Genomic DNA, 140,900 nt, shown 5'->3' with positions numbered 1-140,900 from the left:
ATTCTACAAAATCGTCTCGAAGGCGAAGTTGCCAGTACGGTTTTTGGTAGAAAGTACTTTGCCTTCAATCGTGCTGCTACTGCTACATAGCGGATGGCCGACTATTCGACTTTCTCTCCGTCCTTGCATAGCAGGTCATTGCTCAAAATATTCTATTACGTCAATGGAGGTCGGCTGACAATCGTCGAAAGGCCACAGATCTGGGATCCGAAAATCCCCCATCGATAGGCTTGATAAAACGACAGACCACCAGAAAATCAGTGGACATCATGATCTTCTTCCCGCGAGCTTCCACGTTCATTCCACGTCATGGACATCCCTTTCGCCAGTGCGGATAAGTCTGCGGCGTTTCTGGATAACGGCAAGTGGCTTCGACGCATAATTCTCCCACAGAACTCCTGGAAATCTGTAGCCAGAATTCCCGTGGGGATATCGTATTATTTCTCGTGGAGGAAGGAACTTCTTCGGACATGCACCGACCACCAAGGAGAGGATTCCGAAGCACCGTAAACGAAACAATCGTTGCGTAAACTCGAGAAAATATATCAATTCTGCTGATGAAAAGTCGGTCCCGGTGAGAACCGACGCGGATCTCGCTCCGATTGAAGGCACCACAGAACATGCCCGGGCTCTGGGCATCGGATCGGTCAGCTACGAACAATCGTCCGATTGACCAGAAAGTGTGTTTTCGCCGCCTTAAGACATTGTATATCACCCGCACACGACTCCGAGCTCGAAATATCAATGAAAATGATTATATCATCAGCGGAACTTCGGGAGAAATTATCGGGTCTTGTGACCCCAGCTCGATTCTATCCTCAAAACTCAGAGGAGTTCCGATTCGCCTTTTGGCAAGGAGAGAGATTGAGAAATCCCGATGTGCGAGATAGGGCTTCCCGTCCCCCGAAGGCTGCAAAGCGTCATTTGACCAAGGTGACAATTACGTGTTGTCTGGGACGATTTCAATACCGAGCAGGCTCAGTTTCATGGAATCTCCTCCGAAACTCTGGGTCGATGGGGTATGCGGGTCCCCGTAAGAAGATTCATTGCTGAGTCACACGACATTGCGGGTGAAGAACACGCAAGATGGAGTGAATGAGATGTGTATGCTATCGGGCTTCACAGGTGTGACGCTCGCGTGAGAAGAATTTTCACCGCAGCTCGAATCCACGATGTTCTCCGAAGCAGCTGCCGCAGCCAATGACAAACACACACGACTTCGTGAACCTGTGAAACGTCGTTTCAAGCGTTTTTTTCCCCTGAATTTCTTTCGTTCCTCGGCTTTCTTTTTCTTCGGCCCACAACAATGCCCTCCTTTGTACGGATCGTTATCATCCGCTTAGAGTCAGCCGGAGCGACCGATGGTTGAATTAAGTTCGCAAACAATGCTGCACGTGCTTATTGCCGTTTGTCGGTTCGGAACGAACGATACGAAATCATGAAAAAGACGTTCCAGCCAGTGGAATCGTCGAGCGAAATGGTGTTGATCACACACCCGCATTATCTTTCAGGAGTTCGTGTTTCGTCGAGGAGCGAGCAGTTTCTATTCAATGAAGGGAATTTTTTTTCCTAATGAAAGTCTCACCTCACTCTGAGTTGAACGGGACTCTTCCCGAGACTACCTGAGTGAGCAAATGGAGGAGGCAAATGTTGGCAGAACGAGGGTGATGGGGCTGATTCGGAACAATGCAAGAATTTAACAGCTCGGTGCGCGATAATAGCGAGTCTGCCGGTTTTGTCTCCGGGCAAGGAACAAAGAAACTCTATCCCTCAATGGAAGCAGGCCATAAAGGTAAACGAGTTTTGTGTGGTCTAACGAGCCGGATCGTAGGTATGACTTCCGCCAGCTTCGTACCGAATATCTTCCTCGTCATACCCAAAGATCCCGATCCACCGCCATCTCGACGGCAGCTGTGGGTCGGAAAGCGAGAAAAAAGAACGGGATAATAGACGGATGATACTTCCTAATGGATTAAGTCGGGCAACCGTGCATCATATTTTGAGAGCTTTCCCGTAAAATCCACCGGCTCCGGTAATTCTATTGTTTTCAACGCCTATATTTTCGACGTTCCGACCCGGCCCTCACCGGACTGAAAAACCGTTTCGATCACATTTGGAAACGTCGCGGTAGCCAATGAAAAATTACAGCATCGGAACAAGTCCGTACGCGATTCCGTCCAGATTTCCCAACTATCCGTATGTGTCTTCGGCGTGGACTTTTCCCTACTTTTTTTCCTCTCCCCGCAGTATGATCATTCCAAAGATATCTCTGCTCTTTTACTGATTGGTGAAGTTTCTTTTCAGACCCCGCTTACGTTCGTTGTAGCGTCGATGAAGCGGCTACCGCTTCTGCGCTTGTTGATAATGTCTGCGTCGGTCGAAGCGGAGATTGAACGGATTTCGCCAACGAACCAAGCCACGAAACATTATTGCTCCCGCAGTTTAATGCAACAACGGTCCGCTCTTCTAGACGAAGATCAAGGATTACGGCGCTATTAAAAACGAAAGCCCCCGAGCAGACTCTCGGCCGATTCTCACATTCGCGCATCGACAAAGATTTGTTTAAGAAGGCGATATTAGACACTAAGTAAGTGATGTCTCGTATTCATAATAATGGGCGAGAAAATCGGGACAGGGGTCGGCAGGCAATTCACAGCCCAGCCTGAACGAGTTTGGTATCATTTCGTTGAATTGGGTAGCTGGAACAAGGCGCCTTGACGAGGGAGCTAGTCAGAACTGTTACCACTCATTTCTTCTTTGACAGAGATTGATTTCCATTGCAAAGTGGTGAATTCGATGCCTTCATCGGACGAATAAAAGGCACAAAAGCTACCAGTTCCGCAGACGGCCTGTCCGCCAACGACTCCGAATAGATAAAGATAGCACCAGGGGCTCGATGACGAACAGCAGCATTCGACGCGAAAAGAAAACACGTTTATCAGACACAAAAGTTTCACAATTCGAAGACCGATGAGAGATAATTTACAAAGGGAACGAGAATGTTTAAGGATAATCGATCAGACGAAATTTCAATTGCGTATCGGGACTGGTACATGATCGGCGCCGGCCCGTTGCGATATTGAGCGTCGCTATGTGTTCACTCGTCAGAGTTCACTCGTTAGAAATCGCTCGCTCGGGACCCGGTCAGGCTATTTGAGATACTCATGCACATTGCTCCCTGAGTGGCTCGCTCTCTATACAGAATCGGTATCGAGTCTCGCGATGGTTGCATAACTCATTTTTGGGTTGGAAGCATCGATGTAGCAGCTCAAACGCGGGGCGACACTTTTTTCTCGCTGTTTTCCTCGCCGTTGTCGTTTCAGCAAACGAACAGCGTCTGCAATGGTCGCTGAGAATCGCTCGGATAGGCTAACTGAGGCTTCTTGAGCAAAAATGCTCCATTAGAATGAAGATAGCGATTCACGCATCAAGGAGCATCTCACAAGACACGTCCCGGCCTTACCAACTCGATGGGTCGGGAACGCCGGCACCGCGCCGTAAGCCCAAAGATGAACTTTCCCGAGCAGGTGCCTCTGTGTCGTATTCGATCTTCCCGAAGACATCACGTTCATAGCTGTTCGGATGCTTAATTTACTGTCTGGATGCTTCGAATGTATTGGAGTCAAGGGCAAACTCGATTTTTAATGTTTTTCAAATGACGCGGAGGACCTGTTTCCGATAGCGCGCCCGACCCATTTATATTCCTAATGGAAGAAGAGCTGCTTCTTCGATTCCCGCCGCGGAGAATGAAATGTGTTCTAATCACATCAAAAATTTTCGTAAGATATGCATGGAAGAGTTTGATGGACTCCCACCCTCGGACGACTTCGTAATCAAAGACTTCCCCCGGTCTATGAGTCCCTGGAGGGAGGGGAGCGCGGAGACATGGATCTGTTTCTTTGATTTTGTGGCGCGTGAGCTCGGCCAATCAGCTCCCGCTCGCACTCTGACTGAGGGATAAGCCCTCCTAATTCGCGTGCCCCTGGTTCGTCGACTCACGACCTATCTCATGGAGTCGGATTCGCTGCAGATTCGGGCAGGGCTATCCCAGATTGTCAAGTCCATTCCGAAAGGCTGTTACCCGAGCCCCAGGTCAACGGAGAGAGGTACTCACTTTTCACGTGAAGGTGCGCGAGATGATGAGCACTGTGCGTCAAAGTGAACGCGCCCAAAACGAGCAGCAAACTGTAGGCACGCATGGCCACTTGCAAAGTGATCCTCGATAAATATGGCACTAATCGGTGGTTATGACTCCGAGTTATCCTCTACAAAGTTTACACATCACCCAGCCGCGGCACTGAATACTGTTCTCTGTTTGATTTGTCGATTTATCGTTGCGCGCGCTAGCGATCGCCAGTCGCAATGGGGGCTCGAAAGCCCGAGCTTCCAGTAGCGGTCACCGAAGGATCACTGATGACTAGTTTAGTCGGGAGCGCGAACCCATAGTCTGCTATATCCACTGCGGAGACGGGCAGCATGCCAGCCGGCAAACAAGCAGGCAGGCAACCGAGCAGGGGCAGAACGCTTTGCGAGGAAAGGGCTTCGAGCGTTGGGGAGGACTTCATGAATGATAGCCCACACCATCGCACGGTCACTGTGAGCATATCTCTCCACTCTTCCCAGCAGATAGCCTGTCGATTGCTGGAAATAGCAGCAGAAGATTCGAGGGGAAACAGAACTACGGTACTTGGGCATCCAGGGGCCCGGGTCCACATCGATATGGAAGATGAGCTCCGCTGAAGGTCACCGGGGGAACGGCTGCGGTATCCCAGAGCTCAATGTGAGCCATCGATGTTCCATTAGCATCATGAGGGTCGGGCGACTCGAGGATACATTTTTGACTCGCATCGAATGGGTCTGACCGAAAGTTCCATTCCTCCATTCTTCGGTACGACGCCCGTGAACGCGAGAATTACGTAGACCAAGGACTTCAAGCGACCACTAATGATGGTCGTAGTTCTCTGTGTACTGAAGCTGATAGGATCGATCCGCCTCGAAGCGATTTCCCGTCTGGCTGTTGTCTGGAAGCGCGATGATATGCTCGTATTATAATGGCGATTCAATGGTCTCGCGAAATTGTCGAAGAGAAAGCTCCGCACCGCTATGGCGGCGGGATAATTGGGTAGGTCAATGAATCCATCTGCGTGAGGTCGAAGTCCATCAAAAGCTCGTGATTTAACAAGATAATTCTGATCAGTGGAAGAATCGAATCAAGGACACCTCAGGGTGGCGGCAAGGATGCAAAATGACACGCTAGATCACAACACAACTATCTATCGATTACCCGCGACTCACGATGGTTTCGAGCAGAATTCGTAGGAGTCCTCGAATTTATTGGAAGTTACTCTACTACAGGTGACTTCATTCGCTACAAGCGTAAGATCATTCGCAGCCGATTGGCCGTGTATTCTTCGATTCCCGGACGACATATCCCGTACTTGGTTGTACCCTTCGTTCGTGAGCAGTCAGATGGTGCTAGCGCTAGCACATAATTTGCCTCATAAGCCCTTCTCGGACCAGAAGTGTCGCGGATTTCGCGTGGTCTAAGTGTCACGAGAAGGAATGTATGAAATCATTCAACGGCATTTCTCCTACGGCTTCGGTTTCACGGAATTTTCACAAGTTCCGAGTCATCTGAAAGTTTATAGGCTCACGTTCTGCGCTGACTACGAAGATTTCCTATCGCAATTTTTCGAGATTTTGTCCCCTTTCCCCTGGGGTCTTAATCAGCGGAGCTAGCTCAATCCAGTCCCCGACGCAAGTGCCGTTTCCGATGCAATTTTGTGACTAAGCTCGCGGCCACAGTATTTCCGACGTGGGAAGTAATTTCAGAAAGATGCGACTTCGCTCAGGAAGAATCCTTATCTAAGAGAACTCCCGGTCTAGGTTCTCACCAGCATGCACATTAGACGTTCATTTTCCTTGGTTGCGCAATGGGAAAGGTCAGATTCTGAGCTTTTGTCGCTTCGGCATTCTGGTCGAGAGGTCGAACGGACAACAAACATTCAAAGCATTTGCCGCATTGAGAAAGAGCGCCTCTCATTCCAGCTCCTCTCAATTGAGCTGATCACGATCGTCAAGTTGAACTCGTGAGGGGTTTTCTGTTTTATTATTCGAAGAGCTCCTTCGGTCGATTGTCGTGTAGCACTTTCTCGACATTCCAATCGGAACGTCGAGGAGATCGAGGAGACCTGAGTGAAGTGATTTACATCCGCTCATTCTCAGCGAACGATTCCTCAATGCATTTCATTGTTTCGAAGTCAGAGGGGGCTCGAAGAAGGTTGAACCAGAACCTGTCAGAATCACATACAGTGGAACCTGGAGAATAAAACCACCCCCGGGAAATCCAGAAAAATGTCTGATAACTCTGCCGGTCTTATTCTGCAGGTCCGCTGATATGGGAGCCAATTGATTCGGAGCCCGGAGAGACAAGGTTCGATACCTCAGTTGGTATGATTATAGAGGTCGTCTTAATCTCGGGTTTCACGGTATAAACGTTGGTGCTCCGATTCGTGGCACAAGTTCGTGGCCTCAGGCGAAAATGCGCTCCATCCTACGCCGTTGTGCAGAGGAGTTCCACTACCTCCTTTATCTCAGCGCTTGCACACGACATCGCGACGACGTGCCAGATGCGGAATACTAGCCTGGAAGCGCGAGCTGCTTATCGTGGAGTCGATTCAAAAGTTCTCACTTCCGGCTAAGATGCGCGCCATTCGAAGAATATTTTGTCTTATGCGTCAGGCTATCGACAAGATACGCAGATGCATTAGACTGAGGTCTAAAGGGTACTTACGCAATCGGAACGGCTTTACCACGCTCCAAGAAGCTTTGCCACGCTGACTTTTTCCAGTCGAGTCTCCCTGCTGGAAACTTATGCCCCGAATAAATCTTCAAATCCCAATTCTCCAAGCTCGAGGGAAGGGAGCCGAATTCAAGAAGACCAGAATCAGATGGGAATTAGTAGAGGTGCACTCTTCAATTGTTCAGAGAGCACGGATCCCAATCGGGAGAGCAGAGATCTGAATCGTCTACTGTCGATCCCTTATCTTATTATTCACTACTTCGCACCAGAACTTCTCCATCCCCCCTCACTCCGCGCTTTTCCCTGAAGTATCATCGACGATAAAGAGATTTTGCTTTTCGGAAAACTGCGCGTTTCAGCGACACCAGACGCGAGACGAGACAATAAAGTAGAATTCCCGTCTAGAAATAGCTGAGCAGCTCTTTCTACAACTGCTGATCCCTCTGTGCCTTCACACGTATTTCTTCAGACCATTCGTAAAGGTCACAGAAAAGAAGCGGTACTCATCGTATGACGAGAATCCCTGTATCGGATTATGTGTAGTATCTCTGCTCAGCGACAGCAAGAACTCGCCGCTGCGAAATAAGTCCGGCGTACTCGCTCGCATCGCATCGGACAGTGGGATCGGACAACCGTCAGCAGGGGATTTGGAGAACTCATGTTGATGCGTGCTGGAGCGACTCCGATCAGATCGGCGCAACTTCTCAAGCCTTTAGGTAGTGCGAGTACAAATATCGGGTACACGGTGCACCCATCAGAAGGAGCGTCAAGGACCCGGCGGGGCTTAACCTCTTTCCGGCCATACGGGAACCAAATCAGGAATGTTGAATCTAAAGAGGGTACCCATGATCAATCGAGTTTCCGATCGTGGGGACCGAGAAGTCCAGAATTGTTTCGTTCAAACAGAGCTCGTCGTTCAATCCGCATTAATTATTCGATTCGCGACTCCAAGCTTCGATATCAGATGATGCGAGGGCAGAGATTATTCGTATGGGCGATCGAAATCCCTCTGCCATTCTACAAGATGACGGTCGAATCAATAAGCTTTCTCACCCAGACACCGCTGTGATCAATCCTAAAAATGGCTCTGATTTCAAGTCTTCTTAAAATTATTTCGTGTGGATTCTCAGGGCCCCAGAAAACCTCAAGCGCAAGCTTTCTTATAAACGTTCGACATTCTTCGAATAGAACGGACACTCGCGGGGAAGCGACTTGAAAACCGAAAAATCCAAGGAACTCAAAGAGAATGCGCAATTGCTCAGATACACCCATGAATTCGTAAAGGCCCGCAAGGTCATTTCGAAATTCGGTCCCCTACGTGACACTCGTTAAATTAAGTTTCGGTCTTCTTTCGCAGCCCTGTGTGGCTCATGAGGATGGCGAAAATATCGCCGTTAGCTCGGGAGGAGTGCCGATAACGAGATGCGTACGATTCGTAATCATTCATTCAGACCGCTGGCTTCTCAGCAGTAGGGCTCTCGTGGGAAGTCTGACGGCGGATCAGGCCAATCGTGGTCACGAAATCCCCGAGCAGACTTTTCAGTTTTCTTGAACCAATATGAAGTTCTGATTATTCCAGATCCGCAGGCTCCCCTGGTTACGAGTAGAGCTTCCTCTCTTCATGTTGGGTGAATTCACTGCTGAGGAACCAGTCAACCTCAAGCGGACAGGCTTTCGTAAAGAGAAATCGCACACGAATGTACTGAGAGACTCCCCACCAATCCGGAGGTTCCCGTAGAATTCGATATCGAATTTAATTATATGTGGTGGCAATCGGTCAATGAAAGCGATAAGAAGATGTGATTCTCATCGACTTCGCGAAAGCTGTCCGATTATTATCTGGGATCGCGGAATTCACACGCCTCTGTCGATCCAATCATGGTAATCACAGGATGGTGTTCATCAGGCAAAACTCAACTCCTGTCTATCTTCAAGATCTTCTTGTCTTCTATTTACATTGAGTCACGCATAGCACCTAGGTGTCGATCCCCTCGAGTTTCGAAATCTTCCACCGATAATTATGAGATCCGACAGCTCGTTCGGACAGGTGAGCATCGTCAGTCATCTTCTCCCGCTTGCTTGGAAAATCGTAGTCGGGCTGACTGAGCTCCTAAAACGATAATGCGTTCGACTTTTCCTAATACGTGCATTGATCTGAGCAACGATCGAGCTATATAGGCGAGCCTTCATGATGAATCACTGCGAGCATAGCGTTCCTTGTCGAAGTCGCCGTTGCTGCTACCGTCGCGTCGTCATTGCGTAAGCGGATCCGGGACGAGCCCAACGTGAGAAAGAAGGCATCCATTTCATGAAGCACTTTCGAGCCAGCCAAACAGTGAGTGCCGCCGGAACCGTTGAACAATTGAATCGCCCGTGTATGATTCACGCGGGACAATACACGCATTGCTGCGAGCATGGATCGATTCTCGGAGCTGGCGATATCGATGACGACTCATCGCAACGGAAGAGTCCAACGCGATGAGACGCTATCCGTGTTCAACAGGAACATTCGTAATGAGCGTATAACCCTCGGTCCAATTAGAAACAGAGGCGGTGAATGCTCTCGAAGACACGGCAGTCCTCCGCAGCTCTTCTCCAATGAGCGATCCGCATGGGGCAACCCTGCTACTGAATGATATTATCCTACCTTTTCTCCCCCATTCTTTTTCAGGAGAACATCCGTGACAGGGATATGGGATACGCGTGTTTGTCGTAGGGAACGATCACCCCGGAGGTTCCCCATTGGACTCTCCCTCTCAACGGGCGGAAGAGTAATGCGGACTTCATACATTTTCGAACCGTCGGATCCGATATTCGCCACGCAGAACAGAACTCGATTCCCATGGAAGGACTCTTGCCCCTAGTCGTCTTGAAAGTGCTCCTCGGCCAGCGGAATGAAAACTAACTGCCCCCACGGAATCTTCACGCATGGAGCTTCATAATAACTCCACAAAAACCGCTCCTCCTTTTTAAGTCGCTAAAACTGACTCTAGAAGCTGGATTGCCATTTTCCCCTCAATCCACGAGGCGAGTCATTAGTCTAGAGCCTTCCACGTCGGCGCGGCGTTCCTTTGGCCGTCGTCAGTATCGAGACGTTTTTGTGGAATATCTAAACGGAAAAACTTGGGCCTCCCTCTGCAGGCATTCACTTCGGTTGGCTTCCCGCATCCCCCGGGAAGTCAGGAATTGTGGAAAAATCGCTCGAAAGATTCACTGCGGCGAAATCCCAGCTCTGGTCTGAGGGCGGAAAACGCAGTCAGAATCCGAGTCGCGGCAGTCAGGACAAAGGGCAGCTAAAAAGACAGTGGCGGCGGTGGGAGCGCTGTTCACCCTCATTAGCGCGGAGTCTCCGACGATGTTGGAAATTTCGTATCGATCCTCCGCGCCATCAGCTCCACATTCAATGGTTTGTTTTCTGTTCGGCATCTCACGGAGCATTAAACACAGAACACGGCCGTAGTCCGACCGATGTGAGAGAGAAACTATCCCGTATGATCACAATTGCTCGCAATGGTCCAAAAAGAAATTCCTTCACGTGTTCCCGGCGCTTGTGAGACGCTTTATTGCGCACCCGCTCTAAGGGCGCCGGCGTTCGAATTTTCAGTCAGATCACTAGCAGCTGAGAGCCCAATTGCGTAACGTCTTCACAATCAATCGCAAGGGGATAATTATTCACCAATCGACGAATGACTGACGGGTACCCACAGCAAAGGTCGAATACAGGGTTTTTGGTCGATTATCATATTTCTTTGCGATGGTATAATCTTCGATTTAAGTTGGTCACTCATAGGACCAATCGATCCCACTTTCAGCGCATCAAATGCTGCATGGGGTCCGAACCAAAGTTCAATGATAGCTTGCAGACTGCAAGCCAAGACCGAAAGAACGCTGGAACGGCGTTCTTCTGGAACGATGGACCGGTATACTTGAACGCGCGTTCTCAAGGAGCGGCGTACTTCTGGAACGATCTACCAGAGCATACGTTCCTAGGAACGTATGCTATGTTTCGGAACGATGGAACGGTTTGCTTAAGTAAGTCTCCCCAATGAAGGGCGTTCTCTTGAAGCGACGGAGCGATGAACTTACTGGACCTCCCCAAGGAACGGCGAGGAGAGACGAGAGAATCGTCGCGGGCAACCTTTTTACTGCAGAAGTTGAGTCGGTAGTCGGGATCGATAATAATCGGTTTTGCACAGCGCGCTGATCGTGTATGTCTGGGCTGGGAATCATGGACTTCAGAGCCTTCGAAGCTCTTCATTCGTGAATTTGCAATACTCGATCGAGAGATATATAATATTTGGCTCTCCCGCAGCTCGCAGGTCTTTGCCTTCTCGACATCTCATGTTGGGGAGAAATTATGTCTGGGTAGGTATATCCTGATTGAATATGCGCATGACGCATCTCGCATCGTGCGTCGAATCGGCATCGCCATCTGGCGGTGAAGCGCACCACAATCGTCTGACTTGGTTCGAAGCGGAAATCAGAAAGCCGAAATCTCCTTCATCTAGTCCCGGCCGATGCCACCGACACGTGATCCATTCATTGGACTTGCGTATTGATGTCCTTTTGATTCTACAATTCGAAAAATCCACACTTGCATGCCTCGCCGTCAGGGCATGCCATGCATTTCTTGAGAGGAGTGAGTGGTAACTGGTAACAGAAAGCACGTACATAAGAATCCGGAGCTCTTTGTGACTCTTCGACAGCTTATGGTCTCCGCGATCGTTTTCTCCCGTGGACCATCTTCGTGGACATGCGATACCGTTTAACGACAGGAAAATTAACGCCTGGGAAGGACTCCGGGAATTGAAGGATCTCCGGAAAATTGAGCCTATCGACCACTCATCGATATACTCCGGTGACTTCTATTGTGCTGCCCTATTCCTCTCATTGCGTAGATTACTGTTTCGTTCCCCTACGGGAAGTGACTCGGCGGGAATTTACCTCGGATTGCCTGGACCGCGAAGACTTGGCGGTGTTTCCCGTTCGAGTTTCTTTGGTGCGCCCTTTCGAGTCATACCGTACTCCTGCTCGAACGTATCCCGATTGGAGTGGAAACCCCGCAACAGAAGCTTCCGCAAGAATCGCTGGCACTTTCGATGATAGGGTCTTCCAGCTCCAGGGCCATGAGTTTGCCGACCTTTATCATTGACTGAGGTGGGTCGGAGGTGAAGCTTGATATGTCGGTGAGCTTCAGATCAAATGTCTTGAGGGAACCGCATATTGCCTCGAGCAGAAACTCTGCGGTCGCGTGCTCGCGGAGTCGGAGATCCACCGTTTTTGACTGAACGGAGGCTACGAGCTTGCTGGCGCGGAGAGTAACGCCGACGAAACGCTTCCTTGGCCAGGTCCACTCGTCCGCAAGCAGTGAAAGATTAGCAGTGACAATTATGTGACATAGCGGAATACGAGTCCGTGACTCTGCCCTAGACTATGATCCAGGACTCGAGTTCCCCGACCTCCTCATCAAGGATAGTCGGTGAGTCCACGAGGGATTTAACGTGATCGGAATCCGGAGGAAGCGTCCGAGGTTTTGCTGTGGGAAGATTCGAGAAGCTCGAATCAAAGGTCGATGTATGAGAGTGAAATCAGGCTTCTACCATCATCATGTCTCGGATAGCGGATTCGGAATCCTGCTATGGAACAGCCGATGCTTCGGGCGACTCAATATCATCTGCTGCGGGGAACCGAAAGAGCTTGAACGCATTTCAATGACGGCTAATGTCGTAGGTGCTCCGTGGGAGTCTGAGTTCTGGAGCTCGGTCTTATCTCCCTTACCAAAGAAATACATCTTTCGCGTGTAGAAGTCCTCATCTGAAGGCCGCGTGGCTCCTACGTGAGCTGTATCGACAATGCCTCCATTTGGATCCCCGGGAAATCCGGTCTCAAACCAATATCGGCAGGACCAGTCGCGCTGCAGTGGGGTAATCGATATTTAGTGTCTTGGATCGCCACACTCCCTGTCGATTCCGCTTGCTCGATCCGACCGAGGATTCTGGATCGTATGTTCTCTGATCTCGACCCTGCGCAGAGTCGGCTCCCGTGGGGGAAAGGGAAAGCGGGCAGAGGGGGGTTCCCGAGGAACGGGAAAGCGGGCAACGGAAGATGGGAGATCGGAGAACTCGCAGGATGTCGTGATGGGAAATAGAGGACGGGGGAAGCGGGGATATGAGATGGCGGAGAATCAGGGAAAGGGATGAAGTGGAAATCGGAGAATAAGAATTCACGTCGACGGGAAAGCTGGAATGTGCGGGGATGTAGATGATCCATGTACGATATATATCTCTTCAATGTTGACGGAGGAATCCGTCATGTATTCCGGATGTTGGCCGTGAACGAAACGACGTGTTGGAAGATGTCACTGGCGGAATCATATATCGAGTCTCGAATGGATTTGCAATAATAATTTTCTCCAATGGTGTTTTGCATGCCCGAATGTCTAATGTCCAATACTTGCGACTCGGGACAGGAGCCATTCAACGTAGGTTTCAGGCTTGGGTCCTGAGTCTTGACTCATGAGGAGTTATTATATCGGAGCCTCCGTCTTTTCTAGAATCTATTCAAGCCCGTTTCTGAAACAAAATCATGCCGGTGCTGCTCAAAAGAAGCTAAGGGAGCTTCCTGCCTCGGGCTCGGAGTTCCCGGTGGGGCCAGGTGCATCGCAGAATTTCCCGGCCCGGTCCGATATCTTCCCCTGTGGTGCCCCTCTCATCGCTTGCCGTGCTCTTCGATTCAGGAACCGTTCGAGATTTTGGATCCGACACGCGTCCATATCATCTATTCTTCCGAGGTCTGAACGTCGATGAGCCGGGCCGCGTCCCAAGCATTCCAGCTTGATGTCATCGGTTCCTCTGAGACGGACCGTTCTCCGGGACTACTTCGTCCCGTCAATTACCGCAAGCTTTGTCCCGCCTTCATCATCTCATATGCGTGAGAAAACGGATGGCAACTTCTTCCCGGGACATCGTATTTGATTCTCCCGGACGGCGGCCATTCATCTGGTGATATCATCCGGTCACGGTTCCGGTTCGCCGTACACTGGAAGGATCCCGAGTCATCCGCGGTCACCTATGAACGAAACCAGAGTGTTGTTCAGCACTGCCCACCCTGCCTTATGGGCTGCCTCGGGAATCCGCCACGTGTACGGAGTATTTTCTATAATATGATGGCTTCATCAGCGACTTCATCCAGCCCATGGCTGCGATCCTGAGATCTGCGAGTTCACGGACGCACACTCGCGTCTAATAGGCTTCGCCAAGGTGCTACGTGCATGAATTTCGATGAAGGTTCCTGCCGAAATTTCGCGACGGGGCCGGGAAGGAATACGATTCTATCGAAGCGAGGCCGTCTCCCCGTGAGGATCATGGATGAACCTCGACCGTTTCTTCTCGAGGAGCTCGGTTCGTTCCCCGAGACATTTCTCCGATGGACGCCGTCCATGCGATGAGAGTGAGTGCAGCACAGTGTATAGCCCAGCGGTATAGCCCTCGGAGGTCTGTTGTGGAACAGAATCTCCGTTTCCGCGATGAATTGGTATCGGATTTAGAAAGCGATCGCCGAAAAACAGGGATTTTTCGTCCCTGAACTCGCCCGATATCCTATCACTCCCGCTCCATGGAAAACGCCGACCTCTAAGAGATAGTTTATGGAAAAGTCTTGGCACAGGACCGACTCAGGATCGTAGCCGAGCATTCTCCAATTCATGGCACGGATCTGCAGGTAGGTTTCGATCAAGGAGAGCTTGGCGGAATTTCCGATTCTGATTCGGAAAGTGATCGCCTTGCGGGAAGTATCTCTCGAAGTATACATGAGAAATGGCTCATCCTCCATCAAGTCAATCTTCCCTTTATGATTTCACGAGAGAAGCAACATCGCGCAACGATCCTTCTAGCGATTGAAGTCCATGGAATAGTGCGGCGCTGGATTATCGAGGTCTAGGTGAGGCTCACTAGCCACTGAATTCCGAATTCTGTCCTAAGGACCGATCGGGAAATTTCCGACGATGTCTACTCTGGAGATCGAGACGAATACCTGACTCGAAAAATAAACACGAGCCGAATGTCATCAGGAGTTTCAAGTCACACCTCAGGTCTTTCAGCAAAATCACTCTGAAGTTTCCCGGTTTGACGATTTGGTACGCTGAGAGCTCAGCTGGCGAACCTCGAACTCCGCGGGTCCCGAATCATTCATGTTAATCAGTACCTCGTGCGGGCCAGTCGTTGGCCAGAGTCCGCGGTACTATTTGCGGCGTCGAACCAGATGACAGCTCACTACTCGTCTCGGCGAGAGCTTTGCTGTCGTACCATACCAGCGAGACGCGCGTTTCCGGATTAAGTGGCATCGGAGCTCCGCTCGAGAGATTCTGCACGTTCATCTGTCACTTGGACGCAGTCTACTTCAGTTTTTGCTGAGCCGATGGCGTGTCGTATCTCGCCAAGAAGTGCCGAGCGTTCGAAGCAATTCCTCCTCCCTCGAATCCGACCATAATTAAGAGAATGAGGGTGCTCACAGCTTAGAAAAATGCTACGGAATGGCAATAGGAGCTCTCCCCATCTGTTCTCGGCCTTCGTTCGTCTGAAGACCTCGCATCGCAGCAATCAATGGAACCGAGTACTTACACAACCGAGTCTCGAGTTTTCTCAAGGAACAAGGCGTACGCCACGAGACGTGGAATGGTGTGGCGGAAGGATCCCAGAGAACGCTGGTCGAGAAAGCAAGAACCATGCTACTCGATGCCGCTCTCAATCAGAAATTCGTAGCTGGAGCAGTGGACACGGCTTGCAAGATGAAAAACGTCAACTCGAGCTCCGCGCTGACCGATGTATGCCCGGAAGAAGCGTGGTCAGGTAAGAAACCGGACTTGTTTGAGAGTGTTTGGTTTCTTGGCCTATGCGCACGTTCCGAAGGAGTTGAGGAAGAAGTGGGATCTGAAGTCGGAAAAATTCATCTCCGTAGGTTATTGTTCTCTGTCAAAGGCATACAGAGAGATCCCGATCGACGATACAACTCAAGTGAAGAAGGAAAGGGGAATTATCTTCGACGAGTATACTATGGCAGCCCATGTAGTTGCCTATGGCGGCACATCAGCTAAAGACTGCGGTTATAATCAACTGGAGGCCGCAGATGGCTCTTCCCATCAATCGTTGTCAGAAAAGAGCGTGATCGAACAAAATCTCGGAGAGCTCGTCCCTGAACCGTTCCACCTGAGTTCAAAATCGACCTCCGACGGAAACGAAAATGTCAAGGAGGTACGTCGATATTCTAAACGTTCTCAAAAGGAACCGATTCGAAAGAAGGACTACGTCTGCATCAGCTGTCAAAGCAGAACCTCCAACTGCGATGCTCCGTCATAGGTGGAAGAGGCAATGGACGGCGAGGAAGCTGACGGATGGTGGTCAGCTGTGTAGACTGGCTGAGATGAAAGCTCGTCGGAACGACGGGATTCGCGGGGCCTCATCGACACAACAAGATGGCTTCATTGACACAACGAGATGGCCACATTCTAGTTTGAGTCCTCTCGGAGCTTACGTGCCAATGAAACATACGAAATCTCTCGTCTTCGCTTGGAATTCCATGAGTTCCATGAGGTCGGGAACCGATGCTCCTCATCCCAGACGTTCTCTTACCGCACGCAAGAAAGCCGCACCGAATTTTGTTCTCGAGCTCGGTCGCTGCATTCAAGGCCATGGGCTCCCCACCGAACAATCGTTCAGAACTGAGGAGTCACGACTAAGAGGCACATTTGTCCGGGGGTTTGCGTCGCCAATCCAGACGGACGATGCAAAATCAGCGATAATCTAGCCGGAAAAATCAGCGATAGATTGTACTTAAGTATATAATGGAAATCATGATGAACGAAGCCCCGACAATGCCGACAATCACCCTGGAAAAGTACCAAAAAAAATGACATGATAGAGTTCAAATCATCAGCGAGTGAACTCCGTATCCGCTAGGACGGAGAACGGTCCTTGCTTCGCTGATAGGTGACAAATTTCGAGGAAGTGTATTATGAACATGACTCCTACATCGTGTAAGAGGGTCCTTCGGGACGGCGAGAACTGATCTGCAGCGAGGCACGAAAACTTTTGTGAACACACTGTGGGAGCCAAAAAATGCTCCTGAACCTATGCGAGTGAGTTTTCGATTACCTAAATGGGAGTTTGGTCCCAACGATTGGGATGGTGTCAGAATAGGGAGGCGGTGCCGAGCGAAGCCACGATCTAGGAATGGACAATGGCATTGCTTCTCGTTGAATTGGCATCTCAGCTTCCCGTTCCGGAGGTTCCTCGGCTGATGAATACTCCGATGCGTGATGATTGGAGCTGAGAAGGTTAGGTGTTCTGCCATGAATGCCTTGAGCTCTTTCCGAGCATATTCGCCCTGAACCTTGTTTCTGTGCCTGAAGTGCCCTTCTCGGCATCCCGACTATCGGATTCCGGAAATTTCGAGAGCAAAAACCGGTGTTCGATCGGGAGGTCAGGGTTCTATGTGCGGGGGAGAAGAAGTTCCACGATAATCTTCCAAGCTTGAAAACTATAGAACGAAGGGGTGCGCGTCGGTCGGAGAAAGCTCTAGGCAGGCTCGTCTCCGTTGAGAGCAAAGTTTTGATTGGGCCTCGAAATGGCGGAAACTTCTTGCGGAGCGGAAATATTCCGGACTATCATTCGGTGAATGCGGCTTTTTCAGTGCCTCAGATGTCCAGATGATGAAAGGGATCGGCAGGTCCGCTATGGTATTCCCGGCAGTCCGTTGAGAAAAGGAAATCGAATTCATAAATAATCACAGCTCGACAAAAAAAACTTTTTTCGCGTTACAAAGAAAGTGAAAGCTATTTCGGGGTAAACCGGGGGCGCTGAATCCGAATTTCTTAACAGATTTCCTCCATCAGGTCCAGTTTTTCCGAAATTTCAATTTTTCGATTTTTTGCCATTTTTCGTCTTTAAAAAATTCTAGCTCCGCCCCTGAGTGGACTAGATCGATGAAACTTTGGTGACGGATAGAGCTCGGTTGGGGCTATACCTGGCCGAGCTTTGGTGCGATTCGTAGCAGTGGTCTCTGAGCTAGAGCCATCGGAAACTAAAAAAAAGAAGGAAAAAGTGGGAGAGGGACCTCTTAGAAAGCACTTGACGGAGAAACTAGGACCTTTGAAGCGGTCTGACCTAGACAATTCGATAGAGGAGGCTTTTACGAGCATTTTGAGACCAAGCAGAGCAAAATCGGTCGATCCATTCAGTTTTTATTCGCAAAAAACATCGAAAATTTGAAAACGCCTAAAAGTCGGAATTCGTCTGTTCCGGCTTTTAAGCAGAAGCTTCGACCGTTGGGCCGTTGGAATCTTCCGTAAAATCAGCGAGGTCGATCAATCCGCATCAAATCGAGCCGTCAGCGATTGTCTGGAATGTGGTCGATCAGGGGCTTCCCTCATGAGGTTCCAGCAATAGTCTGCCATCATAGACTCATCCCACCTCCCTTGGTATCGCTCCTCCATGGTGCTGATGTCTTGATGGAACCTTTCGCCTTGCTCGTCGCTCATTGACCCTAAATTCTCAGGGAATAGATCAAGGTGGGCGTGGAGATAATGAACCTTGATACTCATTCTACATCCGAGAATGCGGAAGCTTTCTACAAGTCTCTGCACCAACTCCACGTAGTTGGAAGCTCTCGTGTTTCCCAAGAAGTTCGTGGCGACTGAGACGAAGGATTCCCAGGCGGCGGCTTCCTCCGGGTTGATCGATTCGATGAAGTTTGGGTCCTTCATGAGTCGCCGGATCTGCGGCCCGTTGAGCACTCCCGCTAGCAGTTTCTGTCTGCTCACGGAACGGAGCTTCTGGGCTATGTACTCGAAGCTTAAAAGTCGGCACAGACGAATTCCGACTTTTAGGCGTTTTCAAATTTTCAATGTTTTTGCGAATAAAAACTGAATGGATCGACCGATTTTGCTCTGCTTGGTCTCAAAATGCTCGTAAAAGCCTCCTCTATCGAATCGTCTAGGTCAGACCGCTTCAAAGGTCCTAGTTTTTCCGTCAAGTGCTTTCTAGGAGGTCCCTCTCCCACTTTTTTCTTCTTTTTTTTAGTTTCCGATGGCTCTAGCTCAGAGACCACTGCTACGAATCGCACCAAAACTCGGCCAGGTATAGCCCCAACCCAGCTCTATCCGCCACCGAAGTTTCATCGATCTAGTCCACTCAGGGGCGGAGCTAGAATTTTTTAGAGACGAAAAACGGTAAAAAATCGAAAAATTGAAATTTCGGAAAAACTGGACCTGATGGAGAAAATCTGTTACGAAATTCGGATTCGGCGCCCCAAGTTTACCCCGAAATAGCTATCACTTTCTCTGTAACGATTTGGCTGTCGAGCTATAATAATCGTCGGGAACGGTGTCTTCATCAAGTTATCGAAGAATCGATAACTTGATGTGCAATGATCTATTGCACAAATCATTCATTCTGATTACGTCTGCATTCTGTGGGAGATTCGACTATTTTCGGGTTAATGCTCCACCTCAAATTTATTCATAGGGTGATGCCATGCCAGAATTATCCGCTTGTTCCCCGTCAGCATCGCCTCCCCAGCGGGGAAACAATGGATGCATATGATAATGTCTAGAGTGACTTCTCGAAACTTCAACGTAAGTGATTTAGGTGTATGGAATTAATGTGGAGCCGGTACAGAAGGGCCCCAAGCACACACAGCTCAAATCCGTCGTCTCCGGAGTCCTGGAAAATCGAGTAGCGATACCTCGGGAAGTTGACTGACGCAAGTTATCGAGAGCCAGAGAGCTCCTTCGGGTGAATAGGATCATCGCAAGAACATTCTAACGCGATCATCGACCTGAGAGAAGTGTTTCGCTCGAGAGCGAAGCCGCGAATCGAGTGACTTCGCTTCGGAAGGCTTCCAGAGTCTCTTCATGAATTCAGGATCAGCGTTCCAGTTTGATGCGATCACTCCTTCGAGGAGAAAGAGGAAAGTTGCAAAGCTCCAACCAGAGGATGCCATGTGCATCCAACCCGCGTAGTCGACGATTTCCTTGGCTCCGGAAGTGCCATTCTCCTCCAGGTGCTTCACGTGAATCTTGTATCGGTGCCTCGCCAACGATTTATATCCGGAATCTCCGCTCACTATGTTGTCGTATTTAGTCGGTACCGCAATATATGTCTTCACTTTCATTGCGTGGAACAATCCCGCTTCCATGAGATCGTGAAAATAGAAGTTGCCCCTCACGGGGCACACTCGGGTCACCGTGAAGGGATGTACGATGGGCGAAAAGATATACCGGCTGCCCATGATAGGTCCGGCATAAGTATCCTTGAGATATATGTTTGAAATTGCCTTGTGTTTGATGAGATAGAGTCCAGCTTGTGGGAATTCGCTCCTGAAAAAATCGAAGGAGGTTTCGAATCCATGAGATCGATGAGACACAAGTATCTGTAGGTGAAGAGCTCGTACGCAGTTTCCTGTCTGTGATATTTCGGATCGTACGTAGAATTCAAGCTCGTCGCATCACTGGATGTGGATTCACACCCCTCTATCGAGCGAATCCTATCGCGGGGTCCGAGAGAGATGTTCTTGATCATGTCTCCTTTGAGGTCCGACAGGAATATCTGACTGAGAAAAAGCCATAGGCCGAGGGTCACGGTCAGCTTCACGTCACTCTTGAAGTCGTTGAGCGGTATCGGGGTTAGCAAAGCGTCAAAGTATTGAAGACAGCCTGTGGGAATGATTTATCCCGAATGGAAAAAGTTCGACGCGAAATAGGCGATCACAAGACTCAATGCGAGAACAGCCGCCAGAGCAGGGCTGAACGAGAAGTATTTGTCGGTGATCGACCGCGGGGGCTGAGGTTTGAACACTGCGACGACTACCGGAGAATCCTTGCCGATCACGGGGAAATCGTACATGTTGTACAGATGTTGCGCCTCTCCCAGTGTCCGGGATTCGAGGAAGCAGGACGGCATGCTCTTGTTTCCGATGCGAAAAGTTATCTCGTAGAAACCCAACGCTGTCACAGCGGAGCCGCGAACTTCGGAAATTACAGCTGGTGTCGTAAGATATTCGACTTTCCATGTCGGCGGAATATCTGGTCTCGCGCGCCTTTTCCAGTTTCGCCAGTCGTTCGATATGCCGTGGAAGAGACCTTTGCGCACCACGTCGTTCTGAGCCGTGTACGGGACCAATCGGAATATGCTCTGATGATAGAGTTGGAGATCTCCGAGGAGGAAGTAAACCACTCCCAACGCACACAACCGGAAAGTATGCTTGAAATACCTTAAGGTGAAATCGAACAGAGCCAAGCTACTCACGACCAAAATTCGAGGATGAGGGCACGTTCTCAATGTTTTGTTCGGTCGCGAGAGTATCTGCTGCGATGGGTAAGCCCTGAAGAATCTGAGCTCGTGATCGAAGTCGAATAGCACAAGAAGGATGGGCTCCTTCGCCATCAACCTCGAAAGAACGGGTTTGCAATCCTTCCAGAGGACCTTTTTTTCCTCTCCCAAGATCACGTGGGAACAGTAGAGCAGACCAAAGAGTAACCGCGCTAGGATTATACGGAAATTCATCTCGCACCGGAGTCTCCCCCTTCTCTGAATTTTCCGTAGGAGTTCAGCTCTAATTCCGTAGCTTTGTGGCTCTATGCGACCAATACCTCGTTGGGGGAGTCTGCTGGGAGCCGCCACAAATCGAGACTCACTAGGGAAAAATGATCAAATGCAAGACACTTCCGCGATTTCCGACGCGCAGCCACAACCTGGTGAGGAGTTCCCTGCACCCTGTCGACGGAGCTTCGGAGTGTTGTCCCGAGAGTTATGTAAATCAAGGAACCGCGTCAGGGAAACCCTCGAATCCGATGAGCAGGAGCTCCTACACCAATTCCGACGATCACGTGATCATTGACAAAGAACGGATGATTCCGATCTTGTTCCGGGCCTTTTCGATCGCGAGGAGGAGAGCGGGCTGTTCGACAATTCCCGAGATTCACGGAACGGACTTGCTCGCTCGATCGGACCAATCCTGCAGCATGCTCCTGAACGAGCTAGGAATAAAGAAGAATGAGTACCTGAACTGTGAGCAATGCCTGACCGAGAGGACGCTAAAAATGCTGGCTTCAGGGATCTTTTCCCGGCTTCCGTACACCATGTTCGTCGCAATCCTCAATCGAATTTATGCGGAATGTCGTGTCAGGAGAGCTCCCAGCATGTACCGCTTATCGGCTCCTGAACTTGCGGATGCTACGCGATAAAATGCTCGGCGACGTGGTCCGCGCCGCGGCTTCGTAGACGATGTCCTGTCTTCCAACAAACTTGTTTTTGAAGCTCGGAGATATGGTCGAGCGAATAGATTTTCGAGACAAAAAAACAATGAGGATGGTTGAAATATTCATGAGCGGAATGTATAAATTCCAAGTCCGAGCCAAACGAGTGGTGTATGCACATCAAGTAGATCTTTGAACTCCGGGACTCCCTTGAAGTGTCGCGTCCGAAAGCCCGAGACCATCTTCAGCTTATCCTCTCGAATTCGTCGATGAGATGTCCATACCGAATGCCAAGACTTCTTGACTCGAATCAATGAGTGTATTGGAATGTACTCATGCCGGAAAACATCCGACACTCGGGCTCTCCGTGCCGTCGGAAAACGACTTTAGGCGAGCGACACCTGATAGCATCATGGAAGCTAATCTCGGGAACGACTCAATGATCTCGAGGATATTATCGTCTGGTCCACGAGGCGAGAATGCCGAGATTCGATCGATTCGTTGCACGAAAGAAGACGATTCACCGACCATCAGATCGGTCAGGGATGATGTTTTCATGAGCGTCGCGTTCAGCCGTTTCTAGCCCCTGCCGGATTGAACGAGCTGCACAAGGGGCTTCCAAAGCTGCTTCGAGGAACCCCTCCTCAAGCCGTATATTCAAGGCTCAAATCTCTTGCATGTTTTAATTCTCACACAGCCCCATATCTCTGTGGGGTGCGCCGCTGGATACAGTCCTACGTCAAGAATTTCTGTCATCGGACTCTGGACGGAGGTGGCGAGTGGAGCGCTGCTGTCCGCGTGCTGTTCGAGTATAAGCTCCTGAGAGGCCGAGTAGGCATCATCGACCCCAAGTTCAACTGCACGCTCTGCGGAGTGGCTTCAATCATCTCGCGAAGATCGTCTTCGGGTGCCCGTGCGATTTTCTCGCCCGTCTTAGCTTCTACTCGCTTCACCCGCAAGGGCCCAAAGCTAGACTGATACTTCACGATGCTTAGGCTGAAGGATGCCCATGCTTCTTCCTTTCGCATGTCCGAATACTCGCACTTGTATCATTCCATTTTAATTTCATCTCTCCAGCAAAGTAAATTTTCCGTGGACCCTTAGAGGCTCTCAAACAATACTCGAAGACGGACCCTTTCGGGATGGATATTCTGAGTCTCGAGCTCTCAACGCCCGCGGCGCAGCCCGTTTGATCGCGGAAAAGCTCGAAACGGTTAGACGCGAAAACGACGGGGAGCTTATCTCCGGCCGATCTTACATTCAGCGCATCGTCCCACTCGACCGCCAATTTCGAGGTCTTTTCTTCCTGGGACGGATCGATAGAACCTCGAAATGATCGCTCCGCGGGCCAAAAGAGATCATCGTTGCGACCATGGAGCTGCTCTCAAGATTATTCCCCTGATGCTATGCGGCTTACAATTAGCCCTTCTCGGAGACCTTCCCTATGGAGAAAACGAGGGTTCGGTGCTTCCGCAATGGACGCATTCTGCGAGAAAAATCCTCATGTTCAAATAAGCGTGACTCCTCGTGAGACTCCGCTCGGAGGTTGTCCCGAGTACAGATAATATGATCGATCCTCCTGTGCGAGATAGGCTTCAATATAGGCCCGCGGGAACTACGGATCCTGGCACGGAAAACATGACGGCAAGAGATGTCCAGCCTCGGCAGTTCTATCAGACAAGATTATCGCGCCTCGATTTGGTCGACTCTCCACGAGGAGAATACAGGGGCTGGGTCATTCATTTATTTCATTTGCTTACTCTCCATCACATGAATGAGATGCAGATGGAGGCAGACGATCGTTGTCTTCACACGTCGGAAGGCACCTTTTCGGGAACCTCCTGCGGTGCTCCTGCGGAACACTCCCGGCAGTCGTGGTATGTGGGTGCGACCTTTCCACGCGATATGCAGGTTGGTGTCTGGCTCGCTTGGCCTTGCGGTCGATTTGGCTTTCGACCTTTCGGCTAAGATCAAAAAGTGGAGGCTAGGTTTCCTCGGTGACATGACCTTCTCTGCTTTATAGAACGTCTTGAGAATCTCTGTTGATTGAAAGACGGTCGAGAGCCTTTGACCTAATGGATTCTTCATGAACAGCCCAGGTAGGGTGAGCCTACTCCGTTGCGAGCGGGGTCTGCAGAGTGCTTCTCCAGCTGGGTTCCGCGGAACCGTGAGCCCTCTAATGGTCTGCCGAAAATTCGTAATTTATCCCGAACTCGAATTCATACCCTTTCCGGTGGGAATCGATAGTGTCGCGGTGTAAAAAAAGCATGCATTTCATTATAGCTCGGAAGACGATGTCCTGGGGTTCCGAAGAGCCCCTGCGGACCCCTCAGAGGCTCCGCGGGAATAAAAAAAGTTTGGGAACCACTGGACATACTGTCTCCCGAATGCGCGACTATGACCTCGTTCTCGCACTCGGCGACTATTCTCCGCAGCGAAAGCATCGCTATCCTTAGGCATGATTCGCTAAAGAGTGACCCAAGACTTGCTCATTATGTCGTCGTCTGCCCTTCATGGGACTCGTTCCATTCTGAATAAACGACACGAGACACGACTGGCCTGAAAGCTCCGTTCCCGAAGCCGACTGATCATTCGACCTCGATGAGACCCCGAGTGGTTCCTTGTGTTATCAAAGATAATTCGCGTCTGTGGTCCTGGATGACCACTCCACTCTGTCAGGATTACGGACTCCCGATCGTGTGCCACCGTATATGAAATTTCCCCGACAAAAATGTAAAACAACGCCGAAATGCATATTATTATTGGGACCCTTCGCCGAATTCGGAGGTGTGTAGGAAGCTGATCATTATCCGGTCGCACATCGCCATTGCTGTTGAGCCGGAGTAGATTCCAGGAAATGTCCGACGTGGAAATACTTCATGGCTTCCGAATTCGGATATAATCGGTTCAGGAAATCGTCACAGAGGAGGCCCGGGAAGTGAAGTCTTCCGACCAAGTGCGCGCCCGAAGCAGAGAATCGAACCAGCGAATCGGCAGAGCGGCAGTCGCCGCGGCGGCTCGATGCGTAGCTTGTATTTGAAGGCTTCGCATCTGTTCTCAATCCAAGCGGGATCAAAATGGATCACTATGAAGAACGGCAGGGACAACAATGCCATGCGCTGATCATCGAAACTTCGAAATGCATAAACATACAGAATGAGAATAGATACTTTTCGCGTAATATGCTGGAAGGATGCGCAAGTGCTCTGGGGAGTGTTTGATGTCTCATTGGTAAAACTGGCATCATCTCGGCCGCGAATTCCCGGTGCCAAGACAGCAACGCGGAGTTCTACGCCGATTTCGCGACTGACCTCGGAGAGGGGAGATCGTGAGAGAGATCCCAAGGTCCTTCTCGGATGCGTCCCGAGAGGAGACGCCAGCCGAAAATACACCCCAACTGCTCCCACCGGCTGAAAATCGTAATCTCCTTGACGATATCTGTGCCGACAACGGTGATCCAGGCCAGGGATATTGCACGCGGAGACAGGATTCGTCCGGGGCGAACGCCTGTACCTATCTGATGATCGCGCGTGATAAGAAGAAGAGCCGACTGTCCTAGGTTTCCCGTCTGAAGTGATGATCAGCTTGATAATTTCGGACCGCTACGCTTCCTCCGATACCTTTCTGCTGCGAGAGAGAGTACGTTGCGGGCTCAACGAGTAAAATAGCCACAACTCGAGCTTCTCACGGCTTCGGTAACAAGCTCCCAGCCGAGTACCGTCACGAAGTATTGGTCACGGAAAATTCAGAGAAGAGGGAGGCTCCTGTGCGAGATGAATTTCCATATAATCCTAGCGCGGTTACTCTTTGGTCTGCTCTATTGTCCCCACTTGATCTTGGCAGAGGAAAAAAAGGTCCTCTGGAAGGATTGCAAACCCGTTCTTTCGAGGTTGATGGCGAAGGAGCCCATCCTTCTCGTGCTATTCGACTTCGATCACGAGCTCAGATTCTTCAGGGCTTACCCATCGCAGCAGATACTCTCGCGACCGAACAAAACATTGAGAACGTGCCCTCATCCTCGAATTTTGGTCGTGAGTAGCTTGGCTTTGTTCGATTTCACCTTAAGGTATTTCAAGCATACTTTCCGGTTGTGTGCGTTGGGAGTGGTTTACTTCCTCCTCGGAGATCTCCAACTCTATCATCAGAGCATATTCCGATTGGTCCCGTACACGGCTCAGAACGACGTGGTGCGCAAAGGTCTCTTCCACGGCATATCGAACGACTGGCGAAACTGGAAAAGGCGCGCGAGACCAGATATTCCGCCGACATGGAAAGTCGAATATCTTACGACACCAGCTGTAATTTCCGAAGTTCGCGGCTCCGCTGTGACAGCGTTGGGTTTCTACGAGATAACTTTTCGCATCGGAAACAAGAGCATGCCGTCCTGCTTCCTCGAATCCCGGACACTGGGAGAGGCGCAACATCTGTACAACATGTACGATTTCCCCGTGATCGGCAAGGATTCTCCGGTAGTCGTCGCAGTGTTCAAACCTCAGCCCCCGCGGTCGATCACCGACAAATACTTCTCGTTCAGCCCTGCTCTGGCGGCTGTTCTCGCATTGAGTCTTGTGATCGCCTATTTCGCGCGAACTTTTTCCATTCGGGATAAATCATTCCCACAGGCTGTCTTCAATACTTTGACGTCTTTGCTAACCCCGATACCGCTCAACGACTTCAAGAGTGACGTGAAGCTGACCGTGACCCTCGGCCTATGGCTTTTTCTCAGTCAGATATTCCTGTCGGACCTCAAAGGAGACATGATCAAGAACATCTCTCTCGGACCCCGCGATAGGATTCGCTCGATAGAGGGGTGTGAATCCACATCCAGTGATGCGACGAGCTTGAATTCTACGTACGATCCGAAATATCACAGACAGGAAACTGCGTACGAGCTCTTCACCTACAGATACTTGTGTCTCATCGATCTCATGGATTCGAAACCCTTCCTTGATTTTTTCAGGAGCGAATTCCCACAAGCTGGACTCTATTTCATCAAACACAAGGCAATTTCAAACATATATCTCAAGGATACTTATGCCGGACCCATCATGGGCAGCCGGTATATCTTTTCGCCCATCGTACATCCCTTCACGGTGACCCGAGTGTGCCCCGTGAGGGGCAACTTCTATTTTCACGATCTCATGGAAGCGGGATTGTTCCACGCAATGAAAGTGAAGACATATACTGCGGTACCGACTAACTACGACAACATAGTGAGCGGAGATTTCGGATACAAACCGTTGGCGAGGCACCGATACAAGATTCACGTGAAGCACCTGGAGGAGAATGGAACTTCCGGCGCCAAAGAAATCGTCGACTACGCTGGTTGGATGCACACGGCATCCTCGGGTTGGAGCTTCGCAAGTTTCCTGTTTCTCCTCGAAAGAGTGATCGCATCAAACTGGAACGCTGACCCTGAAATCATGAAGAGACTCTGGAAGCCTTTCGAAGCGAAGTCACTCGATTCGCGGCTTCGCTCTCGAGCGAAACACGTCTCTCAGGTCGATGATCGCGTTAGAATGTTCTTGTGATGATCCTATTCACCCGAAGGAGCTCTCTGGCTCTCGATAACTTGCGTCAATCAACCTCCCGAGGTATCGCTACTCGATTTTTCAGGAATCCGGAGACGACGGACTTGAGCTGTGTGTGCTTGGGGCCCTACTGTACCGGCTCTACGTTGAATCCGTATGCTAGAATCACTTACGTTGAAGTATTGAGAAGTTGAGAATCGGGAATTTTGAGCAGTTTTTGAGAAAATTGAGAAGTCGCTCTAGACATCATCATATGCATCCATTGTTTCCCCGCTGGGAAGGCGATGCTGACGGGTCACTATCGATAATTCTGGCATGGCATCACCCTATGAATAAATTTGAGGTGGAGCATTAACCCGGAAATAGTCAAATCTCCCACAGAATGTAATCAGAATGAATGATTTGTGCAATATCCGGCGGTACTGAGATATTCTTTAATAACCTGATGAAGACACCGTTTTCGACGATTATTATTTATGAATTCGATTCCCTTTTCTCAACGGACCGCCGGGAATACCATAGCGGACCTGTCGATCCCTTTCATCATCTGGACATCTGAGGCACTGAAAAAGCCGCATTCACCGAATGATAGTCCGGAATATTTCCGCTCCGCAAGAAGTTTCCGCCATTTCGAGACCTAACCACAACTTTGCTCCCAACAGAGACGAGCCTGCCTAGAGCTTTCTCCGACCGACGCGCACCCCGTCATTCTATTGTTTTCAAGCTTGGAAGATTATCGTGGAATTCCTTCTCCCCCGCACATATAACCCTGACCTCCCGATCGAACACCGGTTTTTGCTCTCGAAATTTCCGGAATCCGGGGCGAATATGCTCGGAAAAAGCTCAAATTGGCAGGCCAAGGCATTTGTGGCAGAACACCTGACCTTTCCAGCTCCAATCATCACGCATCGGACCATTCATCAGCCGAGGAACCTCCGGAATGGGAAGCTGAGATGCCAATCCAAAGAGAAGCAGTGCCATTGTCCATTCCTTGATCGTCATGTTCATAATACACTTCATCGAAATTTGTCACAAATCAGCGAAGCAAAGACCGTTCTCCGTCCCAGCGGATACGGAGTTCACTCGCTGATGATTTGAACTCTATCATGTCATTTTTTCGGCGTAGAACTACGCTATAGCCCCCGGTAGGTGGACAAGATGGGGTGCGAATCTGGCAGTCTGGCAAGTGGCATCTGAATAGACAGTGGCGGCGGCGGGAGCGCTGTTCACCCTCATTAACGTGGGGTCTCCGACGATGTTGGAAACCCCACTTCTGACACCAGTTTGTGGCAAGCGCACTACACTAGCACGGTTTCGGACCGTGTGGTAATGAAGACACAAGATTTGAACTTGAATCCACGCGAGGTGCGCTGCGCGAAACGAATACATATATCTCGGACATATCCAGATTGATGGCAAACCTTCTGGAGATGATGGAATGCTAACGATAGAGGGACTGAGCCTCCGATCGTTACTGGGATCTTGATAAACACTGGGGATTTGATCCCGGACACTGAAGTTTCCGAGGAGCGCTGAGGCTGCCTCGTTGTCGTGATGCTTGTGTCTTGTCGATCGGCGTTTCTCGCTGTTGTCGCTCCATCACAGTATTCTCAACATCTCTCTGCTCTCGACCGGCTGATGGAGAAACAGCTGACGCTCAGCGCTGAAGAAGCCAGCGCTGCGCTGATGGGTGTACCTACGCGGGTGCACACCCCAGAGCTTATATATTGACGTTCAAAAATATGTTATGAATGGGACTGCTTGTCCTGGACCAGAATAGCGGATTATCCGCGATATTGACGTTTCTAAAAGAATCACTGACACTCGTCCACGACTCGATCTCTCAGTGAATGTTATGTGCTGGTTGCATGGAGTACTGAGTGGGCGAGGTGCGTGTTTTTCGCAAACGGATGACGCGACGGACCCCTCTGTCCGTGACAGGTCGTATCGATCCTCCGCGCCATCAGCTCGTCATTCAATGGTGTGTTTTCCGTTCGGCATCACACGGAGCATTAAACTCAGAACACGGCCGTAGTCTGACCGACGTGAGAGGGAAACTATCCCGTATAATCACAATTTCTCGCAATGGTCCCAAAAGAATTTCCGTCTACGTGCTCCCGGCGCTTGTGAGACGGTCTATGGCGCACCCGCTCTAACGGCCCCGGCGTTCGAATTCTCAATCAGATCTCTAGTAGCTGAGAGCCCGATTGCGTAACGTCTTCACAATCAATCGTTTGGGAATAATTATTCACCAATCGACGTATGACTGACGGGTATCCACAGAAAAGGTCGAATACAGGGTTTCTGGTCGATTATCATATTCCTTTGCGATGGTACAATCCTCGATTTAAGTTGGTCACGCATGGGATCAATCGATCCCGCTCGATCGCATTCGATGCTGTGTGGCGTCCGAACCGCAGTTCAATGATAGCTTGCATGGTTCGGCGATCGCGAACCGAAATTCCTGCATCCCGGCTGAAATCTTCCGAACCGTCCCAGGAGTTCAAGGGAAGCGGTGGATTCATATCGGCACCAGGCATTTTTTTCTTGTAGATATCGACACAAAACACCAGCGAAAAAGCTCCTCAGGATGGGAATTCGATCCTGGGCTCCCGAGGGGGAGAATGCGAAAATGATTCCAGGAGAGGTCGGGTCGTTGGAGTTCGGCGACGATCTCAGGACGATGTCGGACATCAATGGCTGACACCGCATCGAGGTCTATGGCCTTCACGAGGCTGGCCTGAGTATCTCGGCGGAGCTAGGCGAAGCTTCGCGGCTGCAGGAAATCTTGTGTTCGACACGTCGAGCTGACCTTTTCCGTACACTCTCTGACGGACCCAAGGCATTTCTCTGGCATAGGAATCCGTCATTCGATCTCCACCGACAGGGGATTCCGAATTCTGGAGAAAGTGACTGCCGTGCCGCGGCAGTTTTGTTTGAGTTCATTCAAGAACGGGGACCAAGCGAGCGAGCCTCGATCCAATATCGATGATTACGGACGATTGCTGCTCTTTGGTATTGAATAAGAATTCTGTGATTCCGTCGCGTCGCCACGCCCTCTGATTGTTTCTCTCCCTCTGAAACGAACGCCTTCGTTATCCGAGCTAAGAAGCTTCCAAACGTTCCGCATTCTGTCGACATTCATTTCATCTAGTCCCCTGGAATGACCCAAGCCGCTTGTCGGGAGCGGCGTTTCCTGAAGAGCTTACGAGGGCTTGCGTGACAACTTCTTCTCACTGGGGCTCCCAATGACGTCAAACTACAATATGGGGAGTCGATACGCGGGAGCTCCGGAGAGAGCGTCATCATGAAAAGTCGGATCCGCAAATAGATGTCCGTCGATGCATCCCCGAACCCATCCCCGAACTAATCAACGCATTCATTCATGGCAAAGGAGGAATTCATGTCCGAGTTCCCGGGACTGGAGTCCCTCGAGCCAGGCCCGGAGATGCTCAAGTGATCGCGTCTCCTCCGAAGCCTGTATTGGAAATATGAGAAACAACGTGTAAGAGCGTCAAATAGAGTTTTTGTCCGGTAGAACGTCGTCAAGATAGTCGTTCGAATCTGCTCAGGATCATCTCCGGGCAGCGTAGCTTATTAATCTGAGAAAAGGCTCGCTCAGCATCCGTGATTGCATCGCTCTTTTTTGTGGAGCTTTTCCCTGGGTGCTCGCTTCCTGCTTAATTCCGAAGGCCCGAACAAGGAGTATTTCTGAACATGTTTCAGTAGTTCTTGGGCAACGGGAGCTGAGGAAGTGGTATTCGCCACTGACGGCCAATCTCTGCACGGCCAATCTCTGCACGGCCCCCGATGCAATCCCGGGTCTAGCCTGACCATTTTTCGGGACACCTGTTGACGTGACCTTCAAAAAAGGCAACGCTGGAGCAGAACTCCGTTTCCGTCATGAAGCTGCCCATCGAACAAGTAGGACGTACACCACGGAGTCAGTCGGTGGCTCAACATTCTCCCCATATTCAACTCGGTACTGGTAGAGCGAGACCTTGCTCGAACCTCGCTCCCCATGGACATGAGCACAATGCTTGTTGGCTTTCCCAGCACCCCGGTCTGCTTTCAACGAGATGAGTTAGAAAACCGTGGGCATGTGATAGGACTTCGAGACGCAGGCTAGCCTGGAGTGGAGAATGAAAGCCGTTCACGCTAAGAAGCTTCGGTGACGAATTCCCCTCCGTTCGTGGAGACTCTATGCCAGACCGTCCTCGCTCGAGCATTTTCGTTGAGGTTTCGCAGCTTTCGAGCCACTTCGGAGAATCGCGAACCAACCCGGAAAGCATGAAGGTGACCGAGTGCTTCAAGAGACGTCGTATATCAGGAATTTTACGATCATTCGGGAAGAGATGTTTGGGAGATGCGAACACCAGCCGACAAGTGTTCGCAGTTAGTCGTGTGTTCTGAGCGAGTCCGTCCTTGTCATCTGAATGTCACTGAATAAACTGAGAAGGGTGAGCCATTGAGGATGAGCTCTGGGCTGCACGGATGATCAGCTGACCGAATTGAGGAATCCTCATGCTCTACAAGATAATGAAGTGTTAATCGAGCATCTCAGAACGACTACGGATATTTTGGCTAACGATGTACGCATACGATTGGGAAATTGACGGTCGGCTTTCCTGGGGAAATACCATCTGAGATTAATCGTACGTGTTCTTATCGCCACCATATTCTGAAAAAGTCGAGTCCGGTCGCCGCACCTCCATCGAAGCCCAGTCCTCCGCAGCGGGTCGGCAGTACTTCGTCGAGGACTTCGCGGCTAGACGGTGAAGCAACGCTTCGCTTCGCTGTGACTCGGATCCGGCTTGGCACTCTAGTTCGTACGTGCACGCGGACGGGCGAGCGGCCGGAGGAGCAAGCGTTCGGCGAGGCTGACTGGCAAGCCTATTGGCAAGCGAGTTCGGAGCGCTTGCTTGCTAGCGAGCCGCTTGGCCCGACTACGAAGCTCCCAAAGCTCGGCGGAGTACAAACTTCGCGGGTGAGCTTCGCTGGGACTTTGGCAAGGGGAACGGAAAGATCCGTCTCTGCGACCAACAGGGAGAGCTCTCTCAGAAGCAGTCAGCGACCGTCTCAGACCCGGAGCGCGTCTTCACCAACGACATCATCATGGCGGATAACATCGAGACCCTTGGTCACGAAGGTCAGTTATTCGACACCTCAAATGCACCTTGAAGCATGCGAGAAATTTTTAAATCACTCATTAGACGAGTTTGCGGGAGACGCAGACCCGAGCCAGCCACGGCAATCAGCGGTTACGCGCTGTCAAGGAAAGTTCAACCGTCGACGAGTAGGAGGCCCGAGGATCCGTGGCTGGGACCCGAATCATCTTCAGGCCGAGGCGGTCTACGGCGAAAGTCGCTGGAGAGCAGCGATGAAACTCGTGGTGAAGCGCCGGGAACGAGGCCAGTAGGGCGTGTGGAGGTGAAACGTGGTTCAGGTCATCAGAGGTGACCCAAAACCACGACTGTATCGAGACGCAACTTGAGAAAGGAGTGCAGGAATCAGCTGGAGCTCCGATTTGGCTCGAAAACTCCGGGAACGATTTTCCAGGATGCGTCTCGGAATCCAGCGCGGAACGGATCCTCGTTTTCCACCGCTTCTGGCGGAACATCTCGCCTCAAAGCAATGATTCTCGCCACAAACGAAGTCTTTGGGTTTACCGCATTGGTGTCGTGTATTGCGTTCTCGATAGGATACAATTCCTCGCGTTGAATGAGCTGTCGCGCGACGCATCGCGGATTAATAATTGAGCTAAATAATGTCGGAAAGTCTGCACGGAACGTTTTCGTTGCCTTCACGCTTGGGTGACCTCTGCCGAGAGCGCCCTTGAGAGCTCGGGGAAGAGGGTTCAGGGCAGGAAAACGCTCAACGCTTCTACCACGTTCGGTGTCCCAGGCCAGCCATTGAGGCGATCGGAGGAGGCGTTGACGTCATCCGATGACGTCACAGCCCTCCCCGCGATAGAAGTCCTCCCAGGACCGGAGGTGTATTTTTAGAAACGGATTCGATATCGGGTCCCCCACATCTGCTACGTGCCTCGATTTTCCTCCCAAATCTGAGAGGAGCGGACCACGGGTTGATGGCTCCTCGAGAGGAACGATCGATACGATCGAATTTTCGAAACAGAGCCACAATCTTGTGCTCTTTCAGCCGCTCGGAATATGCCAGTAATGGATAACAATGACCCACAAAGTTTACATTATTTCCCAGACATCTATCCGATCAATAAAGATGGAAAAGAACAAACCCGTGCCTTCCTCATGAAGGTCGTCGAAATCCTTCTCGAATACATCGATGAAGAGAACGATCGCAAATCGAAGATCCTCGACTTCAAGATGCCCGAAGAGCTTGAGCAGATCCTGGACCTCGATATCCCTCAGAAAGGATTGCCCCTCGGCCAGCTCCTGAAAGACTGCCGCTCGACCTTGAAATGGCAGGTGAAGACGGGCCATCCCCACTACTTCAATCAACTCTCTTCGGGACTGGATATCCTATCGCTCGCCGGAGAATGGCTGACTTCGGCGGCAAACACGAATATGTACGTTTTCCCAGTTCTTTCAGTTTCCGTACGGAATCTCTAGTTCTTCGGTGTGTCAACGAGAAAATTCCCAGACAAGGAGAACTCCTCCGATTTCAGGTTCACCTATGAGATCGCGCCTGTCTTCATATTGATGGAGAACGTCGTGCTGAAGGAGATGCGGAAGTTTCTAGGTTTCGTTCACGGCGACTCCATCCTCGCTCCCGGCGGCTCCTTAGCGAACATGTATGCGCTCATGGGTGCTCGTCATAAGATGTTCCCAAACTACAAAAAACTCGGACTCAAGGCGCTACCTCAACTCGTAATGTACACATCGATTGATGTGAGTCGAGCGACGTAGAGTGAAAAGCATGCGTCCTTTCTGACGCTGTCGAGTATCTGCTCACTGAGCACAGCATTTCTCAAAAATTCACAGAGCCATTACTCAGCGATGGGAGCGGCTGCGTCGTGTGGTCTGGGTACGGACAACGTCATTCAGATCGACGTCGATGAGATTGGTCGTATGCGCGTAGACAAACTGGAAGAAGCGGTGCTCGCCACAAAGGCCAGGGGACAGGTTCCCTTTTTCGTGAATTGCACCTGCGGAACAACTGTCGTTGGAGCTTTCGACCCCATTATACCCATAGCCGAGCTATGCCAGAAGTACGGCATATGGCTCCATATCGATGTGAGTTTTTTACTGATAAGGAGAACACTGAAGACTATTGGCGGAACGAGGAAGAGTACACGGTTGTGAAGAACCTGTCTCTATGGCTGTTGCCACTAATTCTGATCTTTCCCCAACAGGCGGCCTGGGGTGGGGGTGTACTTCTCTCGAAGAAACACCGTCGCCTCATGGAGGGTGTAGAAAGGGCGAACTCGGTGACTTGGAATCCGCACAAACTCATGGGCACTCACCTTCAGTGCTCGAGTATCCATTTCAAACAAGACGTGAGTCGCTAGATCTTCTTGACCTTGAAGGGTCGAACATCGAGTTTAGAGCTCTTCGAGCACGGTGTGACGATAGCAGCATTGATCCGGAGTAGCTGACGTTGAGCAATAATTGTACAGGGAATTCTTCTCGGCTGCAATCAAATGTGCGCAGAATATCTCTTCCAACAAGATAAACATTATGACGTGTCTTTCGATACTGGTGACAAAGTACCTCAGTGCGGTCGCCGGAACGATATCTTCAAACTCTGGCTTATGTGGAGAGGCAAAGGAAACGAAGGATTCGAGCAGCACATCGATCACTTGTTCGCAATGTCCGAGTACGTTCACGGAATGAATCTTACTCGATTTGACCTATCGGATGCCGAATCTCGATTTTCGTGTTGTTCAAAATGACTTGTCTGTCCTCCAGCTATCTAGTGCAGAGGATGAAGGAGATGCCCGAGAAGTTCCATCTCATTCAAGAACCCGAAATGGTGAATGTCCTCTTCTGGTACATCCCGGAACGACTGAGGGATCAGCCCGATACCAAAGAAAGGAACGCCGAGCTCGGCAGGGTAAGCGGCAATCACAAACTTCCAAGTTTTCGCCTCGCTATATATATTGCCGCGCTAGCTGAGCGTGGGATCTGTCTTTCCAGATCACCGCCCAGCTGAAGGCGCGAATGATGACGACTGGATCCCTTATGATCACTTATCAGCCGCTGAGGCATCTCCCCAATTTCTTCCGGAACATCGTGTCCAACGCCGCCGTAAAGAAAGAAGACATCGATTTTCTCCTGGCGGAACTCGACCGTCTCGGCCACGATCTCTAAAGGGAATACTGACGAGGACGGGTTCGCGATCCTGGGAGTAGGTGCATAAAGCCAAATCCTGGAATCTATTCGTTTTGTGTTGTGCGACTTCATCGTTAAGAGCTGAATGACATCCGGTGCGCTGCGGGGCTTGGGAAATCTTCAGTAAGATTCCAAAAAAATCCCGTATCCTTTTTGTGCGTGAGCACGCTCGAGCGAAAGCTTCTCTGCGTCTGGGGAAGCACATCTTTCTTCCCCCGAAAGCTGATCCACATCTCCGACACCGCTTGTCTTTCATTGCGCTCACCAACAGGGCGCTTTCCTTGCCTGTTCAAGGAGCCGGATCGAGAATCATCACCTCATGTCTTGGAGTGCGTTCCTTCGAAGCGACGAATCATCGTCCGATTCCTCATCCAGCACATGCTGTCACCTCCTGGAACACCCTTAATTGACGGCCTTTGAAATTTCTGGTGATTCCAAGAGGGGCTGAGATCGAACTAAAAAAAACCTTAAAAGAAAATACAGAGCGTGCCGCCGCCTACCGCAAGGCGAATTTCATCTTCAAGTGCCGGAATCCTTCAACCACATAGGAACGAGGAAGCGATCCTGAGGTCCACGAGCCCCGCTGAGCAGCGGACTGCGGTGTCCGAGCCGGGTGTCATTCATCTATTCAGAAAACTCTAACCGTAGCGAGCTTGGTTTGTCTAGTACGTGAAACGTGAACTAGTGTTCGAAAACCTAGAACGAGCTACGACTTGGAAAAACGCATCTATGCTGACGTCGCAGGAAAACTCTGGCGGACGACCTGGAACCATCTGTTATCCAGCGTCGTCCACTGCGCAAGTCAGAAGGGTAATGTTATTCTCCAACTTGTTGAAATCTCAGATTTGTTCATGTTCCCGGTTGCGGATCAGGGACTGTTGAAAGGTGCACTTTGTAGGAGCCAATTCATCGCTGACCTCTCACGGCAATCGGTCTGCGATTGATCGGCCTAGTGAAATGTTAACCGGACGACTTCAGTTATCGACATTGACTTATTATCATTATTCATCTCCCGTTATTCATTCTTCGTATTTGTCGCTGTTTTGCTTGATGGACTGCCACTGATTGTGTCTTGGAGCCGCTGGGCCGTTTCCAAACGAGAACCTCCACTGTTATATCGGCAATAATTCAGGGATAAGCGCTAGTAACCTGATTTGACCGTTGTATTGAATACGTTGATCCTTTGAGGACGGGGAGCTCTGAGTTGATAGTTCTAAGGGTATTGCATATATTTTTGTATGTCCAGCTGCTGTATCTACATATGTCTCTCTGAACGAATGCTTTGTTGAACAATTCGCAGAAAAGGAATATAAGATTATCGTTCGTTCGATGAGTTGACTGTTTGTTGATGGGAGGAGCATTTCCATCAACTTGTTTCCATCGATCTGTCTCGCCGATTGATGGTCGAAAGACGGAGAATAAGCGAAAACGGATCGTGAATCGAATATATATGCCGGTCGACCTGTCGCGCGACGGCCATGAGTAGTTTAGCTGAAACTAGAAAGTTGGAAACGACAACCAGATGAGACGCCTCATCAGTCGAGCTACAGGGGAATGATGTTGAAATAGAATTAATCGTTAACGTATCTATCAAGCATGACAACTATGAATCCATCACTAGTTGGCCGGTGAGAGGAACGAATAGAATGTGACCGAAAGCCCTCAGCGCGTGCGCTGGGCTTGGTGAGCTGTTGAAATGAATAAAGCTATTCGGCCAGTATAAGACTCGACGTGAAGCGGAAGATTAACTTTCTTTCCACAGAGTGTTCGAATCTGAGCGATATCCTGAGAAAACTATAATCATTAATCCCAGGAGAACGTCATCGACCGTCGGATACGGAGCGTTCAGTCCGACGTTGCGTCGCAGAGTATCTCTAGCTGGGGAAGGGCGACCGAGCGACGCCGACGGTACCAACGAAGGACGGATGTAACCTCTGAAGATCATAGCAAAGAATAGACGGGATTTCACATGTCCAAACTTGCTTCGACTTTATGCTCCACGCGTATCTATGAGTCACCGCCAAGTCATGAACATTCATGGGCTATCTGCGGAATACGGCTCCCTAGTTGCTTTCAGTTGCGGATAAAAATCCTCGTAGTCGTATTCTCGGAAGGGTACTTCAAATTGAAGTGTTCCTGGAATAGAAGAATAGCCTGTTCTACGATCCACCTCTGAACACAGGAATGACCCCCGTCACAGGGGAGAAACGACAACAGCCTCGACAGGGAGCAGCGACGGAGCCCAGTGGAGGCAAACTCACCGTAATCGTGAGCCTTCATGATCTCTAGCTCGAGTTTGAACTGAACTTTTTGACAGACACCTGAAACAGATCATTGGTAGCAATGAGATGCTCAGGGCGACGCTGAGACGTCACGATGAGGCTTCGTGGTTGTGACTGAAGATTCGGATCTCCGCGTTCATGCAGAGCATCCGTCTCACCTGTTTTCTTGGTGGTCAGGGTTTGCCCCGTGTAGGGTGAAATGAATTGTTCTAGGAGGGCCGGGTTCCTGTAATCCACGACGAGATATTCGTCGCGGCACACTGGACATGGACTTCCAGTCGAGTGATGGTTCTTGTGCTGAAGATACAAATGTGAATGTCATTAGACTTTCGATCGGAAGTTTGGTCGTATCGAGGATTGAGCGGAAACACTCGCGGAGTCAGCGACGATACCCGCAGATGGCGAGAAGTCTTCTGCTCGAGCGCATCCCTCCGGGGGAATCTCCTCATTTCTGACTGTTCCGCGTGATTCATGTCGACAGAGTTGAGAACTTACCAGGCACGATTTACGAGTTGGTGGAGCAAATTGTCCTTTGAAGTTCCTTCTGTACAGAGTCCACACCGGATCATCTCCGTAAGCCCTTCGATACGCGTTGCTCTTCATGTATCGTATGCTGGTCTCCACGGGATGAACGACATACGGCTTCCGTCTGCTCGTATTACCATCGGGGTTTTGGTCCTGAGTTTGCTCTTCTTTGCTGTCCTCGGCGGTCCGGAGCACGCTCGAATTCGACAGGAACCGCTGCAAACATAGTCGGCATCACAAACTGCGGGGAAGATATGGTGTCTGGCTGGTTGGTTCCTTGCCTTGGCTTCCTCAGCGACAATTATAATTATATTCTGTCTTGAAGACCGAACTCGCGCAGGAAGCTCCGGAGAGACTCACGGTGGGGGGAAGTCCCAAACAAGAGATCCCTTGATCACTTGAGCATCTCTGAGGAGGAATGAGAGCGGCACAGGAATTCGGACGCGCACCAATCCTGATGGAGGATGCGCGAGAGATCCAGCGTGAAGAAAGCGCCATGAGTTTTCTTAGTTACAGCACTTCAATAATCCCAGCTTATACGTGATGACTTTGTTTTCCTTCCCAACAGCGGCCGGTGGTGTTCTGCTCAGCAGAAGCCTGCAGTTTCGCGCGCGGATATCCCCGGTGTGGATTCGTACGGACTCACGTACTTTCAAGACGGCTAGAGTTCGTATCTATTCGACTCCCAAAGGTTGGTCACAGCTAGATACGACGACCGAAAGCTGAGGGATGAGATATCGCGAAGAAAAGCTCCGGACAATGATGCCAATGATCTTCGCTGAATCTTCGAGCAGAACTAACCAGGCGATGTTGTCTCTCTCTTCTCTGCCGGCTCCAGCTTCAGCTCCCTCGTCAACGGCGCAGACAAGACTGATCACCCTTGGTCTTCCTGGTTCGCGGCTCCGGACAGCTCTTGTAGCTTGCGCAACTATATTTCGCACCATAAAAGCAAGAGAGAATTACGAGTAGCTCACTCCACGCCCAGGCCGACCTGGAGAACGCACGTACTTCCGTATAGATGAACGGAAAAGGATACTGAGGCTTATAATTCTGGAACCATTCTTCTAAGCTCTAATTTCTGTCATTTCTATCTTGGGAAAACTCCGACTCTGTTCGTACCAGGGGCCAGATCTTCAGAGTCCATACGTGTCCCGCTGTGCTCCCGTACCCGGCCTTCGATCCGTTTGACAAACACAAAGCACCTACCCACCATCACGCTCTCGTCCGTTGATACCGGGCTCATGCGACGGTAGACTCAAAGAGAACTTGAAGAGCACTCTCTGAAAATCATCGATCGCATAGATCCGTGAGAGGAGATAGAAGGCAGACGCGGACCTCGATGCGTACATTTTTGCGTTCGAATGGAGTTTCGACTGCCGTTTCGTGTTCGTTGCTTGGCTTGGTCATGATTCATGATGGGAATACGACGAGGATCCATGCTCGCTGCTTGCATACTCGGAGGTGCGACCTCTTTAGGGTTATCAATATCTCTCCGTCCGCGCGTAAGACACCGGGGGAGCCCGAACCAAAGTCGGTTCGACGCATTGGTAGGTAGTTAAAATGCTACAATGAAGAGAGAGCTCGAGAGCCCCCGTCGCCGAGAACCGACGAAGGTGAACGAGGTGTGCGGGCTGCCCCAAAGAGCACGTGCGTGTTGGGGGGGCCAAGGATTCCGAGAAGACATCTTTCTCCGGACTCAGATCACCCGGACAGCGCAGCGGATCCTGAACTCAGGGATCGAGTCCTCCGCGCTGCATCCCGCTTCGTCCAAGGAGCAGAGCTCAGGAATTTCCCCGGATCCACGCTTACACGGAGCAGATAGTCATGGTAGTAGTCTCCAGACGGAATGCCTCTTCTTCAGATGACGTTTTTGACTCCCTGTCCTGTCAAATCTTGAGTGCTCCGTTTGGAAGGCTCACCCTTCATCGTACCAAAGGGATTCGCTTGGTCTCGCTTGATTCGCAACAACTCACGAAGCGGAGGAGAAGAAGCGCAGTACATCTCAATGCTCTTGGCGGTTTCGGTCCGCCCCATCCTGATGTTAAAGAAGCCCTTACTCCCGAGAATTCGAGTAGCCCACTTCTTGAAGAGTCGTCCACCAAAAATCATCGACATCATTGCCTGAGGATCCCATCATCATCGCCAGATGCCATCGACGTAGAATTCTACCCCGCATGCGTTTACGCACGCGTTTCCCCTAAAAATTCTGGCGGAATTATCGAGCGCCAGCTTGATCATAAGCTCAGAGTGACCAGATACGCGATAAAATCGCACATGCCAACTCTCACGTATCGGGTTTCGCCATCCCCTGACGAATGAACGCAATATTTGCTAGCCGATGGTGAAGCGGCTCTAAAGACGAATACCAACCCCGTATTTCTATTTCCGATCAGAGCCTCTCGGGAATTGCATGAATTACTCACAGAATTATTCTGAGAGCGAGGCAGACATTTCGGAGCTTGGAAATATCGGGGAAAGTTGTTTTATTGATCGTCCCTCGATGCAATGCCCCCTGCAAGAAAAAACGGCCGCGGCGGCGATCCTTGTCGGCGCGGCAGCGGCGGGATCGTCGTTGTTCTCATTTCGCCTCTCTCTCAAAGCCAAGGCGACTTGAGAGCGACGGGTGGCGCCTAGTAACGCTGCTGCGTATGATGATAGGGAAGGGTCAGAATCATTCCAGCTACGGTAGGTGTTGTTGTTGCTGCTGCGACTGCTGCTGTAAGCAGAGATTGGAATTCGTTTTCGGATGTTGAGAGGCTTTCATCGAATCGCTCGTCGATAGCAAAATCAGTTGAAAGCATCGCCTGCCTGGGCCGGATGCGTTTTGAAGCACGACAAGAACAGCAGAAAAGAATCTGTAGAAATTTAGCCGTGTCCCCGCAGCCAAGTCTCGTTGCCTGCTTGTTGGCCGCAGCCAAAGAGACTTCGATCGGGTAGGAGGTGTGTGTTGCAGTGATGGCGTCGACGGCCGATGTTGTCTAACGCTGGAATTTCTCCCACAGGTTCAATCGACAGCAAATCAACTCGTGCTACGATTTGCATCCTTAATAAGAGGACGCAATCTGCCTTCTGGCAGAAACGTCGATATTTCGATTGAGCACAAATTTAGGTACGGCGAAAAAGTTACTCATCAGTGCTACCGGTTAGGCCTAACTCGTCGTCGGTGCTCCTCACGGGGTCTGCCGAACTACGCATCGAGCCGACGCCGCGAATAAAGCTGCTGAAACCGAGGCGTTGATTCGGTGGCTTGCGGCGTCGTTGCTCGTATATCGCCGTATTGTCAGCTCCAACTTATCGACAAAATCTGCTACGGAAACAGCTTCTCCAACAACAACAGTCGTCTCGAGTACAACCTGGTTGTTGCTGCTGCTACTGCTGCTGCTCAAAGACTGCAAGAACTGTCTTCGACGAAGCCAGCGCGTCTCCGGTCGTTCGGTTATCGCCGGCCAGCTCCCTGTGAATCCCTCTGAATAACGAAATTGTGTGATGATGCATGGCTTTCGTTCATATTCTGTTCATAGATCGGAGTCTCCTGATCCGTGAGCTGTGCCCGTTCCCTTCAAGGTCATATTCCTTGCTTCAGCATATGGCAAATGTTTGAACGTCTCCATCCTCGAAAGCCTCGACGCAGTCGTCGCATCGGGGAAAATCTACGTTGGCATCAATCATGCTCCAACAACCTTGGGCAACATCCATGAAGAGCTCCGAGCGAGCGTCCGAACATTCGAACCCTACCCAACGACTCCTGAGTGATCAAGTACAGAACCTCAGATTTTTATCAAGTTCGCTTGGAAATCGAGGTGTCGTATAGCAGTGGTATCAGTTGTACTCGCTGTCGTCGAGCCACGCCGCTTAATGTCTGGCCGAGATTGAATGGCAGACTTCGTGCCTCTGTCAGAATTGAGATCTGCTCCATCGGAATCGCTTTCCCGCCGACGGTACGGAAAATATTACTGCTCATCACATCCTTTGAATAGTTCTCGTGTGAAAATTGTGTCTGCCAGCAGTTCAAGCTGCTGTGAGTCATAGTCGCCATTTCTTTCGGGCGGTTTCGTACGCATGCGCGCCCTGCTGCTCCCGAGCCCAGCGAACCGCTGAGCGGGCGAGCGAGCGACCAGGCGAGCTGCCGACAGATAGGCTCCCCTGACTGGCTGTTCAGCTAGCGATTCATTCCGTCGAGCCGCCACTCACTCATATCGCCAGCGACATTCGAAAGAGCCGAGCTGTGAGCAAAGCGCCAGAACTCGGCGAACAGCTTCATCATCCCTGAGCGGAGCGTTCGATGAGACGAGTCGCTCTCCCTCCCTCGCTGATCCGAGGGGTGGCTCGCTTCGCCCGGTTGCTCACTTGCTCGCTCGCCAGCTCGCTTCTTCTAGAGACGCTCATTCGGAAGCGCTGACTCGAATTTTAAAGCCCATGCTTCTTGTTGAGCTTCGAGGTTCCGACGGCTAGCTGGGTTATTTGATCCGAGCGGAGTTCAGGGTCGGCCGCCAAGTACTTCGCCTGGGATCTGAGCTTGATCGGATTCAGACAAGCAACTACTCTCCGAAGACCGACCAGTACCCAGACACGGTTTTTCCTATCCGACCCATATCGAAGAAGCCAAATCCGTGTCAACGCCAGGGCGCGGGGGAAGTTCACGAAAGTAGACTGCAGAGTACTGAATACCAAGTGACGATCACTCTGGCGGCCGATCGATAGGGTGAAAGAGTTATCGATCGATCAATTGGTTGATGATTGATTGGCTTGAGACGAAACAGCAGCGCAACTGCTCATCCCCGCATAGCGGTCCGAACCACTCTTGATATTGGCGGTTCTGAACCTGTTGAACCGAAACGGTCAGTATGTCAGATCTTTTGATTTCTGCTAATTTCTTGCAATGCTCATAGTATCTCATGCTTCTGCTAGATCAATCCATTGAAGATTGAGTCAATTTCGAAGCTCCAGCCACCTTCTGGGCCTCCGCTGTGTGAACAGGCATGCTGGAGTGGAGCAGGAATCGCTCGGTTTTTTGGGCTCTCCGCGCTTCCGTCAATCTACGTCTGTAATTCCAGACGGTCGACAATGATTGGGTGGCTCGTGTTTCACAAATCGCACTGGAATAGAAACTCCTCTAAGCGCTCCCCAAACGAGCGATGTGCATGTCATGCCCCTGCACCTACATGAAGCCGCTTGGTTTCGAGGAGTCATAAGGAGAACTCAGATTTTAGGTCATGCTTAGCTTTCGTTACATTCCATTTCTTCGTTTCCGATCAGCTCAGGCCAGGTTTCTTCCGCGGAACAGGTCGATCTCTATCAGTGAGTCCCACAGAAGGTTTGGTCAACGAGCCTTCGGAGAATTCCTCCAGCGACGAGGTCCGCTTCCGATCTGTAGTTCTCGAATCATATTCCCTGCTGCCTCAGAGAGACCGCGATCGTGCTCTACGGAAATCATCGCTTCGGGGTTGAGAAAAAAATCGAGGGTGAAGTTCAGGATGAGCTCGCGTGGGGCGTTCTCTGGGGTTCGTGACTGAAAAGCAAGAGCATTCCAACCGCTTTGCGAGGTGACTTGATTTAGCAGCAGCAGCAGCAGTTCGCTCGGAGTTCATAGAAGCGCGCCTCAGAGCTCAGGCGAGGGCGAGATTAGGTTCAAGTTCACTGAGCTCGCAGAGACCTGAATCACTCGATCCAATACGTGGCTCAGTCAAGTGCAATATCGATAGCAGCGAGAATCTCATTACCTCGCTTATTGGACGTGCAGTGAGCTGCTGATTAATCTATCTCATCGCTCTCAATTTTTAGAACTGAAACCCCCAGCGGTATTTGAGTAGCGAGGAGAACATCTGATATTTGATTTCTGAGCGGAAGCAGATATATCGTTGTATGATGTAGAGTACTCCGCCGAATAACGGAGTCGCACCAGGATCATATCGGTTCAACATTCGATCCCTCGCGAGAAAAGCTGTTCACCGGGAAGATCGCAGAGAAGGAAGGATTTATCATCTTGAATCCTACACCCGACCATTCCAAATTATCAATGGTAAGTGACATATCGATGATTACGAAATAAGTGATAATCAGGGGAACCGGGTTCGAAACGTTGAACAAGGTCTGTGAGTGATACACGCTAGACCCAGCAGGGCCATCTCCGAAACATGGGGGAGGAACAAACGATGATATTATTCTGAAAGGAGTCAAAATCGTAAAGAAGCCTGTTGCGTCATCCTATCCTTCGGGTACGGAGTTTCGACCGTGCACCTCAGGGAATTGCATGAAGCTCTTCTGAATCACAATTTCGATCGTCTCCTCGCGCAGAGTCTCGCTAGCCTGGTAAATCGCGCAATTATACGTTCCGACGCCCATCCTTCATTTCGATATCCGCTTGCGTATTTGCGGGGAGCTATGATCCGGAGAAATTCGCTTCCCCGGGGAACGTCGATATCGACGAGAGATCCTCTGCTGTTCTCAAGCGGTTCGGTGCGTCGATGCCCGCCCTTGTCCGGGATGCACTGCCGATCAATTCGATCTCATTCGCTCACGCTCTCACGAGGAAGCAACAAGTTTCGTTCCTCGGATGAGGCTATAAGAGTGTACCGAACACTTCGCAAGCCGATATTTTCCAATCCTCGTCCCCAGCGTCGCGCTCAGAACGCTCTCTACTCCTTGAAAGGTCAAAGAGCTAGAGCTGAGGTCGGTCCGTGACGTCAGAAGACGTCATGTTGGCTTCTCGTGCGAGTTACTGACGGATTATGATCCGATTTGGACAAAGTGCGTATCGGGATCGTCCTCGACCCTAACGACCGGTTGGAGTGTCGTATGCGCTCCTAGGGCTTCCTTTGAGTTATCAGGCTCGACTGCTGAGGAACCCCCAATGATCGGGACCCAAAACGAGTAGGACGTTGCAGGCGGATGCCCGTAGACTCATGAGCCATGGGATAGCGGCGGATTCTCGCTTTTCCCGTATATTCGATTGAATACATTCGATCTTCGTTCCAGGCGCCGATCGATCCAGGACAGCTACTGAAAGCGTTGTCGCCATTGCTCTCGGAAGATGGCGGCATCAAAGACGCTGATGAGGTTTCGAGACTCTCTAGGTTTGTATACACGCTTCCTAACATTTTTCCCCTCTTCCAATCTCCTAAATCCGATCCGAGTAATTTCCAATTGAACGTCTGTCCGGAGAGAGTAGTACGTCTCTAGAATGACTTCGATATCCTGGAATAGTATCCATATCATCGGGCCGGGGGAAATGAAGGTGGTCAGGGGAACGAGGCAATCGTGACATCGATTCCCCCTTTCCATCAGCGTGACGTATGAATCCTCACAGCATACACAGCCACCGATGCCTCAAAAGCATCAGACAACACATAATAAAGTTCAAGCCATTCAATGCGAGTGCGTCCTTTCTTGCTTGACAGCAGGGCAGTGACAAGCCAGCAGCATCCGACTTGAGCAGAAACACCACAATTACTCCGACGAAAGAAACATATTCGCTCCGGAGAACATATCCGCTCCGAGACTCTGATAAGAAACTCGCACCAGTCGGTGCGCGGGGTCGAGTCAGGGAGTCGCGCCGTAGAGCCTTCGGCATATCTCAGGGTTCCAATAGTCGAACCGTAAGATGCCGGGACCGCATGGCGGGCTGAATACAGAATACCCTCGAACGAAGATGCGATGGTTGGAGTGCGGAAGTGGGAATCCCGATGAGAATCAATGTCAAAGTCTCGGGAACTGGCGGGACGGAGCCTGTCGAATGAATATGACAACTCAAGGGATTCGGTTCCCTCAGAATCGCGGAACCGGATCCGCCTCCTTGTAATTTGAGGAAGCTGTGATCAAGGTCGAACGTGTGTCGAAAGTGTTCCCCTGTGCAGTTTGAAGACCTTCTGAGTGAGAAACGTGAATAATTCGGGATTAGTCCTCCCAAACGTCAGTGAAATCAGGGGCATGAAGTGCCATGATGTTCAGGAGCCGATCCGCATGAAGAAATAGAGTGAGTCGATACGCTGAAGATTCGGCAATTCCTCCCGCCATCGTATGAGGAGCGGAGTCAGACTCAGGCCTCGAGGTCTCCAGTCTGTCTCCGGTTGCGCACTGTTCGGTCGATGCTCAGACCCGCGAGGTTGACAACGACGGTGACGCATCCGCCGGTGGGCTTTCGGGTTCGGGATTCTCTCACGGCGTTCCGTCGACTGTTCTGGACAGGCGCTCATTGTGGTCCACAGTCGAGCAATGCTCGAATCGGAGACTGAGCGAAGGTCCTAATTGCAATCGGGCAAATAATGGGCACGGCATAATATTCGTCGAGAGAGCCGGATACATTCATCTCGGAGAATCAGAACGAGATATAAATCCGTCTCGAGCGCCGCGAAAGTTGGGTCTCCGACTGCTGCGACCCGTCCTCGGGAGACGTACTACTCACTCCACATGACCGCTCGGCAGTGTTCAAGAGACATGAAGAGAAGGATACTAACGGTTTTCCTCCTGTTGCAGTCTAATGAAGCGTTTCTCACGGAAACTTGTCAGTCGTTGTATATATTGTTGTGTACTCAGAGCGACATCACCACAGATACTCGATATGTAAGTAAGCGGGAAGCGTCTTCGAGACCTTGTGCAATGAACCAATCGACTGCGTCTCGGAGAGTCTCTCTTGTGCTGCCAAAAGCGGATCGAGCAATTTCTCCGCTCGCGCCCTTCGCGGGGCCCCGGGGTCTCGATTTACTACACTCATATTCTGATGCGTATCCACAAGTGTAAATGCAGTCAGGAACTGACGACTTCATTCTTTGCAGTTATCTTGATCAGGATGGATGGGGGACATTATTATTGTGGATAGACGAAGCAAAAGACAACCCTTCATTTTTGAAGGAACTCATCGGTTTACTCGACAGACTCCCTATGACCATCGATCGCCTCAAATCGAATTCGATAGCGAAGATCGTCAAGGTAAAGAACGAATATCCACGGAATATCTCCGAAGGTTCGTCAATGTCTCGTCGAAACTCAGCGTGATCAATCGAGAACTCAATTTCCAGGGTTTAGCAAAGCACGACGATGCAGAACTTGCGCAAAAAGCAGACGCCCTCGTCACAAAGTGGATGAAGCTGGTTAAGAACAACGATGACACAAAAGACAAGGATCGTGAGCGCCGAAAAGAACGCAAGGATAAGGAGCGTAGCAAGAAGAGCAGCGATGACAAGAAGAGCAGCGATGACAAGAAAAAGGTCAGTATCAGACTCCCGTAGGGGCGGCACCCGTAGAAGGTCCTTACTCAATCCATTTCGATGATCCGAGCGCTCTTGCTCTAGATCCATTCTGATCGAGTGTTTCTTCCGAATTCAGGACGAGAAAGACCGCCACAAGCACAAAAGTTCATCGAGGTCCGACAAAGATAAAGAGCGAGATAGGAAGGAAAGGAAGGACAGAGATCGTAGAAAAGAGAAAGACAGCAGCTCGAAGGGCGAGAAACGCAAAGAGAGCGATGACTCGGACAGAACCTCCAGCAAAAAGCTCAAGTCATCAAGTGGTCTTGAAGCGACAGACGACATGACAGACGTCATACCTCCGAGACCTCCAACGCCACCTGAGCTTCGGAAGCCAAAAACTGAACGCCCCAAAACCGTCAAGGAATTCGGATCGAAGCTCCGATTAGCATCGTTCCTGGAAGACGACGCGAGCTCGGCAAAGCTACAGAAGAAGAAGCTTGCAAAACCCGCGGCAACTAGCTCGAGCACGCTCTCGAAACCCCCCGTTCCTCTTTCAAGTTTACGAAACCTCTCTGGTCCTAGCGGAGTTCGCGCTTCAATCATGAATGCTCATTTAAATCAGACCGAACAGCAAGTGGGCAACATAAAGCTCATCGCACCCCCAAAGCCTGCTCATCTCATCATGGAAAACGAAGGTTTCATGAATGCGTTGAACGCGTCCGCGCCAACTGAGAAGAGCACGCAGGCCGCCGGTAAGAAGAAGCGGAAGCTCAGCGAAGTATCGTCGCCTCCTTCGAAGAAGCCCGGAGAATTGAAGCGAGAAAATAGCAAGGACGAGAGCGGTAACGAGGACAACGAACAGAGCTCAGACCAGGTTTTCGAGGCCGAGGAAAGCAGTACGAGCCCAGTCAAGACGAAAGAGGCCCCTCCTCAGCTTTCGTTCTATAAAGACACCCTCGAGGACGAGGAAAACAGCTCAAACCGAAGAACGCTCAGAAGTCGCACACGGAAAGCAATCATCGAAGAAGATAGTGATAACGGAGAAAGCAATGAAGAGCCTGCGGAGAAAGCCGCGAAAATCGGTAAGTTAATTAGGCTGGCGCACGGAGAACGAGTCTACGAAAGCTTTACCCATGCTGATCGTGAATGGGCACGATTATCCTCGAAATTTGAATTGAGGGCACGATGATGCTACAATTTGCCATTTATTTTTTCCAGACGAGGCATCTCAAGAGTCGACGTCGAGTGCTTCGCAAGACGAAGTCACCGAAAGCACAGAAACTAACCCAAAAGAAGGTAGCGCAGAACCTGAAGAAGAGGGGATTCCTGTTGTTCTTCAGACTCTCGGAGAAGTTGTCAGCAATCCTGCCGGCGTGAAGTCAATCCTCACCATCGTCACGAACCGGAATCGAGTCAAGAAATCCGTTCGGTGGAAGGAAGACGCCGATCTGAAAACATTCCATTACTTTGAGCACGATCCCAACGAGAGAATCAATGTCAACAATATCAATCACATGCAGCAGGGGATCAAGGTGGACGGCAGCGTAGATATCAAAATGATTGAAATGCGTATGGAGCGTGAGCGTCTGAGAGCGCCGAACGATCGAATGGAGGAACAGCAGCAGTGGACAATGCCGAGCTTGATAGAATTTGTCAAGGACAGACAGCCGTGTCTGAAGCCTCACGAAATCGGCAAGAACTCGGAGATGGCGAAAACCGAGGCGATCCGACAAGCCACCGTCCTCGAGGTTCTCTACTTCAACCGAAGAATGATCCCTGAATCGCCGACGGAACCCGACCCGGAGAATCGACGATCGTCGCTCGACTCGGCTGAAACGAAAATGATTCCGCTCGAAGACGTCGATGCCACCCCCGCGGAGGAGCCGTGGTCAAGCCAGGAGACACCTGCTGCATTGCCAGAAGCGCTTTCGAATCTTCTGGCCAATATGTCCGCCCCACAGATCGGCACTACACCTTTGGGGCCACCTGAAATTCCGATCATCCCCCCGGAGCCTCAATTCCCGATGGTGGCTCCACTAGGTCCCCCGTTGGTTCCTCCAGACATGGTTCCCCCAATATTCATACCCACAGGTGGTCCGTCCGGACCCCAAATCCCCCCTGTACATATCCCTCCCCCGCCCCGTATGCACATGATGGACAACGAGGGAGGCCATTGGGCACCGATGGGTGGACCTGCCCCACCGCCTCATATGGTTAATGAACGACGGAGAGGCCGCGGTGGTGCAAGAAACAACATTCGCGGGCCACCCCGCACATTGTGTAAATTTTTCAAACAAGGACACTGTCGCTTCGGAGCTGGCTGTACTTTTCTGCATCCGGGAGTCAATGGTCCAGAGCATCGATGAAAGAGGCGATGAAATAAATAGACAATTTGTTCATACACTGGTTCCCCTGGAAGTTGTTTCCTCGTTGTATATACATTAAGTTAATAAAGCTCAAAGTATAAATGAGTACCCGAACTCCAGAGTGTCATATCTTCGAATTCCGTCGATGCATATTAGCGCTTCCCTCTGTGTTCTCTGGAGCGAGTCTGCATCTTGGGCGCATTCGGATACACCGCTCAACTGTTTCTCATTCTCTCCGATGTCCAAGCACGGGAAGAAGTAGGAGTAGCTGAGACATTCGATGAGGCTGCGTATTGGGTATCTATTTGAAAAGCTATCCATGTCGCGTGTAGTCACAAAGGGGCGTTATCAGTCCAAGGAGCTCAATCATCTCAAAATTCCGGTGGTTTTCTCCTAGATGTGGAGCAGGCTTTCGAAAAATGAGTGAGTCTGCGGAGCGTGTGAGGACCGACAATTAAGAGAGCGAATTACTGATTCGGCGTCTGCGGCTTCGGCGTCCCGGTCCCGTTTACGCGCTGGAAACTCCATGAATCTCATATCCACGCTCGAGTCGAGAAGAAGTTCGCACGAAAAATAAGTGACCTCTCGTCATTCGCTGCACAGCAGAACCCGTCGACCAGATCTTCGTAAGGAGTATGCCGAGATCCCTCTCCGCAGTCTCCCAGTCTCTCTCACCCTCTGGAGCGATGACGACTCCTGGAGGGATCGAGGAATCTTTCCGGAAACATTGCATCAGTGACGCGACCGGATAATGTTCTATAGCAGAGGTTCCCAAACTGGGTTCCGCGGAACCCTTGGGGTTCCGTCGCTCTTTCCCGGGGGTTCCGTGAAAAAATCTTTGCGGAACCCCGGTGTTCCGTGGGCTGCTCTTTGCGCAACTCGGGGTTCCGCGACGAGGTTTTGCTCCCATATGTTCGGTCATATACGGGCCCTAGGTGTCGTAGCCCTGTGGGGAACTTCTTTTCCTGATTCCAAATGTCTTCCTCAATCCCTAAGGGGATCGTTCTAATTGGCGCATCGATCGGCAACGAATGCACAATGCTAAGATCGTTGCACAAGGCACGTTCCCACTAGATGAGCATTCCTAATTTACGCAAGAATTGACTCGAGCAATGAACATTCGGGTCTGGTCCGGAACAAACGAGTGGTATTTCCTCTGATAGCTGAAAAGAAAGAGCAATTGACAGGACTTTGAATTTTTTGAAAAATGAGGAAGGGTTCCACGGAACACTAGGGGTTCCGCGAAGGGTTCCGCGGAAGAAAAAGTTTGGGAACCTCTGTTCTATAGTCTAATTCGCTCCTAATGAGAGACCGGGTACGTATGAGGGACCTTTTTCCTACTCCCGATCTCAGAGGCTCTAGTGCCAATGACCCCGGATATAAGAGAAAACCGGATATACGAGACTTCTCTGACTTCCTTGAGCGAACCTATTCGTCGTCGACATCCGGGTGGTCTCGAATCATCTCTAGTTTCATACAGCAAGCGTCGCGGACCCATTAAAAATCCCCATTCGAGTCAATAAATCTATAGAAAAGCAATGAGACCATCGTATTTTGGACAAGCCTCCTTTATGGTAGTCAAACTCTTAATAAGTACAGTCATTTAGGGTTTCGAGGTTTTCTATGAACTTTAGATCGAATAACACAAAATGTGAACACAGTCAGATGTGAGCTTTGTAAATGTTGGAATACTTTTTTCGTGATCTTCGAGGGACTCATCGTGATCTCCCTGTCTCGCTCGACTTCCACCGCAAGACTGCCACAATATTTTGCAGCAGCCGAACCGATTAGGCTCTTTGGAAGTCTTGGTTTTCGCTCTCTAGAATCAGCATCTGATCGTGTCCAAAAAAAGTCACGGTGGTCGGAACGAACATCAGGGGTTGGGAGAAGCCTCGTTCTCCTCGACTCGCTCGAGAACTCGTATGTGACCGAGGAGCGGTACCACCCGGCAAATTCTCAGCTGTACATGGCGTGACGACCTCTCGTAATCCACGACTACCAGCCCAAGTCCTTCAGATACGTGTCGGAGTCTACGATAGTAAACTTGCCGGTCGCTAGCGCTAGGTCTCCGTGCGGGTGCCCTCCTCGATCGCTGGGCTCGTTGAGCTTTTCCTCGTCCCTTCAGGAGAGCCATAAGTAGATCTCCGCGGAGTATAGGAGGGACCTCTCGTCACGAAGTCACGATGTGCGGAAGAGAGCAGGAGACAGGGGTACTCGGAGGTTACCGAGTTTGAATTTTCTATCGATGGCCGTCACAACATTGCGGGTGGGAGAACACAAGTTTTTGTTTGCAGGGGAACTCTGCATCCACAACGTCTGCACGTGCTGTGAAATCGCCAACGTCGCCGAGCTCGCTCGGATCGTTCTCCATACGTGCCCGAAGTAAGGGCTCACCTCCGATCAACGCCCGAACATGGGACCGAATACTTGTCTCTATTTAGCGATTTTCTGCGTGACTTGGTCACAATTGCTCCCGACAATTTCCGGAAAACGCTGTCCAAGACCGAGATTACCGCGTCATTCGCAAATCATCTCCCAGCCCACACCCCCCGGGTCCCTTGAAGGCTTCCCCGAAAGCAGCCTCGTGAAGTGAGTGAGTCAGGATCGCCCTGTTCTCGAAGTAGGTAGCCCGAAGACCGAAGCGATGCAGATTTCCCCTTTTTGTTCTGGACAGGTTCGAGTGCGATGCTGGTTATACTTTGTTCGGGACTGGAAACGCAACTTGCTCGAACGGTCAATGGCTAAGACACGACACAGAGTGCCTTCTCGAAGTTGCTGAAGGAAATGCGTGTCAGATTACGTCGCAGGCTGACGAGTACGCGGGTGCAGATCTCGCGGCTGATGGGGATCCGCGAACCTGTTTCTCATTCGATTCCCACGAAAAGACCGTAGTCTGGAGCGTCGACACTTTCCAAGTCTATCGAGTGCGGGTGGGTACAATAACAAGCAAAATTGCAGCAAATCCCCGTGCATCTGATTGTGAGAGTCTTTGGTGAAGGCACACTGACAAGGAGGCTATCTCCAGGTCGTCACGATCCTGTCTGAACACTTACTGCCGAATTCGACGATCGAGATCCGAGTGGGGTCGCATTTTCCATCGACAGGGGCTAAATTCAATAAGCTGTGTACGAGACAGAGTATCGGTCAGGTGACGGAGAAGAAGCTGCAGTTCTTGTGCGAAGACCATGCTGCGATGGGCAGGTAGGAGGCAGAGAACAAATTCCGCAGATTTTCCAGCAGATTCGAGCGGCGACACGAAAGAGTACTATCAATCAATGGAATCCTGCAGGTACGTCTCGATCGCGATTGAGGAACCCGGGCAGCATCGCGTCTCGTTCTGTGAAGTAAACGTCTACAGCGATTGGGGTCTCTCCGTCGAGGATAGCTGTTCTTCTGACCCCCCTTTGCCCTCAGGAACAATGCGCCACGTTTTCAAGGTAACTCTGTGAGGCTTTCCTGTAGACTCTAGATCATTATCCTGAATCGTGTCCGAAGTTTTTCACGTAGCACCGGAGCTGAGAATTTCTCAGCTGTCTCTGAGAAATCATGATGATCGATTCTTCCGCAGAATCAATGCATCCGATTCCTCGGAGAAAACACCTTTGCCAGCGCTTCCAGTCTGTGCAAATCCTACGGGGGAACACTCGTGATGCCTATCTCGAGGGTCTTCCAAAACTTCATCGATTTCAAAGTGATGCGCTTCGTCGAGAAATCCTTCGAGCAACTCGTAGTCAGGTCAGTGGGTTTTGGGGATCCTTTTCGTCCTCAAGATCGTTCGGGGAATTTCACCACATACCCCGGATTCCGCGAAGGAGCACTCTGAGAAACGAATCTTCACCTTCCTAGTTTCTGGGTGAACGCAAACCGCGTCAATGACAGCACCTGGATAGACGGAAACGGCACGGAGATCAAAGGAATCCAGATGACGAATAAGCATCCGAACGGAAAATGTCTCGTGAGCGAGCAGAAGAGTTGGCGTCCAGGAGCCTGCCAGGGAATTCATCAAACGATATGTGTTTCTAACCCGGTTTCCTGCGGGAGCCCGAGCCTCCCTCAGCATTCCGCAATCTCAGAGAGAACGAATCTCGGAGTTGACCTCTCGATGGCTTTCAACTGTGAAGCAGGCTTCCGAGCGAATCTGGACAGCATCAAGTGTCTCCCCGAAGGAACTTTCTCCGGAGAAGCAACATGCACCGCCGAGGGCCAAATAGGCTTCGTCGAGAAGGTCCGTGACTCAATGGTTTTTGAGGGAAATCTCTCCGAGGTCCGGGCGGCCGCTTCGGATAGTTTCCACTCTCGCAGCGGAGACGAATCGTTCAGACTCTCGAATCCCTCACTAATTCCTTGCTCTGCCGCAGGCTCAGAGTTTCCTCTCGTCTTTCCGGATGTTCGCAAATTTCTCAGCCGCGGCCCTGAGAGCCATAATCGCCTTAATCGGCGCTCTGCTGGCGGCGTTGACAAGCGCCTTGCTCTGGTGTTCCTTCTGTGCTCTCCGACGGGTGCGAATCAGCAAAGTGAGTCACTCCCGTCAATATCGGCATTGAATCGTTCGACTGCGGCCTTTTCAGCGTTAGGGAGGTTTCCCAAAATATTTCAATTCGAAGTTGCAGACTTCGAAGGCAAATCAATGGAGCTTGACGAGTTTCTCAGTTCATATGAAGGACCTGCCGGTGACTGACTCCAGTCGAATTTTCAAGTCCCCGGTCGTCGAGGAGAAAACCTCGAGCCCATCTGCCCGGGAGGAGTCAGACCCTAACGCCTAGGATTTCGTCGTTACCCAGAGGGTCAAGCGGACAGTTGACATGGTCCAATGATTTTCATTCCCTTGCACGGAGAACAAGAAGGATGGCTCAACAAGATCCCAAAAATGGTTGTAATGCTCCACGATAAATACTTGACGCCAAATCATAATGTACAGAATAATATACAAATAAAAGTATATTTCTCGCTTCCGACACGTATCCCGGTCCCTATCGAGTTTACGCGATAGGAACGATTATTAGCTCCCTAGATGAAAACACAAACATCAATATGTTATGTGAGCCGAAAAAGTCTCAATAGTTTATTAGTGATAGCCTCATTCGCCTGAACACAGAACGAGCGAATCTAGAAAGGTCTCCCGGCCGTCGGGTCGGTATTACTTTGCGGCGCTTTGATGGTCTCGTCGACGGAAAGTATGAGGCAGGCTGCTTCCGTCGCGGCAGTGAGAGCGTTAATTTTCACAACCGCTGGTTCCCAGACGCACGCCTCGAGATTGTCTGCGATGTCCTCGTTATTGATGTCGACTCCAGACCATTTATCCCCCTTGGCGTGACGTTCACGCAGCTGAAATTTTTTTTCATAGATTTAGCGATTCGATCAGGAACGTAACCCCGATGATTGGATTCCCTCGATTGGGAACAAGTCCCATCCGATAGGTTTCAAGCTCTCCCGCGAAGGTTTGTAGGGATTTCTGATGTGTCAGATACGCCAGACGCAGCACTCCCCGGATACGTACCCTGTTCAAAATGTTGGTCGCATCGAATCCAGCATTGTCGCACAGTTGCCGTGGAATGACCTCGAGCGCCTTGGCGAAAGCCGCGATCAAGAGCTGCTCTTTTCCAGCGACCGTCCTCGAGTAGTTTCTGAGGTATTTGCTGAGTTCCATCTCGATTGCTCCACCTCCAGCGACGACGGCATCGTTCTTCACGGCACGACGGACGATCATGATGGCATCGTGCAGGGAACGCTCGGTCTCCTCGATGAACTGTTCAGCTCCTCCTCGCAAGATCATGGTGACGGTTTTCGAATTGGGACAGCCTGGAAGCGGTCCGGAGAGGAAACTCGATGAGGGGAAAGATTCACATCCTGAGAAAGGAATCAGATAGATAACTCTATTCTGCTTACCCGTGAATATGTTGTAACGCTCGCCTCCGATTTGGTTCTCTTCGAATTTTTCGCAAGATCCAAGGTTGGAATCCTTCAGGTCCTGGACAGTCGTCAGAACGCATCCGCCGCAAGCTTTCATGGTTCTCCTGAGATCTTCTTCGGCAACGCGTCCAGCACAGAACATATCGCGGTCGGCGAAATACTGCGTGGCCACGTCTCCGATAGGCAGCTTGCTGAGAACGACTTTAGCACCGGAAGCGTGGATCTTCGCTAGCTTATCGTAGAGGATGTTCCACTCGGCATCGACGATGTTTTGGTACTCTTCGACGCTATCGACTCTGACTTCGGCATTGTCCCTCTCAGCCTTAAGCTCTAGCTCGATGTTCAACAAGGCGATTTTCGGATTGTGGTACTTTTTCGGCTGCATTTCGAATCCAGCATAGGAGAAAGTCTTCTTGAAGGCGACTCCCGAAACTAGAACCGAGTCCTCCAGAGCTCCTCCGGAGACTTTCTTGATACCTGCGAGAAAGGGATCAGCGTTCGTTTTTATTTGCTTCCAGAAACAAATACTTGCTCCAAGTGAGGCGCAAGCGGTCGGGGAAAGGTAAGGATAGAGGGAAATACGGGTTTTCATGAAGGCAAGAAAGCTCCGTACCAATCATGTTGAGGGGCAGCAACTCGTCGAGTTGCATCACAGCGTCTACGACCATTTTCGCGAAGAATTCTTTTTTCGAAGCCACGAGCTTAGAGCTCAATGTTGTCATCGCGCATTTCTCCAGGAGTGCACGAGTTTCGGCTCCTTTGTCGACCTGTGGGAATTAACGCATTTCTATATTAGCGGTTGCGCGTCCGGAGATATTCAAATGTACATATGTATATCTATGTACAGAGAACGATCGCCAACTCGAGAAGGTCTATTGAAACTAACATTTCCACCGAAAGAGAAATTCTCACCCCCACCATCAACTTTTCGCTGGAAAATTATTTGTTTGCCTTGGTCTGCCATGCAACGAGTCTTGACATCCCAAGAGCGAGTCAAGCTACGGGTCGGGTACGGGTCAGGGAATCATGTGATGGATATCGGGGAACCGATCTAGCTGAAGCCTCGCGATGAATTAGACTTACCGTAACGGCGATTTCGCGGATTTTATCAATGGCCATGCACGAGGCTTTCCTGTAGGATCTAGCGATGACCTGAGGGTGGACGTGTTCCTCCACGTATGGTTTGGCCTGTTTCAAAAATTCACCAGCTAGCAAGACAACCGATGTGGTCCCATCGCCGACCTGGAAGTGAGAGTCTCCATCTGTGATTCCAATCGGAGTCACAAGCGGACTAGCTGTGGGATATCTCGCGACTGAGTCTTCGAGGATCGGACACCGCATGGAGGTACCCACCTCAGAGTCCTGACTCTTGGCAATATCGACCAGAGTGCGGGCCGCTGGGTGAACAATATCCAGTTGCTTCATAATGGTCGCTCCATCGTTGGAAATAATTGTCTTTCCTGGAAGATGTTCGAGAGAGAATTATTAGAAACCGTCGCCCTATATCACGATGACATTCACGAATCTGTTCCATGCACATCTGGTACTAGTCTGATGGAGCTCTCTCGGGAACAGCAATTTCTCACGCGAGCCAAGACCGTCCCCTTCAGGCACCGAATTCGGTTCAGTCAGTTTTTCTGTCGCTTGCCACCTGGCGTTGCGAACAACGCTGCGCTCTATATTCGCTACAATATTGTCTCGCAACTAATCGTGGTATCCGTCCGACCCCCCTTAATCACAGGCGAACAATGACAAGCATTTGACTTTTTGGGAGGTCCCGCCCATATATGGACATGCCGCTCCTAACGCGCATTGTTGATCTCCTAAAATGGATTCGCAAAATACACGAGAGGATACAGCACTCGTCGTCGTCGTACATGATGAATTCCCCCTATGAGCCCCGCTCCCACCGACCGTCAGCGGGAAATCGTCACGAAACTCTTACCTTTCGAATCGACCATCAATTTATCCATTCCACGAGGACCCAGCGTAGTCCTCACCGCATCGCTGATAACTTGACAAGCATTGATGTTTGAAATCACTTGAGGTTTGCCTTGGTGCGACTCGGTTCCGTCTTTCAAAAGGATGATCGGTCTCTGCATGGCCTTCATTATGCTGCGGATGTATTGGGTGAAAAAACTTCGAAGTCAAAAGGAATCCACAACACTTGCGGCAATCACGCGTTTACGAAGCCGCCGCTTTGGGATAAGTCAACTGACCGCGGAACAAGATGGCGTATGGCCCGTCCGTCTGCTAGATCAGCGTGGCGACCGCAGCGCCGTCCGCGCGCACGAGCCGAACCGCGCGATCAGCGATTCTCGCTGGATCCCGAATCCTGGTGTCTCGAGGAGATCTCGGGCTCGGACCGTGGTCCCGGAAATTTTCTCTCATTTCCGGAAGGTGCTCTCGTATCGTTCCCAACCCCTCCGAGCGTGGCTTGATTACCGGGAAGATCGCAAAGCCGCCGGCGAAGGAGAATTCGTGGATCCTCTACGGCCGTCAGAAACCTGACTTCAACGAGCATCAGTATCGGAACCGAGGACGACTCCCGACGCCACGTGATCTCGCTCTGTTATGTCTTAGGGGATCCGCCGAAATTTCCGTTAGCCGCAGTCATACGCGATTTTTTATTGTTGCTCACACAAATGAGAGATGATCGTCTCGCAAAGACTGTTCGTCGTGCAGGCTCATCCGGGAACGATACCCTCATGGAGTCTTTGCCATGCGAATCATCCTCATCGCGGGACCTGCGAATACCTTCCAAATGTGGACGATAGCGGAGCGGGGAACATGATTTGAAGGGTCTCATGGGTCGAGAAGGCTATGGGGACTCTTTGATTCTGCGCGTGAGCCCGGAATTCAGGGCCCCCCTTGAAATTGCTCTGCACAACGAGGTTTCATCAGACATTGCTGTTTCTCCATGTGAAGCAATGAAGTTCATCATGGACTCGCTGGAACACGCCGGGGATCTCAGTTCGATCGTGGATCGTTCTGGCAACTTGATGAGAGGGTCACTCGAGCGAACTCGACAGAATGATTTCATCAAGGAATACTTGACTTCGAAAATTGATAATTTGAGCATCGAAATTGCCGAGCGAACAAAGACCCTGCGGCGTCTCGAAGCTCAACGGAACGAGCTCAATACGAATGTGCTGGAACTGCGTGTACAGCTACAGAAACTCAGAGAGCCACCGTCGTACGTCGGCGAAGTTGTGAAGGTTATTGAGAGGAACAAGGTCTACGTGAAAATTCCTAATGAGGGAAAGTTCGTGGTCGAGGTGTCGAAGGCCATCAATCCGAAAGATCTGAAACCAAGCGTACGAGTTGCTCTCAACAGCGACTCCTATTTCCTCCACCGAATTTTACCGAGTAAAATTGATCCCGTTGTTTCCCTGATGAGAGTCGAGAAAATTCCTGATTCCTCCTTCGACCTCATCGGAGGTCTCGACAAACAGATTCGGGAGATCAAAGAGGTTGTGGAGCTGCCGATAAAGCATCCTGAGCTTTTCGAAGCTCTGGGCATCGAACAGCCGAAAGGCGTGTTATTGTACGGTCCCCCCGGCACTGGGAAAACTCTGCTGGCTCGCGCCGTTGCTCACCACACGGACTGCACGTTCATGAGGGTCTCGGGTTCGGAATTGGTTCAGAAATTCATCGGTGAGGGGTCTAGGATGGTTCGCGAGCTGTTCGTGATGGCCCGTGAGAAAGCTCCATCAATCATTTTCATGGACGAGATCGATTCCATCGGAAGCACACGGAACGACAGTGGTGCAAATAACGATTCAGAGGTTCAGAGGACGATGCTGGAGCTGTTGAATCAGCTTGACGGCTTTGAAGCCACAAAGAACATCAAAATAATCATGGCAACGAATCGCATCGATATCTTAGACTCTGCCTTGCTTAGGCCCGGCAGGATCGATCGAAAGATAGAGTTCCCTCCGCCGAACGAGGAGGCCCGATACGATATACTGAAGATTCATTCCCGGAGGATGAATCTCACGAGGGGAATCGATCTCAAAAAAGTCGCTGCATCGATGACCGGAGCCTCTGGTGCCGAGGTGAGCGAACTACAGATATTCATGCCGAATAGTTACGCATCATATCCTTGAGTTTATCCTTTGAGTGTGAGAGCATTCATGGATTCGGCCCGGACTGAGGAAATAATAGTGAAATGCCATCCCTCCCATTACTTTCGCTCTTCATTAGATGAAAGGGGTCTGTACGGAAGCTGGCATGTACGCGCTGAGGGAACGAAGGCATCACGTCACTCAGGATGATTTTCTCATGGCTGTGACCAAAGTCATGGAAAGAAACCAAGAAAAGGACGTCTCTACGAAGGGATTATGGAAGTGATGAGGTATTGGGCACTGTAGCATAAGAATTTGCGCCTTTGTGATAGCGACTGCGACCATGAGCTGAATAATACGATGACTGATGATATAATATTGAAGTATTGGGATCATGAAGGCTCGGAGGATTTTTTTTCGATGGTATCTCTGGATTCCGACTCTTCATCGGATGGTCGTGTCTCGAAGTTACCCTGGTCCCTACTCGGATCCTCACCACAAGGATGGGGCGATTATCAAAGCGAAATGTCGAGCAGTTTCACTAGTCACGAAACTATTTTAATGAACGAATGAGCTTTGCTTTCATCACGCCAGAATTGGCTTGCTTCAAGTTCGGAATTCCAAATGAATTAATGAAAATACCGGATAATATCATTCTCGATTTATTTCCATGCTCTTTCTTCGTCTCAATACATTATATTTCAGCGTCTGGCACGCAAGCACATTGACATCAATTATTCTATGTACAATTCTCTCTCTTCCATTCGAATTTCCCCTCAAATCATCCCGCTCGTTGTCCGAGCCCACCATCGATAATTTCGAAAAGAAGACAAGATTTGAGAGATGGCCGCAAGACTGAATTAATTCCACGTCTTGCAGAAAATCCTCGAACCCAGCGATTCCTTCACAGAGGGAATCGATTCGATCTTCCGGCCCGCGAAGTCTCAGAAAGCATCGCGAGATTCCGCCAAGGAGAAATTCTGGGACGTGTAAGGTGATCTCGCCAGGGAACGAGGTCTTGTTCCCGATCCTTCAGGATGGTCTGGAGATCACGGAAGAGTCTCGAAAGACGACAAGAAATTTTTTGATGGAGAAATCCTTAGCTCCTTACTGCCGCTAGATCATCAAAGGGCTCGAGAAGGCCTCAAATACATTGAGTAGTATTTATATTATTTACATAGGTGTAGAGAATGTGTTTTTGATTCTTTCTGATGGAGATTCTGCGAGACTCATTTTGTCTTGAGGAGTCTGTTCTCCGATGCACGCGGACTGAGGCCCCGTTCTCAAACGACGACTTCATATATGCAACAAAAGTCTAGGTCTTCGTTCCCGTATGCTCCCCTCATATGCGCATCGTGTGCACGTAGGCTCGATACCTTATTACTATGCAACTCCTTGATGTCCGTCCGTCTGTCTGTCCCATGTGGTGATGCTCTTACGCGTTGTTTGTTTGTGTTCTCCCGTGTAGTGGTGTGACTAGCTGGCCCTGATTCGTCAAGAACATCGCTGCTCTCGCCATGGTAGTTTATCTTCGTCTTCTGCTTCTTACATGGATGGTAAGAATTGCCAAGAGAATAAATATCTTCGAGCCGAACTCACTCGCAATCCGGACAGCCTCGGCGATCCTATTCGCTCTTCTCCAGTATGAGAAGGATGCGCGAAATAGGAACGATACATAGATTTGATCTGTCCGTTCGTTTCAAAGTTTTCGTTTGTTCGCTTCCTAGCATTAAAATTATTTCCGTTCGTCATTCAAAATACGTTAGATTATCGGTCGGGTGCGATTACAGGTCGATTGGCCCGCGGGTAGCCTAAGTTCCCGGTCCCGTCGCTCGTCTCGCGCCTATATCGCCTATAATTAAGCAGGCTTCTCGAAATATCATTAGCTCGAATGCTCCCCGTTCCGAAGAGGAACTCCGACGGGGCTAGCTTGTACCCTATTTGCTGCGCATCGAATACAGCTCATCGTCGGAAAACCAAGAACTCTGACTCGACATTGACAATCGGCACGCGGGATCCTTGAACCAGTGCAACGATGATTTCAGGAGGTCCGGGGAACTCGACGTCCCGGTCCTACGAACGGTGCTGTGCGGGGAGCTGCTGCATTCGCTTGTGCTGCAATCGTCCGAGCTGCAGATGCTGCTGCGACCGTACGGTGGCTTGAACGTCACGAACGACGGTACTTCAACCTCTTCGACGATGCGCTGGTTGCGGTGGAGGCGTGGCGATGAAGACGCCGAAGGCGCCCGAGACAGAGCTAGAGGGATCGTCGTGAAATCTCTGCAATCCACGTGTGAAGCTCCGAGGTCACCGGTTGCGTTCGAGATAACACGAGACGCCATCTTGGTTGAAATAGGAATTATTGCGCGCCGCCTGCGAAGACACGGAAAATTCCAGTTAGTTAGAGAAGACGCGCATTCGTGGCATTAGAGAGCTCCGGCATAGCGTGACGATTCCGACTCGAGGGGAGAAAGACATCGCTGTCTCTGCATGATCCAGAATCTGGGAGATGACTCGTACCTTTCATGCCGTGCCGGATGAATATCAAACATTCGTGCGGGCAACGATCTCATCGACGTGATGCTCTGTCTTTGCGTGGAACCACGACTGAACACGGCATTGTTCACGTCTCCTGACGCTATCGCATTATCGGGCAGATCATTCTCTGATTCGGAATCCGCGTACGAGTTCCTGATGGAAGAATTAGAGAGTCGTGTCAGAGAATCCTGCCGAATTCCACCAGCGATGCGTGAAGGGGTTGAGAGAATTCTTTCGAGAAACTGCAATCTCATCGTGGACGTTCCGGCGAGGCCAGATCAAATAATGGAAAAAAAATCCGATTCCATCGCGTATTCGCTCACCTGGAAGAACCGTTTAGCTTCGACAAACGGTAGGATCCGGGTAACCTGGGATTCTTATGGAATGATCTCCTCATGAACGCTGATTGCGAGTCGAGCCCCATCGAAACGTGGTTTATCCTTAGATGTGGATGATGATCGGTTAACGGGGGTAGAGGAGGCGGTGACTCTGACGGCGATGAGCTCGTCGAATCTGTCGAATCGTCAGCGGACATTCCTGTAAAGCATCAAACGAGATTCTTTAGCAAATCTTCTGTCGACGGTTCGGCCTGTCAAAGTCGACCCACGACGCGGGGTCGAACGGCGGAGATTCCTACAGGAATTGCTATCGGATCACATTGGGGTCAACACTTGTCTCGGACTCTTGTAAGTTCTCCAAGTCCACCGGACGTAGTGGTAGAGTCGGGCAGAGAATCAAACGGAGACAGCTGCGAGACAAAATATCGAATCAAGGCATAAGTAGACGATTTAAGATACGATCTAAGCGTCTAAAGAACAAACAAGCGCTTGCCGGAATATCGGACGATTGATTGAGCGGGCGAGCGCGCAAAAGAACAAAATAAACGAACGTCGACGGAAGGACGATGCCGACGACCACTCAGGCGAGCGACCGGTCGGTCGGTTGCTCGTAGATTGATGTCGTCGAAATTATCATTTGGAATTTGCCGGATATGAGCAGCGCATCATGCCGTCTGATTACGTCACGTTCAGTATTTTACTTGAGAGTTTTCCAAGCTCTTCCCTTCCAAGTTTGTTTCCGAGCGGCAATACTTAGAATGTCAGCGGCAGAAGATTGATCCTCGCGACGTGGTTAAACGAACAAATACACATACACACGAAATCGAGCACTCACTCACGAGCGGGATCCGCCGCAAGTGACATCACACGGTGCCATGGACCGGTGGACCGTCTTCAATCTTTCCTCGCGAACACGCACACGAAGTCCCCGCACGGGAGGAAGCACACACACCCTCTTAGGATCGGCTGTTAAGTGACAGATTTCGCTGCGTATAACCACAACGAGTATCAAAGTGATCAGTATCAATAAAGGAGTGGTTTTTATTAAGGCGGACTCGAGCGATTCGGACTTGAGAAAAAAAAACTTGATCGAAAAGGAAAATAAAAAATTTCGAATCTGGGAAAGCTTATCGTTTTAGACGTTCAGTGGAAGTCGAGTCGCATACCTTCAGCATGACCGCAGTCGGACCCCAAAGCGAGGCTGTGGTTTTCCTAATCCGGATGAGCACGGGGCATGGTCTCAGGGTACTTTGCTCCTCAAAACATCATCCACCAAGCACAGGCAGAATATTCCGCGGATGAAGCCGACTAGTTATCGTAAACTTTTGGAACGAGGGCCGTTCGACACGTGAATTCGACTGTGCGGACTGACCGCAAAAGGTCCTCCAAGCTTCAGGTTCAGCACGGATCATTCAACGACGGTACAGCTAGCTCACTCTTAGACCTGATTGGCGTCTCGGTCCGGAGAGAGGTGAATGCCGATGTTTCTGCTTCGGCTACCGCCGCCGCATGTGCTGCCGCTGTTTCTGCTACCCCACCATGAACACCTTAGGAGAGGGAAGCTGGGTTTCTCGATCGTTCGTCGTCGAGACCTCACCAATGGATAAGCTGCGGCGCGGCGATCTTCTTGAAACGAGCAGGAGCCAGGCTAGCCGGCGGATTCTTTCATTCCTCGCATACTTAAACGTTGACGGTCGATGGACCTGTGGCGTCGGTGGTACTCGCGGCCTCCTCTTACCCCGAACCTGAAGTTCGAGGGTCTGAATTTGAAGAAGACTGCGCATCAGAAGCCAGCGATCTCATCTGCTCCACTCCTGACCTTATTTTCCGAATTAGTTCCGGGTTCCGGAACCCAAGCGTAGATCTTCGGCGATCCTCTGGAGTTATAGCAGAAGAAGCGTGGTGAGGGGATCGAAGAATTTGCTTACGAGAAGAAGACCCTCAGAGAGAAGGATGAAAACTCTCGTTTTCATTAAACTGCACTCAGTCAGTCGGCGGATTCAATAAGCCACCAGTCAGGCCCGTCAGGGGGATCGTTATCAGGTCGATTGTTTTGGTTGGATCGGAGCTGCCCGCGGGTCGCCGGAGGTCTGTAGCACGTTCATGTCCCCAGTTGTCTTTCTGTCTCGTGAATGTTTTCAGGGTCGACTAGTTTCGGTGTATTTCGGAGAATGATTGTGAGGTGTCATCCACCCGCGTCGTTCGGGCGACTAAGATGTTATCCCGATACAACGCATCGGCGAGAGCTCGTGATAGGTAGATATCCAGCCAGATAAACGAGGAGCAGCGCGGCTCGATTCAGAAGATGTTTCTGGTAGAGCTCATGGAGACTTGAGGGATCTGAGAGCGGAGACATTCGAGAAGCCTTCCGTTCATTGGAAAACACATCACCGGTGGTTCAAACCGGCGAGACAGCTTGTCTGAGCGGTGGCCGCTCCGCCACCCACAACAGGGGCAGCAAGCGACCTACGAGACCCGATTCTATGTGGAGGGATCTGCCCGGTTCTCTCCGCTGGGAATCCTCGAATCCCAATGATAATCTTCCCGAGCAACGAAACGAGACCCTTCGAACAGACTAGAGCTCTCCCCATCATCGAGAGACGGAAAACGCCACCGGCGGGGAGTCTCCTCTTGGATGCAGAAGCCTGACAACCTTCGACCGTAAATGCTTCGAGAGCTCTTTGAATATGTCCTTAGGACCGGAGAGAAAAACGGCGGTCCAACCTTATCCGACGAGGATGACAAGGCGAAGCGTGCTGGAACCCTCTGCAAATCCCGATGGGGACGTATGATGTCGGAAAGATAATGTCAAACGAGCATTTTCGAAAAGATTACTCGAAGCTCCGGATCGGCCGACAGACCCAATTGGTGATGTTTGCCAGTAAGCTCAATCTGCTGACACACATGGCACACAGAATTTGAGACTCATAACGAGTAAGATATTTGGATTCAGCGATAAGGCGAAAGGTTGAAGCGATCGCGATGCCAAAGCGCGAGGTGAAACGCGGGAGACCGGGAATGGAAGCGAAGAATTTGAACAACGAATTTCAGAACAAGGAGCAGGAACACGCAAGGAAACAGGGCAAACTCGTGACAGCGGACGGAACCACTTCAGCGTTTAATCCATGTACATACACCCAAATGGGTTTATCAATGTCCCATATCACGAGCTTCGATCCTCCACTCGGATGTCGGCGCTCCTATGTCCGTGTGTTTAGGCGACATCATCCAGTAGCCATTCTTATCGGCCTTGAAGACTCTCTTCCCGAACAGGACTCTTTTCTTCAATTGAAAAGTAGAACAACGTATCCGTTTCTGGGACGCGCGCAAGGAAGGCTCCACCGATAATTTCTTGTCGCTGTCCCGTTACTCAAAGAGTTTTCGTCCTGAGATTTCGCGTGTCGATGAATGCGTGGACATTTGTAAATCGGTCTTTGGGACCGACGGGAGAGTCCGAAATTCGAAAGAGCCGAGAATGCGAAAGTTTTAATTGGAGAGGAGTATCAAGCCTCTCTGTCGAGGCACACTGATTGAAATCATGCATCTAGCCGAAAGACGCGTCGCAAGAAAATGAATATAGCGGCGCGCTGTCGCGATTGCAACGGTACTTCGGTCGATGCATTTTCCACTTCACCAGGAAGGTGGGGCGCCTCTCGATGAAATTGAAACTCCGCGGAGTAACGGATACGCGGAGCGTCCGAGTAGAAAGCAATCAGCGGGAACCACGCGGACTAGAGCAGCAGGAGAGGTACCGATAGCATGCGGGCCGCTTCCTCCACTGAGTCTGGATATGGCACTTCTATTCTCGTCGTTCCCCGCTTCTAGCCTTTCGAATCTAACTGACCGAACATCAGATGCAGCGAAGATAAGAAATGAACTGCCACCCACACCGAAAGAGTCAGACGTTAGCTGGAAATTTCATTTAAAACATCCCCGAGCAGAGACGTCGCGCGACGAGCAACCCTCTCTTATGCTGGAGAGTCAAGCTGTGTCTTCAGAATTGAAGCCCACAGACGAGCGAAGGGGCCAACTAAGGTAGGTCCAGCTGTGCATGGACACGTAAATACGTTGAGAATACATATCGCATACGGAAATCGCCTGTCCGAGCTCCGGCGGGATCCACAGAATGACACTTGTGTGCTATCAGATTTTTCAAAAAAGCGCACAATGAATGAACTTTGTATTTGCGATCCGGCCGACCATTAGTGGGTCAGAAAGAGCCCAACCTCTTCTGTCCGGCTTCGTGCACCGTTAGTATTCATTCCGGTGCAGCGTCGCTGGCAGGCTCTCCCCTTTCGGACAACAATTCCAGCCGGGAGATCATCCCGAACGAATCACCCCATCAGATCCTGGACAGAGTTCACGGAAAGAGAGGGAGAGACAGCTCGGTGGAGCGTCAAAATCGTCACCAGAAGGATGGAATCAACTCCAGAATGAATAAGTCGCATCAACGTCCTGCGGCAGTGTCGATTAAGGGATATCGTAGGCGATAATGACTAAATTCGTTCCGAATATCGAGCAGGGTCACACTCTGAGCCGCCACCGTGAACAATGATCACCATAGTAATTCCCTTATTAAATGAATAATGAAGTCGACTTGCGCTGGTGGTGACTTTGACACCACCACCCCGGTAGCCTTCGGAGCCCCGAAAGCTCGAACACTTAATTCGTGCGTTCATAATCGGAACCTGACTTCGGTTCTCACTTTCTGTGTTGGGAGCTTAAGCTTCGGCGGAGCTTTGCCTCCTTTTCCGCTCTTTCTAGAATCCCTTTCGACGGCGTTCTCACGGAGCCTCTCAGTCTATGGTGGAAAAACTCACCCGAATCATCGCTCGGAAATGACTCATCGGACGACTGCTTGATTGATTCAATGATTGAGCGGCTGAGTGGAACAGCGGTCGGAAATCCGACAGGGAATTCTGCAGAAAATCCACGGAGCGCCCAAGCTTTCCCGAAATTACGAAATTGACAGCGGAAGCGAGAAATTTACTGCATTGCAGACCGCAGCCGAGCGGAGAGCCGCATTTCTCAGGAAGACACTGACGCATAAGTCTGACCAGACGTAACGTTGTATAATATTTTCCGTGCGGGGGCGCGAGTGGAACGTCGTACCCTGGATGGCCGTGCGTAAAAATCCGATTCGGCGCGTCTGACATGTTCGCCGAAACCTCTTCTTCCATTTTTCTGCTCAACGGTGATCGTCGACGTCATTATGATCCGTTACTCCCTGCGCCGCGGATACGTCGCGTGTTCTTCCGGAACAGGAGTGAACTCGTCATTACCGAATATCGTTACCACGTCGGCGTCGGTCAACATCGAATCTCAGGGGACTTTTTCGTGGCGTCTAATTCTCGACATCGCTTCGTGAACCGAATCATCGGATCCAGCCCAATGGATTCGCAAAACCAAAAAGAGTTCGAATTGAATCATTCAAACGGATCTGCTGCCCGATAAGCTTGAACAGCTGATCCAATGAGGAAGACTTGGGTCCGATATGCGTCTCAACCACGATATAGGGGTCCCGATATTGCAGGGGCCCGCTGCTCGACTTGTACGTCTTTGCTTGATTAAAATCTCCCAAGGTTCCATCGTCAGTATTCGATGCTGTATACGTCGTAATAAGATTCAGTTTCTTTCTTCAGGCAAGAGAGCCACGGTGACGCACGCCCTGCGGTTGTATATCACCGCCTGAACAATGAATGATCCCGAGCAGTAATCCCGGAGTTTTAAATCTATCTGAGACCCGCTGCCACCAGGCAAAATCATCGAGGAAAACGCTCGCGGGGTGTGTGAGCAAGCGGATGATCCCCTGAAATTGTTTCACAATAATTTCCCGGACAATGCCGTTGAGGAGATCCTTTCGGAAGGCTCGCTCGCGAAGCGATTAACTCTTTCGCTTGTCAACTTCAGAAACGGCCAACGAACAACAAATGACTTGAAATAGTCAGAGAACGGCTTTTGATTCGGCACGGCTTCGAATTCCAACGGCTGTCTCCGGAGCGGATACGAAAGAGAGGGGGAAAATTCCGAGTATCGAGAAAGGTGAAAGAACGAAGAATTAGAAGAGACGACAATCACCGCCTTTGATTGGCGACTTCAGACTTCGGGATGGCTCGGATATCTTGTGTTTCGGCGGCGCGGATCAGCTCTTTCGCCCGTTCGTCCTCTCGTTGGCTGGCTCGCATTCCGTCAACGGAATGCCCCGGCTCGGAGACCGAGATAGCGTAACGAGTGAAATAAACCAACAAGGTCTTCGATCAGAAAGCATTTCGTCGATTCCAACAGCTTATCGGAAGATGCACGCTGCGTGATTCTGGTAATCTTTTTTTTCAGAGAAGTTGCCCTCCTTGACTACCGGAGCGCTGTACTCTGTCAACCCGCTTGGTCAGTTGCCTCGGTAGAAGGAAGCGGCAAAGAAAAAATCAGTGCTTCCGACCGCCTCCGAACAGAGCGGGATTCGATCACTATAGAAAGATGATTGGTGCGATATCAGCCGGACAGATTTCGCTCGATCGAAGAAAAATCGGAATCGAAGTTTTGCGGCTATATTTCTCGCATTTATTTTTCAGCGATCCCGATCTTCCGTTTTCGAAAGACTGTCAGGGGGCGGTGTCGGAGTCTTGCTGATAGATGATGTATCGAGAATAACGTCCGCGAGCAATAGTCCAGAGAAGAACAATAAAATGATCTCCAGGAGGTCGCACGGTGCAAGGGCGCCCGGGCCCTGAGCACGGAACTCGGTCGCCAGGTTCCGGTCGACCGGTCCCAAAGACGTGGTCTCAGATGCCCAGCTCGGCTACCGCCCGAAGATAATGTAGTGGCCGGCCGACGGGACGGGCGACTTTCGAAACGAGATGACTTCGATGCGGCCTACCAGATCTATAACTTATAAGCTAACAGAGCTGACCACTCGCGTATGCGTCAACATCTCATTCCCCAACCCGGCACGGGGTCTCAGCTGGCTGATCAATGAGGTTCAATATTGATAAATGAATATGCGCCAATTGCGCAACGGGATTCGGGAATCGAACGAAGTTGGAAAACCGAGGGGAACCGCCGAGTCGACGCGAGAGTCTCGTTCAAGTCCATTCAAGGGAAAATCGAGTGCAGAGCTCTATTTTCCGCCCTATCTCGTCGGGACCGTTTTCTCGTCACTCGTTTTCGCCGCCGGAGTCGCGACAGCTGCCCGATCTCCTCCCTCCCCCTCCGACTCCTGGATGCTGTTTTACGTCTGTCACCTTTGGAATTCACATTAAAATGAAAAAAGAGCCAATATCGCACCATGCCACCACTTTCATGTCACATAGAGCAGAGCTTAGCAAGATTGATCGATCCTGAAGCCGATTCCGTACCAACCGACCAAGCAAGCAGCCGACCAGTAACTAACCGCCCGCCCGTCCGTCTTTTGGACCGTCTGGCCATTAAACCCGCTGGTAGAACGAGAAGAGAGAACAGCATTGCGCAGATAGGAGAGCAGAAATGATTGGGGGTATTCTTCAGCTTACATACCTACATGCATAAACATAAATCTCGCCATCTAGCTCTTCTATTCTGGAATCATCCCCTGCTCCGAGGCGTTGCGCGTCGCCTACTCGGCCAATCGGAAGTTGGCAATATGAAGAGGAAAAAATGAAAGATATCCGACGACTACCATGAGTGATTCCCTTCTCGCAGAATCTTGTTGATCCGCCATCGAGCGATCCCGACGCCGGAACGACACTCCCTCTTAGTTCTTTGGAAGCGAACCCCAGATCAGAATTCCAAAAGCGACGTATCGGGCGTGAGCTTCGCTGATGATGGACACAGTTACACTTTTGAAGAATGCTATCATTGATGCGTAATTTTCCTCTCCCTTCCTTCGCCAATCATCGAATAATAGTTTCAGAATAAATTTCAAGGAACGTCTCTGGATCTAGCCAACCGCTCAACGACCGAATAAGTAAAGGAGCGATTCTGCGGAAACGATCCACTATTCTGAAACTTTTCACTGAATACTGCGGAAGATTTTTCTAGAGCCTCGCCGAGCGCTTATCGACATTATCTCTGTCCAGAGATAATCGCCCACTTGTCTCGGAAAAAGCTTGATGAATCGATGGCTGGACGATTCTGGTCGTAGACAAAACAATCCGCGGAGCCTGAACAGAGCGTGAGCCGACCTAGGATTCGCCAGGTTTGTTCTAGCGATCGTATCGGTAGTCACTCGGAAAAGAACTAGCTAGGTTCGATTCCGATCAGGAAGAGCCTATCAATCTACGAGCCATGCGCCCGAGACCGGGACAGCATCGACTGCAGTTGAACGGACCGAGGCGAAAAGGAGAATCTCTTACGTTGTCCGCCCGACGATCCTGACTGACTAACAGAGAAATAAATGATTCGGGATTCCGTAATATTACGTCCGTTGGGATTTGATGATGCTGGTAGCGGGATGAAGACGACACCTCAGTCAGCCCTGCGCGGAATACTTCCGACTCAAGCACTCGGCCAGGTACCAGACAGCCACAACAGGCTTTGTACACCGAGCGACAGCTGATGATACCCGTCTTAAGAAAAATTGTTCCAGCGTCAACAGGGGCAGGTGATCAGGATTGTGATCGGTGATCATCGAACTAATCTTGGGAAGAAGCCCTCTGGATCCGAGAGGGGAACACGACAAATCCCGAGGAATATTCGGAGTGATCCTTTTCTGGATTGAAAGGACGCCGGGAACTCTCTCGATCGTTTAATCAACTCCGAACGCTGCGGGACGCAAGCAGCGAGTTGAGCGATTGCGATTGAGGTGACGCTTGCTCGTGTACTTTGCTCCCCTCGCTCAAGCTCCGTCTCGCTCTCCTCATTGCTGTACCTTTTCCGTAGAAACACTCGATTGCCGAAGCAGTGCTGAAGCGTGATACGAATTCACAGAGAATACAACGAAGGGAGAATGCGATTCTTTTCGCTAAAAAGGGCATCGCTTGTAGCGCTAGCGACCGCGCCCGCCCGTTCCTCCGTCGTCGCTCGGAGGCCCCTCTGCCAATGAAGGACGACGCCACAACTTCACAAGGAAATCCGAGTGAGTGTGCCTTCAGCAGCGCGAGAGTGTCGTCGCTCAGAAATAATTGAATTAAGGAATCTCAATCTTTTTTTCGACGTGGGAAGATATTGTGCGGAGTTCTCCAGAAGTCGTCGCGACCGTGTACCCGGAGACTGGACCGTCCGCAGGCTGGGATCGGTCAGTAAGAGCAATGAGCTCAAACGGAAATTAATCATTCATGGAGACTTTCAGGTCTGCTTCGGTCGATACCATTGACGTGATACACCGCACATTGATATCTCCCATAGGCTGACCGATGCGGTCCACGGACCGGCCGAGAGATTCCACAGCTCGTAGAACCATGCGGAATAGATGACTTGAAAGCTTTACAGCATATGTCCTACGATTCCCTGAATTACTCTTTCTTCGGATCTCCTCTTCGGAGAAGGTTTCTCCCGCGTTCGGTTTGCCCGTCATCCTTCCCCCGCTAGGAGTCATTTGTTTGATCGAAAGGGAGAAGAAGCAAAATTAGTCAACGAAGAGGTCACTTCCGCATGGTACGCTGCTCTGGCTGCACCTATCGGCTGCTTTCGTCTTCCCCTTTTCGGTCTTGTCCGCGGACCCCATGAATCCGCGAAAGTGGTCGACACACCTCGAATAGCAGAATACATTCAGAAAATAGCGGCTTTGCTTCGCAATGAAAGGCTTGCATTGTCAATATAATTGGCATGTCTGTTTGCGTGGTGCGCCCCTTGCACATCACGCGTCATTGCGGAGTGAGCTGGGTAAACACATCGAGTGAAAAAGACCCATTGAACGATGAGGGAGCTGGATGTGAATTTCCCCTCGTTTCTCATTTGACCGAGCTCCCCGGTATCCCAGGCATCAATCCGGCAACCGTCTTGCTGGAGGTTCGATTTCCGCAAGGTGCTATTTACTCGGAAATTCCTCGATTTCCAAAACGAACCTGGAGTGCTCGCTCACCTGGAAAAGATAAGAGGTCGATTTGAGATTCGAGCGATTCCTCGAAACCTGCTGCCACCTCGTTCACAAGGATGGGGAGACGTCTTCAGAAGAGATAAATCCACGGAATAGAGGATCACAAATCTTTTCTCTGAGAAAAGCTGATTTTGAAGGAAGGGAGGGGAATGCATCTGCGAGGCCAAGGAGAAGATTCAATAGGCCTCATGAGCCGCCGGTCCGAAATGCGTGAAACCTCTGTGAAAATGAGGACTGAAAACGTATCGTACAATCCTCACATAGAAGATTTATACTCGTTCCGGCCTCGCCTCCGTACAAGTTCACGGAGCTCCCAGCGGACAGACAATCGGATCGGCGGGCGAAAAGTCGACCGTTAGGCCCTCCGATAGACTGCGATCGCCGCCAGGTTCCGAAGGACGTCGGCAAAACGAAGAAGACGTCTTCACCTCAGCGTATATATGAACGTATAGACGATCTCATTAATTCGTTGCTGGAGCTCTCATTGGATCTTTCTTTTTTTGTCTTGAACCGCTCCATTAGATGCGCCCTTCTCACTCCTTCTGGACGGGTCAGTGATTCCCCTCGATCGTCCATGTTCGGCCTTCGTTTTAAATGCTCTGCCTCGATCCGGCCCTCAAATATTTCAGCGGTCCTCACGGTGTTCCCATCACCGAAATCACACGGCATTCTGCGACGACTTCCACGTACCGATTCCTCCCCGACTTCCAGACTCTGGTCACGTTTCTGGTGCCCTTGTGGCGCGAATTATGTTGCCCCTTCCGTTCAGCGCGAAGTTCGCCGCTCATTCCCCCCATAAATAAGCAGAGGACGTGTGTTTCACCGCAGATCCGGTGACTTCTCTTCCCTAGCTCATCGCCGTCTCTGCTCCGTCGGAACTCAAAATTCATAATTCTATTCAGGCGATTCTCGCTAGAATCAGAATTTCCCACTGCGGAATGGTTGACATGAGAATGTCGGGGTAAGCGGGTCGAAAGAAAATGACTCATCAACGTCGGATATCCGTTATGTCGACGTTTCCCGTTCTGGACGGAGTCTTCGTGGACATTCCATCGATCGGGGTTCAAAACTCAGTCCAAGAGTCGGCTCTCCCCCAGGAGAACAGGGGGACGAGCGTCAATCTCTCAATCAATCAGTCGATGCTCCCTTTAACACATCGCTCCACCATCGGTTTCCAGAGCTCCGGGAGTCTCCGACTCGAATTCAATCACGGATTCAATCGTCCGCTCACTGAGTACCGAGAAGGGCGACGTTCACTGGAGAAATGAGGCTGATTGATGATCGCGGTCGTGGTCGTCACCAAGATTATCACAATTATTAATTGCAATTACGCTGACCGTTGAAATTGACCAACGAGTATTACGTCGTCGACGGCGACACATGCCTGGTGAGGGACCGCCTCAATCTATCCATCGGTTGACGTTGAGAGGAGGCCGAGCTTCGCGAAGTGGGGAGTACGCGCTCATCGTGTCGGTCTCCACACGTCTTCTGCTCGTTCTCGTGCACATTCGCAACGAGCTTTCACCTTCCGATCGAGTCGAGAGAGACCTTGTACGCAAGAGGACATGATCCCGCGAATCACGATCGATCGAACTTGAATTCATGGACTTCGAATCACTTCGGGAGGGCTTCCGTCGGAGGATTTCAATGAGAGCCCCTTTGGACGGACTGAAGCATCTTTCTCCCTTCCTCCTCACAAGACATCGTAGTTTCTCTGTGGTATCCCAGAGGAAGGCAACGACTTCCCTGAGCTGCTCCCAGAAAATCCGTGACTCATCGCGCTATCCCGGAGCTCGAATATCGACGGAAATTCCTCTGGCGTGTTCCCTCTGTTGACGCTTCGTCCTTCAACTGGAAGTTCGCTTGCTCATTCGCTCAACTGTTTGTGTTCCAAATGTTGCGTGAGCGGCAGAAAGTTCCACTAGTGAGGAATTCGAAGCGCAGGCGCGACCTAATGCGACGAACGCGTATTCTCGTGAAAGTCGAGGTCAAAGCTTCAATGTCTCGAAAAAGAGGTTGGAGACACAGGATCTCCGATTCCGAAAGTGCGGAGGAAATCGAGTTCGGATCCGAGACTGGTCAGGGGAAATTGGGAGGCGTTAGATAGCTTCTCTGATAAATCGTAGAAGAGATGAAAACAATGATGAATGGGAGACTTTGAGCGAAGTAATGAGCAGGAGAAGAACGAAGCGACGTCGTAAAAGTAAGGAGCAGATCACGCCTAAGCGCAGCAATAAAAAAAGGACCCTGCGAACAACGAATGTTCTAATCAAAGGTGGGCAGGCAATCGTGGAAAGCAACCAAGCGAAGTGTCAAGGACTGTCGGGAAGGAGCTTACTAGAAACAAATTTTTATCGTTTTTCTGCGTGAAATACCAAATGGAATCGAGCCGCAGAGGGTTATCCACGGCGAATCGGTATTGACGGAGAGAAATGATGCCGGAGGGGACCGATAAGACCGACGGATGTTCGTTGTTCGTTCTGATTTCTGTTATCCAGGCTCTGAAGAGGAGGTTGAGCGCCGGAGATTCACATGAACTTCTCCTTGCCCTCACCTGAGTTTCGAATTGCCGGATAGAAGTCTCTCGAACTTTGTATCGAATGATGCGGAACAATTTCCATACTCCCAGTGATTCAAATAAGACTCGGTACCATCGAAGAGAAATCACGTAGATCGATCACTCCAAGGTCCGCAGGAGAAGGGGGTTCCGAACACCAGGCGATTCGAGTCGGGAGATTTGGGTGGATTAGCAACAGGTGAAGCGAACGGACCGACCTAAGACTCAAGGAACTTTGACTCGAAAAACATTCGAAGGAGCACGGGCTCGGCGGGGAGAACATTGAACAGACACACACCAGAACACAAGCGAGGGCATCCCGCCTAAGAAACCACGAGACACTTTTTCGCTCGTTCCGCGAGTCTTTGCGTTGACACGCGAGCGCGTCTGCGTTTCGCTTTCTTGCTCGGTTTGTCCCACTCTCTCCTTCCGTTCTCCCTCCGTAACATCCATCCATTAATGCTAAGTTGAGTCACCTACTACTCTTCGGTGTGCTCGCGCGGCAGAACGGTAGATTCAGTGCGTTTTTTTAGCCATGTCGAAGCGCGTTCCGGAGGAGCGACATCCGTTAGTTTTGCCGGATCTGAATTGAGATGATTTTCGCTGAACTGCTCACGAACACTTATTCGTCACTTCGTCCGTCATTCACTCATTCATTCTTCCCCTCAGTCGTCCCTAACACAGACCTCCGCTCTTTGAAATTCATTCGCTCAGTTAGCTGCTGAATCAGTCGATTGAACAGCTCTGACATTCATTTCGAAATTAAAGGCACACCTCGGGGAGTCAACTTCACTGAAGAAGTAGGATGCGTCGATCAGATGACCCGGCGGACCTTCGGGTGTAAAATGCCTCGTGAAAGGAGAACATGTCGACGGCAAATTAACGACGGTTTCTTCTGAAGTCGCTGACGGCTAAATCGCCCGCAGTCCGGGAAGCGTTCACAAGTCCGCGTGAATGCGATCGGCTCCGGGCATATGCAAGACGGAGCTCAGTAGCCGACCATCAATGAAGTAGTAATAAAATCAGAGACGTTCTTCCACGGTAACGGTGAGCAATGACGATACGGATTCTGTGATAAGCGATTCTCCTTCACATTACAGCTCGCATTCGGTCCATCGCTTCGCGGATCGACGGATCCATGAAGCACCGATGACTTAATTGATGGAACCGCTGCATTATTTGCGTCATACGGTGCTTGTCTTCGCATCATCTGGAAGGAGTGCCCCAGGAACCCCTTCCTATTTCCAGATATTCCACGCGAAGCTCCGACCGCAGGAGGCTTTTCCCGAAATATCCCCTGAGTTGACAGTTTCATCCACCTTGGTCAGACAGAGCGCTACAGGAATGGACGGAGATCTTTCCGAAGGCGTTTCCCCGTGAATACATCTAGTGGAGCGAGGGCCTACCGAGGATCGGCGAATCAAAGTTCGACTCGAATCGTACCGCGAAAATTAATGAGCGCCCATTATTCGACAACAAGGCACCGGAAAAGTCCGATAGAAGACCTAGGCGCGGTATGACTCCGAAGCACCGATTTTTCGGCTGAAAAATTGGGCAATACTTCAGGGAATAGTAAAGCACGGAGCACGCTTCCAAAATATGGGAAAATCGTATCAGTGCTTTCAGTGATACTGAGGGAGGACTCAGTTCTTCGAATAGATCCGGCCGCGAACGATGGATTGTTCCTAAAATGAAGACGGCAATAAAAAAGAAACCGATGGGAGAGATAAAAGGCCGAACTATCGGAACTACCCGAATGACTGAGCGAACCGGCCAATCCTCCTAAGTTTTCACATTTTTCTCATCCGATCGGGAAGATTCGGAATCGTACTTCGTGTCGTTCTTGTCGCCGCGCCACCGTCATTACACGGACGGAGACGACCGCCGCCAAAAGAAGAAACGTAGGAAACGCTCGTTCGACTGATTTACGTTCGTTAATGTTCGACTCTCAATTCTTCTAAGTCGACTGATAAATGTCAATCGGACGACCTTACGCTGTTGCGGTGGTCAATCTATGATTGCTCCGCTGCACTTTGCCATCGGGACTGCGATCGAGCCACGGGTGTTATTGTTCGATTCGGTACTTTGACGGTTGATTGTTTGCCGTTGATAATTGCTGCAGTCGATTTTCATTTCCCAATACGGTTGGGTGAAGCTTTTAGATTTTCGTTTCTCTTATCTCCCCTCTCGATTTTTTCCACGATAGACCGGTGGTCATAAGTAATAATTCTGCTCACGAGGCGATTCAGTGAGCCGCGCATCCGCACGCTTCCGTCCGCTCTGTCGTTTGGGTTTTCGGCTGCAGTGTCGGCGCCGCTGGGGCTTTTAGCCGCTTGGACCTCTCTGGTCGTCACTTCGATACTCTGGTTTTCCGCTTCTCGCTCCTGAGGACTCGGGGCCCTTGTCATTTGTTGGGACGAGAGAGAAGGATTAGACCGAGAGACGAAGACATGGGTGAAGGGCGAAATTGCAGAGGACAAGATTCGGCTCAGCACCCAACAATTTTTTTCCTACAAAATACACGCCGATTATACCTGTGATAAGCGACGGCGATTAATCGCTCTGATAAAAACGAGAAAAATAAAGTCAAACTCACCGCCTAATCGGCGATCAGGACCGTTTGAGTATTTCATCGAAAGTCATCATTCAAAGCGCGATGTCGGGAGTTCAACGGATGTCCATACCTATTGCGGGACAGAGACGCGTCCCCGGACCTCATTCGACATTTGGAGACGTTCGGCAACGAGCAACTGATCAAATGATGCGCTTGCTCTTCCGAAAGACAACACATCCCGATGACGAGCTCACAGAAATCCGACGGATTCGGGCGAAGGCCCGGAATTCGATGCGGTCCGCGAACGAGTTTCGTCCCCAGTAAAGTTCGTGGCCCAATGGAAATCGGTACGTGCGCCCGGCATTCGGACATAAAACGCGCGTTTGTTTGCCTAATTCGTATCTACGATCTAACGACGCGATGGAACTCGGAAAGCTGGCAGCGGAGGGTTTCGCGCGCTCCGGGCGTGGGAATCATCGATCGGTCGCTATTGGTATCTGTAAACTGGATGCATCGTGTTTTGACAACAATCGTAAAACATTGTCATCTCTCGACTCGTGCGGTTTCCAACGCTGCCATAGCCGACTTCGGAGATGTGCTATCCGTCACACGAGACCGAGCTCCATTCCATCCGGCTTAGTTCGACGATCCCATTCTTTGTCTCTGCGCCCTCTCAGACACGGCAGCGACGTATCCGAGCGATAATTCTCCCAGTTCATCACAACAGTCGCCACGACCGACGGGAACATGGAACGGACATTGCCACCTCGGTATCGAGACGATCAGAGATCGACCAAAAGAGTTCCGGAGTACCGGTATTCCGTACATTTCGGCCGACGCTTCGTTTGAGAGACGAAGCGTTGCCGCGATTGAAAAGTCGCCGATTCGGTTGAGGCTAACGTCCGAAACCGTCGAAAATAGGGAATACTGTATCCGTCTGTCACCTCAAAGTTTTCCCCATCTGCGAGAGGAAGTCTCAAGCCCCCATTCTCGCGCCGCAGGCCCTCTCGCGATGATGCCAGGAGGAGCAACGCGACCAAGGCTTCGACTTATCGACCAGTGAGTCGATGCGGATGGTGGATGTACCGGTTTGGAAGTGATCGAGGTGGTTAGGCGATTCTTCCAACAATTAAGGTCTCAGGAGCTCTCCGAATCGTCCCTGCCGGGGGCTCGTATTCTGCACCGTGGTCGAGAATCAATAACAATTGAACTAATGGATTCAGTCTGGGTGATTCCGAGGTAGCGTTGATGGCTTCCGCAGTGTTTTTGAGCTTCCCGTGCGAGTCATTCACCAGCAAAAATGTCTACCGGATCCGGATCTCTGTCCTAACCTCGGGTAAAATCGAATTGTGAGCCGAGGAAATCTGGCGTGAAAAGAAATCTTCTTCACGCCACAGACCTCGACCTTCGTCTCGGGGAAATAGACGCACACACCCGTGTTCGGATGTTGAGCCGCACCGCTTTGCTTGTCCATCCCTTCAGAAATCTATTCTTGAACGCGATTCATTCGAATCGAACAAACTTCAGCCTTGAAGGAGCGACAGCCGAGAACGGACATCCGATCCTTGGCGAAATTAAATTTACCTCCAGCTCATCGCAGATGGAGAAAGACCGGAGAAAGGTCCGATTTTCTCGATATCATCTTCAACAACATGTTTCGCTCAGAGGATTTCTCCTAAAATTATTCTTAGCAACACATATGCGAATTCGCTTGAGCGTAACTCAGCCCCGCCGGTCGTGAGCACAATAGGGCCTCGTGACACGTCGCGTCGCCTAAATGCATAACATTGAGTCAGGGTTGAGTCGACTTGACCACAAATCAGTCGCGGGGTTAAAGATCGAATATCGCGGTCGGAGGCAAGAGCGCCCGAACGAAGGAAAAATCTGCCGGAAATTCAAGAAACAATACCGTTTTCAAAAAGCCGCTGTTTGGAAAGTAAATCGCGAGCACCGCCGCACTTTTGTCCCCGTACCTCTTAATCCCCGAGTGGTTTGATCAAATTTATGGAGACCCGACACTGGAAGAATGACCGCAATCGCTCGAACGACAGATCACGAGCCGCGGTGCGACATAAAGGGGAAACCACGCTCTCGAGACGACCGAGAAGAAAAGGATGATACACTGCGCCGACCTATTCAAATGAAGCGACCGCGCGGTCACTCGTCGGCAGTTTTCCTTGACCGAACGATTCTCGCTCTCAAAATCAGGACCGAAGTCGCTTTCGTGACAGTCCTACTTGATGATATCGAATGACTCTTTCCGCGAGAGGAAAACACCGAGTCCACCGTTTTGTCGAATTGAGGTCTATCGCCACCCAGATCCGCCGCGGCGTGGCGTCCCAAGGCATTGAGCGGAATACCCACCGATGAGCCGACCCCCTTTCCATTGCATGAGGTAACTCCGAATACTGGAGAATTATTGGAATCAAGGCAATATCACGCAAATACCGAGCCAAGAACTCCAGCTCGGCTACTCATCCTCCCTTGGAAGAAACACCACGGCGGGTGTTCAGTAACTTTTTTTTTCTACCGACAGAGCTTCACCTCACCTCACAGCGAAGATCGGCGAGCGAGATGGACAACCGTGGAAAGGTCACATAAGATCCGATTTCGGTGTCTTACTCTTGCTCGTTTCTCAACTAAGGGAGAATCCGAGTTGAGAAAATAAACTGCATCGGTGACGCATCTCTGGATGTCGCTTGTCCGGATAGCGATGTCGAACATCTGTTGATGGCTCCGCATTCCCTGAGATTTGAACTTGGGTTTCGAGATATGACTTTAAAATATTACACCCGCAGATTCCACGGGCAGCGCTCGTTTTCGACAAGTCGCCGGTGGCACGTACCTACCACAGAGCCAATGCCGAGGAATGATTGATATTCCGAGATTATTAGGAGGAGGAAAACAATAAACTGCTGCACCACACAAGTGAGGAACAAGTGGATCGGGTCTAGTGCGCGGCTTCCGCCGGCCCCACGCAGATGCACAGCGACCAGACGTCACACGCCAGTGTCGCCTCGTTGACGGTGAAAGACGAAAATGAGAGCGTGTAGGGGGATGAGAGAACGGAAGAACGAGAAGGGACGGGTGGATCTACAGTATTTCCGACGCTGGGGGATAAGTACCATCTGTCGCACGGAGTCGAGAACAAATTTTCTGTATCCTGCCCAAAGCGTCGGCGCCGGCTCGACTGACTAACCGTTGAAGTCCTGGGCGTCTAACCACGCTCTGCTCCGAAACTCGCTCAAGATTTCTGTCCCTCCTCGGAATTATCTTATGGGAGACATATTCTGGTCCATTCTATCCGACGCGCATTACGGCGAGGGAGATTTGATGGTATCTGTTTCTCTGGAGGAAGATCTCATTGGTGGAGGATAATTTCTTCGCGACCGCGTCCAATGGAGTCCAATGGAATTGGTCGTACGATAAAACTTTCGAAACAGTTAGTGGGATTTCACTCGTCCGCTCAGGGAGGAAGTCGGTGAAACTCGGAGTCGCTGCCAACCTGGGTGAAATTCTCGCATTTTCTTTTTTCTAGAAACCGTTCCCAAATGGTTGTTCGAAGACGGCAACAGAAAGACGAAAGCGAGGGCCTCCGTCAACTGATGACATAACTGATGACTCTGATTCACAAGCCCCGTACACGCACACACGCACGCGGGCACGCAAGACAGCCAGCCAGCTAGCGAGCGAACAGGCAGGCTAACATTGTTCTTCGTTTTGCTCAGTTCTCGGTGACCGAGAGAATGTGATTTGAGTGAAAATCCGAAGAGAAAAGACCGCATCTGGACGATCAAATCAACGAGCCGGCACCCTCAAATTTGGAATTTTTAACGTCTTGTTGCCCATGGAGATCGAAAGACGTTACGAATCCATTCGGAATGCTGACACCGAAACGGAAGAGCTGCAGAAAGCAAAAGCACACAGTAGAACAAAAACGAAAGAGCAAAATCACGAGAAACAAATGAAAGCCAAATGAAGCAACTCAAAGCGAAAAATGGTTCGATTCAAAAGTCACGACCCGTCGCCCGACCCGACGGACCACTGTGTTGAGGAATTCTATGATTTTCTGTTAGTGTCAGCGAAAGGCTATCTCGTCACTCGATTCATCCGTCATCCCGCACGGCTGTAGTATCAACCGGGCGCGAGAGATAGGAGGAAAAGAAGAAGTGCAGGAGAACGCCAAGAAGAGATGGAGAACTTGAGGCCCCAAGAATATTAACTGACGAAAGAAACCGGAGGTGTGCTCTTGTTTTTCTTGGGTGGCGAGAGCAGTGGTTGATAGGATCGGATCTGTTTGGATCGGGTGACATTTGAACATATTTATGAGTGACAAGTCTAAGATCTCAAGCAGGCGTCACCTAAATAAGCATTTTCCTGAATGAGCCTCACTCTCTATTTTGAATTTTCGCCTGCGACGAATGGAATGGAGTGAATTGTTTCAAGGCAGATGACCGCAGGAGACTCCCGAGACCGCGGAATGCCCCGGAAAAGTAAGTCCCGCGAAAGCAGTGCTCCAAGCGGTCACTCGCTGGGTCGGTGTAATGGACGCCAGTAGAGCCAAAAGATCAGGAAGGTCCATATCAGAGTGTTTTTCGCCGTAATCAGGAATCTGAAGAGTATACAGCGAGGTCGAGCAAGGCGAGACGGATCCCTCTTCTGAACATGTCTTCCGTTACAGGAGGCCTTACAAAAATAACTCCGCACAAAATCCCAAGTTTGATGGAACTAATGTCAACCCCGTCCCAGTCAGCTACCAGACCGACCGACTTATCGTCCTCCGAGGACTCTTTCGAAAACAAACAGACCGAGCACCGACCGAAAGAGCTCGTCATGTCCGTACTCCCTCACATTTTCTCGAGAGAACCTGACGATAAATATAAACAAACACGTTCGAAGGTCCACGACGTCGGAGCGTGACGCAGAACCGGACCAACAGTACGAAGACACCAAAGTCTTTACTTTCGGAGGTTGTTTCGGTTTCGGACGATGGATTGTGATAGATTCGTGTATGGCCTAACGAGAAATTTGCATACATATGTACATCTCATCAGAACTAGAACAGACCATACGGCCGCGTGGCTTGTTGAAATGCAGTAAACTGCGTGAAGTTCGTCTCACGGGGACAAACGCGAGCGGAAACCTATCACATACCTGTACTGTCTACGGAATGAAGCTGATTGCGTCACGCGTAATACGCCGAATCGTCCACAGCGATGGTACAATTGGCTGGGAGAGTCACAATACTCGGTCACGGTAAAATTCAGTCGTGTCCATTGCGTCGTCATGCCTTCGATTGGGCTCGACAACGAGAATATACTTTCGGTCATCGTTAGCGAACCACGTCGACTTTGAATTCGCTACACTCTACAACAACAACCCGAATTCTCAAGAGCTGCCTTTGTCGAAAGAGTTAAGAGATTACAAGATTCGTCTGCTAGTGGTGGTGGGAGTGCGTGCTCGTTCGCGGAGCCAAATCAACCATATTCGTGGGTCGCCGTTTTGTTTAAACGATTCGATTCGCTTCCTAGAAATTCTCGCCTGTAGCCATGGAAAAGTCAAGTGGCGCTCATTTCAGCATTCCAAGCGTCCGCTGAGCGCGTCCACTGGTTTTGGCCGGCCTGAACCGAAAACCGTTGTGAGGAGATCTTACCTGAAAAAGATATAAAAAGCGTCAGATCAAAATCCACACACGCGGTTCATACTCATCCAGGATTTTTGCTTCGAGGGTCGGATTTAACAGATTTCCACCCGCAAGGATTCGCGATTCGATTTTAGATCCAGCCTAGACCGAGGTAGAAATTCCCAAACTCGTCAGAAACTTGTAGAGCATGGAATCGATCTCGAACTCTAATCCATCCGTTCTTCTCATTTGGGAGGGAGAGCGAACATTCGCCGCCTCCGAGCTTGTGGCCAAAAGCATGGGTGCTGTCCGTTGTGAATTTTTTCTCACATCGTCGTCACGCCTGGTGCTTCCACACCAACCCCCGGCGGGTGATGTTTCCACTTTCAAGGGCACTTCGCCGTTACATCAATTCACTCAACGAGCAGCTTTCAACCCCTTCTACGCCTCGGTTCGGTCGAAAAACACCGGCGCGAAATCGGTGTCTCTCGTGAAATCCATATTGTGTGGAGTTGCCGTCCATTCGATCTTGGTGGAAAGAAACCTTGAGAAATCCTCAGATAAACCTCGAGCGGTCGGATTCGGCTCGTGATGAGCCCGACGATCGGCCGGTCCGCCAAAGAGAGCGAGCACGATCAAAAGTCGGCAAAGACTGGCCGGAACGGAGGAAGGCGAAATAATTGACGGACGACTTCAATGATTAGCATAGACGATCGATCACGTTATGGTCTTACTTAGTCACCCTGATTGGATAGGCCTGATCCGTCAGCCGAGTGCGCGATCTTCTCATATGTTTTCATCTTCACTTTTATCTTCTTTCCTTCTACGACTAAACACTGAACGACTGATTGCCTCAGGATCGGCCGGCCGACCGTCGGCGTCGCAAGCGCAGAATATCACTGCATGTCTCCCCGCTCTCGGAGATAAATGTTTCCAGAACCTCAGTCTCAGCTTTTCCCGAATTCAATCGTTGAAGTGAACGCGAGGGATACCGAGTCGGAGAAATCCGCATTCACGAGACGAGGCGGAGGGGGAAGATAAATCGAAGATAAATTTTTGAAACCTTCTTCTTGAGGAAAAATCATAATTTCTCCTGGTGAAATATGCCCCCGAAAACGCGATCGTTAACGGCAAACGAGCCGTTTCACAACGAACGGGGTCTGCCATATTTCTGCCATGAACGATTTGTGATTGATTTCACAAATCATCCAGTTAAGCGGATACGATCGTGATCGCGTGACTTTGCGCTTGCTGCCAATGGCTCGGCAGTTTATTACGATTCAACAGGTCAAGTTACCGAATGTAATCAGATTTCAACCCTAGAATAACATCCACAACTTGCTGCTCCACTGTATCAGCGATGAATCTATGTTCGATCTCAGCATTCGATTCCACGAATCCTTCTTGAATGTTCCGAGCTATCTGGCGCTCGGGCCGTGCAGATCCCTAACACTAATTTCATGTTATTTGACGAGTTCTACTCACTCGATCGACAGTTCCTATGATTTGCTCTAGTTACCATTTATTCAGCATCGCCCTAATCGCAATCCGATTCCGTATGATGCGTGGCGGAGAAAACTGCGGCGCAGCGCTAGCGGTAGACAAAGCGTAGATCGACTGCATGGATTCCGCATGCTTCCCACTCAAGTGAAGTATTTTTTACTTGTTGTTCTTTTGCGGCACCGCTCCGCACTTCTGCATCGATCGCATCTCCTTCTAATCATTGGAGAAAACGAGGGAAGCGCAGAAGAAAAATCGACCAACTCACTTCCTGACAACCCGTCACTTCGAGAGATAAGATTCTGTGTTATCTCTGATGATGCCGCGGTCGACTTTAGATCTCAGTCAGCTTTGGTGTGCGGACCCTCACCGGCGATGGAAGCTCTTGGAAATAAGTCAAAACGCCGTACATCTGCATAATATCCACATCGATAGCAGTAATGATTGCACTAAATAGGGTTACCATCACGATCGAAGATATTATTATCAATTGCAGTCGATGATGATGATGATAATAATAATAATGATGATAATTCCACTGCAAGGGGATCCTTTGAACGGGGGACAGTCCCTTGGTGCATCGCGACTGTGATTTGCGCACTCGTCTGATATTTGTCGAGCCGCATCGCGGAATCCCTCCGGATTCGAATCTTTGGACTTTTTTCTACATCTTCCTTCTCGGCTACTCGTCCACTCATCTTCGTTGTCTGATCCAACAGTTTTCGATGCGAAATCCACCAGAGGAATGCTGGGATTAGGGGAAACGCTTGCATTGCGCACGGATTGTATGCCTTGCCTTTCGGAAAAGATGGATGCATCTTTTATAATCGTTTTTCTCTTTTTCATCCTTGCCGTATATCGGGACTCAATCGATGAATCAGACGGTTGGCCGGACTAACGGTGTAATCCTTTCGTGAGTCCAGGACCATCTGCTAGTTCAACTGTGCGCACACAGCGTTTATCGAATGAAATCGAATAATCCTTGATTAATAAGACACCCGCAGTGTGTCAGTGGCAGGAATAACGGCTCGTTCACAACTTCCTGGCCGTCTCATGAAGGGAATTTTGTCATCGCACGCCCTACGACGACCGTACGCCAAAGCGAATGGCATGACGTCGCCAACGGCGACAAAACGGTGAGCCATCCATTTCCAAAGACGATTTCCCACAAGGCTTTATTGAAAAATACATTGTGAGTTTCATCGCGTGCTAATGACAAGCGATCCGCCGACACTACAGAGCCGATGTATCCCGATGGTACAGCGAGGCATTTTGTCTCGAAATGATTGTGATCGTCAGCGCACATCGGACGTCCCGGGAACTTTTCCTCGGAAAAGATATCGAGTCCAGCGCGAAAGTGCCAACCGATAAGCACTCATCCGCGTCTGATTGCGGTGAGTGCCACGAAGTCTGAAGTCTCGAGCCCCTGAGGAATCGGCCAGAGCGTCCGACGCCCTCAAGGGTTCCCTTCCTGAGGGGAATTATGAATCTGACTCTCCTCCGGTTCTGATGTAATGTGGAACGCTGCCCGTCGCAGCTGCAGTCACCGTCACCCCACCTCGGTTCCGCCGCGGATAGTCCCTTTGAACGCTCGGAGGACTTCCTCGATCGCCCTCCTCCATTCCTTCAGCGGACAAAATCGGACTGAGATGTGTGTCCCGCGGAAAATTGATCAAAATGTCAAGGAGAGCAGACACGAATTCTCGAAAACCAGACGAGTAGTCTTCATGAGCGCTGCTCAAACATCCCGCTCTCCGGAGGCGCAGCGACTCGGATGCGTCAAAAGTGAACTCGTGAGTTTGATAGAAATGGCTCTGGTTTTCTAGGTGTTTTAAATTTTTCACCGCTCCGTCCGACGGCTCGCCGTGCCTCACGAACGGCGGTCCAAAGTTACGTATTCTCATTCAATTTTTGAACCTTCCAGAATTCAAGTAGGTATGATAATTCAAATTACGTAATGGACTTCGTGACGAATCGGGCTTGTGGGGCATTAATGACTCGTTGGCCTTGTCGCACAATACGTTCTACGAGTGCAGTTTCGTCTTTCTCCCAGAAACTGACAAGAAAGAACAGCATCGACGAACGTACACACGTTGAAATGAGTTGTTGTCGTCAGGTCCTCCCCGAGCTCAAGAATCTTCATCTGTCTGTTTTGGGACAGAGCTATTTTGGGGAAGATTTTCTCTGAAGGAAATATTTTGTAGCCTTTTCTCCAGTCTCCTCACGACATTTCTGTCCGACAGCGTTGTCGACTGCGTCGAGGCGTCCTTGAAAGTTTTGCTTTCTCTTTGATTTTTTCTAACCTCCGGTGGATTCTCAGCCGAGAAGAAGATTTCACTTTCCGTTATCTGGAGAACCTTCGGCTCGTTCGCTGATTGACAGATCCTTCGACGTCAATGGTCCGGCTCCGTAGGCCCAACATCGAGACACAGATAATTTCTGTGAGATCAGAACGGTGACAGCGTCGAGTTTTTTCCGAAGCGGGCTCGTGAGAATTCGGCGGAAACCAAGTCCGGGGAATGTTAGATAGAAAGGTACGCGATTCGGTGGAGATCCCCCCGTTGAGGCGGTCTTGCAAGTCTCCCGCGACATTGGATACCAACGGTTCAGGGGGGGGAAGCAAAACCCGCGTTGGAGTCTCGATCTCTGTGGTGAACAATGCAAGAGGTTGTGCTCCGGTCAAGCTTTCTGTTTTTGGCGCATTTTCGTATTCCGCGCATGTAGGTTTCAGACCAGAATCAGAACACCGTCGCAGCCACGAGCTCCAAACACTTGAGGAAAGCGTCGCCGCAGAATTTCTTTTATTCGGCTTTTGGAGTCAAACGACTGTGAGTGTCAAAGACCTTTTGGACATTCGTTCTGATTTTCAATCTGATAATTCTCCTCCGACAAAAGTATGATTCGACTCCCTCCAGGATTCCGGACCCTAGAGCTTCACTTCCCCCTCAAATCCGACTCCCATTCCCCGAGTGTCTGAGACCGCAAGACCGATTTTCGATTCATCGGGGAGGGAAGCTGATCGGATAATCTGACGACTCATCCGTAAACTAGCCGAGACAGATCGAATGATGGTCCAGTTTTTTCTGCTCCGTCTAGCGCCGCTGATTCGGCTGCGAATAGCTACGGCCCGCCCACCCGGCTATTCACAAGATGGTCGCTCTGTATGAGTCAGCGCGAAGCTTTGCGTAACTTTTCGGCGACCCCTTTCTGGGTTACGACAGACCGTCGCGTCGTCGGCGGCGGAACAGAACTGAGTCGAGCCGAATAGAGAAGAACAGCAAGAAGAGCCTTCTGCGCCGAGTCAAACGACGAACCACTTGAACTCTCCGTCCAAACAACAAGTCTTGCTTCCCAGCCAAGTGTCCAACCTCGAACGCCCACGGCATCGTAATAAGGTTACGTTACGGCAGGGAAACAAACTGCTGTCATTCAATTCAGCCTCAATTCCTCGTCGACCACCATCGACTTCATCGGATCCGATTCCATTGCAGACGCTCAGTACAGTCGAGGAAGCGGATACTTGTCGCCCCGCGGAACTGTGTCCGAGTTCATGAATGGAACACGGAGCTCACGTCGAGAGGGACAAAACAGGCTTCCCAAGCCCTTGAAGGAAGGCAAACTCCCATGTTGCGTGCGTTTGGGGTGGGGGCGCTTCCTTTCGCAGAGGGTGAGCGAGACTCTTAATCGCGAGCGTTTCATTCTCCCAGAAAGCGCCCTAAGAAACTTCGCATCTGAGGCAGGGCGCACTCCCATCCAGGGGAATACGAATCACATCTCCCACGGAAGAAGCTCATGCCCAGCAATACGCCGACGTTGAGCTCCTTCGCAAGATGAACTCGCGAAAGAAGCGGTTCCAGTAGAACTCGCGGACCTCCGTCGTCGATGCTCGATATATGTATTTTCATCGAGATTGTAAGCGACGATGGAACATTCTAGTTCGGACGTGTTCACGGTCAACCTTTCCTTGAACGAACGGCGGCAGTTCCGAGACCGCAGTACGTGCCCTTTCGTTACTCACCGGGATAGGGAACGTCCGGAGGAAAAGAAAAACAGAACACTGAACTCATTCCATCGAATGGCCACGGGAAGAACCGGCCCGTCATACAGAGTGTGTAGCGGAATGTCTGAGGCCGAGGAACCCTTTCACAGATCGGTCTTCTAGACTCGAAATGCTCTCTGATACTGGAAGGGGTCGAATTACCGATTCCGACGACTGCGTACCGAGTCGCATGCTTCCCATTGGACCGAGCTCATCTCCGATTCCGAAAACAGCTACCGGATATTTCATGAGAGCCTGTGGATGTTCCAATGCTTCCAACGGGATAATCACAACAGTCATCGATTTCGATAAAACTCAGTCGGAGCTCCAGAACCAGTAGTCGGAGGGAACGACAGGAAACCTCTGCTGTCGGAAGTTCACGGTTTGTGCCTGATCGCTCTCCTTTCTTCAGCTTTGGAAGGGCGCGAACTCTCCTCCGGTGTCAAAGGGTTTACGGAGCGGCAAAGATTTATCGAGGATCAAGCTAATCCTGCCTGAGCTCGTCGGTATACTCCAAGCAGGCGTCTAAGCGCCGGCGATAGAGAATAAGATGATACCGGTCCATCGCTTGCGAAATGGCTCCGAGTAAACCACATGAAACCAAGGAAGAAGCTCCATCTTACTCAATGAAATTAATGCAAGTCGTAGTTCAACGAGGTCCGATCAGTCAATTCCTACCGTTGCTGGAAAACTATCCGCACGGAAAAAAACAAACAATCACAAATCAAATGATGAAGCATCCAAATAGGAATTCACATCGATTTTCGTTCGCGTTTTGGAAGCGACGCTGGACGCCGACCTTCAGTGTCAGCATCAAATTACGCCGTATTCAATCACTGACTTCAGTGTTAGCTAAATAACTCAATCTAAGGGATTTCCGGGACTGGAATGAGTCGCGGCTCATTATCGAGCCGCGATCGATAGTTTCGCTCATGACCGGCACCCTATTTTCCTAATTCGAAATTGGCTGATAAACGGATGCCCCTGAACCGGGATAATAACATCCGATACTTCGGTGGAGCTCCCCGTCGAGACCGCGCCGATTAGAGTAGGTGACAAAGTCAGAGACTCCGGGTCTCGCGGCCGATGGGTATACCTGTTTCCAGGACTCGAGGCTGCTCGCCAAGTCAGAATCGTTGGCTACGAAAGAAAAACACGGCAAAAGTGACCTTTCCGACCACCCGTCCCATAGTGAAAGCAACCGACAAACTGATTGAGAGTTCGCCGGCACGGCGTGGGTTAAGTTATGCCGTTTGTGAGCCAACCAGCCACAAATCTAGCCGTTTGGTAGCTGTTCGATTGCCGTCGAAGAAGTGATGTGGTCACGCAGTGTGATCCACGAGGATTATGAGAGCTAACATCAGATTGAATAACGGCTGCCCGGCCGAGCCGGACTGACAGACCGCCACGCAGGACACAGATGCTCTGACCCTGTCGAAATTCCGGAGAGGAAGGAATTCCCGATGCTAAGAGCTAAAAGCCCCATACTTTCGCGACTTGAGACTTGTACACACAGACGGATGCCTCAGCGGACGTACACCCATTCGACAATGTCGCTAAGCTTCGATACCGAATCGTGACTTTCTAGGGAAACGCTGAATCCGTCATTGGATGGGACTAATTTTTGGTAGCTGCGTTCGAGATGTGTCAAGCTATGGCTCACTCCTCATAGGAGAATCTGTTCTAGCCGGTTTCCGGGCAAACACTGGAGCTTCCAGATTACGCCGCGCTCGATACCGCTGACAGGCGCAATGAATTCATGATGGACGTTGCATTTCGAGAGATGAGCCTTGGGCTCGAGCCTTAAGGCTCCGTCCTCATGGATATGTCTCTTCCTATTGATATCCTCGCGATTCCTTGATGTTCGATGAGCATAACATATTTTTCAACATGAGCCGTTCTCTGGGATGAAGGGACCAAACTTCCCCGAATGTTCAGTCCGCTGTTCAACTACGCAGAACCGATCCGTCTCGATTGCAGCTAGCAGAGTTCCTACGACGAGGGTAACGGTGACGTTCCTCTATTTCCCAGGCGAATGTATTACCGCCCTCGCAGAATCGGTGCTGATCCGAGAGATCGCTCTGGTTAAAACGAATCCATGTCGCATGTTCCACCTCGCTCCACCAATCGGAGGCCGGAAACGGCAGTGGTCAAGTGGACTCCCAGTTAGTCACAACCACAGAACTCAATCTCTTAGGCCATGCTTTGTGCGTGGACGGCAGAATCCACTGTTCCGAACGCCACTCAGATCGCAGATTTCGCGATCTGATTTCTCCGACTCGAATATCCCTCGAGGAGACTACCCTGGCGTGAACTGGCATTAGCGGAGGGTTTGACTTTTCCGATTGCTCGACTCGATCTGATTCCGCGAGGCTGCCGGAGGACATTAAATTTAATCTGCTGGCCGCTCCTGCGATATCATAGTTCGAATTCGTCTGCGGATCGGAGCGGGATAGCTGTAGCATAGCTGTAGTGTAAATATTGCTGTTGATACACAATCCTTTGCAACGAGAAACGAGTTATGACGTTATGACCGAGCCGGATGTGCTCTGGACTCAAGCTCAGCATAACGCGAGCCGAAGGGACACAACACCCGCGTAATTCTCTACAACGGTTTCAGCCGGAAACGTAGCGCTCGTAAGAACCGCAACGAACTCTTCCGATGATGCTCTCCTGTTCCTAATTGCGACTCGAATTTCTCGGCCATACATAGTAGCTGATCTGTCTACTGCCGGAGGAAGATCCTCGGCGGCGGGACGCGGAGGATCGATCGGAGAGGAAAGGACAGTCACGCCCGGTAAAGGAAGACAGAAGACGGAAAATAAAAGTTTCACAAACTCAAAGAATGTTCCGTCTTGCGCAGACTTGTTTTGGCACGCACCCTGGTATTTCCCAAGAAAAGGGTTCTTGCGAAATCTTTCGTCCTGAAATCTAATGCAAAACAGATCCATACTTGTTTCTGAAACGCTCTCGTGAGTGTTCGGGGAACCACACCGTACCCGGCAGTTCCGACGAGCTTTTTGATCATCCTCATGGGCCCGCAAATCGTCCCCATCCGCCGGGTATTCTTCCAGAAAACAATCTTCTGCTTCCTAACCCATTTACGGGGAGTTCAGAAGTTTCGGAGTAGCCTGAGCCTTACCTGGAAAATGGAAAAATGCGACGGATTAGCACTGAGAGGAGCCCCGACAACTTCCTCATAACAAAAAAATAATTCATATACACAAGGACAAAAGACTCATCCATGGCAAAGTCAAGTGATCGTCAAGAGGAGCAGGTCGCGGCGGCACGATGCCCTGAGCAGACTATCAGAACAAGGGCGCTGAGCGAGCCAGCCCGGTGAAAAGTAAAGCAAGTAGGAAAAAACTCACAGAAAAACTCCTACAAAAATTCGGAAAGCACAAAGGAGCAGCCAGAAAAAACTTCGAGCAAACGATAGCAACGGCCAAGCCTTACGCAGCGAGAAACTTCATTGGCAGAGTCCAACATCAGGTGGTCATCAGGGATGCGTCGGAAAAAGTGAAAAGAGGAAAGGAACCTCTCTTGTCGTCTTATTTTTTCGGTGTATTTCCGAGTCCCGACCGGCGTAGGGCGCCGGGGCTCCATCAACGCCATTGGCAGCGAACGGGACGCGTGGGAGAACCGGTTCATCTTTCGCCAGAGTTTCCAACCCTTCCTTTATTCCATGAGCCGGAAATAAAAACTCGGCAATGCTGCATCGATCCTCTCCCGAGCAAGTACTGTACATCCAAGCTACCCTTCATGGAGGGCTAGTTCTTTTGAGCGCTCGTGGCGCTTCATTTTGTTCCCCCGGAGGGTTTAAATTGTCAATCGCATTATCTGACAAGCCCTTGAATGAGCTCAGAGCCAGCATATTAGCCAGCCTTAGTTTCCGTGTGGCTTAACAAATCTAAAGGCTTCATCCAATTGGCCCGAATGAGACATCGCCGCGGGATTCTTCACGCGAACGGCGCTCAGCTAAGCTGCCAGATGGGAACTCCGCACGAAATGCCGAACTCGGGAAGGAAAGAAAGAGGGGGAGCTGATGATGACGCTGTGAGCTGTAACGATTTCGAGAAAATTGTCACGACTGTCAAAGTCAGAGTCATATTTCATAGAGCCGACCCGAGAGCCAGATCATTCGGAGTTTTTTTTCTCTAGGAGAACGATTCTTCTTCATCGAGTATCGAAGGATTGAAAGGAAAAACATTGGAGCCGATCGAGCGGATTCCGGAAACTCGGGATCACCGAGTCGGCGATACCAAACAATAGGGGAATCGAGATCGAGGGCCGTCGAGCGTCGCCTTGGCGCATCAAGCATTATCGCGGGTTTCCCGATGATATGAATATCCTGTCGGTCACTTTGGTCTGCTTATCACCGCAGGAAAAGCTGGATATTTTGCAGCAAGCAATGTATAGGACCGTCCGATTGTTTTGCACCCATCGGAATGTTCAGGGCGGGGATTTGTTCGCGCTGTCTAGTCCCTTGGCCACATCGGAGGGACGAGGGAGTCGTCGGATCTTGGGGGTTTGAGAACAATCGGAGCATGGGGAGCAACACGAGCGATTGGGGCAATCCGATCGGAGCGAATCCGGGACGAAATCTGCGGAGATCAACGGGGAGAACCTCCCCCAAAGCAATCCATCAATGAGCTTGCGTCTGTACCTGCCACAAGCGCCGATCGCTTCCACGGATGTGGCAAGAAACTCAAAGTTTGAGTTTTTGAAATAGTCACGGATCGCTCATCCCATGCCGAGCTCCGATGGAGAACACACTCTAATCCCGATGCAAATGGGGCGAGATCTGCTCTCGATATGGGTCCGGACACCGAGGCGCGATAAATTTTCCCTGACTCAAAACTCCGGGTCGCTCCGGAGTGCTTGAACCCAACACATAGGGAAAGTTGACATCCGAGTCAGAATGGGAGATACACACAAAACTTTGCCTCGAAAAGCGTCTTATCTCTTTCGGGTAAGTGAGTGACTGATGCTCTTAGTTTCTACATTTCAAGAGATTCGGCCGCAGCGACACCAATAGACAAGAGGGGGAACATATTATACGACAGGACATGCTCGGAATTCTTCATTTTACAATCGCTTTCTTTCAGTCCACAATTTCTTGCCGCAGCTCGGAGCTCCTGATATTCTCGTCTGATAAGTTTCGGCGTTTTTGGAAAGAAGCGCCACAGACGGAATTCGTAAGCAAATCGGCGGACTTTACGATTCCGATCGGACCGGCAACACTCGGTGCATTGGTCGACGACGCGAAGCCGACGTCCTGAGCTTTCTGAGCAGAGCTCGGATTTCCATACGGATTCCAGAGTCTCAAAGAAACGAAGTGAGGGCGCACGTCCTGACAGAAAGGATTTGACATCCGAGTTCGACGCTTGTAGCTCGTTGCTTTGATTCACTCCCCGCGTCGTCGGATCGAGATTCGACATTTCAAACATCTGCGCCGGGTATGTGTAGGGGTCCATACTAAATCAGCATGTCGTATGCTCATCACTGGTCGCGGGTGTCGGTCTCGCGGAGAAAACCGATTGTGCGGGAGAAGCAAAAGAGGAACATCGACGCGTTGAGATGACAAGCGAGCCGTGCGGAGATTACCCCATAAATCCAGAAGATACCTGACATGAGTCATAAGTCGACACCGCCTCGCGGATACCGCATTGATGCATTAATGTGAACCCTTCGTAACTACAAACCAAACACGAAGACATTATGAAAAATTCCTCTGGATGATTTTTGCGTGGATGATTCGCCACGATTCGAGACCATGACCTCCCAAACGAGTGACACAATGAGCCACCGTCATAATCGGGTCCAGAATGGGGACTCAATCATCAGACTTCGGAACCCTTCGACGACGATGAGGAGGAGGAGGAACGGGGAAGAATGCTCGTGAGGACCCAGAATGGGACCACAGGGACAATCGGGGGTTCGGCCGAGTTGACCTCCCCGCGCAGACCAACGAGTGCGACCGTGCTAGAAAGTGAGTAGACGCCACCATCGGACATATATCAATATCTTCGATTGTGAATTGCTCGCGACGATGGGCGGAGTTGTCAGGACCTAGTGGTGTTGCTGGTAATGCCTTCCCTACCCAAAGCACCGAAGACCACCACCACAACCTCGATCGTCGCCACCAACTGAGGCGACCCGAGCGAGTCTACCAATCTTCGATGCAATCATGCATTAGCACTTCCATTCGTTCTGCCGGTCACCCATTCATTCAGCCATCAATTCCTCCCGGTCCAAGCGGGCTGGCATTCGAAAACTAGGAGGGGAAATATCGCACAAAAAACACCACGCTCAATCCCCACCCCACTGATTCCACCGACCCGGCAGGGATATGGGACGGTCTCAGGTGTGAAGAAGACGCTCGCAGCAGAATCGTGGTCATTTTTTATAAGCGTGCGACCGACTTCGGAAAGCGTACGTAAAAAGAACGTGTGAGTGTGAGCGAAAATAAGAAAAAGAAAAGCGAAAATAAGCGATCGACAACTTGGCCGACTGAAAACAAAGAAATTTACCTACAAGCTGTGCGGAATCGAAAGTATCTTCTCCTCTCAGTCTGTCAGAACCACTCCCGAACCGACAGCCCTGACCAATTTCGAAGCGCGCTGTATTTCCGAATTCATCTTCGGGCCGGCCGGGGAGATTTGCGGGTATCAGCGTGAAATTCGCGAGATTCGGATGTCGTCGTTCCATGTAGCCTCGACCGAGAACTTCCACATGATTCACGTGAACCCCTATAGCCGAGGAGTCGAGTCGGGGAGAATTTCAGAACCTGAGACTCAGGTAGATACCAGGCGACATTGATAGTTGTTTGTACGACTCTTATCTCAAGTAGGTGCCCACTATTCTAAAAGTCGATCCGTGTCTTTTAATTACCTACTAAATATCGGAAAAGACATCGCATCGAGACGCAATGTACATTGCCATAGATGAGAACTTCTCAAGGATCAGCAGCAGTGGCGATTCGGTTCTCCGGACCCCGATGGAGCTTGGGCGGTGTTCTCATCGGCCGTCAAGGAACAATCTGATAATATAAATATCTGCAGCATCGACCTCGTCCCCCGAGGTGGTTCGTCGGGGGAATCTTCATCCTCTTGCGACAGTACCCGGAAAATCCCCCTCCGATTGAATAGAACGGAGGGCCGCGGAAATTCTCGCTGTTCGGAGAGGAATGCCAGCGATAGTCTAAGGAAGTCAGCCGAGCAGAAAATTAAAGCGATAAGCGTTTCTTGTGAACCTGTACGTTTCTCGGTTTATCGCTTCTGTCCCCTTTCCATGGGCTCTCATTGCTGAGCAGGCTAGATTCCGACGAATTTCTCCATTCCGGAAATGAATATCCTCCCGAGATAATTCGGAGACGGATGAATCTCGCAGATCAAGCCGAGAACTATGTATATGGACCCGGTGCATGCGCTCTAATCATCCAATTCATCTTTGCAACCGTTTCCTTGCCAAGCAAAGCCGCGTAGGATGCCCGCGAGCCCCGGGCCGTGGCGAGATGCTTCGGAGCCTAAAGCGGGCGATCGCTTTTCGACTCAAGAGCACAAAGGACACCCGACAACAGTAGTTCTTTGACCGCAAACAGCAAAGTGCGCAATGGAGGGCACGTGTCGCTCTCCGCAAGCACTCGGCCGGCGTTCGTCCACTTGCTAGTCTCATAAGGGTCTGCCTTCGCGATTCTGACCCCCGTATCGGGTCGCCCGAGAGTCCGCGGAACACACACGGAGGTAGCGACTGCGAGTGATAGTATCCGTGCTGTATGTACGAGACAGATAGAGTGAGCAAGCAAGCGAGCAACCCCTGTGGCTATTTTGAGCCCTTTCCTAAACTCCTGGTGGGGTGGTGGACGGTCGTCGACCCTGCGAGCACCAATGGCTGGAGCCCACAGAAGGATCCCAACGGCGAGCTGCTTCTGCCGGGAAGAGAGTAAATAAGACAGTGAGCCAAACAAGCAAAAGGGATCAGCTTTTAATTACCCTGTAAACTTCGGACCCAGAGTCTTCGGGGTCCGCCATCTTATCCATTGACTGGAAAACCCTTTCTCGAATCGTGCCGAACGTGACGTCCAGACGTGACGTAAGAGGGAAACCACGGTGACCACAGGGTGTGTCGCGCCAATTCCGACAGACGATGAGTTCTTCGGCCACCGCAAGCGATCGACGTTGCCGTATCCGGTTGTGTCTCGCCCCCCGTTCAGCAATAAAGATTACCCGAGCCGAGAACTCCGTCTGCTCCCGAAGACGTCCCTCACCAGAGATTCATGTCACGTTCGCGCCGCCGTCTACTCCCCGCTCTTCCTATTTTCCCACCCTCGCTTGCTCCATCGTTGGCTTGGTCGTCCACAGGGAGGGAGCACCCGCTTCCGCGTGTTTTCTTTTTCGCGCAACCGAGCGGCTCTCCGAGAGTCCTGAGGGACACAGGCTGGCTCAGCACCACCCTCACCACAGTCGGGGCCCCGAGGAAAGTTATCTGATATTCTGCAAGTTTCCACAAGCTGCCGGTCTCTCTCCCGCTCGTTTATTCAATTGAATAATCTCATCTGTTTCTATTGGTATTGATTTCCACAGAGTGAGAAATGAGGCCTCGCAGATCTCCGAGTCGTTGGGTAGGCTAATATCATTATCTCGTCGACTTTTCAACCAGGAGCCCATGGACACCTATGAGCTAAATGGATCTCGATGTTTCCGCTCTAATGACTTCGACGAGCGCTGACGAGGAACAATGCGAATAGAGGATGCAGGAGCTATTTCATGCCGATGAACGATAGGCGGCGAACGACGAACGCTCTGCTCCTTCACGGATAGGCGTCCCTCGAACATTTTGCTCGAAATGATTGCGCTCTAGGAGGGGGATCTATCCGTGACAAACATCCGTGCTGGGAGCAAACCGCTCGTGGCGAGAAACGAAACAAATGAAGAGAATCATCAGTCTGCCAACGAGCAGACCCAGGAGTTTTTCGGCATGCCCATCTTTTTTATCTGACCCTGCGACCTGTGTTCACAATCAGCGCCGCGAACAGCCACGAGGACAGGGGTTTGAGCGGCACGGTAGGTATATGTATGCGAAGACGCTGATGATCAGCATTAGCTCTCCTCGAACATCTGCCCTGACCGACTACTACTGTTGCCGCGCCCAACGACAACAAGCGAGGATGCCACCACCAACATTGGAACCACCCCCACTCACATTGTGGCCATTCGGCAGCCGTGATCGACACAAACCGAGAGCGAGTAAGTGGGTGGCAGCCCAGTCGAGCTGAATGAGCCGAAACTGAGCCCAATTCAATCTTCGTTTGATATCTTATTGGGGTTCGACCGTAGGCGGAAGTGCTGTATTCCCTCCCCCTCCCCAAAAAATCTTCCGGATGCCCCCGACGAACTCGTATGCCTTTCCATGCTGGGCGCTCCCTATTCCTATCGTATGCGTGGGAGTCGGAAACTCCAAAACGTTTGATCTCCCTCGAAAGCATCTCGCTCATTTTCCGAGTGGACGACCCTGAAGGAACTTCATCGAGCTGAGTTTCGACCCCATGCTCCGATGAGCGCTAGCTTCCCTGGCAGGCCCTTTGCCGCCGCTATTGCTGCAAATGGACGTCCTCTATCGGATCGTTCTCTCGTTTGTGAGTTTGTCGGGTCGTCCACCGGCTGTCTGCACTCCTCCTCGGAGGAAGCAGACCGGGAGAAAAGCAGGAGCAAATGAGGAAAAGGAACGCTGAGTCATAGCAGAGCATCCTCAAGCTCCCCAGCGATAGTAGAGCTGTTGCCTCGGGGCCCTCGCGTCGAGACATCGAGTGCTTTTCGATGTCGTCAGCGAACGTTGTCTGCGGAGATAGCTCGTTCATAAATACACGCCATGCCCCGACGGCTTCTCCCTCGAGAACAGTGAATTATTTCCCGGTTTAGAAATCGTGATTTTCGGTACCGATCCTGTTGCGCCCTCAGCGGTGGCCGACACGAAATTGAAAGGCTACCCATCGCTCGATCAGAGAACGCCCCACTCGATTTGGCGGAGGAGAAAAGTTGAAACCGAGGAAAATGTTGTTAGGAACAAATCAGAAACGATAACTCGCTCGAGCCCACTCCAGGGAATCATCGCCACCACCTGATGGTCCGATGCTCTATCCGAATCAAGAGAAACCGAAGAAGAAAATTAAAGTTAGCGTCTCCGCGGGAAGTCACTCGACTTCGTAGTCGTCGCGACGCTTGGATCGGTCGCACATCCAATCGCACAAGAAATACACAATCTATCAACAACAATAAACATAATAATAATCAGCACGGAGAGGTCCTACGTTGCCAAAACCGACGAGCTCTTCGAGCCAAACGTGGGTTGTAAGCATTCTGCAGGCGGGATCCGCTGCTCCGATCCAGAGAAATGGCTTTGTGTGTGAGAGAGAGCGAGCCAGCCAGCCAGCCAGCGAGCGAATGAGTGGTCCTGCCGAAGATGCCAATACATATTTCACTACTTCTCTGAGTGAAGAGGGAGGATGGGAGGTCGTTCATCCGGTGAATCTTCTTTGACCATGAAATCTTCTTGGTCCATTTCTCGCTCAGTCAATCGAATGGCCACTGTACCATATTTGGCGTAATTCAACGTATCGATATTGTTACGGAGCTTACACATAGTCGTGATCAATGCCGATGGGATCACTGATTCCGCAGCCGGAGTTGGAAGTGTTGCCATACTTAACGCTGTGATCTACTCGCTGTCGATACCCCAGATATTCCCCTGAAAGCCCCCGATTCCGCATTCGATACCGGTCGCATAGGCGACCCGCTCGACCTTTGTCGCTTCTAATCCGACGTTCACGTCATTGGAATCGTCGAGGAGAGCAGGATCACGCATCCCACTTACGGGCTCCGCTCTCGGAATAGTCCTGACTCTGGTACGTAATCATGAGCATTCGAGCGCCGAACCTTTCCAGGCTCCGGACGGTCGGTCCGAACATTCATTCAATCATTCGTCATGCCAAGATCTAGCTACTTAACCAGAATCTCGAAGTGCTCAACCACCTTGTATCGCGATGGATAGACGACAAGCTGGTCTGCTCTTTGATGACGACGTCGCGACGTTGTCTGAGCCAAAGAAGCTGGGGGTCGCTCGTTGGGAGCGGCTGGCCCGTGGTTTCTTGAATTGTGGAGAGAGGCTTGTGTGGCGGACACGAGTCCACTACATCTGTCGATCACCTGTCCTCCAGGCATTCTGCCGGTAGCGCTACTACTGGCCTGGCACACGACACAGCCATATGCCTGCAGGACCAGCAGGCCAGCTCGGAACTCACTATATGTTTGAATCCCATTCAACATTCACGGGGGTTTGCAGAATCGCTGGCCGAAGCTCCTCTCGTTCATCGCACAAGAATATCCACGCACAACATCGAACACGTCAAATATCCCGAGTGGATAACAGATGCCCGGCAAGCTTAGAAACGAATTCTACAGCGACGGTCGACGATCGGGCGAACATCTGATACCGGGAGCTCTCTGTTTATCGGCAATGGCTTCCTTGAAACGCTTTGTGGATCGGGAGCTTGTGTTCGACATCCTCTCGGTACCGCTGGAATCTCGTCTCATATCGACGACTTCCCCAATAGACTCGTTGATCTTCGAGCCTTCCCGAAAGTCGTGGGAGGCTTACTCCACGCAAACGCAGCGACTCAGATGTAGGGTCAGAACTATTCATGAGTACGTATGGAGCATTTCATGACCGAGCGGCGACAATATCAAGGAGTCGGACATGAATATCCGACCCGGATCTGTTCACACATCTCCCAGATTCTATAGGCCCAAAACTATTGTAGGATCTGAGATTCCGAGAATCGATCTCATCGGGAGCTTCAGCCCAGGAGCCGAGGAATGGCATTCTTTCTGTGTGAGAGCGGACGAACTTGTGAGACCTCAGAGTTCGAGATCGTTCCAGCGACTCCCGTCAGTGGTATTCTGGAAGCTGACTAGGGCACACTATCGTATGTAGGAGAGATGCGGCCGCTCCGCTGTCGGACGGGATAATTGTCGAAAGACTCGCCATGGGAGAGCCTTCCGGATCGAAAGATCTCGGAAACTCAGAACTGTTATCAAGTCACGCCGAGCTTGGCGCTCAGCGTGGTTGGCAGGCGACATTTCCATCCTCTTCACATCATGTGGGCCCCAATTCTTTCTTCCACCGATTCTCGGAAACTTGACGATGGGAGATGTTCCACCATGTCGGCGTTTATTGGAGAAAGCTGTACCCTTCACAGAAACCGACAGATTAGGGCGCTCTCTCGGATTCGAGTCAGTCGGGGCTTCAATGCGGGCGAACCCTGGTCGGTACTGCCACTTACAATTATTAGGAACCCCGATTCCGAGTCTTGGACTATTTAGGAACCGATTGGGCCGATTAGGAATAGATCAATCGGACGGCGCACGGTCGAATAACGTAAGCAAGGCGATGACTGAGGGTCCTGCGAACGGAGAAGAGAGTGCTCGATCTCTTCTCTCTCGGTATGAGAACTTCCAGATGTGAGGCGAGGAGAGTGTTCTCTAAAATACAAGCGCGGACACTCTCGACAGCATCTCTACCAATGTTAGCCACGCTTTGATTCCAGCTCGGATATCCATCCGCTGCTTGAGGAAACTCGGACAGCTCTTTCGAACGAAGCCCCGCTCAGTCTCTCAGCGTCGTAATCGTTACGCCTAATTATATGATCGATGTGGTCTTCGTCCCTGCCTACGCTGATTAGCTCAGAGTTTTTTGGGGATCAATTAGGAGCGCTCTTGCCGAAATTGATTCATAACTTCCTGAGAGCATTGAGTAACAGGCCGTCCAAGATCGCCGATCGATCCATCAATCCATCGTTCGAAGGAGGAATTTCTGATCAGGATCCAACCAGAAGCTTCACGGAGCCAGGATGATTAATTCTCTACAGGTTTTCAATTGCGACCGTATTAGATACGAAAGGTGTACAAATGTTTCTGGTGAACCTCTGAGATAACCAGGAGTCGTGTCGCATCTTCTTAGCATGACTTTTTAGTTACCGTCGATCGTGAAACATCGAGGTATTTCGATAAATTTCGACGGAGCCTCGGTTCCTGGCGTTTCGGCGGAGCGGCATTGATTTTGGGTGGCAAATACATATTAATGAAGTCTCCGGCACAACGGTAAAGAGAGGGACGACAGCACAGAAGTTTCTTGTCGGAAAAAATCGCTTAATCCCTTACGCCGGGGAGCTATGGCTTTCCACGGTAAAATATGGGACACGTCGGGCGCTCACACCTGGTTTCTTCTGAACGATCTGCGGTTTCCCATCCGACCCATACGTACAATACCGATTCCGAGTCTCCCTTCAGCATCGGAACGATGTCGAGATCGGATGGTGGTGTTGGCGAACATTGGCGAAACCGCTTGTACTTCAGAAAATGCGCGTCTTCACCGGCGACCAATGGAGAAGGAAACAGATGAGCGTTGGCCAGATATCTCCCTCGCCTTCCTGCTCATTTTTAAGCTCAGATGCACAATCTCAATCAGCGGTGGATTCAGCAGGATTTTCGGACCGTAGAATCGCGCCTCCGGGACCGCGACAAGGTAAATTATCGATGGTGGCTGAGTGAGAGAGATCGCGAGCTCCACGGAAGGTCCAACGATGATTATAAGGCCTATCTATAAACAAATCCAAGCATCGACCATTCTGAGAGATCACGGCGTCGCGCGAGCATGCTGGTGCCAATCGAACAAACAACGAGTTTGTATGCGAGCCGCTTCAATCCCTTAGATACACAGAACTAACTTGTAAAGAAACGACGCCTAAATGAAAAATTGCCTCAAAAACTATTTATATCCAAAGCTCTGAGGATATCACAACAGAAGAGCGGTTGGTGCCTGCGGCGGGAAGCCGTCTAGGGAGTCGGATACGGGAATAAACCAAGCGTGGGAAGAGAGGGAGAGGAATTAACAGACAGGAAGAGGAATAGGGCGCTGAGAAAGATTCCAGGAGGGTTTTCCAGAAAATTACAACCGCGGGAGATGAGCCGCACCAATCTGCCTCCCCCTCCAGAAGCATTGCTCCCGACGCTTTGTCAGCTGTTTACGACGTCATTCGGTTTGTATCTCTTCGTTTGAGAATTCTCAGCTGCTGTCAAGAGATGACAAGTAGGAGGGTGAAGCCAAAAGGGAAAGTGTCAGAAATCGAAAGTAATTCTCGGAGCATCCGATGCATTCCGATATTGAAACGGAAGACTACATCAAAGCTCTAGCTTCCAATCAGCGCGATTGCGGAATGCGACGGAGCAGCAGATCGGAAAATATTTTTCCGTCGTGAAACAGGACCTACTACGTCGACGAAACATTGAACTAGTCCTACTCGAAAGCCGCTCTAGAAGATAAACAACGCCTAGAAGGCCGAGAGAAGACATTTCAGGACAATCTGACAGAATAGACACGGGAAAGTGATTTGTTTCCGTTCCGATTCTCTTCGCCCGGCTGTCACTCGCTCGCTATAAAAACCAATTTCTGCAAGAATCTCAATAGTGATCCTCCGCCGCTAACCGCGTGATTCATGTGCAACGAGATAAAAGGGAACTGCTATGGTGGTAATCTACCGCGACAAGATCCGTTCGCCATCTTCGGGTCCTCGACGCGACTCTTGGTTTTCGCATACGATTTCTTGAGGACCAGATCCGCTGACAGACAGCGTCACGCCGTCGGCTTCTGCCGAGAATCTGGGACGACATCCAGAGCACTAGGTACCGTTCGGAGGAGATTGTCAGCCAACAAGGAGCTGTGATGGCGACCGGAACCCGAGCGTCAACGCTATCAGCAAACATGGAGTTCACTTCGATGTCGACAAACATTCCATGTAGCGTTCGGGGACTGTCAGCGCATCAGGGAAGGGTGAAACAGCGAGAAGTGGACGGAAAACTATTAGAAGACGTGTACTCATTCAGCGATGACGCTTCTTTCTCTTCGTGGTGTCTGTTCGTCACAGATGAACTTCCCGAACAGATATTCGAAGAGAACCACTCGTCGGATGGTCTGTCGGATCGGTGTCGAACGAAGTCGACACGAGTCTTTTCCGGAGTATGGAAGGGAACGCACTCCCTCCCTGATCAGTGCCCGCTCGAATCTCTACCGGATCTCGGACGAATCCACCGAACTTTTGAGATACGAGTTGTTGTTTCGCTTGACACACGGCAGCTATTTTATGCTCGTTCCTTCGCTTAATCTCGATCTTTTAGATGTGCACTGCTCTGAGCCAACCAACGAAGGATCCGTTCGGAAAGGGGCCTTAGGCGCGCAGAGGAATGGCAGAAACCCAGCAAGCCAGCCAGCCAGCTAGCAAACAAGTAGGCAGGATCTCTTCATTCCGTTGACTGTCTTGTCTGACTTGACTATGTACTACCGCCTGCAGCAGCACCACCACGAAACAGCAACCACTACCACGACGAGCAGACTATTCTTCGCGGTCGCTCGCGATCCACCGCCTGACTACCGACCGGCTGAGCGAGCAATTGAGCTGCTCGAGCCGCTACCGACGACGACCTAACGTGAGAGGCCCAACATTTCGTCTCGTTCGAGTCCTTATTCATGCATCCACCCATTCCAATCCACTTAGCCCGTTGTTTCCATCGTAGATTCGTTCCTCTTCTCTCCCCGTGACAGCCTCGCTCTCAGCTTGAGCGAATGCGAAATTAAGCTCGCTTTTCTCAGGGCTGCGTTGACGTTTCATGACGACGAAGAATAGGCATACGGTCTCATGTCACGAGTTGGTAGGTCGATGTAGGAAAATTCGAGATGAGATTCATGAAGAGTGGATATTATTTCCTCCCCCGCGGCAAAGGAGACGTCATTGAGCCTCTCGGATCTCGGACATCAGCGACTCGAAGTATGAGATTCACAGCCATCCGCCATACCGTCGGCCCTTCAGAACCGAGTGTTGGAAGACAGTCGAATGACAAGATTTCACTTAGACTAGAACTTCCTTGCTATATAGAGCTTGTCGAATTCGGAAGAGTATCAGAAAAATTAGAGCATACAGTCGAGGTTCGAGGAAGCCGGTGAGGACGAGAATGATTTCAGTGTTGAGGAGACAGAAGACGAAGGCAGTGCCGAGAGGAAGAGATGAAACGCCGAGATGGACGCAAAGGAAGAATGGTAATACCAACGGGGAAAAATTATTGCGACTAATCATTCCCTTGTCGTCTTTTTGGAACAGCGAAAAGGATGAGTCGGGTCGAAAGTTTCGAGCTGAGCGGTCGAATGCGAGATCGAGGCCATTCGTTTTTTTAAGACAAATACGAAACCACAACTGACCCTATGCTCCACGCACTCATGGTGAGCGACGGTGATTTCTTCGGGAGCGGAACACTATCGACTCGGGTGATAGTTCGAAACTGGATCGCTCTTAAAACATTCCGGCGGGCCGATGAAAACATTCTTTCTGATTAAATCTCGTGTTTGCCTTCTGGATCCGCAGAAGCACGGCATACCGCGATCCCCGACAACGTTGACCCTCCGCTCTGATTGCCCCGACAGAATGAATGACAACTCGTCGTCTTTATACAACGCGAGGATAGCGACATGAATGCGTTATAAAAGTCGTTCGGCTTATCATTATCGAGAAGTATCGCCGTCGCAACAATTAATTCTCTGTGCGCTCCCGGAACTTCCGTATACTAAACCGAGAACAGAGGCCAAAGCGGGGAAAAAAAACTCAAAAAAGGCCAACGAACTCCTGCGAGATCATTAAAAGATTAGAAACGCCCGGTTCCCCTAAAATGAGAGAAGATGGAATTCTTGGAATCAGCGCTCGCCGGCGTCTTCCCTACTCGATTCGACTCCGCCATCCAACTCGGAGACCACCGTGTAGCATTCCGACACGTATTCGTCGTTTCCGTTCCGTCTCCTCGGTATACAGTCCTCCATGCCGAAATTGCGTGAGTCGTCATGAACACTATCGGAGATCATGCTTTCTCGCACCGATCCCGCACGCATGAAAAAGGAGACTTAAAAGCACCCCGAGAGCACCGTCGCCCTAAGCGTAGCGTAACGTTTGATCGTAATTACGACCATGAAATGGTTACGACGATGGTGATGCTGACGATCACCATGATGCATGCCGACTAAAACCACCAAGTTGGAACCCTCGAAGAGCCATCGGATCAGTAAATTATTGTCGGGCCCCTGTATAACCTTGGCGCGTGGGCTGATCACGTAAACTACGCCTGCATACGAGAGAAGGAAAAGGCAAAGAGAGAGGAAACGATGAGGAACCTTAGACGACAAAGACGTTTAGATCGCCGAAGAGAGGACTTATAATATACATCTCAACAGCCTCGACTTTGACCAGGGTACCACGCGAAGGTTGACGTTGACGTCGATCCGCTCGTCCGTCCCTGGGCGATAGCGCCTCTTACACATCGCCATTTAGTGATTGTTTTATTGCGGAGGAAGACACCGAAGAACTCAGAAGAACTTATAGATCGTAAAAGACCGTCTGCGACTCTCCTCTCTGTGTTCCGACCTTCGGATCCCTGCGGTTTGTTCTTTCCACTCGAAGCTACCGTTTAGCTTCGCACCCGAGAGGGGAATCGTCGTTGGCTGACTGACTGAATCAAAAAACGAAAATCCTCATAGGAGCCGCGACTCGGATTCAGTACGCGCAAAACTACGTATCGGGATTCGGGAGCCTATATCTGACGACCATTCGGGCCTCGCTCTCACTAATTCAGCGGTGCTAAGACCACGTTCTTCACGATGAGTTATTGTTTCGGACAAACGAAGTCTGGGCAGGTAGTTTGACAGCGCCGGCATCATGATTTCAATGTCAAGGTTTGATCCTGGTTCTACCGCACTCGATAACGCCGATTACGGCAGCCGCTACCCGATTAGCTGTTCGTTCGAATCTCGGCTCCGCGTATCAGAATTCAAGCGCTCTCTATGTAGAGGGATATGTGTATGATGACCACATTGACGCATGATCCTGGGTCGGAAATATCGTATCTTGATCCCCACGGCAAGGCGGAGATCGCTGCGGCGGGAAATGTTTTCACGTCATCCTTGTCCTCTCGAATGACCCAACCGGGATGAAGAGCTCGGCAGAATGCGGTGGGTCGGCCGGGATCTAGCATCTCATGTGAGAGCCGCCGAGAAGTGCCGCTGACCACCCGCTATGTAGATATGACGAGAATCAAACGAAGATTGACAGCGACTCGTCCCTCTCGCTGGGAGTAATCAACATCTGTTTTCTTCTCCATGACTCAAGTTGAATTCCGATGGGAACTCGCAGCGGAGACAAAAAACCATAAATGGAGCCAGTGGACTTCTGCTAAGAAGATTTGGGCGGTCAAGTCGGGGCTTAAACTTCCCTGAAGGTGGAGCGGAGAAGGCAAGCAAACAAGCAAGCTCGACTCGGGCTCTTATTTGGTTCGCGCGCGGTTTTTCACGCCATGTACAGACATCGTCGTCGTTGTTGTCGATGCTTCCATGGTAGACGTTGTCGTTGCCGTCGCCGTAGTCGTTGCTATTGACGTCGGATTCGACATCCTACGGGTTCTTCGGTCCTTACCACTTGGGCCTCTCGGCCCACTCGACTCTACTCTGGAGAAGCGATAGAGCGGACGACTGAGCAGGCAGCCAGGCGGGCGAGCGAGCGGGCGGCGGAAAACATCGCAGGAGGATAAAGCGGGAGAAAACCCAAGAATACGTCCGCCGCGTACGTCCAACGTAGCTTTTTTTGTTTTGAAGTGACCTGTCGTCGACAAGCTCCGACCCTGATATCAAAATGCCATTTCTGAATGTCTCACTTATTCCCTTGTGTTCGCTGCGGGTCGTTCTTGAGGTGCAGGTTTCTTCGGTTTTTCTTTCCATGATTCTTGAGAGCGCCACGCTGCGATTACGCGACAGCAAGATCGCCTTCAAAGCCCCAGCAGGACCCTCAGCTGAGATACGGAGTTCCGTGAGCCGCGAGGATCTGCGTTTCATCTTTCGAGAGTGACGGACGGAAGAGACTTCCTCCCTCCCACTCACGACATGATTCTTGAGATTTTTTACCCTCGTAGGATTTCTTTCCTGATTCCTTATGATCTGAAAGCGCGAAGCTTTCGAGCCCTCGATTTCCCCTCCACGATACGACCGACGGAGCAGCTGTCGGTATCTTCGGATGGAAACGAGGAGTATCCTCAAGACCTCGAAAATCAGAATGTCAAAAGTCTCAGACGTACTTCTGACGCTTGCTGACACCTAAGAATTCACGACGCTGCGGAGAATCAAGTAAGATAGATCCACCAAAGAGCGTGAAACGTGTCGAACGCTCACGAACCCTTGGCCAGACAGCGGCGACCTGACGAAAGTCACAGATGCCCAGTGTCCAAGCTCGGGGTCGGACAACCCGTCTTCGGTCTTGGTGTTCTTATCCACATTCGAAGGGAAGAAGAGTTCGGATGCGAGACCATCGTCAAGCATCGATACAGATCCCCGATACTATCGCCCCGGTAGAAACAATCAGCTGGCGCGCGATTCAGCTGGACAATCGACTCTTTCGGAAGATAGAAAAAAATTAAGTCGAAAAATTCGAGAATCGCCAAGAGTGTATTGTCTCGGGCTGAGGCGGCGGGTTCGATCCGCGGTGAGCGCGGTATTTCATTTAGCGAGAGAGGATGAGAGAAAAGTACAGACAGATGAATGGACGAACGAGCGAACCGAGAGACGAAGAAGGGCGTAACGCATTTCCTCCTCTGCTTTTATATTTTTCCTTCATTTTGAGAATGGACAAGCATCCGCAGCGACGCCATCATCAACAACGGCTTCACTGGCAGCGACAACAACAACAGCATCGGAGCCCGAAGCAATGAGTTTTCCGATGGGTGGTCTTGGATAAGTCTTTCTGGTTCACTCACTTGCTCGCTCGTGAGCTCTCTGCTAAAGCATCAATTTCACACTTCGGACTACGGTCATAGCCGTTAATAGTAAACGCCTCAATCGTTTGGTGGGAGAATCATTTTTCTCCTAATCTTTGCGGGGTTGGCGGAGAAGGGACCTGTCAGAACCAAAGACTCTGCTGGACAATTTCCACTTTTTTCAGAAAGCGCTTGAATCGTCTTTCCGGTTCCCCAGAGTGCCAGAATGAATTTTTCAATTATCGGTTTATTCGGATGAAAACGAACGGATCGTCTTGGGAATGGAAGCGGCCGGAACAAGGCAAGCTATAATTCTCTCCGACAAGAGCTAATAGAGCATGATGCAGTCAGATCCGAATTTCTGCGGAGTGGATAAGTGGAAGTGCAGTAATGAGTTGAGTCGAGGTCGAAGCCTTGGACCGAGCTCTGATACAGAAGCACGGAACCGCCGACGAAACAATCCAGATCAGCTTTATGTCGGAAAACAGAAGAAAACTCACCCGAAATTCGCCGCATCGACCTCGACAAAAGTTCCGGCGCTACAGACGATCCGAGAAATAGACTACAAAAAACGACCGATCTCGCGTGACTCACGAGGATTCGAGAACCTTCCTGACTCCGGATTATCACCATAAGATTCAGGAGGGTGACCTCGATGATGTAAGCAACAGAACCTAGTAGACTTCGCTTAAAGCCCAACCGGATCGCGCAATCCTTCTCACCGAACGCATTCGTTTCGATACTGACTTTCTTCTTATGCAAAACTTTTCGCCACATTCGACTTGGCATCTTGTCAACGTGTTGCATCAGCTGCACATCAGTTTTAGGAGGGTAAAAATCATTTGAAGAGCATCAAGTACTACCGATTAGAGAGAAAGTAGCTCCCATCAGACTTGTCGTGGTTGTGTATCATCGAAGTAGGCGTTTACAACATTCGAAGCGGTTGACTAAGCTTTCGCTAGTTGTCCGAACCGCTGTCCGGTGTCGCAGTCAGTACTAACGTCATCTTGATGAATCATGACTTAACGACGCGAGGGAAGGCAGAAAAATATTTGCATTGCGAAGATCCGTGGTGAGCGCATGTCGAACTATCGATAAAGAAATGCCGGCGGATCACGGGAATTCTCGAAGGCGGTCGACGGAAGATTAAGAAGTTGAAAAAAAGAAACTCCGTGGATTGGAACGCGTAGATATGTATATGGAGATTACGGAGAAGGAACCGCAAGCTGGTTCTATTTTCAGGAAAAATAAAAGGCTCGTAAACGCCGAAGCAGAGAATAAATTCGTGGAAACTTCTCCCTCCGAATTCCCGAGCTCAGACTGGACATGGAGCCTCCGAGTGCAGCCGACCTGAGCTCTCGAACATAATACTCAAGCATCTATTCATTGCTCGTTTGTTGGTCGCTCGGTATTTTTCTCCGGCGCAGCTCGAGTTCTCAGGGTTGTAAAACCGGTCAACTTCGATTTGAGGTGAGCGCCAGCGAGACCCAAGTGAAGCACGCTACTCATCAGGAGAGCTCATCAGAACATTATCGGATCGAAAACTAGACTGTTCCGAAAGAAGTTCGCTTTGACTCGCTGAAAACCTCGGAACGGCTTCCGCATTCGATAAGTTCACTGTTTCCCATTGGTTACAACAGACTGGCTCTGAAACAGCTCCCATGTACGGCGAATGAATTTAGACGAGGCGACACAACAAACAGATATTGAGCACGCTGAGCGCTACCAACCTGTTGGATCAGAGAGAGAAAAAATCCCGATATGGCCTCTCGCAGACTCGCAGCCAGAGCGACGAAGTTAACCATCCAACCAGGTCAGTCAGTCTGTCTGTCTGTCAGCCAGCCAACCAGCCGGCTAGCTATCAACCGGACAGACAGACTGAAACGCGGACTGAGACCAGGAGGGAGCAACCGAGAAAAATAAGGCCGATGAGGGACACGCATCATCTCCGGTCTTCCTGTCTCGGTACCCCTCGAGATTTCGAGACCTCGGGTTTCGAAAGCTCAGGATGATCCGGAGCTGGACTCGTTTTCGGGATCGCGTAAGGCGCAATGCCTCCCGGAGGAATCCTGTATAAAGCCTATTCCCCGGAACTATGCTCTGATCCTCTTGTAATGTTCGAGGGCCAACATTTATACGATACGCTCTGATTTCTGAGGGAACATTTTCGGGAAAACCTCCACGAAGTTCCTGAGACATCTCGACTGGCTGAGACATCATCCACAGGAAGTGATCTGAGATCTATGGCGCCTATTCGAAGTGGGGGAGAAGCTCGCAGGTACACGAAACTTGCAAAGTGAATTGAGTGCTCAATCTCGCAGAGGAAACCCGAGGCAAGTTGTCGAGCAGTTGTTGCAGTGCTTCTTATCTACCCGGGCAGGCAATCTGACAGGCCCACCGAGCGACCGGCCAAGCGAGCGACTGCCAGGAGTCGACGAAGCGGTGATGGGGCACCACGCCTCATGGACCGACACAGCCAAGCACAAAAAAGCCAACACTCAGCTCCAGCGTCGAGAGCCCAGCGACGATTTTTGCTGGAGTGCTCCAAGATAAGAATGCGTCCGATCAGAACCGACATCGCACCTTCGGTTCCGTGACTTGTGACCTCGAGAGGAGCTAGTACGCGAATCGAGGAGTATGGATCCCGAATCATCGAGTAGATTGCGGTAACGCCCATGTGGGGCTCTGTAGAAGCCACGGAAGCGAACCCGAATGCCGTCAGGGATCAGGACGGTGGTCACGCGGATAAGTCACGGAAGGCATACAAGCAAGGTGGACTGTGAGGCCACGATCATCTCTCGGAGACGGAAGCCTTCAGATGAGACTCCATTCGGGAACAATGAGCTCATCCGTACGGGGGAAAGATGAGAGTTCATGAGGCTCGAGCGCCTCATTGGAGTCCGATGAGGATTCCGCGCTTGGTGCTGCAATCCTTCCCTCCGCTCCCCTTCCTAGAGCGCATGATTCGATGAGATGACGGGTCAAATGCTCGGTATGTTCTGCAAACGACATGCAGACTCGCGCTAATCACATCGACGTGAAATTTTTGGGAGGTCAGGAATTCGGTGCTTCAAATTCCCTGCGGACGCTCTACGGTGGACCTGGGGGAGGAATGGGGGAGACGAGGGGAATCCTCCATGTCCAAGAGGTCTTCCGGGAGAGGAGCGGGACTGGTCCCGCTTTTTCGTCAACGCCGAATCGCCGGAAAAACTGACAAACGAATAACTCGATCGATGGTCCAATTTGATTCGCTAAACGGTATCCATTAAAAAATCGCACAGACGTCCATGCCGTGAACACCAGAAAACAGGTCGAGGTTGAATCATCGCATCTCGACGATCTCCACGGAAGAAAACAAGTGCAAAACAATGGCTGCATGTCACCGAGATTACTCTCGCTCATTGGCAGCGAAGAGCCTCAGACGCGGCTTCTGATTTCAAATGATGCCGAATTCGATTATCGAATGCCCAAGATCGCATGCGGAGCTCGCCTCAAGCATGAAGTTCGGGGATATTTCGATTAGAATAACAAATGCGTCGAAATATGAAATGGCAATAAATCGACTCTAGGAACTTTCGTCATGGTCCTAGCCTGTCATCGTCGATAGCAAAGGAGCATCGCTGATTGAAGTTGTGACGGGACCCGCGAACCAATGGGACACCTGGTCAGACCATCGTAGTACTACTCCTCGCAGTGTTCTAGCTTCGTTCATGAGGTCGGAGCCGACTAGTCCCTACTAATTCCACGAATACCCAAAGCATTTGGACGAGATGAAAAACTAATGCGGAACAATTCCTCCACAGTATCGATCGGATCTATTACAATCAGGAAATTCGAACATAGCCTCCAGAAATCATTTTCGGGAAGACGACAATTGAAACAACACTTGTGTCAGCTAGAGAACACCTCCAATAGAATGGGACGGAGAATCAACGACGGCCAAGTTCGCGGTCGTTGGATGAATCACACCGGCCACCGGCGAGCTCGCCCGCCTGCTTGCCTATCCGTCCGCTTGATAGTTCCAACCGTGAAAAACAAAATATCGGCTTCCAGCGAACGGTCCGCTGAGTAAAGGGATTTCCAGATTCGACAGTGGAAGAGAGAGGCTTGTGGCGGGACAAAAGTCACCTTTGAAGCGAGTCGATCCGTAAGAGAACTGATTCCGAGTATCGGAGATTTTCGAGCTCACAATTAATAAACCACGCCCAGATGTGCTTTGAGATTCTCCCCACTCGAATATCCACTTCAGATTCCCCGTGTGTGTTTCTAGACCCACAATCAATTGACATCGGGTGGATCAAGAGATCTACGATGCTCATGACACAAATGTGTTAATCGGTCCTCCTGTCATCCTTTGCCGAATTCGAATGCCCAGCATTGTAGAACGGGACTTCCAACGAATACCGCAGAAACTTCCACCGAATACCGAATCTGAGCACCGGAGCAGGATACCCCGCGAGACGGCGGCGACGACTTATATACCGATTTCTGTGATGGGCTCGCTCACCTTTCCTGTTTCCGAGAGGTTTCGACCCTCTGCGCCGGCGATCACAAAGCGATAGTTTTAAAATAATCCCTTTCAGCGACACAGAACTGCACGGATGTCAGCGGCACTTCAACCAAATCAGAACGAGTTCCGAGGGAGTCAAAATTATGGTCCAGTAGCTGGTGGGAGAAAGTCTACGAAGAACCAACAGGGATGCATTCGAAAAAAAAGTTCGGGTCCGATAGCAAACTTAGCGCTTGACGGCGGCCGGCTTTCGCACTGGTGTGTTTCTAACGAAGGCGCCCCAATCGGAGAGAGGAGAGGGTAATATTAGAGGAGGAGAGGGAAAAGAAGTAAAACTTAAGGGAGGAGGAGGAGGGATGGTGGAATACGGAGCTTGGGAAGGATCAGCATCCTTGGCGAAAATAATTCAAGTCGGACTAATCCAGACCATTCGGGAAGAAGATGCACACGCTGGCGTACAAACGTCGATAACACGCCTATTCGAGGATTCATCATCGCGATTGCATCGATATCCTTGGCCCGGTCTGATCGAGGTACGATCGGCGGTGACGCTAGGGTTGAGGCGCGATGGTACACAGAGAGGAGTATTTCTCCCCTGAAGTCTTTTTGGAACAGGTAGTCCGGAAGTGCGAATTCTTTGGAGTTTTGGATCGGCTCGATTCATCCCCCAATCTCAATCCTCGGATCGGATCACGTCGACGAAATTGTGCGTCCAATATCTCTCAGCTCGAGGATTCAGTCGATGGTTTCGACATGGCAGGACTCGGAGAGTTCACGGGCTCCTTCCGATGACGGAACGGGTCATTTCATGATGCAGGTATATCAGCCGAAGAGATTCTTCGACCGAGAGGGCGATCTGCAATAAAAAGAAAATTCGAGGCTTCGCGATCGATAGACGCTGGATATTGGCCGGCATGCTTAGTGCTAAAGCAAACAGACCCGATGAAAGTTGTCCAGTGATTTCGTTTCCCACTTCAAATAAGGGTATCGAGACGTAGAAGCCATGCCGTGAGGATCTTCCGTTTCGGAATGAGCATTCGCCGAATCCGGCATAACCCTTGAACTCGCCTAGTTGACTCTTCTTAACGTCTGTTTACTCGTCAGGTGTATGGACCTCTCGCGAAAGACCTCGGGCTATCGCGATCAATGGAATTTCCCATTTTCGAGAATTTGCCGAATTTTCCGCGGTCGAGATTCGGATGCAGTGTCTAGAGCTCGCAGACCTTGGGAAGAATTTTTCTGACTCGCTTAGTATGACTCGTAAACCAAAACCACGATCCGCCCTGTCATTCGGTCGCTTTAAGGGACCGACACCTGTGTTTGCGCAGAAACAGCCTAAACTCCAGCCAATGGGCGCGTCTACGGTGTTTCGTGAAAAACTTGTGTGTGAAGTCAGTGACTGACACTGAGCTCACTGGCCCATCGCAACGCCGCGGCAGAATCGGGCTGATTCTCTGACTGCAGCGAAGTCGTAGACGCTTGGCGATACTTTAGGAGACCTGTCGCTGTATACCAGCTGATGCCGCCAGGTGCGATCGGTCTGAATTCGAGTCCGGGAAAGACGAGGACGATCAGGTCACGGAGGAATGTGTGCGTACTGAGCTCAAACTTCATCGAGCCCTGGGCTTCAGCATGCCCTGGCGCCCGGAGTTCAAGAACGATTTCTGAAAGAATTTCTCGGGAGAGTACCTCGCGGGGCGAAGCTCTGGAAACGACCTCACGGAAACGAGGCTTCTTGGAAATCGAAGGCCGCATTCAGGGGAAAAACGAGTGAATCAGTACTCTCCCTTGAGTATGTCGAAAATCAGTCGGAGAACGTGAACATGCTATACTGATACGCAGGCAGCCTGTCCCTATTCTCGATTCCGAAAAATCGACCATTGATCGGAAAAAATCACCGTACCATTGGTCATCAACGCCGCGATGGGGAATCAGATGGACCCGCGCAAATCAAGCCAGGCGCATCGTAAATTCGAGCCAACGTGAATTAGAGCGCAAGGTGAGCTCGAGCGCAAAGCGACAATGAACGCAGGGTTTCGAGCGCAGGTGACTTCGAGCGCAGCGCGAATGTTATCGCGACATGGATTCCAGCGTAGATCTGGTTCGAACGCTCCAGTAAGAGGTGGAATTCGGTAAGAACTGACGTAGCACCACATTGTAGGGCGACCTGAACGCTACTCAGTATCCATACTTGCGCTCAGCCTTGGCACCCTCGAACGGAGCCTTCGAGGGGGTATCATTGATAGGAAGGCTAAGGTGGAACTCAGCCACGATTCAGAAACGATCCGTGGGTTGAATGTGCTCGACTCGGTCCGGGCGAAAATTTCCAGACAAGGAGGAAGAGTCGCGCTGGCCGACAACCATCATTCAAACGAGTGGCCACTATCCTCCGGGAACGATATTGGTGATAGAATGGAGAAACAGGGAGGGAGGGTACGGGATAGCCTCGAGTCGAGGTGACGCATCTGTAAGGTTTCTCGAATCGTCAGTGCGGACGATGCGTCCTCACACATCGAGTCTGATATTATAGTGAGCGCCGCACACTGAATTGTAGCATTCCATGCTCTTCTGCTAACGGTAAATCGGAAAAAAAAGTTCCGTGGTGGGTGGCTCTCGGAACGTTCGGAACATCTTCATCTTCTTGCTGTTTGTTCTCTCGCGGTCGATAATCTTCGGAAATCATCTTCGAATCGCCGTCGCAACCGCAGCCCCGCGATTTGCATGTACAAGAGCCTTCATCATCGAACGGAACCGATTGACCCTTAGCTCACAGCGTGACGTGGTGGGGGGAATATTCAAAAGAAGAGGAAAAGAGCGTTTTTGAGAAATGATCGAAGCCCCTCGACTCGATGCTCATTCATCTTGGTTATCCCCGCGATCCACGTGTGTAAAGCAGGCGACCAGAGACCTGGAGGAAGGCGCGAGAATTTTCATCGGGCAAGCCAGCTGCCGAACACAGCCGGACGCACATAGACGGATGTCGACGTTTGCTCAGACTTTCAGAAAGAGGCAGCACATAAGTCTCTTGAAGCGTGCTATAAATACTTCACACGCATTGTTCCAAATCTCAGCCGAGCCATCGTTCTAATCAACCACTGCAACGTTACTCGCTTGAATCGAGTGATCAATCACGACCGCATCCCGGCATTCGCTATACGGACGAGACACAATTTTGGATCCTCCGGTTTTCTGATTTGACGACTCATATATATAATAATCGACGAATGCGATGATTTCTCGAATTCGATCCAGCTACGATTCGAGCTCTGCTCAAACAACTTCTGCGTCGTTCGCGGAATCGGCCTGTCACCTGAGCCGGGCACGCTCTGCTGACCGGTCCGCCTGGAGCGCTTTCGTACATCCTAGCTCTGATTGGATTGATTAAAAGTCAGCAGCGGATCCAGAAAAATAGCCAACCCGAAGAATGCGGACTCGTGCCCCTTCCCAGAACGGGCTTCCTAAATGATGCGTATCGCACATTTTTGCAGTACGGATTCTCTGTGACCCCCATAATCTCGAGCCACGGAGGCGCCCCCGATTGAATGAAGCCTCCGTCTCGAAATGAGCCACCGTCTGGTAAGGGATCAGTTTTCCGCGAAACCACTACCGTTCAAGATCTCCACCGTATGAGCAGAAGCACCTACAGGAACAAGGATGATATCAAGAATGATAATGATGTAGAGCGAAAAGTTCCAAAGCAAGAAGGCCTCCGTCATCAATGCGGATGTTCTACATTGGAGAACATCTCTCGCGGAAGAATCTACATAGCTACCGCTCTAACTACCGATTATGGCGTCGATCGACAACGGCGCGGTCGTAAGCTTTTATTCTATCTACACTCACCGCATCACAATATGTGTTAGGATTACATCGTCTGGGTTGAGATACTCCGAGGACAGGAACAGAATCGGAGTGACTCCAGGGTTGCCCTGAATTTCACTCAGGTGCGCGAACGGAACCGCGACCCCGGTTCCACTCGTCCACCGATTTCTTTTTTTCAGCTCCTTCTCCCTCGCGATCCCTATGCACGGATAAATCGGTACCCACAGCTCAGATGACTCTCCAGTGATTTTCTGGGCGGAAGGATCGTCCTCGATCTGTCTTTTCGAAAAAAAAAATGGCGTCCAAGCCATGAGAGGATCACTCCCTGAATATCGACTTTTTCGGTCGCAATCATAAGGGAAATCCGGGAGCTCACAATCGTGTTCACAAAAGCATTCCCGGTACGGAGGCGAACGAATCCAACCCCTTTGGTTGAGTCGATCATTCGGGGGCTTCGGCCGCACAGTCGCTTCAGCGAGCGTCAGCTAGACAGACGAACGGCTGACGACTATGGATGCCGCCGCCTACCCGAGCGCCGCACAAAACGACCTCCGAAACCGTTATAAACGTTCTGAGAAACGTTCAAGAGTCTGTAATCTGACTGAGCCCGTTTCAAACACCGCTCGAAAATTCCAACCTGTGCTTCTCCGAAGCCTGGGCCGTGTCATCTCCGATTGTCGTTCTCTCATGTCGTTTTGAACGATCCATATCAGAGACCTACATCTACCTACCCACCGAATAGGTCCTTAGACAATTAACATCTATTAGACTGGAATGGAAGGCTCGCTGGATCCGGCGAATACGCTTCGACACCCTGAGCATAATCGATAATTTATGGGGCGGGACTTCACGCCCTCGCGATATCTAATCTCAGGTGTCGTTCCTGATGATTCTAAACAAGGGGTATATCGACTCCTGCAGCCGAAACCTTCGAGGATCTATCGGAGACATTCTACAAGAGTCAGAGGGAACGACTCACAACGATAGCTCCTACCGACCTCAACTGGAGTCCGGTTGAAGTTAGGTCAAGCTAAGCACGCATTGTTGCCTACGAAGGATCCGCGGGCGAGGCATATAGTGAAAACGCGAGCGCCTGATTCTCGGACCAAAGCAATAAAATCTTCCCGGTATCAATGCGGTGGAGCTTTTCAGAGCTTGTTTTGCTTGCAGCGGCGACCGACAAAGGCAGGCATCTCCTCAATGATTTCCGTCTCTCAGGAAACTTCTGAAACAGGTTCCCGTTTCTATCTGTCCTACCTCGAGGCTCACTTTCGCAGCTCGGAACATGGCACTGGATCACCTTTACCCCTGTATGGGACGGGCTGAGACGAACCTCGGCTAAGCGATGTGCTCACGCGAAGCGCGCGGTCCCGATTGCGGAACTCATGTTTCTAGCTCTGAGGTTGATTCGCTCTTCGGGACAGCGGCTGGGGAATTCATGAGGATCATTGATCAACCCCGTATGTTCGATATTCTACATTGGATGAATCGCGGAATTTTTCCCTAATGGTAATCGCCTCATCGTTCTCACGCGTCGAATCGAGTCGGAAACTTGCTGAGAATAGGACTCATAACACGCGTCGCCTCAAGAGCCCTCGCACTCAAGATTACACTTTTCCAGTCCATGAAACCGCGACACACCCGGATCTTCAACGCCTCCCACTGATCCATGAAGTGGATAGCGGGTCTAGAACTCGTAAACTCTCGTTTGAGCATAGACACCATCGCTCCAATTCTCTGGATTCCCCGGTGTTCTCGATGCACGCTGCTGACAACCTGACGTGGCTACTCAGATCAGCTGAAAAAAAACATTCTTCCGATGAATGGCAATCGATCGTTCGAAAGACGCAGGGAAACTCTTATGATTTTTCGATTTGCGTGCTCGGCTCTCTCCAACATCTTGCCCTACGAGGATCGAAGATCGAAACCCGTTCTCAGCTACGTAGGTATCACTCCGTGACAGCCAAGCTCATTCATACCTTCATACATATTACAATTGTATAACATTCACTTCGGCCGAGTTGAGTTGAGTACAATGAGAGGCTTGCCGTTAGCCCCGATGACTCGCATACGCGCCGAGGGATAGCTCATCACGTTTGGACATCAATAATAGGAATTATACGCGTGATTTAATCGGTATAATTATCCGGAATATGTAGTCTCACACGGCGAAGACATAACCCCTAGTTTCTAGTGACCGGGAGAGTTCGATGTTCCCCTGGCATTACCGAGGATCATAGCAGCTTCATTACAGCTCCGTCTATCTTGCTCCGCGAGGCACGGATAGCGGATGTTGTCGATATAGGAACACCTCGATCATCTCGGTCGACGCGATGGTAGGAAGTTGTTCACTGACCTTGCTTTCTGACTCCGGAACTCGAAGTTCAACAGGATGCCTGAGCTCAGCTCTGTATGTCCCGGGTCACTGCCCATTTTCAGTGAATACAGCTAGTGACTAGAATTCTGGGCATGGAAATTCCACATGAAATAAAAGGAGCCTTGAGGCAAACTCGGAGGCTCCTGACAAACGTCATATCCGAGAGCAGTCATTCCTTGAGTGGAGGATCGCGTGCCTCTACATTATCGCAGATGATAATCCCTCCCTTGTACGGGATGCCTCTCAGTTTTGCTCAAGAGGTACAAGCGGTACGCCAGTGTTGGAGGATCAACGCCTGTATTACAAACGGTCTCGATTTCGTCGATCACCTGTCTCTCTCGGTCGGACTTGAGGAGCATGCAGGCGTTTCTCTGCCGATTGCTCCTCGTTGTGAGCGGTTGCCAGTATCTCGAATCCTAATCTCTATCGCAATAAATTGTTTTCTAATCCCCCTCGATCGCGCTCCGGAAAGATGGAAGCGATCAACGCAAAGTCTGGGCTCAACGTGTTCCTTTCGATGCTATTTAGCGCGTCTCAGAGTCGTGTCTCTATTCATCTCGAATCGCCACCGTGCACGCCGGGGCAGCTCTGATAGCGAAAAATGCTCTTCTCGTCTGACGAGAATGACAATTGCCTCGCAAATGGGCTTCGTCTTTGCTTGTATACTGCTTTTCCCACGGTTCCTTGTGCCGAATTCGCGGAGGCCGAAATATCGATCAGAAATCAGTCGTCAGATCCCTACGTTTTTCGGTGATACACCTTGCCGGTAATATTATTGAAGGACGCTGTCAGTGAAGGGAAATCAAAGAGGAATATAATTGTCTCAAGACATCTGAGTTGCTCAATCGGAAACATTCGAACGTTTCGGCCGTAATGTGGGAGACTTCGGAAAAGAGACGGAACATTCCCGATGTGATTAAGCTTTCCTCTGCGCTCACCATTGGAGAGGAAACCTGAAACAGTTTTCAGCGAAGCTCCTATTCATGAGTGAAGAGCCTGACCTAGGAAGGGTTCCGATGATCATTTTCATCAGAACTTACGACCAGAAAGATCTCGCGGAGTTTCTTTTCGGGAAGAGACTTCGCCGACGACCGAAGGGATTTCAATGCATAGGATAGCGGAGTTTCGATGGAGGATGGGGTCGCAAAGAGCTCTCCGTCCTCGCGGTCATCTGGACAACGGCCCAGGAAGAAAATCTCAGACCACTCCTGTTCACGGTCTTGCTGAGCGACCTCGCTCGAGAGAATGAGGATGAGTGGGATATCGTGCCCTGCATCCTCGATGCGGGCGATACTGACCTTCGTTCTTTATCGAAACCACAGCTTCAGAGGGCCATGGAGGGCCTCGACCGATAGGCAAGGACCAACGGCTCACGATGAGCGTGACGACGAATGATGAACTTTCGGAGACGCAGACCCAGAGCCATTGGGGGCATCTTTAGAATATCAGAAACAATACTGGAGAAAATGTCCTCTATTTCCCATTGAATTCACATTCATCCGCCGAGAAGAGACTAGGGTCCCTCGAAAGACGTCGAACCGAGAACAACGGGAGGAAGAATGGCCGTCTCTACCATACCAGGACCCAACGAGCTCTCCCCGTGAACCCTTCTCGATCGCAAGACAGCTATAGGCGTCGAAGAACGGACATGGGGAATATCTCGGGCTCCCTAATAGGATCCTCTGATAGGCTTCTTATCTCGAACTGACCTCAACCTTACACAGCTCGACCCGCAATCGGGTAGTTTCCCCGCTGGCGAAGACAGAGAGCCTTCATGGGGATTTTCGATAGACTAGCACTCCCGCTAAGACCGCTCCATACAACGATTACCTATCGGAGCGGAAAACGCAGCTCACTGAGATGATCCAGCCTCTTTCGAGCGACGCAAGAGAGGTGGAAGGGCGCGAGCTGCCGATACTGGCGTAGACTGACAGAACGAGCCTTTCGCAGATTCCAGCTGACTCGTTTACACGAATGAATTGATGCTGAGGACTTCGATTGGGGAAGTGCGATGCACAACAAGAAGCGCGTGAAGCCTCTAGATTGTGATATGTATTCATATGTGGGTACGTCGAGAATATCGGAGCAGGAACTCACACCCGAAGTTGTTGACGAATGAACGCCATCTCCATATACATATGGCAAATTTTGACCATCGGAAAATTCACGCCTGGTTTTCTGTAAGTCCGCTGAAAGATACGTGGGGAAATACTCCTGAAATACGAGAGTAGCCCTTCGCCGCGATCTGTGCTCTGTCATCTCATGAGGACTGAATGACTCGGGTCGTCGGAATTTCGTATGCGTACGTAAAGGTGGAGGACCACGAGGCGAAGCCAACAGCCCAAGGATTTATTCCTCTCTATCCGGGACATTCTATTGGAGCATGTATCATATCGTATGTATCTGTATGTATTGTACTTGGAGGTGTACTACAGCCAATGCTCACGTAATGAGGACATCCCGATTTTTCAATATCCTCATGGGGTTCTCACGAACCATTCTTCCCTTGGACCCCCAATTCATCCTCCCGAGAGCGTTCCCCCATCTTCCCTTGCCTCTCTTTCTGTCAGTAAGAGATGATGAGCAGGGAGAAATAATGTGGTGCCGCTTCCTCAATGATTCGCTCCTGCTCTGGCGATTCATCGTCCACCAGCTCACCTAGACCATAAGCCTTCGATATCTCCCATTCTATCGGACCCGTCAAACCACCAACCCTGGCGGCTTTTTCATCGTCGTCCTTCTTCAGATAGAAGCATTCGAAGCTCCCCTCATCTCCTGCTTTCTTGAGGCTCACTCGAAGTTTGACGCCATTCTCGACGCTCTCCGCTCATTTGACGATCATAGTCGGCTCTCCGAGCGACACATAACCGGCAGAGGAGCTCAATTCGGGATCTTCTTCCGGGGGTAATCCGACGTTCAGAGACAGACCTGCCGGTCTGAGATTCAGAGCAACGTTTCGTCGAAGATACTGGCCATGGTTCGCGAGTCGGGAGCACAGTTGAGTATCCACGCACAAAAAACGATATCGAATGGGCCGTGCGGATACACTTGGGGCTTGAAGGCGTTGCCCAGCATCGAATGAGCATTCGGAGCTCGCCGTCCTTGCGATTCAGCGTAAGAGCGAGACGCCTCAAGCATTCCCGTAGAGATGTCGACCGCAACGACACAGTCAGCGCCCCATTCGACGAGGTCGTAGGTATAGAATCCGGAACCGCATGCGAGCTCGAGTACTTTGGCTCCTCTGATGCGAGATCCCGAAATCCGCTTCACCTCTTCCCGTTCGAGGAGGTGCTTGTCTGACTGACGACGCCTCGTGGAGAGCTCCCCGATATCGTTGTATTGCAGGGACATGACGTCTCGGCGGGCCGCTCAAAGGCGTTCGCACAGATCATCGGTGAGACGACGGAAGGAAATCATGCATGGAAGAATGGAGAGGATGGACAGCGAGTTTAATCACAATCATTCCGACTCTCCCCTCGTTTCGACGACTTACATACGACAAGCGCCAATCTATGATCGACGTCAGTAAAATTGGACCCTAAAGTCTCCACGTGCGAAGATCGGTGACTCAGGCCGTTCGACGCAACCCGCAGCTTCAGGACTTGTCGGAGATGTATTGTCGAGCCTCTTGAAAAGCGGGGCCGTCGGTGATGAATGATGAATTATTGCTCTTGAGAGTCCAGCATTCTCGGAGCTCCGTCGCAGTACTTCGCGTTCCCGGGCAGATTTTTTTCACAGAACCTTCGTTCGTTCGGTCGCCGAAGTGCGGAATGGCGCTGCCTGGAAGCCGCGTCTGAGGCAGGTGCCCCCGAATCAATTATGATTTTATGGTCTCGATGCGGTTTCGCAGGATTCTCCGGAATTTCGAACCATATAGAAGATCTCGATCAGACGCTCATTCTCCATACGGGAATCTCCCTCCTGCCCCTCACAGACTTCCTATCGAGCAGCGTCGGGATCGACATCTGCATCTCTCCGTGTCACGCGGAGCGAAAGAATCCCAGGGAGATATCCAGTGCCAGGCTCCCTAATCTAGCTCCGCGGCGATAAGCGGTTTCCAGTCCATTGAGCTGAGGTCGGTCACCCTCCGAGTGGTAAACTCCTTCCCCGAGCAGTCGCATCCGCTCCTTGCCCGTAGATCAGCAGCGACCAAGCGGCAGGATCCACAGATTGTTGACACATACGACCGGTTCATCAAGTGAAGGTCGCGTCTAAAAGCCTGTGAACTGTCATTAACGAGTCAGAATCGCTACGTGGATATTGAGGAAGCCCGAAGTCGCAGGCGCGAACCAACCTCCCAGAATGCCGGTCGAAGTCAGTCAAAAGGAGCTCGACGAGTTTTTCCACTGCGCCCTCGACTTGGTCAAAGAGGCAGGACAGGTATGGACTCAATTCGTGCTGGTGATATGAATTGTGGCCGCAGGGATGCTAAATCGAGTGTTCGGAGTATTTCTGACATCGGTCGGGATTTGATTGACGAAGCTCTCATGTGGAGCCTTTCTCGCGCACGGCTGTGGTGCTTCGATTGGCATGTCTCTTGACGCGCGGTCGTCAATGGACATGACAGCTCAGCATTGGGGGAGAATCAGTTCGTTCGCGGATTGGACGAGTGGTAACGGAGCGGGAGAACGAGCGCGGTCGGATTCTTGTCTGCGCGAAGCACGTGCGTGAACACAGGAGCTGTCACGCAATTCGTTCGAACCGCGGAGATTGGCGCGGCGGCCCTGACTTCAAGTGCTCCGACTGCCTGCGGAGCGAATCGCGCGGAGCCATTTCACTTCTCGACCTGCCCGTCCGACGGATAGCTCCAAATCTTATGGGCATTTCTATCACGGCTGGAGGTCACCTATTAAGATAGGGCTTGCATTTTTACGGGCAGTTTTTTTTTCAAAATGGCAGCTCTCTCCGGTTGCAGTTTTCTCCTCGAATCCGGAAGTTAATATTATTGTGTTGGCAGTTTTCGTCCTATTTAGTTAGTATTCACTCAACCTAACCTCTCACTAGAAAGGCGATCGACAATCGAGCATTCGAGAGCCGGGCGATCGAGAAGACTTCGTTTGATCGGCCAGATCTTTGGAAATCTCCTTGAAAAGCGACCGCATCAATCATCGGAAACCGCCCGTTCGCCAGAAAAACTGCCGGTTGCAATTACTGCCAATTTTTGAAATCAGACTGCCAATTCAATAGATCAAACTGCCAGTTCGATTATTGGAACTGCTCAGAATAATACTCCCCTTAAGATGGTTGGGCTCCTCTATGGGGATTTATCATGGTTCCCCCATTTTGAGGGCGCGGCAATGTGGATCCATCGTTAAGATTCTTGCTCGTGATGCCTTGTGCTCGAATGGGTCACTATTTGCGGGAGATCTAAAAGAAGCAGGTCGATCCGAATGGCTCCGTAGGATTTCATGTCCTCACCCGCGGTAAAAACGGCTGAAGAGTAGGCTCCGGTTGTGACTCAAAATTTTCTCATCCGTTTTCAGATGGTCAGGAGTGCAATACAAGAAGATAAGCAGGTGGAGACTAAAGCGAGCTTCGCAGACTTGGTCACTGAAACTGACAAAGGCGTCGAGAAACTTCTGATCAGCAAGCTATCGGAAAAATTCCCCGGCCATTCGTAAGTATGCCATTCCGAGGAGAGCCACCCGCTAAGCATGCCGCTTCCAACTACCTAAGATCATCAGCGAATAATTTGTCTGGATATGATCCAAAAAAGTCCATGGAGAGCCTAAAGCTCTCGTCTCCCATGCGATTCTAGATTCATCGGCGAGGAATCGACCGCCGGGGGAACGAAAAACGATCTGACGGATAATCCGACGTGGATTATCGATCCTGTCGATGGCACGATGAATTTCGTCCACACGTAAGTATCACTTACTCACAACTATTCCGCTTGTCGTTACTTGCGAAGGTCCTGGGTTAATTTTTCTCGAGGCGTTCACGCTCGATGGATTCTGTCGAATGCTGCTCATCATTCAATCAGGTCTCTTTTTGCAGTTTCCCCATGGTGGCCGTTTCAGTGGCTCTCGCTATCAACAAAGAGATCGCACTAGGTTTCATTTACAACCCGGTGCTCGAGCTTTTGTATACCGCCCGCAAAGGTCGAGGAGCTTTCGTCAACGATGCCAAACTGAAAGTGAGATCTCTCGCATCCAGCGAAGAATGCTTGGAGAGTTCACGAATCTCCGTTGAGGGAAAACGCCGAGAGTCTCGGGCCGGTCGGGCTGTCGTAATCAAGAGAATGGCATGGAGAGAAGAATATCTGCCCTGATCTGGATCCGTTTTTTCAGGTATCAAGCTGCACGGATTTGGCGAAAGCAGTTGTGATGAGCGAAGCTGGATCTGGGAGGGACCAGGAGAGAATCGATTTAATCTTCCAAAATATGAAGGTGAGTATGGTACACTGTCCGTCCCCTGCCTGTTGTCTCCCGATACCCCGTCGCATCTCCGAAGGTCTCTTTAGCGACGTAACCAGGCGAACCAGCGCTGGGTCTCAACCCCTGGGGATGCCGCCCCTGATCAAGGTCTCCCTCGAACCTTGCCCAGAAAATCTCAATTTTTCATGGCGTCATCTCGGGAGATGACGCCCCCAGTCCATAAAACGGCGAGAACTCGAGGTAGTTGTATCCGTCGTTTCGAACCCGAGTGTCGAAAAGGAACCCTGGCGCCCCTGGAACCGGCGAGAGGAGTGGCGGCCGGTGCGATCCGCACCCCCTAGCTACGCAACTGGCTCATTAATGCTCTCCGCCACGGGATGACCGGGACGCTGGTATCCGGATCACTCATATCAAACTCCTCCACGGTTGATCGAGCAGGATCGTTTCGGCGCTTCGCCTCCTAATCGCTCAGACTCCGTACTTTCCGAGAAAATATTGTTTTTTTCGTCCCAGTTCCACATGGTCGAAGATGTCTCGGGTTTTAATCGTTCTCTCGGCTGATCACTCCGTCTTTCAGTGCCCGACCGTAGAATCGTATATTGAGAAATTTCTCGGAGTATGAAAGTCAACTGCGGCCAGACCACCTCCTGCGCCTGACTACGGCGAGGTTCCGACACTGGTGAGGTTTTGACGCCCGGCGTCCCATGCAGCCGGAAGCTCAACGTCCATTCTCGGCACGAGTCTCGAAACTCCGCGAGAGGCCCGTCGGGGAGATCACTCACCGTATTCTCGACGTTGAACTCGCTTACGGACTTGCTCGTGGCGCGAATTGCTCATGATAATTTCCTCGGCGCACCGGATCGAAGATCAAGATCGTTCTCGAATCCTGTCCGAAACTCGAACACGAATACAGAGTGCTCGATCGGACTCCGCGGCCCGCGGTTAAGAACATCCATTTCCCCGTCCATTTCTCGTCATCGCATGCTCTCGCGAATCGACTCGCGGGTCGATGTTACATGAGTGAGAGCAGTGCTGATGACACTTTTCTCCTTTAGCGGCTCAAATGGATCACCGAAGCCACCTTGCCGGTCGAGCAAGCATACGGCCATCAAAGTGACTCCGAAGGTCTCTTGTTCTGGTCCCATTATTCGACTTCTCGCGGTGGGAGCCGAAGGCGGGACACCTTTCTGGAACACCGCACTCCGGAACGAGAGTCGCTCTGAATTTTCGCGGATTGCGCTAAGCTCCATTTGATGTTGGAAGTAAAAGTTTCCAAGGTCTCCTTCTGCTCGAAGTATTAGAAGTCGGAGGAATACGATAGATCTCATACAAATCTGCTCTTTATCTTCGAATCGGCCGGTGCACGCTTCGGAGCTCGTACCGAGCACTGTTCCAGCCTGAGATTGGAATGTCAGAGAAGAAGCATCTGTTGCAATGATGGGGAGTCGAGTTCTGGCTCGTTCCACACGTCAGAAAACTCGGAGCAGGTTTTTATTTCGGTGTCGGCGCACCTTGAAGAGTTCCTCGAAGAATGGTGAAAGTCTCCCTCTAGATCGATGACGGGACGAGATTGAAGGCACGTTCATGGAGGAAAAAACACTGACTGCAAAGGAAACTCCTGCTTCCTCGAACACTTGACGTCAAACCTGAACATTATCGCGCTAAAAACATTCATCCTAATTGAATGCTCCGCTTCATGAGAAGCCGATTCGGAAAAATCAAGAAAGAGGTGAATCGCGAAAGCGGATGTGAGTCAACCGCGTCGTTTGAGTTTTGGGGAAATTCATTACTGGAACGAATGCGGATCGCTCCTGAATCGTCCTATTCACCGTGGGACGCTGACTGGAAAACGGAATCCATACAATGAATTAAACATGGGAAAAATCACTCGACGTCGGGAACAATCTGAAGATCGTGAGGTATCCCGTCTCGTCGGAACAGATCGTAATTCTACCTTTTGACACCGTCAAAGTGACTTGGGGATGAACGTTCAACTTGTACACCTTTGCCTCTACCCGCACTGCCGACCGACGGTGCGGAATCAGAAACTGCGGTGCACGTAAATCGAATCAGAACCCAATCTATGCCGACGGTATCAGAGGATGATAGGCGTCGCGGCGAAGTTGTTTCGGAGACAAAACTGTCTCCCCGTACTTTACTTTTATTACCCGTCTCATTTGAGGATGTCGTATTTTTCTTGCAATCAAGAGAAGCGGCGAATGAATTATGAGTGAAAATTTTCACCCGACCGGCTACCAGGACCGGTTCTTAGCTTCATTTTATTTTGCTCGTCTCCATTTTTCTTCCCTGCTCATCAAGCTGCGGCAGAATTTTCAAATTCAAATCGACTCTTTTCCGAATTTACGTGGCTCCATCCTCTGAATTGCCGGGACGGCGAGCAATAGTAGTTTTGAGATTTTATATTACTCTGACCGATTTGACCTCGGTGTCGATGATCCGATCAGCTTTAACCCATTATCGCGGAAGTTTCTCGAAGATTCGCGGGCGGCACTGCGAACTCATGAGACGGTGGAAGAACCCCTGAAATGCTTACTTGAAATTCTGGCTACGCGAACATCAGCCGGGGTCCGGTGCGATCAGTCTTACGCAGACCGTACGTCCCGGGTCGCAGGTTGAATCAAGAGAACTCACAATTGGAGTTCGGTCTTGCAGGGGATGCGCGCTTTTGTGGGATCCCCGAACGCCACTTTCGTATCATTCGCTTGTCTCCAGATAGAACCTTCGCCCCGGTGCGGGGTCGGGGACTACTGACTCGTGGGTTGCGGATGACTCACTTGCGGGTTGCCGAAGTCGAATGAGTCGGTGCGTAGAGATAGCTACATCCATCGTCTTCGAACGCTAATCACTAGTGTACGTATGAGCTCGCCGAGAGAATTGGGAAGTCCGCCAGAGAGTTTCTGCGTGAGTACTCTTCGAGCGGGGTGCTCAATGAGAGGTGAGGGGGGGCGGGGGCTCGTTGAAGCTCACGGACGCTCGATTGAGATCTGCGAAGGATGAGCTCCCCGAAGTTTTTTTCGTCAGCTGGTCGAATATTGCAAACGGGAGATTCGGGCACCCTCTGCCATCGCGTAAATCCTACGAATGACTAAGTTGTCTTAGTCACTCGTAGGATAACGTCTTCTTGAAATAATTCGAGTTCAGCCATGAGAGCTGTCATCCTGAAAGATTTTCCGTCATGACCCCCGTTGGGCGAGACGGGAGGGGAAAAGCGGTGGGGCCAAACACTCCGCTGTCCACATGATGTTGAACGCGCAAGTGTTGCATGTGACACTCGTTGGAATGGGATACAGAGAATCGTAGTGACTGCTAACCGAGGAATGTCGCTTGTCGTATTCGCCCAAATGCCAGAACGAATACCGTCCAAGAGAGCTTGGGATGGTAATTCTTGAATGAGGCTCCAGATACGGCTCACAGATCCAAGGTCCGACCAGGATTCATTCTAAGGAGGAATATTTCTCTTGTATATCATCTCTCGTGTGAACACCCGTATTTGAGCCGTGGGTGCGCATGGACATCCCAAGGACACAGCGTTCGGTTCTTGATTCTGTTAATGGAACTCAAAGGGCAATCGCGGAATGATCTTTTCTAGCCTCTCGGCTTGATTTTGGCACTTTGGTGCATCGATCGTGACCGGGGGACCTCTTATGATCTTCGACCATTTCGGTCGGATGTCAGTCGTCCCGCGGAAAGCGAGAATGAGGTCAGAGCATGGTAATCTCCCGACGATTCCCCACGCCAATCGCGGGTCGCATGGGGAATTCTCGCGGGGAGGCCGAGGGCCGACAATTGGGAACTTCTACTCCAAAAAAACCTCCCCTCCTCACGGTCAGAGCGGACTTCGACGTGCTGGGGGTGGTCTGGACTAATTTGTCGTCAATGTAGAGAGACCGTCCAGAAGGACCTCCATCAATCCCATATCCATTGGCTCCGATCGAGCACTGAGCCAAGCAAGTGACAGCGTTTCCGGATCGAGCGATGTGACCAGTTCCAAGTTTCGGTGTAAGACTTCTGATTCCCCGCGGCGGCCTTCCCTGCATCCCCCAGATAATGCGTTCGCTTGACCTGTAATATCTCATGGGGAACACTCGGTGTTTGCGTTCGCTCGTTTGTCTATCTAACGCGTAAGCGGATGCGCGTACAATTCACGCCGTAATGCGCTTGGCGGACGACGATTATCGTCATACTGCGACATACGGCAGCCTCGTATAGCGGGGAGGGGAGGGACAAGGCTTTTTTCGGTCTAGAAGCTTCTGTCGACAAGGACTCCCTGTCGGCGGTCTTGGGAATGCTCGGATGCGGCAATTGCGTACGCCTCGCTCGTTCTTCTGTGCCTGCCTACGAGTCCATGGATTACCGAGAACTTCAATAAAACCCCTGATCTGATTAAGAAGGGTGACCTGACAGAAAATGTCTGAATCACCGCGTTACATTCCGATTGAACAATACCTCGATTAGATTTCCTCATTCCTGTCGCTCGCCGTAATGTGACTGCTCCGTCAAAGATAACAGTGCGTTCTGGAACTGCTGGGAATCTGTTGACGAGAGACGTCGTTCTCGGGAAGTATTCGCAGACAACTACCGAAGGGCTGAAGGTTAGATGGTCGCTGATAATCACAACGAGTGCTACGGAGACAGTGAGGGCACGAAAGGCGGCCTCAAGCGTCTTGTTTGTTCTTTTGCATCTTCACGGTCCCGAGAATTTCGTCCATTCCCTAAATCCCCGGACGCGAGCGGGATAAACTACGGACAAGTTTCAAGGCTGTTCTTGTGAGGATTTTCGTTTTCATCCGCTCGCTCTGACGAAGAGTCAGATCGGTATGAAGAAGCGTCAATGGAGGCGACCGCGGAACGAGGAAGTTTTCCGCTCGGAGAACACGAGTCACGATACTATTTATATTTTCCCCATCCTCCGCCACTCCTTGATGAAAAATGAGACATTGTAAATTTTATTCATGCAGTCACCGCGAATCTTCTTCCCCGTCACAGTTCGTCGCGTAATCGTGCTCAATGATCGGTAAACAGCGCGGACCTCATGAGTTTATCGCGTTCCTGTCGATGTTGCTCCAGACGTGGAGTTCGGCTCATTGCCTCCGACGACTCTCCATCCGGAGCCGATAGCGCTGGTGGCAAGCCCGACCCGGAGTTAGATTATGTTGTTGTCGCTTTTCAAATTGTTCGTCTGACTCGTGATCGAGTTCCGCATTGGCAATGTTTTGTTCTGAACCAGAAAATCCGGGACGAGCTGGATAGACTTACGATCGGCCGTCCAGAATCGCTTAATTCAACACCGGAAAATCGGTTCGCGACGAGACGTTTCGACACAGACTACCACCACAGCGACGATGACGCTGCAACGGCGGTCGCCGTTGCTTTGCTGTCCGTCAGTTCGTCTGTCTGTGCCGATTCGTCTGACCGGCTAGAACTTTCCTATTCATGGGTTTTCTCCGCTTAGACCTGGCATCTTCCACACCTGATTCTCGTGGTCGCGTATGCCCGAACAGAACGATTTTTCCGGAGTGATTCCCCTAAAGCAGCCCCTCGAACAAACGAGATTTCCTGCGGATTTCCCCGTGACCAGGGTATCGGGGGAAACGGCAAAAACGAACGCCTCCCAGGACCCGCGGTGGAACTTTTGCAATTTGTTTTCCAACTCTCGCGCTCTCTTCCTCTCCAACCCCGATCATGCCAACGAATTCGTGATGGAACGCCAACGTCGGCCGAAAGCTCGCGTGGTTCCCGCTTCGATGACGACCGCTTAGATTCGTCGTCGGATTGAGGTCTTTCATAGCTGAGCCCGAAAGTATTTGAACGCAAAGGGGCTTCGATAGGACGTTGTATCGACCGAAACGTAATGCCACGTTTTTCTCTCCGTTCCTCCTGTTGCAGAATATCTTACCGCGGGCGCATGGCATTCGTTCGTTGGGCTCCGCCTGCATGAATATGGTCATGGTAGCCGGCGGAAACGCCGATGCCTACCAGGAATTCGGCATCCACTGCTGGGACATTGCAGCCGGGAAGATAATCGTGGAAGAAGCCGGCGGTTACGTCTGCGATATGAACGGTGAGTGAGTGCGCTCGCCATGCCAGAATGTTTTCTCGAACCGAGCGCATCTCTTACGAAACATGACTCAACCTTGTAACCTTCCCGTAGACGTCTGAGACAAAACAAAAAATACATGTCGAAGGGGATGATATCATGGGCATCATTGCAAAATCCGTATCTGTCTTCCCGACTCCGAGTCTCATCAACGAGGATCGGCGTCTCTCGTCAGCTCCCGCGGAGAAGGAGGAACCAACGTGTGATCCGGGTGTATCTTCGTGAAGAAATTATTCGCGATTCGGAAGAATTTCTGATCTTTGAGATCAGGATTCCTGTACATAGTTTCATAACGCTCAGAAAACGCATTGCGCTTATGCAGCCGTGTATGGACCTGCTCCTTCTTCTTTAAATTCCGGATTTCACCGAGAAACGTACCTCCACCATGAGTGATGAGCGAAGAGACGGCTCACGATCGAGTCATGCGCTGAGCTCACGATTGGTTCTGCTGCGCGTTCCACGGGGTCTCATGGAGACTTCTTGCTTCTCCCTCAGATTTGACTGTGATTCTCCAATCCGTTTCGCGATAGGAGTTGACCGAGGCGTGGAAAACAAAATCGATGACAGACTACTTGTCGTATTCGCTCGATCACGGACGGCATCCTGAAGCAGTCGGTGCCGTATTCGATTCCGCATACAAGGCCCTGAGTTTCGGATCGAGCGGATGTTGACAGAGTTCGGAGTGGTGCTTGGACTTGATAAATCGCCTCTGAGTTCCTCGATCGAACCCGAATTTGGACAGGGATCAAGTAATAATTACCTACGGTCGGAGTGGATTTCAAATCAGCAGGGCGCCCGCTTATCATTGCAAGTCTGATTGCTTTCTAGGTGGTCCCCTGGACTTGATGGCCAGGAGAGTTCTTTGTGCTTCGTCGCGCGAACTGGCGGAACAAATCGTCAAGTTGGTCAAGTACATGGAGCTTGAGAGAGATTGAAACTTGAAACGTAAAATCTCCGTCTTGAGGAAAAATCAAAACGACAACGGAATGGTCACGTGGAAGCACCGGAAGGAATGAAAAGGTTCCAGATGACGGAGAAGAAGCAGTAGAACAGTAGTCTAATGAATAAAAAAAGCTGATGAATACTCGTGCGTTTGCTTCTGATTTGACCTCGGTCTTACCTACCCAGAGAAAAAAGAGACAAATCATTCGGGAGAATAGATAATGATCGTGAGTGTGGAAGAACGCCTCCTCAAATCAATTTTTTAAGCGGGGACCACTCAGAACCCCGCAGCTGGTCAAACAGAAATATCAGACACGGCTTTCGAACGGAAAATTCTACCTGATGGCCCCCTGTATGTAGACATCCACGTGTCCAGAGCTCGTTGCGGATAGATTGTACTATCGATCGATTTCCCGATCGCCGGTTACTGACAGGATTTCACTTTCCGATAAGCTCGTCTCCTCTAGAAAGTTTCCTACGTATTGATCACGTTCGATCGGAAGATCGCCTTGCCGGGAAACATAGTTCTCATTTCTCTAATCGTTCGGCCCTTCGAGCGACTTGTCAGCCTTCGTCTTTATCTGGGGGAGAACGTAATCGTTATTAATCTTTCCGATGATACGCGCAGATAGCGCTGCTTTCAGATATCTTCAGTTCTCGAATTCGAGAGTGTGCTTCCGCAGAGATAAAGTTCTCTACACCGGAAAGAGCCTCCGTTTCCGGTCAGACCAACCGCCAAAATTTGGACTCAGGCACATGGATTTGATCGCACTCAGAATCGCTTAGTTACTAACTGATAGACTGACTGATCAACCCACCGTTCCACCGACGGACAGACAGACAGGCAGACACGAGCTAGCGTATATACATATGATCGAATGGATCGACGGACAGAGTAGAGGCAGGCCGGCAGGGCGACTCGATCCACGACGGAGAACGAGCTGATGCCATCAAATCTTATCAGTTCCCGTGAGAAACAAAGATACAAGGACTCCCATTTACATTCCGTTCCCTATCAGATTATATCCAAAACATATCAGATAACGAATTTTTAGATAATCGGAGACTTTACCGAAAGGATGCATATGAATATTCACGTCAAAGCCAGGTAGACCGGAGAGACGCTGACTCCTTCCGTATCTCTCTGTTTCGCTTTCCTCTGAACTCGGAAGTTCTGTAAATCCTCGCGATCGGATCCGGGGGAATCCCGTCGAGATAAACCACGGGGTATTTATTGGAACAGTCTTTCATCGCTACGAAGTGAAAATACGGTTTTGCGAGGCGTTCCGGAAACGCTTTATCAGAAGCATTCGGAGGAACATTCATGCATGCATGATGACATTGTAAGGCATTGGGCAAGACGACAGGAGAATAATATCTGAAAGTTTCTACATTGCGGATTTCGTCGGCGCCGCCTATCAGAGAATGTCCGTACATGGAGCCAACCGTCTGGGAGAAAAACTGCGCTTCATTTTTATTTGAGCTAGACATGTTACACAACTCTTGATAAGGTCAAGCGAACGCGAATTTTCGCTTCTCTGTGGAAGATGGCGATCTGAGACATTGTGCCGATGTGGATAAATATTTCAATGAGTCACATTAAGCCAAGGGCGTTTCAGTGGTTTGGGCTCTACCTTGGACATCGGGTCGCGTCCCGTTTCCCGCGCGCGTCGCGTCGAAACTCGCCATACGCGTACGTCGCAGTTCTCATAAGCCGAAATCATTCAGCTGTGTGATATACCTCCCGATGCCCATAAATCAACGTCTCCTACCGGAACGTTGATATACTTCGGCTCCATGCTGTTCTTGTTTCCAGTATCAGCCGTGCGAGGACGGAATCCGAATCTGAGTCAGCCGTGACAATCGCCGTCACCATGACTAGATGACCTCTTGGAAAGAAACATGCCGATAAGCGAATCTTAATCATAGAGTTTGCTCAAGCGATTTATGATTCAGACTTGAGACGTGTAGCTCTCGGATTCCCAAGTGGCTCTCGCCCAGGCGGATCCTACGCGCGCTCGTACGCAGCTGATCGGGGTCGAGATCCGGGAGCAGTATATGCCGAAACCGAGCCATGCTTAAGGAAAATCCGTTCTCTCGACCCTTGATGGACTCTGCAACACTCACTCGGAGCTGCGCACTCCGCCACTGACTCGAATCTGTCATCTGGACCGAGAACTTCGCAGCACCGCATTGTGAAGAACACTCGCGAGTTCTCCGCAACGGGCAGCTACAAATTGTGCTCTCTGTATCAGTGTTGCGCACATGATCTTCTCTTTGAAGCAATGCTCTACGGCCTGACCGCATCGTTTCGAATCGAAGAGAGTGTTAATACAATCGGCGAATAACGAATGAGTGAGCGACAGAACAAGAAGGCCGGGCGTGGCACTGTCAGCGTCATTTGCTGCCACTGCGAGCGGCTGAGGCCGGCGGACGATATTGGCCATCAGTGGGTGCTCCAGAGTTTCGACACTTCGGCCGAGTCTACGGTGAGCTCCTCCGCGCGGATCATAAGCTTCGACACCTTGGAACTTCTCACGGTGAGAATTGGACACTCTAGAATCGGTATATCCGATGCCGCAGACACAACACAGAACAATGACTCGGCTGTGGAAACATCCGCCGTGACTGCGCTATCCCGATGACACTAGATCTAAACACGGCAGATCTCGGATGGCCAACTTGTTGCGATACTCGGACGGGGATAGTCGCGCGGAACTGCACCTCCATTTAGCAGAGGAACCAGAGGGAAAAGGAGAGCAGAGCTCAGATTTTTTCTTCCGAGGGAGCTCAGATTTCGTCGTCCCGAGGAACTCCGGCTTCCTCATCCCCGCTTCCCTTGGATCAATTGAACCCGGGTTCCGACGAAGATTCTGAAGCGATTCGATGCTCAACGTTCGGAGCTGCGGATTTTCGCGGTAGTCCGCGAGGAGTCTCCGCAGAGAGTTGAGAGGTGAGGTGGGGGCGTCACGGAAAGCCGCGATTTTTTCGGGGAGCTCCCGGCCACCACGCTACGGATTACTCGTTCCGTACCGGGGAGGACCCCGTGATACATGGCGTCCAAGTTCAGATCAAAGGAGGAGACCCCGCTCTCATCGAAGTTTTCCGAAATTCGTCGGGTGGATCACGCAAATCACTTTCCGGAGGGTGGTGTAGATGGCTCGGGAAGTTCCGGCTCCGTCGAGCACCCCCGGATCATGTTTCTGGATGATAGCAATTCACCGGTTTTTTCCGGTTGGGGATCTGAGAACATTTCCACGAACTTCTCCCAACACGTCCCTCGCAAAACCCGCCCATACGCTCCCTCCCATACATCATTAGTCCCCGATGGGATATTGAAACCTTTTCCGCCTTCACCTTCTCCAATTATAGGCTCTCGGAAGAGCTGAAGCGCGCAGGGTTTTCGAGAGAGTTGGGCGGGAATAGACCGATGGGAGGATCTTGTCCGGAATCGATCGAGCACCATCACCTGAGCGATGGGAGGAGGAGGAGGAGGAGGAGGCGGCTTGTGTAGAAGTTCGGCTCTCGGGAATTTCCAGAATGACTTGGACGAGGTCAGCGCGGACGATATTGAATTTTGAGAAGGTAGATTCTTCTTTCCAAAGCCCATAGAGGTAGTGCAAGTGGCTTGATGCTCGCGAATATTTAGGTGAGCGAATTTTACAAATTCAGCGAATCTCGTCCAGCAATGCCCATTGCGAAGACAGATATCCTCGTCAGATCCGCCCGCCGCTGGCCGCCTCCGAACCACATCTAAATATTAGCATATCAGATTGGCTACCACCGTATCACGTTCTTGGCACTCTTAATTATTTCTTTGTGTCCTGAGAGGCTATTTGAACTGGCATTCCATCCCAAGCTGCGCCACTCGTGCTGCATCCGTCGGTTCTCTCGCACGTTGTTCCGCGGTCCTCGAGCCGAGTGAGTGAGTGAGTGATCTGCACCGTGACTCGAACCTCGAGTAAACAATCTGCGCGGCTCGAAACCTGTTCGGTGGTACCCTTGTGCGTTCGGTGCTCGTTTTTCCCAATCGCTTCTGGATGAATCCGATCGTAGTCCGGCGCTTGGCTAACCCAACCTAAAAAGCGTCCCAGAAACGGTTAACGGTTCGGTGTACCGGCTACTTTGAGGCCGCACCCCGGGCGAGCTGAACTACTTGTGTCCGAGAATAAGATTCGGGCGAAAAACTTCGATCGTCTCATTGTTCGTCAGCGAAGGAACGCGACCACTCTCAACCGTAAGTGAATACAAGCTATCGAGAGCGTCTAGGCATGCGCCGATCCTGCGGTGCGATCGGTCGGTGGTGCTCGGTATGACCGTGCCCGGAGTCGAATGGCGAGGTCTTTCCTCCGAGGAACGAGCACGGTGTGACAGGTCCATGGAGCAGTTGACACCATGACCGAGAGCGGTTTTTTAAGCCGTCATAAACATAATATGTTCTCGTGGCTTATCGAAATTTCCCCTCGACCCGCTTACTAGCGGCTCTTTGACCGGTGCGCTCGTTTGTTCCTCCGTTCTGTTGATTCGGTCGACGACGCACGGCGTTGTGTGTGGGGTATGAGTGAGCAGTTTTTACGGTGATAGTTAGTCGGATCGCCGAAAACGAAGCAGAAGACGAAGTTGTTGCCGCCACGGCCGGACCGTTCATCTGTCTGTTCGTCTGCGCGTCCCGCCGCCCGTACGTGCGTCCGTCCGTCCCCCGCCCGCTTGTTCGATCGACCGACGGTCCGTCAGGCAGACAGTTAGACAGGCAGACCGCCAGGTAAGCAAGCGGGCAGGCAGGCAAGCAAACAGCTCCGCACCTCCTTTCGTATACGCTCTCCCACGGGACGGCTGAAGTCTTTCTGCGAGCGTTTCGTCGATCCATCGATCGATCGCGGCTCGTTGCGGCGACCGAAGGAGCCAGCGATCTACCTATTTATCAATCTATTCATCTATCAGTCGCTCAGTCCGTCCGTTTGTCCGCCCGTCTGTCCACCCGCCCGCCCGCCCGCCCGCCTGTCCGTCCGTCCGTCCGTCCGTCCGTCCGTCCGTCCGTCCGTCCGTCCGACGGGTCGATCGGGTTTCCTTCGCCATTCCGCAGACGAATTTAAACACTCGTCGCATCGGCGCGAATAGCATCCACCGAAAACGAGCAAGTAAGATCTAGACACTCATTTGCGGGTGAGAAAAAGAGGGACTTAGCACCGCTACCGAAGGCGGAGGCAGACGCAGCGGCAAGAAGGAGCTAGTTTGGAAGACAGCAAGCAGGCAGGCAAACAGGCAGACACGCAGGCTGACTGGCAGGCAAGCAAGCGAGCGAACAAGCGGAGGTAGGCTGGCCGGTCGCTTGGCTGGCTGGATGGATGGTTAATGAGTGAGTGAAATCCGACTGCCCTCACCCCGCGTTGGTGCTTCGTGCAGTGCACACGGTTTAGCCATTCCACCGTGTTTCGTTCCCGACTTTGTCGTCGTCGTTTGGAATATCAGTTTCTCTTCTCAGTCAGTGTTTCCCTTCTAGGCTACTCCCTCCTTCCCGTCAGTGTGGACACAGCAAACAATACTCTGGAACAACGACATTATTGTGGATCTGCAAGCAGTGCTGATTGGAACCCTTGTTCAAAGTGCTCGTGACCTTCTCCGCGGCTGACTCGGTCGATTGAACGATCGATCGAGTGTCTCCTCCAACAAAAACCCAGAACGGCTGCGAAACGTGTTCGAATCCCTCGTTCGTTCCGATCGAGTCCCGGATACCTGTTGACACCACCAACAACACCACCACCTCCACGACCATCACCACCTGTTGGTCGTTTCCGACAAGCTGGTGAAAAGGATCGGTGAGCGCGCTTCGACGAGTCAGCGGACGCCCTGAGAGGACTCAGCTGAACTCGGCGACAACATAACGAACACCGACGACGACAACGACGTCGGTAACCGCAAAATATCTTCGATCGTAAGCTGCGGTTCGAACTCCTCGCGGGTCGACATGTACCATAGATCGCTGAATGTACCGCGCTCTGCTCGCAACGGGGGCGACTCGGCCACTACGAGCTCGGATGGCCGAAAGGCTCCTAGCCTCGATCACCCAGGCCGGACACACTCTACGCAATCGATCCTGACGGCCATGGACCGTTTCGTGCGCTCCGTGAACAATATGCACGAAACCATCCTGGTGCCCTCGAGACTCCGAGACATGCAGCTCGTGGGTCGCGTGCCACCCCCGCACCCGATCAAATCGAACGATCTTCATTCGTACTACGGAATGCTGAGCGAAGTGAAAGACGAGCTGCTCTGGGGACCCGGGTCCATAGGCTCGGGGCTCGGCATGGCATCGATGACTTCGTCCATGAAGAGCAACGTTCTCCGAGCTCCGTCGGTGCTCTCTCAGAAAAAAACCGACAGCCTCGGCTCAGCTGGCTCCGATCAGGATACGGACAGTGATTCAGTGTCGGAAACCTTATCGGATACGACTGCTGTGTCAGATGAAAGTCGCGATTCCATGGAACACGGCCGACATTTGGCATCCGCGTTCCGGCACCATTTGCAGGGACTGCATGTGATACTTCATCAGCTGGCGGATTCGGCCGACTATCTTTCGACCAGATACCAGCAAGAGATTGAACCTGTGCAACAATGAGTACGGAAAAGGAACGAAAAAAAAACGAGAAACCAGCTTCGATCACCACCGACCTTTATTCGGATATCCTAATTCTTCTTTATTGAAGGAGGCGTTTTCAACACCTTCTCCGTGAGGGCCGAGCGACAACATGTTGACAGAGGCTGATCCGTAGCAGCAGCAGCAGCGGTGCAAAATCCTCCCGCCGAAGCTCATTCTGCCACCGCGACCCTTCTCTCAACGAGGCAACTTTTTCGCAAACTCGCGCATGGTGATCAACAGCAGCAGCAGCCGCATACGACCGAGAGGCAATTTCGAACTCGGCCGAAAATCAATCGGAGCCGTCAGTCGTTCCGATGAGATCCAATGAGACGGAGGAGAAAATCCACACGATCACGATCGAAATGAACATGAAGTGCCAGCGAGTTCCATCGTGGAAGGAGGTCGGTTGCCCGTCCTACATGTGTCGTGCGCGTCCACGCGGTCACTGTACGCTATACTGGTATGAAATTCAGTGCGACTTAACAATCTCTTTTTCTATGAATCGAGAGAAGAACGGATTTGTTCTTCGTTTGTTGATCTAGTGTTGATCTTCGATGTGGAGCTGTTCCCAGCTCACGTCCTGGAAGCTGGAGTTCAGATCAGCTTCCTATCGAGATGTTTGGCTCGCCGCTGGATTCCACAACTGTTGCGCCGACAGTGTCCGTAGTGTTTAGTGCTCAATTGTTGTATAGAACCATTTTACTCACTCTACGTGATACGAGACGATTTCTTCGACTGGGATGACGACGACGAGGTCGAATCTCTTGTACGAGCGCCCTTCCGACGCTCTCGGGAACTCAATCAAACCCGCCCGCCTGCCCTCGGGTCGGTTCTCGAATA

General features: G+C 50.9%; 9 protein-coding genes across 9 annotated transcripts; 6 read left to right on the top strand and 3 right to left on the bottom strand.

Annotated features, from left to right (window-relative positions):
* Positions 1–32,648: 32,648 nt before the first annotated feature.
* Gad1 (glutamate decarboxylase) lies at positions 32,649–37,622 on the top strand. The gene is made up of 8 exons (XM_018639665.1): positions 32,649–32,732; positions 33,803–34,130; positions 34,230–34,452; positions 34,546–34,797; positions 34,917–35,060; positions 35,181–35,380; positions 35,473–35,617; positions 35,701–37,622. The coding sequence occupies exons 1-8, from the start codon at positions 32,699–32,701 to the stop codon at positions 35,872–35,874; spliced, it is 1,500 nt and encodes a 499-aa protein (XP_018495181.1). The 5' UTR covers positions 32,649–32,698; the 3' UTR covers positions 35,875–37,622.
* Positions 37,623–37,865: 243 nt separating this feature from the next.
* mRpS18B (mitochondrial ribosomal protein S18B) lies at positions 37,866–39,286 on the bottom strand. Its single transcript, XM_003743612.2, has 5 exons — positions 39,063–39,286; positions 38,673–38,918; positions 38,336–38,474; positions 38,157–38,216; positions 37,866–38,031 (listed from the first exon to the last, which is right to left on the bottom strand). Exons 1-5 carry the CDS (start codon positions 39,198–39,200, stop codon positions 37,931–37,933), a joined length of 684 nt encoding a protein of 227 aa, XP_003743660.1. The 5' UTR covers positions 39,201–39,286; the 3' UTR covers positions 37,866–37,930.
* A 2,079-nt stretch (positions 39,287–41,365) lies between these two features.
* Positions 41,366–50,253, top strand: LOC100901976 (serine/threonine-protein phosphatase 1 regulatory subunit 10). Its single transcript, XM_003743671.2, has 9 exons — positions 41,366–41,387; positions 41,705–41,811; positions 44,484–44,721; positions 45,678–45,775; positions 47,175–47,261; positions 47,474–47,627; positions 47,717–47,905; positions 48,024–48,969; positions 49,106–50,253. Exons 3-9 carry the CDS (start codon positions 44,719–44,721, stop codon positions 50,251–50,253), a joined length of 2,625 nt encoding a protein of 874 aa, XP_003743719.2. The 5' UTR covers positions 41,366–41,387; positions 41,705–41,811; positions 44,484–44,718.
* A 2,347-nt stretch (positions 50,254–52,600) lies between these two features.
* On the top strand, positions 52,601–55,149 carry LOC100901831 (uncharacterized). Its single transcript, XM_003743670.2, has 8 exons — positions 52,601–52,842; positions 52,928–53,183; positions 53,279–53,454; positions 53,543–53,690; positions 53,822–53,988; positions 54,100–54,478; positions 54,612–54,767; positions 54,858–55,149. The coding sequence occupies exons 1-8, from the start codon at positions 52,667–52,669 to the stop codon at positions 55,014–55,016; spliced, it is 1,617 nt and encodes a 538-aa protein (XP_003743718.1). The 5' UTR covers positions 52,601–52,666; the 3' UTR covers positions 55,017–55,149.
* Positions 55,150–55,282: 133 nt separating this feature from the next.
* Positions 55,283–58,370, bottom strand: CCT7 (chaperonin containing TCP1 subunit 7). Its single transcript, XM_003743610.2, has 7 exons — positions 58,109–58,370; positions 57,517–57,623; positions 57,247–57,405; positions 56,777–56,930; positions 56,140–56,640; positions 55,751–56,052; positions 55,283–55,578 (listed from the first exon to the last, which is right to left on the bottom strand). Exons 1-7 carry the CDS (start codon positions 58,272–58,274, stop codon positions 55,360–55,362), a joined length of 1,608 nt encoding a protein of 535 aa, XP_003743658.1. The 5' UTR covers positions 58,275–58,370; the 3' UTR covers positions 55,283–55,359.
* Positions 58,371–59,093: 723 nt separating this feature from the next.
* LOC100901687 (26S proteasome regulatory subunit 8-like) lies at positions 59,094–60,516 on the top strand. The gene is made up of 2 exons (XM_003743669.1): positions 59,094–60,221; positions 60,370–60,516. The coding sequence occupies exons 1-2, from the start codon at positions 59,094–59,096 to the stop codon at positions 60,514–60,516; spliced, it is 1,275 nt and encodes a 424-aa protein (XP_003743717.1).
* Positions 60,517–61,787: 1,271 nt separating this feature from the next.
* On the bottom strand, positions 61,788–114,042 carry LOC100901545 (uncharacterized). Its single transcript, XM_029111574.1, has 4 exons — positions 113,785–114,042; positions 63,092–63,305; positions 62,751–62,921; positions 61,788–62,603 (listed from the first exon to the last, which is right to left on the bottom strand). The coding sequence occupies exons 2-4, from the start codon at positions 63,301–63,303 to the stop codon at positions 62,168–62,170; spliced, it is 819 nt and encodes a 272-aa protein (XP_028967407.1). The 5' UTR covers positions 63,304–63,305; positions 113,785–114,042; the 3' UTR covers positions 61,788–62,167.
* Positions 114,043–124,064: 10,022 nt separating this feature from the next.
* On the top strand, positions 124,065–133,565 carry LOC100904903 (inositol monophosphatase 1). Its single transcript, XM_003743609.2, has 7 exons — positions 124,065–124,366; positions 125,470–125,603; positions 125,745–125,849; positions 125,984–126,122; positions 126,277–126,375; positions 132,271–132,445; positions 133,310–133,565. Exons 1-7 carry the CDS (start codon positions 124,289–124,291, stop codon positions 133,414–133,416), a joined length of 837 nt encoding a protein of 278 aa, XP_003743657.1. The 5' UTR covers positions 124,065–124,288; the 3' UTR covers positions 133,417–133,565.
* Positions 133,566–137,409: 3,844 nt separating this feature from the next.
* Positions 137,410–140,135, top strand: LOC100901401 (mid1-interacting protein 1A). The gene is made up of 2 exons (XM_029111569.1): positions 137,410–137,660; positions 138,924–140,135. Exon 2 carries the CDS (start codon positions 139,389–139,391, stop codon positions 140,037–140,039), a length of 651 nt encoding a protein of 216 aa, XP_028967402.1. The 5' UTR covers positions 137,410–137,660; positions 138,924–139,388; the 3' UTR covers positions 140,040–140,135.
* Positions 140,136–140,900: the final 765 nt, after the last annotated feature.

This window comes from Galendromus occidentalis, unplaced genomic scaffold (genome assembly GCF_000255335.2).
Source record: "Galendromus occidentalis unplaced genomic scaffold, Mocc_1.1 scf7180000077450, whole genome shotgun sequence".
Classification (NCBI taxonomy): Eukaryota; Metazoa; Arthropoda; class Arachnida; order Mesostigmata; family Phytoseiidae; genus Galendromus; species Galendromus occidentalis.
This window is presented reverse-complemented; position numbering and strand designations above follow the sequence as displayed.

Excerpts from the sequence above, each read along its gene's own strand:
- LOC100904903 (XM_003743609.2), top strand. The coding sequence starts at position 124,289 with ATGCCGGTCGAAGTCAGTCAAAAGGAGCTCGACGAGTTTTTCCACTGC. Across the intron at positions 124,367-125,469 it reads TGGTCAAAGAGGCAGGACAG|ATGGTCAGGAGTGCAATACA; the intron begins GTATGGACTCAA and ends ATCCGTTTTCAG. Across the intron at positions 132,446-133,309 it reads TTACGTCTGCGATATGAACG|GTGGTCCCCTGGACTTGATG; the intron begins GTGAGTGAGTGC and ends ATTGCTTTCTAG.
- mRpS18B (XM_003743612.2), bottom strand. The coding sequence starts at position 39,200 with ATGGCGCTTTCTTCACGCTGGATCTCTCGCGCATCCTCCATCAGGATT. Across the intron at positions 38,919-39,062 it reads GTTTGGGACTTCCCCCCACC|CGGTTCCTGTCGAATTCGAG; the intron begins GTGAGTCTCTCC and ends CTATGTTTGCAG. Across the intron at positions 38,217-38,335 it reads CCTGACCACCAAGAAAACAG|GTGTCTGTCAAAAAGTTCAG; the intron begins GTGAGACGGATG and ends GATCTGTTTCAG.
- LOC100901545 (XM_029111574.1), bottom strand. The coding sequence starts at position 63,303 with ATGTCCGCTGACGATTCGACAGATTCGACGAGCTCATCGCCGTCAGAG. Across the intron at positions 62,922-63,091 it reads AAGCTAAACGGTTCTTCCAG|GAACTCGTACGCGGATTCCG; the intron begins GTGAGCGAATAC and ends TTCTTCCATCAG. Across the intron at positions 62,604-62,750 it reads CATCCGGCACGGCATGAAAG|GCGGCGCGCAATAATTCCTA; the intron begins GTACGAGTCATC and ends GTGTCTTCGCAG.
- LOC100901976 (XM_003743671.2), top strand. Across the intron at positions 45,776-47,174 it reads GAGGTTTCGAGACTCTCTAG|TCTAATGAAGCGTTTCTCAC; the intron begins GTTTGTATACAC and ends CTCCTGTTGCAG. Across the intron at positions 48,970-49,105 it reads GGAGAAAGCCGCGAAAATCG|ACGAGGCATCTCAAGAGTCG; the intron begins GTAAGTTAATTA and ends TATTTTTTCCAG.
- LOC100901401 (XM_029111569.1), top strand. The coding sequence starts at position 139,389 with ATGTACCATAGATCGCTGAATGTACCGCGCTCTGCTCGCAACGGGGGC.
- Gad1 (XM_018639665.1), top strand. The coding sequence starts at position 32,699 with ATGGCGGATAACATCGAGACCCTTGGTCACGAAG. Across the intron at positions 34,453-34,545 it reads TAATGTACACATCGATTGAT|AGCCATTACTCAGCGATGGG; the intron begins GTGAGTCGAGCG and ends AAAAATTCACAG. Across the intron at positions 35,381-35,472 it reads CACTTGTTCGCAATGTCCGA|CTATCTAGTGCAGAGGATGA; the intron begins GTACGTTCACGG and ends TCTGTCCTCCAG.
- LOC100901831 (XM_003743670.2), top strand. The coding sequence starts at position 52,667 with ATGGGACCGAATACTTGTCTCTATTTAGCGATTTTCTGCGTGACTTGG. Across the intron at positions 52,843-52,927 it reads CCCGAAAGCAGCCTCGTGAA|GTTCGAGTGCGATGCTGGTT; the intron begins GTGAGTGAGTCA and ends TGTTCTGGACAG. Across the intron at positions 54,768-54,857 it reads GACGGGTGCGAATCAGCAAA|TTGCAGACTTCGAAGGCAAA; the intron begins GTGAGTCACTCC and ends TTCAATTCGAAG.
- CCT7 (XM_003743610.2), bottom strand. The coding sequence starts at position 58,274 with ATGAAGGCCATGCAGAGACCGATCATCCTTTTGAAAGACGGAACCGAG. Across the intron at positions 57,406-57,516 it reads CCAAGAGTCAGGACTCTGAG|GTCGGCGATGGGACCACATC; the intron begins GTGGGTACCTCC and ends TCTCACTTCCAG. Across the intron at positions 56,053-56,139 it reads GCGTTACAACATATTCACGG|GCTGTCCCAATTCGAAAACC; the intron begins GTAAGCAGAATA and ends GACCGCTTCCAG.
- LOC100901687 (XM_003743669.1), top strand. The coding sequence starts at position 59,094 with ATGAAGTTCATCATGGACTCGCTGGAACACGCCGGGGATCTCAGTTCG. Across the intron at positions 60,222-60,369 it reads CCGGAGCCTCTGGTGCCGAG|ATGAAAGGGGTCTGTACGGA; the intron begins GTGAGCGAACTA and ends GCTCTTCATTAG.